The sequence below is a fragment of the Mixophyes fleayi genome, chromosome 1 (assembly GCF_038048845.1).
Source record: "Mixophyes fleayi isolate aMixFle1 chromosome 1, aMixFle1.hap1, whole genome shotgun sequence".
Taxonomy (NCBI): Eukaryota; Metazoa; Chordata; class Amphibia; order Anura; family Limnodynastidae; genus Mixophyes; species Mixophyes fleayi.
Window position 1 is genome coordinate 328,215,172 of NC_134402.1, and position 144,179 is coordinate 328,359,350.

The 144,179-nt window shown below is 40.4% G+C and overlaps 1 long non-coding RNA gene across 1 annotated transcript; it reads right to left on the minus strand.

The window, feature by feature from the left end:
* Positions 1-40,064: 40,064 nt before the first annotated feature.
* Positions 40,065-101,353, minus strand: LOC142108600 (uncharacterized). The gene is made up of 3 exons (XR_012680177.1): positions 101,263-101,353; positions 41,443-41,550; positions 40,065-41,141 (listed from the first exon to the last, which is right to left on the minus strand). It is a non-coding gene; the product is annotated as an uncharacterized LOC142108600 (long non-coding RNA).
* Between the last annotated feature and the right edge of the window lie 42,826 nt (positions 101,354-144,179).

Genomic DNA, 144,179 nt, shown 5'->3' on the forward strand with positions numbered 1-144,179 from the left:
TGGTGTTCCTAGAGAGGGAAACATAAGTCTGGAATTCTATGATTTCTAATGCAGATAAAGATGATTAAATCTGATGACTTATTAGGAAATTAATACGTGATGGTATCATAGTAAATTCAGATACTATAACAAATGACAATGTATGAAATTCACGTTTAATAGAGACTGCTATCTAATCTCCCTGTCACAGGGAACTCTATAATAATCCATATTTTATAACTAGTTGCAACAATGTATCAATCAAAAGGGTTTCAATTCCCTTCATTACTTTGTAGTATGAATGCTATAAAGTTATAATACATAGACACTCATTACTTATACGTTAGGATTATCTGTAAATTGATACCAGAAATAAGGTTGACACATTCTCTCTACCACGTAACGAATTAAAACTATCATTATCATATTTGAATATTCTTTACACTCAGCAGGTTTTTAATTTTCAAGGTTAGCATTTTACTTTTCACTTAGCGCCAGAATATTTAACATTTCGCTTTCTTTTTTGACTAAAAGTGTTTTCATTAATTAACAATAAAGGTTTGCCTTTTAACCTTTGAGAAAATTAATAATATTAGAAATGCTACATAAAGTAACTGGTTGTAAGTGTACTACACTAAATAAACTCCGTTCTCTTTGAACATTTGGCCAGGTAAGATACTATTCGTTATACTGGGCCAGGAACAGCATAATCGATTCCTATGTATATTCGCATGGTGTAACCCTGATCTGACGGTCAATTTTGCTAACAGGTTGCCCAGGTGAACGCATAGCGGATGCTGGGGTATTGACTCTGGTTTACTGTGGGGGATTAAAGCTTGGCAACACCCTCATATTTATTGTATTTGTTATTCTTAATTGTTTAATGTTGTTTTACAGTTGTATAATCCCTTCTGTGATAAAGATGCCATATGTGTCTTCCCTCTCTTTTTGCCTGTGTGATCCAAAGAACCCTAAGATTATCTAGTGAGCCCAGGCTCCAACACCCTGGTATAATCACATATAGGAATACAGCTAGGCTGGACTTAAAGTATCCTCAGTGTGCTGGTGTACCATCGTTGGGGTTGCTATAGGCACTGCCTCAATTATTGCAATTGATAGTGGCTATTGGCTGTAGTTGTGTTTTTACCTGCTGTAATAAAGATACTGTTGTATCTTCCATCTATCCTTGCTTGTGTGATCCTAAAGAACCCTAAGGTGCCAGGCGTACCTAGTTAGCCCAAGATACGTCCAGGTCTGAATGAGCAGCAGAAGCATCTGCTTGACAACAGACACAGCACTCTGACACTTAGGTCCAACTTGTGAACTTGTGCATAAACCTTTTATTTTATATGTTGCAAACATAATTGCTATGCAGCATCATTTAAACTTTAATAACCTAGGTAATACAGCGGCAACAATTTCCCGACATGTGCACAAAAAGAAAAATGATCTTTGCAACAACACGCTCGGCAAATCCTAATCTATGGCCGATCAACTACGAAAGTCTCAATAAATATCTGTGAACTATTGGCAAACCTTTATTTACAAGCGGTTTGCTAGTTTGGGTGTTCATCATCATCATCATCATCATCATCACCATCCACTACTTATACCTGTCCTTTACGATCCACAAATAATAAAAACACTTTTTCAGTCTACAACTAAGTCCCAGTATAAATCTGTACATAATTGCTTGAACACGCTCTTATTGTACATTGCCTACATTAGAAGACCCTTTGCATCCTCCATCATGTCTCTTCAGGCGTAAGGAATTGTAACTGACAAAAATTTGTAGTTTGGAATAGCTGTAGTTGCATATGTTCACTTCCTGAACAAACACAGGGCAAACAACCGATACACTATACAACTGGGCGTATGTCTCCCTCTGAATCAAGTCATCTGTTCAGGCCACTGACAAGGAGGACAAACATCCACGCTTTATTGCCATATTGCTTTGGAACAGGACCAGTGCAGTATTTACCATGTTAGCGACACTTGCAAAGTGCAGCATTGTCCAGAGGGCATCAAACATATATTTTGTCTTGATTTCATTTATTTAAAAGTATTGGCTTATTTTACACAATAAATATAACGGAAGATATATATTGAATAAAGGGGCATGTAAATGTGGGTCTGAACAGCTTGCAGGAAACTATGGCATAGTACACAAAGGCTGGTAACTATATTAGGACAGGTAAAGCTAGTAAACAGATATGCAGGAAGCTAGCGTAATAAAATGTTATCAACACACACCCCTCAAAAGCTACCATTAAATAAATAAGCATCAATAACCAGAATGAAATCCCTACAACCTCTGTGTAAAGTTTCCAGGGCAAAATGAATCAAGCCACAGTTTTTGAGCTGGTTTTGAAACCTCTGCGCATCACTGGAAATTTTCACCCCCAATTTGCTGTAGTAGATGTAGTATCCAGTGGTTTGGGCGGACAGTTAATCAAATGCGGAAAAGGAACTGATTGGCTACCCATCTATTAAGTATGCAGGTTTATCTGACATTAACTCATTTGCAGCTAATTGCTCCTATGGAGCCATCTGTTTCATTTCAGTGCTTTTTATTTTTCCTGGTGGATTACATTGGATCAAGAAAAGAAAATTGTAGGTAAATGTATCTTAGACTACTTTACAGAAAACAGGGAAAAGTATTAAATATTAAAATAATAAATATAATTTTTTTCCTATATGTGACTATTTTTCCTTATGCATAACTAAAGGGTGGACTATTTCATTATTTATTTTTAAGGGAAACACTTTTTAGTTAATAATCACCATGGCACTCTTTAAACAGATAATAATCACGGGGGCACTATTAAATTAGCAATAACTGGGGCACAGCACATTATCAGATTACTATAGGGGCTCATTGTTTTAATTTCACTGGAACCCGCTGACATTGGGTTGGGCATCTCTAGGTGTGCAGCTAGAACATTTGTTTAAAACCACCCTAGAGTTCTGGGACTGATGCTAAGTAGCATGACCCATTAATGAATGGGATGAAGGTTTCTTTTGTAAAATTTATTGAATTTATTCTTATTTTAAATTTTCACTAGTGAGATGAATGAGATATGAAATCTCACAACCACCTTTTTTGCATTGAAAATAATTGTTGAATAATTGTGTGCATTCTGTTGCCAGTATCTTAATGGTGATGTTTTAAAAATAGATAAACCGTCAGGGGTTCACCTAGTGGGATCCAGGCTATGCCAGACTGGGCTGGTCACGCTATATTGGGCAGACCCCATGCTCAATTGCACTGGGCTTCACCTTAGCACCTCTTAGGCTAGGGCGGGGGTTCCCAAACTATGCGCTGCGGCTCCCTGGGGTGCCGCGACGCTAGCACAGGGGTGCCGCGATCGCCCTAGAAAAAAAACAAACAAAAAAAAACTTACCCATCATCCAGCGCCGGATCCTCCTCACTGACTGCCGGGTGTGACGTCATCATGTCCGGCAGCCTCAGTGAGGAGCAGCAGCAGAGAAGACGTCAGGGAAAAAGGTAAGTAAAGGAAGTGAAGGAGGGCACTGAGAGACACTGAAGGGGGACAGAGAGGCTGAGGGGGACAGAGAGACACTGAAGGGGGACACAGAGAGGCTGAAGGGGGACAGAGAGACACTGAAGGGGGACACAGAGAGGCTGAAGGGGGACAGAGAGAGGCTGAAGGGGACACAGAGAGGTTGAAGGGAGACACAGAGACGCTGAAGGGGGACACAGAGAGGCTGAAGTGGGACAGAGAGACACTGAAGGGGGACAGAGAGAGGCTGAAGGGGGACACAGAGAGGCTGAAGGGGGCAGAGAGACACTGAAGGGGGACACAGAGAGGCTGAAGGGGAACAGAGAGAGGCTGAAGGGGGACAGAGAGACGCTGAAGGGGGACACAGAGAGGTTGAAGGGAGACACAGAGACGCTGAAGGGGGACATAGAGAGGCTGAAGGGGACACAGAGAGGCTGAAGGGGACAGAGAGACACACTGAAGGGGGACACAGAGAGGGTGAAGGGGACAGAGAGACACTGAAGGGGGACACAGAGAGGCTGAAGGGGGACAGAGAGAGGCTGAAGGGGGATGGAGAGGCTGAGGGGGACAGAGAGACACTGAAGGGGGACAGAGAGATGCTGAAGAGGGACACAGAGAGGTTGAAGGGAGACACAGAGACGCTGAAGGGGGACACAGAGAGGCTGAAGGGGGACAGAGAGAGGCTGAAGGGGGACAGAGAGAGGCTGAAGGGGACACAGAGAGGCTGAAGGGGTCAGAGAGACACTGAAGGGGGACACAGAGAGGCTGAAGGGGGACAGAGAGACGCTGAAGGGGGACAGAGAGAGGCTGAAGGGGGACAGAGAGAGGCTGAAGGGGACAAAGAGAGGCTGAAGGGGACAGAGAGACACTGAAGGGGGACACAGAGAGGCTGAAGGGGGACACAGAGAGGCTGAAGGGGGACAGAGAGATGCTGAAGGGGGACAGAGAGAGGCTGAAGGGAGACAGAGAGAGGCTGAAGGGGGACAGAGAGACGCTGAAGGGGGACACAGAGAGGCTGAAGGGGACACAGAGAGTCTGAAGGGGACACAGAGAGGCTGAAGGGGACAGAGAGACACTGAAGGGGGACACAGAGAGACTGAAGTGGGACAGAGAGACGCTGAAGGGGGACACAGAGAGGCTGAAGGGGGACAGAGAGAGGCTGAAGGGGGACAGAGAGACACTGAAGGGGGACAGAGAGAGGCTGAAGGGGGACACAGAGAGGCTGAAGGGGGCAGAGAGACACTGAAGGGGGACACAGAGAGGCTGAAGGGGAACAGAGAGAGGCTGAAGGGGGACACGGAGAGGGTGAAGGGGACAGAGAGACACTGAAGGGGGACACAGAGAGGCTGAAGGGGGACAGAGAGACGCTGAAGGGGGACAGAGAGAGGCTGAAGGGGGACAGAGAGAGGCTGAAGGGGGACAGAGAGAGGCTGAAGGGGACAGAGAGACACTGAAGGGGGACACAGAGAGGCTGAAGGGGGACACAGAGAGGCTGAAGGGGGACAGAGAGATGCTGAAGGGGGACAGAGAGAGGCTGAAGGGAGACAGAGAGAGGCTGAAGGGGGACAGAGAGACGCTGAAGGGGGACACAGAGAGGCTGAAGGGGACACAGAGAGTCTGAAGGGGACACAGAGAGGCTGAAGGGGACAGAGAGACACTGAAGGGGGACACAGAGAGACTGAAGTGGGACAGAGAGACGCTGAAGGGGGACACAGAGAGGCTGAAGGGGGACAGAGAGAGGCTGAAGGGGGACAGAGAGACACTGAAGGGGGACACAGAGAGGCTGAAGGGGGACAGAGAGAGGCTGAAGGGGGACAGAGAGACACTGAAGGGGGACAGAGAGAGGCTGAAGGGGGACACAGAGAGGCTGAAGGGGGCAGAGAGACACTGAAGGGGGACACAGAGAGGCTGAAGGGGAACAGAGAGAGGCTGAAGGGGGACACGGAGAGGGTGAAGGGGACAGAGAGACACTGAAGGGGGACACAGAGAGGCTGAAGGGGGACAGAGAGACGCTGAAGGGGGACAGAGAGAGGCTGAAGTGGGACAGAGAGACACTGAAGGGGGACAGAGAGAGGCTGAAGGGGGACACAGAGAGGCTGAAGGGGGCAGAGAGACACTGAAGGGGGACACAGAGAGGCTGAAGGGGAACAGAGAGAGGCTGAAGGGGACAGAGAGAGACGCTGAAGGGGGACACAGAGAGGCTGAAGGGGACAGAGAGACACTGAAGGGGGACACCGAGAGGCTGAAGGGGACAGAGAGACACTGAAGGGGGACACACAGAGAGGCTGAAGGGGGCACAGAGCGACAGGCTGAAGGAGGGGGACTGAGAGACACGCTGAAGGAGGGGGGCAGAGAGACACGCTGAAGGAGGGGGACAGAGAGACACGCTGAAGGAGGGGGGCAGAGAGACACGCTGAAGGAGGGGGGCAGAGAGACACGCTGAAGGGGGGTCAGAGACACTGAAGAAGGGGGACACAGAGACACGCTGAAGGGGGGACAGAGACGTGCTGAATGGGGGGACAGAGAGAGACACTGAAGGAGGAGGGAAGAGAGAGACACTAAAGGAGGGGGATAGAGAGACACTGAAGGAGGAGGGCAGAGAGAGACACTGAAGGAGGGGACAGAGAGAGACGCTGAAGGAGGGGGACAGAGAGAGACACCGAAGGAGGGGGACAGAGAGGGATGCTAAAGGAGGGGGACAGAGAGACACTGAAGGAGGGGGACAGAGAGACACTGAAGGAGGAGGGCAGAGAGATGCTGAAGGAGGGGGACAGAGAGATGCTGAAGGAGGGGGACAGAGAGACGCTGAAGGAGGGGGACAGAGAGACACTGAAGGAGGGGGACAGAGAGACACTGAAGGAGAAGGGCAGAGAGAGACACTAAAGGAGGGGGATAGAGAGACACTGAAGGAGGGGGACAGAGAGAGATGCTGAAGAAGGGGGACAGAGAGAGATGCTGAAGGGGGGTCAGAGTGTGAGCTGATGAAGAGGGACACAGAGTGTCAGATGGCGAAGAGGGGGACACAGGGTGTAAGATGGCGAAGAGGGGGACACAGGGTGTGAGATGGTGAAGAGGGGGACACAGGGTGTGAGATGGCGAAGGGGATACAAAGTAATATGATAAAGGGGCACAATGTGACGGTGAAGGGGTCTAAATACATCTTACGTCATTTTGACCAAACTACTTAAAAAACGGGACTACCCGGTAACTATTTTTGCTTAGGGGTGCCTTGGAAAAATTATGGTGACCCTAAGGGTGCCTCGAGCTGAGAAAGTTTGGGAACCACTGGTCTAGGGTAATGGAATATCATATGTTTCTGGAATTACAAGATTGCCCATGGCTACCAGAGTATGCTGGAGCTTGTGGAACTACATGAGCTAGGTCATGCTGGAATAGGTAGTTATACAAACATACCTAATAATAAGTAAAAACACACATACACTATGGGTCTTATTCAAATAGGAATAATCTAAAAAAGAACACTGAACTTGAGCGTAGTTCTGACTGTATTCAAATCCAAGTGGATCACAAGATGCGTTTCGATTTGAATCTGGGTGTAAATACGCTCTGCTTAAATGGTATTTACCATATGTTAACAGACAGAATAGATTGCAGTATACGCACAAGCATACGTACAATATAAGGTCACATCAGAAGAATGAATACAAAATATGTGTGTTATAAAATAAATGAACAACTCTAAATTGTATAATCATCAATAAAAATATGGTTGGTTTAAAAAAAATATGTATTTTTATAATTTATTATATCTTTATTTAACATTAAACACATAAATCAAGTTGTTTTTATCATGTGTGCAAATGATATGGCTGAAACAAGCCTACTTAAGAAAAACCCAGCACTTGAATTGACCACATCTGATAGAATGATGAGGAAGTGTTCCTAGCAGAGCAACAATGCAAATTAACTTAAGTAGGCGAACAGCCAGAGTGGCTTTCCCACACTCCAGCCAATGAGACGCAAGCCACTTTGATAGGCTGTTTGCATACTGACCTCTTTTATTCATTTGTGTTGCAGCTCTACGAGGAGCAAATCCTTGTCATTCACGTTTTTTTTCTCCAATATGAACATCTTCAGTATTTGCTTTAAATAAACCAGTGCAACATTTAGTGTCTGTATATTTCTCTTTTATTCAAAGGTACATTTGTGAAACTACTCTCTGGTAGCCAAGGACATGCAGGCGTTTGTAGCGGTTAGGTCTAGGAGTGGTGGGAAGGATCGTTATTACCAGCATTCTAGCAGAAAGCACCTTCACATTTGAGTAGTTGTTTATTCAACAACTGTGCACAATCAAAGTAGTTGTAAGCAATTGCTGGTGGGCAATGTACTGCAATGTATTTATATTCTTGTATTTGCACTGGTACGAGGACAAATATTATTTTTTTAAATAACCAATACTTTTTGCAGTGCAGTTTTGAAAATAAAATGTGATTAATATAGAATATGTCACTTTTTGTGCACCAGTTTTTTTGTTTTTTTCACCAGTACAAGACACTATTCCAGAACCAATTATCCAGTAGTGGGGCATTAAAATGAAAAGAATAAGGTGAGTACAGTACTTCAAGGTATAACCAAAATAGGTCTAAAGAGTAAATACAATATACTATCCCTTTTAGTGTGGTCTAACCTTCCCTCCAGCTTTATTTAGTAATAAAATCATTATAGACAATCTAAATGGAATCTTCTTTTGTAATCCAATAGAGGGCTTATTTTTATGTAATCTATTTTGAAAAGTCTGTCTTATTATTGAATCCAATAAGCAGCTTGTTATTTGTCATCCCGATTATCTTCTCTTATTCATCATCCTCTCTCCCATGATTAAACACATTTATAATCATATTTGGGAAGGCAAGTGGTTGCATAGTGTTGTAAGTACTCATGTGTCCAATCAGGACTTTGTGATCTGTGGCTATTTATATCTGTCTTCCAAAGATATCTACATAATCACATATGAAAGTTGCTTTATGTTTTGGATTTATATCTGTGAGTGTTATAAGTGATGTCTTATAATTATTCTAACCTTACCACAATGCAATAAATTATCAGTCTTTGAAAGGGAATCAATCATTTTCTGATTATGTAATTGTTTTTTTTTCTAAACATTAAGGGCCTAATTCAGTCCCTTTGTGTCATCTCGTGTGAAATAGCTCTGCGCATGCTCAGGAACAGACTTTACGTCAATGAATGCAGATGTATGCAATTTATGTCTGAACACAAATGATACATTCTATTGCCTACTGCTTGAAGGGTGGAAGGGAAGAGGGGAGGGGAGGGGGTGGATCAACATAGGCAGTCCTCATCATCACCATCTATTTATATAGCGCTACTAATTCCACAGCGCTGTACAGAGAACTCATTCACATCATTCCCTGCCCCATTGGAGCTTACAATCTAAATTCCCTAACATACACACACACACACAGACACAGACAGGGAGAGAGAGAGAGGGACTAGGGTCAATTTGATAGCAGCCAATTAACCTACTAGTATGTTTTTGGAGTGTGGGAGGAAACCGGAGCACCCGGAGGAAACCCATGCAAACACGCAGAGAACATACAAACTCCACACAGATAAGGCCATGGTGATGTATAGTAATGACATGCCAACGCTGACTCAAGTTCTGGGTTTCTCTTCAATACGTGATTTATAGTCGTATCATTTGCACCAGCTTCAGGACAGGTGTAACTGCCAACTGATAGAGATGACTGTCATAGCATAGTCTTATTTATACTCTGTGGCGGTTACATTGTGCTTCATTTGCAAAATGCTCTTAATGAACACTTTGGTTTTGTTCTGTATTTTCGGTCCAGGGCACATCAAGGTGTATGCCTTTTGGTGTGTAATCAGGAAGAAAATCTGAAAAGGTTTTCTGTGCAAAAGTATAAATATCTCACTTCCAACCCTTTAATCAAATTAATATTTTCTCCTAAAATACAGTTCAATTTAACTCAACTGTTTTTTAATTAATTTAAAGATGACAGTGAGAGGACACTGGGGCTGATTTTAATACTTAATACTTTAATACTGTCACTTTTGTATTTGCAAAGCTTTTTATTACATTGCTCAGGGTAGTCCTAGAAATGCACTTTGCTGCCAAAGTGAAGCACGGAGGCCCTAAATTGGTCCTATAAAGAGTGTAGGATCAGGCCCAAAGTCTGCTAGCTCTGAAATGGTGACATATTCAAGTCCTTTGGCAAAGTTAAACAGCTTTGAGCCTCATCATCATCATCACCATTTATTTACCTCTCAGCACACCAAAATTCACCCTTAAAAAGCACATTGTCCACCATTTAATCTTATTTCAATAATCACGCTCTTTATAATGTAATCTCATCTTTGCACTGCTCCATACAACTGACTCATCTGTGAGTCTATTCTACACTTTGCAAGTAATGTTGTCACCCCCCCCTTCCCCCTCACCTTGGTCTGCAAACTTCTACACGTCCGCAAGTACCATCATCTTGCTCTATAAACCTATGCGCTTTGGTGAAAATTTTGAGCTCTTTTGCACAATTGATGTTGCATCAAAGCTGATTTTGCTCTGCACATCACAAATTTTGTGCTTCATAAATAACGGCCTTATTTAGTTCCCAACCTTGGTTCTGGGATAGGGCTAGACACAAAGCATAGAAAATAACCTCAAGCCCTATGTGGCAACTTTTTAGTAACCCCGCTTGGCTGCAGTTGCAGCCTTTAGGTGGTCCAACTTTGTCAAATACTGCGTGCACAGCCAAGAGCTGTGACCACGTGAACCAATAGGAAGTTATCGGTCTGTTCAGTAACTTTCCCCAGCTTATGATTCAGCACAAATGGGGCCGGAACCCTATCCACTCCAGTGTGATCACCAGTGGGAGGTCCAGGCCTGGGTATATCATAACCACCCTACTTCTTCTCAAAGCCTCTGGCTAGACACATAATACTTGAGGCAATTGATTTACTACTTTGTGTAGCAGTGAAACATAAGACACATTAATATTTTTTTAATTGGATTTAATTTTATTTTGCGATGTTTCAAAACATAAAATCACATATTTAGATGCAAGGTACAGATTCCTTTTTTATGCAAATTGCAGCCTTAACATGTTACTTTCTTTCCAAACTTGCATATTATTTTTCAGTTTTACCAACTGACACAATTGCAAAATTCTTGAAACAAAAGTTTATTGATATATTAAAGAGTTGTGGGGATACTTGAACCATAGCATGATGGTTTGGGATCATAAGAATGAGAACTTGTAGAGTACACTTGCTAAATTATTAAGCATCCCACTTTACCCACTTATTTGACTTGTGTCTGTTGAGTACATCCTCCTATAAGGTGTACTGGTATGCGGTCGAAGGCTAAACATTCATTTGGTCGACATTCAGAAACTCAACAACATCATGTTAACAATCCTAATGTCGACAATATTATTAGGCTAACAATTCAATAATTCAATAAATGGAGACAGTATTATTAGATCAACAATTCAAATGTAGACAGTATTATATGGTTAGGGTTATTGAGATTGGGTAATGGTTAGGGTTTGTGGGTTAGGGTTAGGGATATTATTGTTGACCTAATAATACTGTCTATACTTGAATTGTCGACTTATTATTGCTGTCTAATTGCGAATTGTCAACCTAAAAATGCTGTATATATTTGAATTGTCAACCTAATAATACTGTCTACATTCAAATTGTTGCCCTAACAATACTGTCTACATTTAAATTGATGACTTAACAATACTGTCGATGTTATTACTGTCGATTTCAAATGGCCATATAAATGTTGATCATGTAACTGTCGAACATATGTATTACATCCGTTGAACCTGGATAATGCTCTGTGCCATTTATTTGATATTTCAGCATTTGGTTATCTAAGTTTTTCACTCACCAGCCCTTACACCGTCTAAATTGATTTAAAATGCGGTCAGCAGCTAGAAGTAATCTCATGTCTACAGTGCATAACCTACTGTCCATGTTAGCCCTTTCCGTTCCTATGCCATGCTGATCAACCTTTGAGACTCTGTGTCCAGGCAATTTTTCTGCATCTAAATAGAGTACTATTATTCATAATGCATATTATCCACTAATATACAAAAATGTGGTAAACATGCTGAGCCTCTGGTGAATAGTTCCTGTTAACTGAACATAGTTTTTCCACATGTTCATGATTGTTGTTTCCAGGTACAACTAGGGGACTGATTCATTAAGGATATTAAATGAAGAGGTATCTTATTTCAGTCTCCTGGACAAAACCATGTTACAATGCAAGGGGTGCAAACTAGTTTTCTGTTCTGCACATAAGTTAAATACTGACTGTTTTTTCATGTAGTACACAAATATCAACTTCACATTTCAGTGTACAAATAAGCTATCAAGTATTTGTGTGCTACATGAAAAAACAGTCATTACCTCCTTTTTAGATTTCCAGCCACTACAACATCTATTGAAGACCATTTCAGCAACAGTGGAGACGAGCGTATCTAGATTCACAGCCATTTTCCCTTTTCTGCGTGACAAAAACGGTCTTGAAGTCAACAGCACCAGACACAGCGCTTGGAAGAAAAAAGCATTGCAAACCTAGGAGGTCTGTCGGCAGGACAGCACTCTCAGGGGTCTACTCTCCGAGGGGTAAAGGCATACTACAACATCGTAGAGGCTGGTAAGACCACCCCTTCTCCTCCCTTTACATATTACAATATTGGCCACTTTAAGGATGCAAGGATCAGCCACCATACTACTCATAAACAAACAGCAAGCTACTATCCTTTTAGGATCCTGAAAAAGAACTAATTGGTGCTGCTTTAAGGAGCATCTGCAACAGTATTATTACCTAAACCACCAGACCAGCTTTTACACAACATCAAACTGTATAACTCCGATCTTAGACTCTCTTTGAACTGTTAGTAACAGAACAGCATAATTAATACAAACTATTTGTTCTTTATGATATTACTATGTATTGCTTATATCATTTAACTGTTGTATTTGTGATCATTGAACAATCAAAATGCCTGCTTTTGCTTGTTGATACCATATGTATGCTATAATATATATATATATATATATTAATATATATATTATTCAGTTGTTCAACTGCACAGCACATTTGCATATCAGCACCCCAGTACGCTTAGATCTTTCTTGTTTTTTCTAAATCTGTTTTAATGAGGAAGGGATATCTTATACTAAGTCTGAGCCACACACAAAAACCCTCAAAAGGCAGTGCTAAGAGGCCTCTAGCTCTATTTCTAATATAGATTTTAAGCTTGAACAGAAAACAATTTATAGTTTATTTTTTTAAAAGATTTGCTTAAACTGCAAACTGAACTCAAACATCCAATTCCTAATTTCGGACACAAATCACTATTGTGCCACAAACAACTTTGAAGCCCTCAAACTGGCCCAATTTGAATGAATTTCATAGCCTAGTTCTAATTAGATACGGTTGGTCCATAACTAGAAGACATTCAAATCAAACAAAATAATGAAAAAAAAATTCTCTGCTGTAACTGTGCTCTAAATGGTTTTTGTGAGAATGGCTGCATATACTTCCATAACTGCATAACTACAGAAAATCATCTTGTATGATAATACAGCATGATCTTGTTTGATATAATCTCCCACCAGCAATTTAAAGCTGCTTAGGATCTTGCAAATTGCTGGATTTTAGATATTCTACATTTTTCTTCTTTCAGCAAATTCACACATTACACATTAATTTCCCCACTGCCAATGTCAGGCTCACTTTTCTATAGTTGCAGCCACTTCTTCATGTCCACTTATATGCAGAGAGATTACATTTTACGTTTTTACTTCTACTGTTAGTAGTGACTGTTTGACTAAATCTGTTAATAGTATTACCAACACCACTGTAAGCTCTTTTAGTATCTTTAGTGTATCCTGTCTAGCCCATGTCAGAGCTAGTTCTCTCCACAGGGCTTCAGATCTCTCCACAGGTATTTTATGATATTTAGATATAGACTCATTGCTGGCCAATTCAGAACAGTCCATGTATTATCTTGAACAATTCCTGAGTGATTTTAGTGTTTTTGGGGTCATTGTCCAGTCCTGCTGGAAGACCATGAACTTCAACGGAGACTCAGCTTTCTCACACAAGATTCAACATTGTGCTCCAAAATGACCTGGTAATCTCCAGATTTCATCACGCCATGCACACTGTGCCAAATGCAGCACAGCAACCACAAAACATCACTGAGTCGCCTCCATTGTTGACTGTAGGGAAGGTGCTCTCTTTGAAAGCTTTATTCTGCAAACATAGTGATGATTTGCTTTACCAAAAAGCTTGTATTTGGTCCCATCTTTCCACAGGACATTCTCCCAGAAGGAAATTGACTGACTCAGGTGCTTTTTCAGATTTTATTATGTCTCTCTCAGCAGTATATGACCCTCTTTCATTGAGTTGGAGATAGATGGTGCCAGTGTAAACTGTTATATCTTGTGTCAGCCTGACAGTTAATCGAGGTGCTTTCTCCAGCATTCGAACAATCCTGGGGTGAACTCTTCAATCTTGCGACCATGTCCAGGGAAGTTGGCAACAGTGCCATGGGCCTTACAGTCCCTGATAACATTACGCGCAGTGGAAAACGGGAACATCAATTTCTCTGGATATTTATTTGTGTGTGGAGAGAAAGTGTTTTCTAACTGAGTACAGTAAGGAAGTGCACATGTAATTACGATCAGATGCAAACTAGGAAACAAATGCATAAATGTCTGTCTAAGCCGTAACATTTGCAATAGTCAAGTGCAGGTTCAAATAGCGGATGATGATGGTCACCAGCAATTGCGAACTGCTTGTGATTTGCTGTATGCGATTAGGTGATGCTGATAGGTGCTTTCTTCTTTGAACATGCATATATTATGCTTTTGTGTGTGTGTTTAAGCACTTTTATTTTTGTTTTCATGTACGCAAGATGGGCAGTTGTTTCTCCTGTATAATAGAGGTCTTTGAAGCTTTATTGATGCCTAATAGCGAATAAGAAAGTAAATGGTTATAAACATGGACGTATGCCTGGAATAAATCAAGTGCAAATGCCACTGATGCAGACCTGCATATATCTTGCATTAGTTGCAGCTTTGCCCGCAATTGTGTCTCTCTTTTTTTTTAATGCAATGTGCACCTGCAATTTGGGCGCAATTGCAGCCAACTCTGCTACAGCCCTATATGTCTCTTACCTACAAAGCATCAGTCTAAGAGTTAACTGCTTTGCAGAGAGCTTGCTTTGTGAATTAGGTTACATAATTATTCGGATTTTAGATGTCAAACCTTCTGAAAATGAATTGCATTTTCATAGCAGCCAGAGCCTCTTTGCAAAGATAAGCACAAATATGATTTTATAAATATTCATTAATTGCATATTTGTGCGCTGTTGCTTTGGAAATATTCTGATTTAACAGTGTCCTTAGATATATGTGTGTTCTATTTTTTGTATGCAATGGTAAATATTGGTTCACTGCTATACTTGTTAAAGAAATCATGGGCAGCTACAGCATTGTGTATTATTTTTCACTTGCGCCAGTTATTGTAAACATTGTATTCACTGCAAGACCCCTTAGCAAATAGATAAGTACAAAGGTGCAAAGTGCAACATATTTGTAATTAAAAAAGAACAATTTTTAAAGGTCTTTGGCTCTATATGTCAAGTTTGATTTTGCCAGTGTTACTTTACATATTGATAGATTTGCATTCAACTTGGGTGTTAACCACTTGCCATTATCTAGCTGATTTGTTTTTGCATTTGCAAACTACTGTATCTTTTCCTACTGTCAAATTCTTAAATGCCAGATACTTAAAATGCCTTGGATGCTGTGACTGGACCACTGATAAATAACTTATGGTATAAATTTATTTAAAGGAAATAGCGCAGGGCGCTTGTGTATATAATTGCAAATGTACTTATATTTGATATTGTATTGCACTTTTTTAGTAGGAAATGTATTGGATAGGAAAGGGATTTGCTTTTGTTTGTAACCTTGCTAGAGGAAATGCATTCATGTCTGGGGTATTTGTTTGATTTCTAGTAAACATTTGTAAGTCTGTTGTATAGTCTAGAGCCGTGATGGCTAACCTATGACACGCGTGTCACTCGTGACACGCGGAGGCAGTTTGACTGACACGCCAGGCGATTCAGTCAAACTGCTTGATTTAAACATACCAAATATTTTTTTCTGTACAGCAGCCGCGGACGCTTCTTTGACAGCACCGCGGCTGCTGTACATCTCCCCGTCGGCGAAATGGAGCTGCTGCGCATGCGCGGTCGCAGCAGCTCCTCCCTTTCATATCTCCCGGCATCACTGGCTGGATTACCTGGAGCACAGTAGGACTTGCACTTATTTTACAATTCAATATTTGATATATTATCTTTAGATCCTGCCACAATCAATCTTCTGTAGTGTTTTTATTATTAGACAAAAGACTCCATTTCTGGTGAGCCTGCAGGGTATGCAGAGTTGTGTAATTATATATATTGTATTATAGGATTAAAAAAAGTAGAGGATTCCTCTACTTTTTTAATCCTATAATACAATATTTATATATAATCACACACACAGCTCTGCATACCCTGCAGGCTCACCAGAAATGGAGTCTTTTGTCTGATAATAAAAACACTACATAAGATTGATTGTGGCCAGTATCTGGTTTCACCCTGTAGCCCAGTGACAAATATATATATATATATATATATATATATATATATATATATATATATATATATATATATATATATATATATATGTGTATATAGTGTCATTGGGCTACAGGGTGAAACCAGATACTGGCCACAAGCAATCTTATGTAGTGTTTTATATTTATATTATTATTAAATTATATTTAAAAAAAAAATAAAAAAAAATATATATATATATATATATATATATATATATATATATATATATACACTCACATATACACACTTTTTTTTTTTTTTTAAATGACACGCGACCCGAGGAAGGCTACACTTTTTTCTGATTTTTGACACACCAAGCTGAAAAGGTTAGCCATCACTGGTCTAGAGGATGTCCTTATTAAGGCTAAATAAGTCTATTCAATGTGAGTGACCAACACTTGAACGCACAACAGGGATCCGTTACCTGAATGCAGGTCCTGTTAGACAGACAAGAGCTCTAAATAATGGAGACAGCAAATCTGAAGAAATCAGAGTGATGTGGAGGTTAAATTGTGCTAGATGCAAAACTAGATTACATCCTGAGATCTGATAGAAATCTGAGGAAATAAAGTTGATATGGAAGTTCAATTGTTAGATGCAAAATTAGATTATATCCTGAGATCTGAGGGAATATTCTAGAAGGGTTGGAGCCAGCTAGGTCCAAGGGGCTGGTTTACCCACTGGCAGGAGTTATGTCACTACTGTATAAAAGGTAAGCTGTTTGAGCATGTAATGTATCATTCTGATGTTCCATCTGACCTGACCACTCATACCTTTAATAAGTGGAACTGTCCTTGTCAGGACACCTGAGCAATAAACATCACTCTGCTTCAAAGACCTGCTTGACAACTTCTTCAATATGGCTGTAATCCTGTGACCTGCAGATTAGACCCTAAATCTAATCCGTTCTCCGGCAGTCTCTGAGGTTTGGACCCAAGCTTTTCCAGTACCACCGCTCTGCCTGCTACAGTTGCAGCTCTGGTGATAGGCCAGGGGGATCCATCCACAGCAACACGATCCATAGTCCGGAGTTACCAGCCCAAGTGTACCAGCACAGGAGTACATTAGCAGTGACAGTTACCCAGAAGGAATGTGGTTCTGAGCGCCATAAAGAAGCTCAGTGGTGGCAGCATTATAAGCCCCTCCTACTGCGGCAAGAGGGCACATTTGGGATATAATGTAAAAGAACGGTGGCAAAGTAAGTCCAGCTGGTTTCCAGCAACAACAGATAGGGTGGCATAGGTGGTCCATCCTGTCACAGATGCCACAACTAATTCACTAATTCTATAACTACCCAAAAAAGTAATTGTAAATGCCACACTAAAGAACGCTACTCATACTTGTCTAAACCCATTGTCCCTGCTATGCCTACCAGCTGTCCCAAAATGCTAAAAGGTTAAGCTCTTCCCCACCCCTTCATAGCTTTGATAACCATAAAATCCTTAGTTACATGTTCTAGTCCCTTCATTTTGCTAAAACATGATATCCCTGCTAATGCTCGATATAAGACAAAAGACAAAAGACATTGAACTTGCCAATTACCCCTCTTATCTTCTGCCTTCCTGTAGCCCTCCCAATTCTTATTTGCTGCCCTATGACTTTTCCAAATTGTTGGTGCCAGTGATCTCTCCATAAGTTCCTCTATTTCAGATTCCAGATTCATAATCTACTACACACGAAGAGCATTTGGTTCCTATGGGCTGTGCTTAGTTGTGGACAATCTAAAACCTCTCCACTCTGCCACTATTCTCTACACTCAGTACCTCTGCAGCTTTAAAACTTATATTGTGATACAAACATTTGGGAAACAGAAGCCTATTCAGCCTTATTGTTAGTGGTGAAGATACACATTGATTTTTACTCGCTTGACCCATCCATTAATTATAACACCAGAATATAATTTCATGATTTAACAAGCGTCCTCTCCATAACTCTATTGCCACCATAATAGGAAATAATTCTAATAGCAACAAAATCCTTAATTGACCCACTCTTGGGGCCAAGGGGCTGCACCCATCATTCTCCATCCAAATATGCCCCCACCCCATTAGAATGTGCTACATCTGTAAAACGCTGCAATTTTCGAATAGACACCAATGGTGCTATCCAAATGCTAATGCCACTGAAAAGGTCCAGGAATATCACACATATTTTTAGATCCTATTTTATTTCCCTCAACAATCCTATGAAATAATGCAGCTTTTTGACTCTGGCTGTATCCAGTTCTAATTTGCTACAAAAAATTCTTCCAATCTATACAACATGCAAAATTGAGAAATCCCAAAATTGATTGTAACTGCTAAAGTTTTACTTAAATGGCCCCAACATACATAATGAGTTGCTCTTTCAGGTTTATCACGTTATCATCTGGCAGCCTGCATGATTTGTCCAATATGTCTACTTATATGCAGAAATACAATATCCTTGTAGCTGGCCCTTCTGTCTTATCTTTGGTCATTGGCACTCAGAGAGTTTAAATAATACCTGTAATGAAAACAACAACTGCTAGAATTTCGCTGACCCTGCAGTGCTGCCCCAACCACCAAAAAATCATCCAAATAATGAGTTACAATCTGTACCTTATTCTATGATTCAGTGCAGAAATGCACTAAACCTCTCAAAGAAACTACAAAAAGTAACACATCTCATGGGCAAACACCTGTCAATGGTTAATACTACTACTACTACTACTACTACTAATACTACTACTAATACTACTACTACTACTACTACTACTACTACTACTACTACTAGCTTGAAATCCATGTACTGCAGGTAGAGCAGTAGGAGCCTGAATACTAATTCAAGATCTATTTCAATATTTCTAACTTTAACGCTTCTTGAAAAGCTTTGTACCTCTATCTTATTATTCATATTTTAGGAATTTGCTTGGGTGTTATTCCCAGGGGAGATAAAATGAATCCTTGGATATGGTGTTTTTTGAGTGGCTCGATCATGTACCTGTAATTTTCCTCCTTGTTCACTTATTCTCTCACTATCTTGGGAAACTCCCACACAGATCTTAACATCCAATGAGCTTCTCCTTTAACCTTACCCCCACATTCAACCTGAAAATCTCTTTAAATACCTGTGATTAAAAATTCTGCACCTTATCTTTTTCAACATCCCTTTTGATTCTTCCCTATTTAGCATTATCATCAACTTCTTACCTCCCCCCTATGCTCCACCTGCATGCTGCCCTCCACAGTGCATCCACAAGTACTTAATCCATGAATTTAACTTGTTGCATTGTATTGAAAGCAAAGCATATCCCTGTGCACTAGATCTCTCTGCTTCCAACTTTTCTTCTGCCTGATAACCTCATGTTCTTATAACCAACATTCTACTCTTCTCTAGTATTGGAGAAACTTATAATAGTTTTTGAATTCTTTATCACTACATTATTATTGTTTTTGGACTGTTATTGTAAGTGTTGCAAACATTTTGATGTAAACATTTGCTAATATTGAATACAGAAAGCAATTTATGTTCAGTTATATTTATCAGTGTGCACTTTCTTTGCATAGCCTTGATTTTACTAGTTAGTTTATTTAATTTGTAAAATATGTATTTTAATTATGCCTTAGAAACAGAATAATGTGTACTATATTTTTTAACTAGTTTCTATAATATAAATATTTATCTCTCTGCCTTTTTTATTTTGTAAAAATTTAGCTTTATGATTCTGCAGTTCATATCCAAATAACCAGAACTATGCCGATCCTGAGGCAGAGTAAGTACCTTACCTCAGCAGGGTACTTCAGAAAATTGCAAATATTGCTTTTATGGAGTACATCACTGCTTGTTACCTTGTTTCTGCAAGCGCTTTGTAGCAGTGCTTGGCATTACTAGAGAATGTCCAGGTGCTCAAGGCAGACACTATGGACATCAGTTACAAAGCAACAAATTGTGGCTATGCAGTACAAAATTAGCTTTGGACTTGCCACGTGACGACACACACAAGTTTATAGACAAAATGACAATGTTTGTAGGGGAGCAGCAGTTTGAACAAACTTGGAGGAGGAGCTGGAAGTAATGTTCTGAAGTACAGAAGCGATGCACCAATTCACCTTTTTTTTGCAGAGCAATGCAAAAAAAATAGATTTAATTTTGCACAGCAAGATTATTGTAATGAGATCAAGGATGAACATTATTAGGGACCAGCTCAGAGATGTAGCTGTTGCTCTTTGGGTCTCATGCTATACTTAAAATGGTACCAACTTTCCACCTCCGTATTGCACTAAACGTATTTCTAGCAATGTAATAAAAGATCAACACAAAATTGGCACATGTAGTAAACACAGCATCGATGTCTCCTCACTCTCAAGATTAATTTAAAGTTATCATTATTGAAATGGGTGTTACTAAAGTAGTAGGCGGCAGGATGTTTACAACTTTGTACCTTGGGCCATTTCAGAATGTTCTGCCTCTCCGCACACTTTTTTGCACTTCTAGTTTGCAGGGATGTCTGCCAAAAGCAGAGGGGAAGAATGCACTTGATGGGCCCGAGTCATTAAGAAATATAAATAAGTAGTAACTTTGCACCTGGGCAAATCCATGCTGCATCGGAGGGGGAGGTAAATTTAAAATGTGCGCACTATGCACCCTCGTGACTTGAAAGTGTTTACTGTATGAGGTTACACACGATTCCAGCACTCAATCTTCCTCCCACCTATCGCACAGGTTACAGATTTAGCAGAAACAATCCCGAACAGCACTCGCACAAGTACGACCACTTTGGTTTGCAACCACCTATTTAATATGGGCAATTTTACCCCAATATACTGTCTGACACTGGCTTACAATCAGCACTCCTTGTTACACACAGTTAGCAAGGCACACACCAGCAAACACATATGTATATGCAGGCACACACTCGGCTTGGTAAACAAATGTATTCACACCTCAGCAATGAAAGGTTTAGCATGGTCAAGCAATCTATCTCTTCTAGACAGGCAGTGAATTAATTCAGAGAAATAAAGACATCACTATTAAATTTTTAGATTTAATATACAAAAGGTACAATGCTTACAGGTTAATAAAAAAACAATTAATAACTAAGGGCCTGATTCATTAAGGATCTTAACTTGAGAAACTTCTTATTTCAGTCTCCTGGACAAAACCATGTTACAATGCAAGGGGTGCAAATTAGTATTCTGTTTGCACATAAGTTAAATACTGACTGTTTTTTCATGTAGCACACAAATACTTAATAGCTTATTTGTAAAACTGAATTTTAAAGTTGATATTTGTGTGCCACCGAATAAACACACAAAAGACCCTCTGACTTCACATTTTACACTTTAGTAGCTCAATTTATCAATGGATTAATTTGTTATACCATATTTACACTGCAGTTATGATTAGGCCTTATTTCCCCCAGTTATGTTCTAGGTGAATCCTTATTACTGTAATTTCTCTATGATCACTACAATATGTGTTGCTGTTAAGTTTGCATGATGTCCATGAGTGGCTTATGGTGGTATTGTGATCTTCTATTTTGGTGAGAACTCCAAGGATCCAAAGATTCAGAGCAGAAAAATGATCATTAAAATGATCTTTGACCCCTCACATAAGGAAGAGTATAGCTATCTGTTTCTACATTCAATCCTCCCCTTTTCCACTTAAATTCACCATTTCGACTATTTTGTGCGGCAATGATTATCTGCTTGGATCTGTGTCGTCTACAGCTAAAACACATTCACACAGACTCAATTTTGGGACACAATAGCAAAAGCACACATTTAGGATCAATATTGTCACAAGTGTATTCAACTAGAGTCATTGTACCTTTATGTTATCTATCTTCTTTCCCTTCATATCCATGTGTTACAAGTTTTGAAGTGGGTGGAAAAAGAACCACCTGTGTGCAATCAGATCATTATAATGTGCCCAGCAGAACATAGTATTTCAGGAGATCAGTATGCTGTGGGAATTTGTTTTAAGTGCTAATATTTCTTTATGAAAAGTCTACATTTGCTTTTTTTTTATTTTGTTTGCAAAGTGAAAGATGATTAAAGTATTTGGCTGTTATTGTGTATGCTATATTAATACCAATGTGTGCTAGATTGTGTAAGTGATGTAGAGGGCATCATTTTCGTTGCCGCCTCAGGCAGCAGAATAATTGGGCCCATCACTGTATGCAATGTAATGTTAATGGCAAATTCTACTTTGGTTTCTAAAGAGTCATTGATAGCTTATTGTTGAGGAGTATATATTTTTATTTGTATGCATAAAACATATAATTGCACTTGCCTGTTCTACAGATTTACTTGTTATTACATATACAGTAGTGCAAACTCAAAGTCATTTTGTAAGAACTAATGAGTGTAATTTATAAAAAGTGCACAACTTTTAACCTTCATTTGCCTTTACTTTTATGAACTTGGTATTAACATTTGACATCCACCAGGCAAAATGTATTTTTTAATGCCAAAATGTAGTATTCCTGAAACTATTTCCATTTTTCCTTCTACAGACATCTTGCCAAGGAGATGAACAGGCATAAAACAGGAAGTATCATCCAATGTCAAACAGTAGTTTGTGCTAATGGTTCTGGTTATTTACTGTATTATCTGCATCTTAGTAGTAAAATAGCTAATCATGCCAGATTGGACCCTAGGGAAATATCCATTTAATAAGATGTTTAGTGCCAGATTTTATATTGAGCTTATTAATGCCTGTGATCTCCAAAGTCATGTTGTTCAATCATATATAGTAATATAAATGCTAGTGCTAGTACTAATGTTTAGAATAATATATGTTATACTTTAAAACCACAGAACTGTTTTAAGCTAAGGTAATTAAACTGGCTGCCTGAAGTAAAATACTGTTTGGTGAATGGAATGAACTTTGTATGTTGCCAATTAAATTATCATTAGTGATCTGTGTTTTTTATGTTTCCTGACTTTAGTTTATTTAATTTGAATACAGACATGTCTATTGGGAGGTTAATGATTGGCAGTATTCCTTTTACCACCAGATTCTGTTTATGAGTCAATGACAAATAGAACTTCTAGTCTGCAGTGCTTCATGCGCATGTTAATTGGAGGTTATCTGATTTGAAAGTCACTTCTTTCTAATTGAGTTAGACATGGTAACATGATTACAATCATTTCTAACTTTTTTGCTATTTTCTATTTATGTTGGCAACAAAACAATAAGCTCGCTGCCGAGGTCTTATGCTCGACTCAGAACTATCCTTGGTACCCCACATACAGTCTGAATCCAAATCCTTTTGCATACATCTAAGAAACAGAATATGTACGTTTTCTCACACAATTTGCAGCTAAAACTTTAATTCTTGCACTCATAATCTTCCGCATTGTCTATTGCAAATCCCTCCATACTGGTTTTCTCTTAACCAGACTCCAACCACTAAAATCAATTTTGAATGGAGCATCTATACTAATTTTCCTTGTAAAATGTTTATCTACATACATCTCTTCAGTTTCTTCAGCTATTTCAAAATATCTCCCAACTAGACCCTCCGCTCTGCACAAGATCTGCGTCTTTTTTCAGGCTGCATCTACTTTATCCAATGCCCTCCCTTGCTCAACAAGACATTCCCCTAGCTCTATCTATCTATATATATCTATATCTATATATATCTATATATATATATCTATATATATATATATATATATATATCTATATATATATATATATATATATATATATATATATATATATATATATATATATGTGTGTGTGTATGTATATATATATATATATATATATATATATATATATATATATATTTATTTTGTTGCATGTTTGTATATTTTAAACTCATTTTTTCTCTTAAGAACTGTACAGCTGTATATGCTTATGAAAAGAGATTGTCTCCCATTCAAAATATGTTGGTATCTTCATCCAGCTGTACCTAATAACTCTTATTAATTGACTTGGAGTCTGGTACCAATTGCCTCTGTGACACATGCCTCTTTATCTTGTTGCTCATTATTTTTTATTAAGCTATGACCTTATGATCTCTTGCATATATGATATTCTTCTATGGGTCTACTGCCATTTACTGGCTAAAGTCGTAATTGTTTTGTCTTATTATTCATGATTCAGAAAAGAGGTGGAGCTATTGTGTTAAAAAGCAATCTCCTTGTCATCATGGGAATTCTCCATCATTAGTAGAATGTGTCTACAGTGGTAACTTATGTTCTCATAAGTCATGCCCTATGAGCTATAGTGGAGGGGCTTACCTCCCCTTCTTCCTGGTATTTCATTCTTTTCATGTGCATATGGTCTCCTCTACTATTCCTTTGAAGTGCATGCTGTCCTGCCTTTTTACCCTCTGTGCTTGTGTCCTGCTGTCATCTACCACTCTACTAGCTCTATGTCTTCTACCACTGCTTTCCTTTCAGGTTTTGAATTCTGGCTATTGTTCCTTCTATTATCTAAATTTCTCATTCTCATATTAGGGAATTAATGATGATGATCCCTTTGTCTCCTGTGCCTCCTGTCTTAAGGTGCTAACATCCTTTGGTCTATATCTACACCACAAGGTGTCTTAAGGTGCTAACCTCCTTTGGTCTACATCTACTTCAGGGGCGGGCTCAGTCTGACCGCTGTTTGGGCCGGCCGCCAAACCCCCCCCCCCCCTGTGGATGCAATATTACCTAAATATTACCGGCGATCGCATTACAAGACACGCAATGCGGCTGCGTCAGCGCACAGGCGGCCACATCACATGACACGAGATGCGGCCGTGCCATCAATGACGCGGCCGCATCGCAGGTCATGAGATGCGGCTGCCTGTGCGCCCCCCCGGGCTGAAATTTGCCAGCCCGCGCCTGATCTACGTTACAAGGAAGAGCACTATTTCGAACCGATTTTCCCTAAAATTGCACCTTGTCGGAATTTTAGGCTTCGTCATTTCTGCTTTCTGACCCGCACCTCATTTCACTCTCACAAACTCCGCCCACATTCATCTTATTCCTCTCACTATGCCTGTGATCTTCACTCTATTGACCTTGCTACTTTGGCTTGAACTTTGAACTATCCTTCTTTTTTTTCTCTTCTGAACCTATCAGACAGGTCAAAGCATCCAATGCTTTGCTTGAATTGAAATAACAGAAAATAAATATATTATGATATCAACCAGTGTATTTTTATTACCATGCACTGACTTTTACAGAGATTGTAAGATGACTGACAGGATAGAGTGAATGAGTGTTAGGATCCAGCATATCATTGTGATTTGCTGCTAGAAATATAAAAAAAGTGAATTACACTGACACAGACGTGTGAAAGCTGAATCAAGTAATTCACATTGAAGTGAATTCATACATCTCTCGACATTAAGGCTTTAATCAGGATGAAATGAATCAAAGTAAAAACTAGTAACCTGTTTGTGAATAGCATCCACCTTGCTTATGAAATAGTTAGCAAAGACTTATAGATGGCTTAAGTGAATAGAGGAGTTTGACTTTTTTGCTGTACCCTTCCCCAGCAACCTCTAAGATGAGAATAAAGGCATTGTTAATTAACTGTTTATTAATTAATAAGCATGAGCTTATTAGCAGTATCCACAGCACAAAGCATCTGCCTTCTACAGCTGCATTAATGCTCAAGCCATTGTCTTAGTGCTGGTCAAAGGGCTATCCAATTCATGGTTCACACAAGTAGTGCAGTGCTCTGTCTTGTGGTGCACTGTTAATTTAGGCAATGGCTGGTTGTAGGAATGGCAGACTTTGTTCATTCGACTGCTGTGAATAGGCTAAAGACATGGGAGAGAAACAAGGTCCTTAGAATGTCAAGAAACTTAATGAAGGCGAAGTGCATGTTGTTTGTGTTTGGATCCAGTTGTCCTGTGCATGTCCACAACTTAATAATGTCCTCCTGCCACATTGCTTTAGTATCATGATTGATTATGTTTACTAGTCATACATTCTTTTCAAAGATGGTTTGTTGATTGCCGTTTGAAGCAATTATCTCTAAATATTCATATTTTTATAAATATTTTTTTAAAGTAAAATTTAAAAGTATACTTCCCATTTTGTTCTATTTTGTAACAGGAAAAATAATTTCTTGGTATAAATAATTTGCTTGTTTGCAGTCCTGTTAATAAGCATGTTCATTTGTTTTTTAATGATTGTTATATATTAAATCATAAAACAAGGGTAAGGTAATTTGTAGTTATTTTAGAATCCCTAAAGGACTGTCAGAAATGTTGTAGGCAATAATCCGAAAGTCTTATGGTTTCTTTGAGCAGTTTTAGTATTCCAAGGCATATACAGCTTCCTGTAGACTAGAGGATTGACTGCAACCTACGGTTTCAATGCAAGCAGGAAAGCATTTAAGTTGCTGTTTAAAAATAAAAAAAAGTTCAACAGTTAAAAGTAACATTCTCAAGAGTGTATTTAAACTTTCAAGGGCATGTATGTAGTTCAGATTTTTTAGGTAATACCATGATTATTGGGAAAAGCCTTTTTTCTATGCATACCTATAAATTTATTGCAAAAATGGCACGAAATCAGCTCATAAGCTCTAATGACTTTCAGGTGACAAAAATAAAGTAAAATTTTAAACATCTTAAATTCTCTCATAGTAATGAATACGTTTACACTCTTAGTAAAGAAAGCAAAAAAGTTTTTGTATTGGATCATGATGTACGATACATTTGATGACTTTCAAGGTCCACTATACTTCCTCTCCTGATCACTAACTTCTTGCAGTAGCCTCTGTGTCAAGCTGCCTTTTGGCCATCTTCACCTGGATGACCCAATGCCACCCCAAACTATTCCTAATAGTTGAGTTTCCCTCCTCACATCAAGGCCCTCTCTCAGTCTTGTCATGTCTTCAAAAATCCACCCCTACATCACTGAGGTGGTAAATGAAACCCTGGTCTACTCGCTCATCATTTCCCGTCTTGACTATTGTACCCTTCTCCTCATTGGCCTTCCTTTCACTAGTCTCTTCCTCCTCCAGTCCATGACCACAGCGGCCAGACTTATGTTTCTCTCCCACTGCTCCTCAACTGCTGCATACCTATGCAAATCCCCCCACTGGCCTTCCATTGTCTTTCAAATCTAGTTCAAGCTCCTCACCCTCATTTAAGAAGAACTCCACAATGCCTCCCCTCCCTTCATCGCTAACTTTATCTCAAGATATACACCTGCTCGATCCATACGCTCTGCCTCCGACCTGTGCCCATGCATGCTTATTACCTCCTCTTACTTTAGGCACCATGACTTCTCCCAAGCTGCCCACCACCACTACCACTGGAATTCCCTACCTCTGCAAGACTATGCCCCCATCTTAAATTCTTCAAACTCTCCATCAACACCTACTTCTTCTTGCTTGCCTACCCTCTCCCCCTCATAGACCCCCACTTCGCCACTTACTCCCTCTCTTGCATGTCTGCCCTGTCTATTCTTTCTGTCTTCTTCCCTTCCCTTAGAATATCTATTTACTATGTTAGCTATGTGTATTGTTTTATATGGTTTACACCGGATCATGTGTTATTATTGTATTTAAGTATCATAACTTTATGTATTTGTTTTGCACTGCTGTAGCTGTGCCCTTGTTGTATGGAGCTGTGGACTATGAGGTACCTTATAAATATATGGTGATGATGACAGGATACCCTTACTTTTCAGGAGATGCGTGAAATATTGTTTTAACATGGACAGATTCGTTGTAAATATGGAAGCTGGTTGGAAAATCTGTTCTGCCTTTGATAGGATCAAAGAGTGTATGTTGTCATTGTCAGGTTTCACTGCACATGTCTCTCTTGTAATCTTCTTACTCTCCATAATCATCAAATAACCAAATTTATGACCAGACACATTCATGCCCAGATTGGTCAAAGATCTGGCCATTAAAAGGATTGAAATAACTGGGTCTGTATGTTTTTAATCAACATATCTTAGAGGTCATAATTCTTTTATTGTTGAACTTTCTAATCTATCCAGTCTTTAGGGAAACTGTGATATACTTATATACAAGGCTCGTTTTGTTGGCTGCTGTTTCTCTTTAAATTTAATTTCAGCATAAATTTTAGCTACTAGTGAAAATTGGAGCTCTAGGAAGAAGTCAACAGTTCACTGAGAGAATTCAATTAAACAGCTATTGAGATCCTTGTCTTTAAAAACAATAACAGAGATTGTTTGAGTTCCTGATGTGCTTGATAAAAAAAAGTCTATTGAAGAGCCACAGCTGCTGTGCAGCAGTGCTTTCAGTACATGTAAATAAAGGCAGTGTAAGACTGGATACACAATACAGCTTTTTCACCTGAATATCACACCAATCACACGATAAACGACTGTTAGGACCAATAACGCATTAGTGTGAATGCTGCCACAATCATCTTTTATCATTCCAAAGCATATTGTCTAGTTTGGTTTGATTTTATAAACTGACTAAACATCTCTATAAGTGATGGAATGCTGTTGTGCCAATTCTGAAGTGTGTATGCTCTCATGACCAGCAGTATAGGCAGATCTCCATAACGTTTACAGAGTCACGATCTTTTCAGTCGATGATCATGATAGATGAAGAGAACCGATTTGAAGGTAAATCTTGTAAAACGTATATATAGTGTGTAGACATGAATTTGCACACTGATCGGTACTTTCAGTCATTAGTAAAATCATTAACAATATTGCATTGGGAGAAATTTAAAAAAAGAGACTATGAGAGAACTATAGATAAAAAACGACCATGCTGTCACTCACCGGACCGTGAGTGCCTCTACGCTGGTGCATGGCTCCCTAGCCTTCCTGCCGGCACCTATCTTGAACCGCGGCCGTCCGCCATCCTGATGGACTGCGCATGCGCAGCACCCAAGAACTCTTGTGACTGTTGCTTTTAATCTAATTGGTTGATCAGGCAACTCTCCCTATTTAAGGCACCTGTGCTCATTACCTCATGCCTGATCTTGAGTCTCATTCCCTGTGAGTCTCTGAAGGTGTCTCCTGTGTTTTACTAGTGTCTTCAGTTTCCTGCTGATTCCTGTTCTACTCATCGCTGGTTTCCATACCCACTATTGTCTCCTGTGTACTACTAGTGTCTTCAGTTCCTGTGGATTCCCTGTGCTACTCATCGCTGGTTTCCACACCTGCTACAGTCTCCGGTTTCCTGCCTGTGTCCTCAGCTGGACTCTGATTACCGGATCTACTTACCTGTGGTTCCTACACTCGTCTCTGCCGTCCAGCGTCTCTGCAGTCCCTGCATCTCCCTGTGGACAGACTGTTCTACTGAATAGCGGTATGCCTATCTGTTATTGACTTTCTACGTTTGCTCTGCATATCCGCTAGGACAAGTTTCCACTCTCAGCAGCAGTATCCATACCCGCTATAGACTGTTATTGTTACGCTGCATACCTGTTTGGAATTAACCGTACTACTCAGTCGTTATATGCATAATTGTGATTGACTATCCTTTATTGGTCTGCATATCTGTGCTGAGCAAGTCTCTACCAAGCAGCGCCACACATACCGTTATAGACTTTGCTGGATACGCTGCATATCTATTGGGATCAAGTTCCTCTGTGCTCTCAGTGTCTGCATCTTATTATCCTTTGTATGCCTCCACTCATCGACACCTGTACACATCCTCATCTATTAAGCAGTGGTACAACTTGCTGTATGCAGACCACTGACTTCCCCGCTACCTACCTGCACCTGGACAAGTCTTCTCACCATAAGCAGTGGTACAACTTGCTGTACGCAGACCACTGACTTCCCCGCTACCTACCTGCACCTGGACAAGTCTTCTCACCATAAGCAGTGGTACAACTTGCTGTACGCAGACCACTGACTTCCCTGCTACCTCCCTGCATCTGCTCACGTCCATCCTGATCTCCGTGTTCATATCTGCCTTTCCACAATATCAGCTAGTCGCTGACTCTATGACCAAGATTGCTGCAAGTCACTGACTTTCCTATTCTTTATTGACATTCTCTCTCCATCTGCTGTGATATATGTTCCGCTAGTCACCCTGCTACCAGAGGACCGTTGTGTTAACTTCACCACTCTGGTAAACCCAGTCATCTGGTGTATTCCTGGGCAAGACTCCTAGTGCCCGTGACAGTAAGATCAGGCCATGACAGACCCAGGATCGGAACCAACAGCTAAAGAGATGCTGCAGTATCTGGTCACCGAATCGAACAACAAGATGTTCGCCAACAACAGTTGTTGCAATATTGTCAGGCTTTAGCCTCCCAAGGAACCCCTGTGCAAAATGTAGCAGCTACTGTTGATCCTCCAGTACCTCCATCTTCTTCCCTAGTGCCATCCCAGGTGTCCATCGCTTCCACGCTACACCTGCCTACTCCTTCTAAATATGATGGAGATCCCAAAACCTGTAGGGACTTTCTTAATCAATGCTCCGTTCATTTTGAACTTCAACCTCATAACTTCTCTACTCATCGTTCCAAAGTGGCCTACCTCATCTCTTTGTTTTCCGGACAGGCTCTCGCATTGGCCTCCCCTCTGTGGGAAAGAAATGACCCTTTATTGCAAGATAGTGCCATGTTTATTTCTACGTTTCGAAGTATTTTTGACGAACCTGGTCGTGTTATCTCTGCAGCTTCCAGTATCCTCCGACTACGCCAAGGATCTCGGACTGTAGCTCAGTATGTCATTCAATTTCGGATACTTGCCTCTGAACTTCAGTGGAACACTGAGGCACTGATCGCCGCCTTCTGGCAGGGGCTTTCCGATAAAATTAAAGACGCACTGACCTCTCAAGAGTTACCCTCCTCCTTGGATGATTTGATTTCCCTTTGCCATCGTGTAGACATGAGATTTCGTGAGAGAGATTCAGAGAGAATAACTTCCTGCAAAGCGCCTCTTCGCTCAGTATCTCAAGTTCGTCATTCTCCACCTCCAGTAGAACCTATGGAGGTAGGTCGCTCTAAATTAACATCAGAGGAGAGAGAACGAAGAGTGAAAAATAGACTCTGTATCTATTGCGCTGACTCTACTCACATGCTGAACTCATGTCCTAGGAAGTCGGGAAATGCCAGGCCCTAACCAGTTCTGGAGAGGTAAGGTTATGGTCTCTGGAGTCCTCTCCATGTTCTACTAATGTAAAACGAATGTGAAAGTTTGTGCTTTGATGTCACCGTTTTCTTTGCTACCAAATCCTTTGTCTCTCAAGCACTTATAGATTCTGGAGCTGCCGGAAATTTTATCTATAGTTCCCTAGTGAATCAATGGTCTCTACCAGTGATTTCCTTAAAGGTCCCCATTGCCGTTACTGCTATTGATGGATCACGTATAATAAATGGTCTCATTACTCAAAGTACGTCTCCACTGACTCTTTAAATTGGAGCCTTACACCAAGAAAAAATTTCTTTACTGATCCTTCCTGTTACTACCAGTCCCATTGTACTAGGCCTTCCATGGCTCCAACTTCATTCCCCTCAGATTGACTGGAACACTCCTCAAGTCACTTCCTGGGGTCCCTAATGTCGTCATCGTTGTCTCTCTCAAGTTGTTCCACTCTAAATACAGCAGTCTTCCATTTCACCGTGTCCACCGGGCCTCCCTCCACAGTATGCTTCCTTTGCGGATGTGTTCGATAAGGTTCAGTCAGAACGCCTTCCTCCTCATCGGGCATGGGATTGTCCGATTGACTTACAACCTGGCAAGAGTCCTCCTAGGGGCCGTGTGTATTCACTTTCATTACCTGAGACTCAAGCAACATCTGAGTATATTAAGGAGAACCTCCAGCGAGGATTTATTCGACCTTCTACCTCTCCCGCTGGAGCGGGGTTCTTTTTCATAAAGAAGAAAGATGGATCATTACGTCCCTGTATAGATTTTCGTGGACTCAATGCCATTACCATCAAAAATCGGTATCCTATTCCGTTAATTACCGAGCTTTTCAATCGCATTAAGGGAGCCGGATCTTTACCAAGTTGGATCTTCGAGGTGCCTATAATTTAATCCGGATCAAGTCCGGAGACGAATGGAAGACAGCTTTTAACACCAGGGATGGTCATTATGAATATCTTGTTATGCCCTTCGGGTTGTGTAACGCCCCCGCTGTCTTCCAGGGTTTTGTGAATGAGATCTTCCGGGACTTGCTGTATGTCTGTGTTGTCTATCTGGACGACATATTCATTTTTTCCCAGGATCTGCCCACTCATCATCAACATGTGGCAGAGGTCCTTTCCAGACTCCGAAGAAATTCTTTATTTTGCAAATTAGAGAAATGTTCATTCGAGTTATCCCAGATTCCATTCCTGAGATATATTGTGTCCGGAGTCGGTCTTAAGATGGATCCAGAAAAGGTGAACGCTGTATTACGTTGGCCCCAGCCAACTACTCTCCGAGCAATCCAACGTTTTTTAGGTTTTGCGAATTATTACAGACGCTTCATTCAAGGTTTTTCGTCCATTGCCTCTCCTATAGTGGCCCTTCTTCAAGCTTTCCAGTCTCTCAAAGAGTCCTTCTCTTCCGCTCCTGTTCTTCGACAGCCTGATGTAACGCTTCCCTTCTTCCTAGAGGTAGACGCCTCTAATGTTGGCTTAGGGGCCATATTATCCCAAAGATCGGAGCAACAAAAATTCCATCCTTGTGCCTTTTATTCCCGAGGTCTTCTACCCACGGAGAGGAATTATACCATCGGGGACAAGGAGTTGTTGGCCATAAAAGCAGCATTAGAGGAGTGGAGATATCTACTGGAGGGAGCTCGTCATCCTGTAACCATTTTTACGGATCACAAAAACCTGTCATATCTACAATCAGCTCAATGTTTGAATCCCCGTCAAGCAAGATGGTCTCTTTTCTTTTTTCCGTTTTGAACTTATTATAACCTTCAAACCGGCTTCCAAAAATAAAAAAGCAGACGCCCTGTCTCGGGCATTCGTGACGTCCTCAGACGTTGAAGATGGTCCTAACCACTCTATATTAGACCCCAAGTGTGTGTCTCTGGCCACTTCGTCCACCAAGGTGCTACCATTTGGGAGAACCCTCGTGCCTCCATCTCTTAGGAGGAAAATTTTGTCTTGGTTGCATTCTTCACGTTTTTCTGGACATTCGGGTGAACGCAAGACCTTAGAAATCCTTTCTCGAAGCTACTGGAGGCCCTCTATGAGGAAAGATGTCAAAGACTTTGTGTCCGCTTGTAAGCTGTGTTCCCAGTTTAAAACTCCCCGCAGAACCCCAGCGGGATTACTGCAACCACTACCCATTCCGTCCAAACCTTGGACCCATATTAGTATGGACTTTGTCACCGATCTTCCTCCAAGTAAAAAGTGTAATACCATCTGGGTAGTGGTGTATCGATTTTCGAAAATGGAACATTTCGTTCCTTTGACGGGTTTACCTTCTTCATCTACTCTGGCTGATCATTTCATCAAAGAGATTTTCCGAATTCATGGATGTCCTTCTGAGATTGTTTCGGATAGGGGAGTGCAATTAGTTTCCAGATTCTGGCGAGCCCTTTGTAAGACCTTGGGTATTCGATTATCACTCTCATCTTCCTACCATCCTCAATCAAACGGACAGACCGAGAGAGTCAATCAAGATCTTGAAACTTTCATTAGGATGTTCTCCTCAGCCAACCAAGACAACTGGGTAGATATACTGCCATGGGCTGAATTCGCCCATAACAACATGTATCACGAGTCATCTTCAAGAAGTCCATTCTTTGTGGTTTACGGTCACCATCCGTCTTTCCCAAAATTTCCTGCCCTCCCTCCCACCCAAGTTCCTGCTGTGGAGACTGTTTGTCAGACCTTCAAAGATATCTGATCTCAGGTCAAAACCTGTTTAAAGAAGACATCTGCCAGATACAAGTCCTTTGCGGATAAAAAGAGGTGGGCTATTCCACCACTTAAGATTGGAGATCGTGTATGGCTTTCTACCAAAAATATTCGCTTGAAGGTTCCATCTATGAAGTTCGCTCCTCATTTCATTGGTCCATATAGGATCACTCAAGTGATAAATCCAGTCTGCTTCAAACTTCTACTACCTAAGAACCTTCGTATCTCCAACGCCTTCCATGTGTCATTACTCAAGCCTTTTATCATCAACCGTTTCTCTGTTCCTCCTTCAGCACCTCGGCCATTTCAAGTTCATCAAGAGGAGGAGTTTGAGATCACTCATATATTAGATGCAAAAATTTCGCGAGGGGTTCTTCGTTCCCATGTACATTGGAAGGGCTTTGGTCCAGAGGAACGTTCGTGGATCCGGGCAGATGATCTCAACGCCTCAGCTCTTCTAAAAAAATTCTATTCCAAGAATCCGGGCAAACCCGGCTCCATGTGTTCTGTGCCCACCTTTAAAAGGGGGAGTACTGTCACTCACCGGACCATGAGTGCCTCTACGCTGGTGCGTGGCTCCCTAGCCTTCCTGCCGGCACCTATCTTGAACGACGGCCATCCGCCATCCTGATGGACTGCGCATGCGCAGCACCCAAGAACTCTTGTGACTGTTGCTTTTAATCTAATTGGTTGATCAGGCAACTCTCCCTATTTAAGGCACCTGTGCTCATTAACTCATTGCCTGATCTTGAGTCTCATTCCCTGTGAGTCTCTGAAGGTGTCTCCTGCGTTCTACTAGTGTCTTCAGTTTCCTGCTGATTCCTGTTCTACTCATCGCTGGTTTCCATACCCGCTATTGTCTGACACATGCTAACTAAGGCTAGGTAATAATAATAATTATAAAAATTGAACACAAAAATATCAATCAAGTTCAATCAATTACCCCAGTAGCCTATGTTCTGATTATCCACTCCCTATTCATTTGAAGGGGACACAATAAAGCTTAATTTCGTTAAACATGTAAAAGTCATAGAAATTACTATAGTAAAAGAGACAAACCTCTCAGGCTCTTCTGATGAACTGCTAATACCTTTTAGTCTTCCTGGGTGGCAAAATTACATGAGAGTGCTATGCCTGTTTCTGTTTTTTTATTCATGTTTTATACCAAGAAAATTATTTTGCATATTTTCAGTATGTCAGCATTTTTATTCCAGAAGAGTTGTGATTTTATTTTGCTATTTTAAACTACATTTAATAACATTCTGACTTTGTGTTCTTAAATAATTCACCTGTCAAATAGGTTTGGATTTTGCAATGCTACATTTATCCAGGGAATTGTTTGGCTTACAGAATCTATGATTAAAATAGGTTGTGATTGTTTGAAATAAGCCATGGAAAAAATGAAGATTTCCTAAGAGTGTCAACTCTTGAACTAAATGTTAGTGGTGGGCGACCTATTGGTTTAATAGTGAGTGTGGAATATAATTTTGGGCATACTTCCAAACTTTAATGTTGGGGAATCGGGACAAGGTACATGTGCTGCCCATTGCATTAAGTGGTGGCTGGTCACGTGTCATTGGGGCATGGCCATCCATCACGGGGCATAGCCAGCGCTTCCTGAATCTTTGGGTTGACACAAACCCACATCTTCTCTGCTAAAAATGCCCCTTCAGGAGCCCCAGACAGGTGTGCTCAGTTCGTTCAGTACAGCACTCTTTTAGGTGCCCCTGGCAGGTGCTCTCAGTAACCATTCACAGTAGCTCACTATGCAGTGAATGAGACATACCTCCCAACCTTCCAGCCCACTGGACAAAGCTGTCTCGAAAGGGATTGTGAGACACAACCTCAATTCAGGACTGTCATGCCTACATCAGGACAGTTTAGAGGTATGTTTTGGGGTATTTTAGTAATTTTTAGACAGACCAGATGATTTTGTTTTTATTAACCTTTTCACAGCCACATGGCACGTATGTCCATGTAGGTCATATTGAGCACACAGTGGTTAGCATTAGGGATGCTCAGGCTTGGTTTTCAAAAAACCGAGCCCCCCGAACATCCCAAATCCAGGTACTTTTCACTATAGCTCGTGGGTTTTGGACTCCATATGTACATCCCTCCACAGGACATCAGACGCCATTGCTCAGATAGAAATAGGAGGGGTATCAGCATTCTTGTCACTCTCCAGTCTAGCCTGTATTTGAGCTATATACAAACCTGTGAACTTAGTTATCCTAGATTATCAAGCAGTTGCTTAAAGCAATTCATTTTTTATCCAATGCTAACAACTGTTGTAGAACATTAATAATCTTATTGTAAATGGTTTTCAAAGCTGTGATACCACCTTCAATCAAAATATAAAGGATTATCTGTTTTTCCCTCAGATATTGTTGAAGTTTACACACAATTTTTTGTACTGACATTGGGCATGTTTATATTCAATTAACAGATCTACATTTGTCTTGCAAACAAACTGACTCTTTAACAGTTCTATAATGGATAAAACATCGCTAGGCTTCATAGCAAAATAGAGCCGATTGGGGAAGGAGGGAGGTGATTTCCTATTCTGAGCATGAGCAATCTGGCACATTGGGCAAGGGAAGGGGGTGGGGGTGGGTTCCTGTTCTGAGCATGAGCAGTCTGGCACATGTTTCATTCAGAAAAGACCCCTCCTTCACCTCTGCGGTCCATACCACCTGCAGGCCCCATTGTTACGCCCATGCAAACTGTATGTTGAATGCAAATGGCATAACTTTTTACATTTGTTTAAATTGATTCTCTTATTTCAAATCAAGCCCAATCATTCAATTCGTCCAAATCATCATCATCATCACCATTTATTTATATAGCGCCACTGATTCCGCGCGCAGAACTCATTCACATCAGTCCCTGCCCCATTGGAGCTTACAGTCTAAATTCTCTAACATACACACATAGACAGAGAGAGAGGGAGAGAGAGACTTGGGTCAATTTTGATAGCAGCCAATAACCTACTAGTATGTTTTTGGAGTGTGGGAGGAAACCGGAGGACCCGGAGGAAACCCACACAAACATGGGAATAACATACAAACTCCCCACAGATAAGGACATGGTCGGGAATTGAACTCATGACCCCAGCACTGTGAGGCAGAAGCGCTAATCACTTAGCCACTGTGCTGCCAAATGAAATAAATTACATTTATCTTCAAACATTTAGACCAGACCTGGCCAAACTGTGGCTTGATGCCTGCTACAAAGTAATTAATATACAATAAAAAGACATCAATATAACCCTGAAAGTTGAACTCTTATGCAAAGCCATTGTCAACCTGTAGTGTAGGCAGGGCCACATTAACCATAGGGATAACTGGGCTACAGCCCAGGGGCCTATGGCATCCAGGGGGCCCTTGAAAGTGCTCAGCAGCAGTATTGAGCAGTCAGGGGCGCCCCCGGCGCGATCAGTGCTGCTGAGCACTTTCACTGCGGTCCTTCCCCGGCGAGCTGTAGTCTCCTTACTGAGGAGATCTCGTGAGTCTCACTCTCACGAGATCTCCTCAGTAAAGAGCGTACAGTGCGCCGGAGAAGGAGGTAAGTGTCGGGGGAGGGGGGAGCTCGGATCACGGGAGGGGGAGGGGCCCTCACGGGGGAATGGAGGCCCCTTAGCCTCCATTCCCTTAATCCGGCACTGAGTGTAGGACACAGGATTATTCGTTAAGGATCTTTCTGTTATGTTTATTAGACTCTGATACCCCTCCTTTTAAACCTATTACACTACAGAAGGATACACACCACGGGTCACATAACTGGGTTGCAAAGTGAAAATCTGTGCAACTCATTTAGCACTGTTCTCTTCTGTTTGACTATACTTTTTTGGCCATGTTCCAATGGGAAAAACATGTGCCTTGATGGTTTGCTTACAAAGTTGTGTGAATCTGTCACACATTGTTGTCTAGCAATCCTTGGTGTGCAGATTTCAAAGGGAAAAAGGTCTGGTGAAAGCATCGACAACATGAGTATTATACCACCCATCAGTACATTAATTTACTACTAATCTGACCCTCATTCTGGTCTTAAATATCTTCTGACAGTAAGGGGACAGCAGGACTGGCTTTCCTTCAAATGTCAAACCAGCTCCTTGTAGCTTATACTATTAAATGCATTGGTATATGTGTGCTTTTCTGGAGGCTAGACACATCTAGTGTGCTTATATTCCACAAAGAATATTCCATGTGAAGTGGTGTTAAAATCAAGTCCTTTTCCACTGCGTAAAAGCTCTGAGACACACTCAAAATTGAAAACCCTCTACGGTCTTGTGCTATCTCCTCATTTTATTATCTTGAACACATAATGAAATATCAGTTCCAGGACTTAGACAAGCAGGCATATATAAGTGAAACTACATAATTATGTCTGAGGAATATCACAATTCACCCCAATTAACATCCAGAAGAAAAGGTGCTTCATATTGCTGGGTGAAAAGAAATCACTCTACAATTATTTAAAACTAGATGCAGGAGCAGCAACACAATGTCACAACTGTGAAACGCAGCCGTTGCAATATTTTTGGGGGGTTTGTAAATGATCCCGGCTGTTTTCAAAGCACATTGTCAAAAAACATTGTGCAGCACTCTGTGTCCCTGTGCGAAAACCATAAACACAATCATGTAAAAGACAGAAGGTGTATTACGAGCACCCGAAACCAGACACAAAAGAAAAGAGCTTATGCCTCAAATATTCAGAGAATGATTTGAGATGCTACAAGCTGAGCTGCTTAGTCTAAATTGTAACATTTGTGTTATGTATATATTAGATTGCTAAGAAAATGTTAAAAAGAAATATATGTTTGAGAGGAGTAGATGTTACATCTTATTACATTATTATTTTACCCTGCCCCAAGTGCTCGATTAAAATATGTACAGAAGACTCTTGTGATTTTGCAAGATTTGCAGCATGATACAACGAAATGGGAATACTTGGTAACTTAGTAGATGAAGGTAGCTGTCTCAAGGTCGTGAACAACAGTATGTCTTAGAAAATGCCTTTGCTCAATAAAAAAAACATAAGCCCCACATCAATCTTTTTTCTTTTTTTTTTTTTTAATCCAAACCCTGTTTTACCCCTCCCGGAATTCTCTGTAGTGTCTCTCACTGTTCATTTCTTAGGGATGGAAGCTACTCTCAAGTTCTTTTTCCTGCTCTCATTTCCTCACCTGCAGGCAGCGTAGGCGGCTGCTGATTTATTAATTCACTTTCAGTGAGGGGCAGGCACAGTTGAACAGCTCTACTGTGCATTAGATGAACAGCTAGTCACAGCTGAGCCAAATCTTATTATAACGTCTATATATATTATATAACTCAGATCTCAGAAAGCTTAGTCACTGTCTGCACAGGAAGTACATTCACATGCTTGTCCAAGCATACAGCTCTCCTTGTTCCTCTGTCACTCTCTTTGGGCTTTATTTACCAAATCCCATCATTAATATTACATTAAAATAAATAACATATAAATAAAGCAGCAAACTAAATAATACCTATTTATTATACAAAAGTGTTTTTTATTTTTATTTTGTATATTTTGTGGGATAGTTAGTTGTTTTCTCTTAGTAGTATATTAGAATAATGATCTTTTTGGTTTGTTAGTATTTCTAAGGAAATATTTTCTAAGAATGGAAAAGAAAATATTTATCTATTATTTAATCATACTATGTAGTACCTTACGGAATATATATATATATATATATATATATATATATATATATATATATATATATATATATATATATATAATCATATATGATCATTCACATGAGTCTGGAAAATTTCAAACAACTGGTGGGTTTGTAGAAACATATAACAAAATGTTATCATATCATAAGAATCATATGTGGGCACCAACAGTAGCAGATCTGGCCCAATCGATATATATTAATTGTGCATATAGTCAACTACTTATGCAGTTTATATGGACATCATTTGAATTGTACCAAATATTCAGAAGCAAAGCTACACTTTGTACCAGCTGCAGTGCTCCAAAAATACCAGCCTCCAGTGCCCAATACATATCAGCTTTCAGTCCCACTATTTGCCGATGACCACATTACTGTTTGTCATTGTGGAGTTGAATACAGATATATATACAATGCCAGCCATGCCACGGGTGATACAAAATATGTGTGTTCTACTCATTGTCTGAGTATGTTATAGGATTCTGTTGTGCGGTGTGGTTGCATAGGGTTGGGAACACTTAATGCCAAATTCTGCCAGAGGTCATACGATTGTGTGTTTTGTAAGGGGTCTCGAGAAGGAGATACCTGTGATAGTTGTTAAATAAAGGAAACAATTAGTCAATCGAATTGAAGAATAAACAGAGTTAAGGCACTGTCAGGATTCCAGGGTGTTAGGGCAGAAACTCACAGGCAAAGAAAAGGTGTGAATACAACTGTATGTTTATTACAGATAACTGCAAACAATATCCTATATATTAGAAGTTATATATGGTTGTGTTTTTTTACAACCATTGTTCACTAGTCTTTAGTCATAACTCAATAACTCCCCAGAGTTCTATAACCCCCCCTTCCCCCCACAAAAACAAGGGTTTTCTGCACCAGTCCAAGCTGTAGCTCCATTTCCTAGAACTTGCTGATCTCTATAAGTTGGTAAGGACCTGGATCCCAGTCTCCCCGCTCCAGATGGGCTCACCAGGTGAACAGATACACAAGCAACTCCTGATGGAGCGTAGATTCCTGGCAGTAAGATATAGCAGCAAAGATGGTCATCAGAAGCAAGAACTGGATCAAGAACCACATTGGAGCTGGTAAGGAGTAAGCTCAACAGAGACCATGAACACCCTGCAGTCTCTCCTGCTGGCCTTCACAGGTTATTCACACGTCTGCGATGCTGAGATGTGTTGATGGAATGGGGATGGGCAGGGACAAGTCCAGGGGAAAACAATAGTGGTCTAAACTGATTATTGAGCATCCTGATCCCAGTTGATGAACTTCCTCATTTTAACCCCTTACTAGCCTTTATGATGTTGAAGGAGTTGTAGGTGCTGCCTGTGTTTCTGATGAGAGGGGGATGGAGGCCAAGAAATAGATGTCACCATTTTGTAGTTTGATGTAATGAATGAGATGAATATTAGTAACCCACCTGGCGTAATAAGAAGAGGGTGACATTTCTGTCTTAATCCAAATGGTGTTTGCCAAAAGTCACACAGAGAATGGTAATAAAACTGGAATACAAAATAATACTTAAACAAACAGTCCATATCCACACACAATCCATTTAAATTGTTCAAAGTGACAGATGGGGTAGCTGGTGCTTATCAGACGCATCTTGTCACAAACACCATAAAATCTTAAAGGTTTGCACACATGCAAAAATCATACAGATAATTTCTTATGACTAAGAGATAACAGCTTAATTAATCATATACTTTGGAGAATTACAGATATAGATACTTATTTTAGTATAAGAAGTTAGTAGAAACAGTTGAGTTTTTTTCCATCAACCAAGGATGGTGACTGAATTACCTATTCTATATTGTTGTGCTATGCCTTGAAAAGAAAACAGCTTCATGAAAGATCTTATTCAAGATATAGTTACAGTTTCCAGCAAACCACGGCCTGATTGTTATTCGGCTGTGAAAGACAAACAAGCTGTTTAGTTAAACAAAATGAAAAAGGGGAAAGATTCATCTATGCATAAAATGATTTAGTAAAAAAGGCCCTTATAAAGTAAACATTTCAGCTGCATGGTAAAAAAAAATCCCTCATTTATAATTTAAATATTGCAAATCTGATTCCTAGTTTACAACATAATTTGCACATTAATTTACACCTTTTTCTTATGATGTAACATGTACAAACATGAATTTCAGAATAGTGTCACAGGTTGCGGCATAGTTAAAACAACAGCTAACAGTATATGGTCATGCATGACAATTATAGGGGTTTACATAATAAAAAAATATATTTTTAATAGCCATCATAATTAAATTAATATTTTAAAATTTATAATTTCACAATTAATATACAAAATTTACTCAAGTCACTACTGTGCAAGTTCTTGTGAGCTTTTGGCATCACCCAGACTCATTTTTACTGTAGTAAGATGGCCCTTGCATTATCATCTTTGTCTGCACTACCCAATGAGCCCTTAAATACACTTTTACACTGACTGATTATTAGACTTTTATTAGATATAGAATATTCTGCGCTTAAACCTAAATAATGAGGTGTTCTAATGAATAAGAGAAAGGATAATCTTTATCAGTAGACCGATAAAAACATAAAATATCAACATGAGCATGTACAAAAAACATTAATTGCAGTATGGCATATATCATAAATAGTAAACAATACCAATTGTCAAAAATCAACAACCGTGATCAATGGTGTGGTGCAGTAATGCACTATATACAGCATGGGATGGAATGATCCGATTGAGGGATCAACCAGACGGTAGTCCTAAGAGATAGATAAATGTCCATCGTGTATTTGGCTATATATCAAAAGATATTGAGGTGAGATACTTGCGCTTGGAGGCAGTCCCAGGTAGAATGGCTGTTCCGGGGAACGTCCAGTTCAAACAATATGCGATGATGATGGTAGTCCTGGCAGTTAATGGTAAAGGACCCGATGTATGAAGTCTGCAGAGTGGTGGTGATCTGTTTCACCAAGTGTTGCGGCGGCGTGCGTGCCACCTTGGAACGCACGCCTAACCGGATGTGCATAAACCGGAAGTAGCGGGTGATTTTACGACGCATTTTGTCACCAAGGTGACTTTCTCAAGGCAGTAAATTTAGTACGCTTTCCTCTCTACAATCTATTAGACTTTTATTACCTTTGCCCAAAGTTTGCCCTGTATTTAGACTGGCATACCAAATTGTAGCCCAAATTCTATTTATATTTGCACCACATAAAATGACTTGGACCAGTGTCTTATTTACTTGCCAATCAAGGAGTTTTTTGCAACTAGGTAAACCTGCTTGAAAATCTTGTAATAGAATATTGTGATACTATTAGCAAGTAAAAAATTAGGTGAGAGTTAGGTTTAAAAAAAATAATAAGATCCTTAAATGGGTTGTCCTATCAGGTTAGCCTCTACTCTCCAAGGCTTCAAGCGTGCCCTTAAGACTCATTTCTTAATTCAAGCCTATCAGCCTTCCTCCTAACTCCCTAACTCTCTTGTCTTGCCACTCTCCCAATTGATACCACCCTATTTGTGTCTTTACCTTTCCTTTAATATTTAAGCTCTCACAAGCATAGCCATCTTTCCTTGTGTTGTCCTTCTACTATTCCATAACCCTCTGTTCCTCTTTGACTGATCTGTAGATCAAGCCTACTTCACTCTGGTCATTACCATCACTCTCATTCATATTAAGTTCATTTTATCGCTTACTATAAACATTGTCCAATGCGATTATTGTGGTTCCAATGCACAAAGATATTTAACTGCATAATATAGCAGGATTTACAGCAAGCCATCATAACGCATAAATATATTACAATAAAGCAGGAAAGTATAAAATTTTAATTTTCGCTAGCGTTTCACCTGGGCCCAGGTCCATGTAATTTTGCAGTCAGGAATGTAGAAAGGGAATAGCCCAGGGAAACTTGCTTATATGCAGCTTCAGTTTACAAAAAACACTGATGATGTCACCATATATACTGATAACAGATATACAGAGAGGTCTTCATTGGCCCAGGGTTAATGATGTTCCAGTTGTCTGCTGGTCATAGGTCAGTTCTTTTGATCTTCAACAAAGGGTGGGGGGCAACTTTCCATAACTGTTGTCTACATGTCTTCCCGCCGAATAACCAGTTCAAACTGACCCACCAAACAAAGTACTTTTGAGTATTAATCTCATATTGTTCATAACTTTCGACCGCTAGATGCGATCACTACTCTGGCAACACCTGGTTAATGCTGGTGAAATAAGCTTTAAAATGAGACTAAGCTCTTCACCTTTTAGGGGATCTAAACCATTAATACCTTTACTATAGATTTATCCATGTATAAATAATCTCTAATACATTTTACTAATAAATACATGTGGATTGGAACCTTAATAAATGTATATTATTTACAAGTGAAGTGTGAATGTAAATGTGTGTGTTATTAATCTGTGCATTTGCGTCATAACACATGGCGTACTAATCGCAATCGCACAATAAAACAATATTAATTAATTTGGTTTACTTCATCGAATTATTTGACTTTCATACTCACTATCCCATAAATAATTTGATTTGCATTACCTTGTTATCTTTATATTATTTGTTTATTCAGTATATTGTGTCTTTGTATTTTGTTTTTCATGTATCATGTAAAGTGTTAAGGATCATTGCATTCTGTATATATTATGTATGGCACTGCAGAACTTTTGTGGCGCCTTATAAATAAAAGAGAATATTAATAATCTATGGCTAATTTATTCACCCACATGGAAGGCCAACTTAAATATTGTTCAGTGGGTGAGCCTTTTGAAATGATTACCAGTTAGCACATGTTTTCTGTCAGTTAATGACCACCAACGTGCTGATCAAGGAACACTAATTTTTAACAGGATCAGATAGCATTTTGAAAGTTCAGCACTATTTTTTTGGGAGTGACACAATGTTTTGGAAACAACCAAACAGACCGACAATATTAGCATGCATTTTGCTAGCTGTAGAGTACTACCCATGCTCCAGTTATACAAAGATTCAGTTATACAAAGAACCTGACCTTTGTTGCTAATCCTGACTCATTCCTGACTTGTTGTTCATGTGATCAGAGATTATTTTACTATAGTTGTAAATGTCGTAATCCCTATAACAGCGCTCATCCTACCTAAGGCAAACAAAAATAAATATAGATAAACAATCTCAAATATATCAATTTCAAAGTCTAATTTAGCAGCTCCTTCCTTCCTTCCAATGCTCCCCAACCCGCTGTAGGGAAACTCTAAAAGCAATAAAAGAAAAGGGCACTCATGGTGTAGTATTTAGAAAACCATCAATCAGAATTTAGAAGGAAAGCAGCGTACATTTTTTTAAAAGAAATATAGCTTATCTGTTTGTGATTTGATTGAAGCTAATCTTGCTTTAAAGAATCCAGACTAGTCACATGCAAAAACTCTTGTACTATAGATAAAAATACAGACTGAAAAAACGGCCAACCATTTGTGAAATCTTACAAACAAGGTTTATTTTAAATGTTGATTAAAAATCATCACTATAGGTAAAAAATGTCAAAGCTTATATGTGTATATGATGATTCCAACTTCATTGAGGAACAACTTAATGATCCACAAGTGTAGTACTATCCAATAATGTACAGACAGACAAAAATATTACAATAAAAACTGCGAGGCCCGTAACTTACGCGTTTCGTTTCTAGAATTTTGTCAGTTTTCTATAGTCTCTTAATTTATTATACTAAGTTTTTGTTGTAATATGTTTAGCTCTCTGTGCATTATGATTGATGGTTTTCTAACTACTACACCACCATGAGTGCCCTTTATTGTTTTTATTGCCATAGTTGTACATAGATTGTTTTAGATATAGTATAGATGTAAAAATAAACTGCATGTTTAATATAAGCAATTTCTCAGTTACTTCTAAGTTAGCCCTGCTTAAAAATGCGTTGTATAGTTATACCATTTGATATGGAGCATGGAAAATCCTTGCATTTCTGTTTGTGACTATAAAATGCTTTGGTTGTCCAAATATTCTGTTGCTAATTATTTTGTAATTGCACAGTATAATTCAGTCCTTTGTAATACAGCTGATGGAGACTTATGAATAAAATAAGTCTTTTGACAGCCCTGTTAATTTAGTGCCATTATAAAATTTTGCTCGAGCCAAGAATTTCAAAATGATATGCAATTAAGGTACGGTGGCTCAAAAATCCAGTACAGAAGTTATTCATTTAATAATACACTACACAATTTCTATCTATTCTAAATGATACCTTGCATTAAAAGCCCAGAAAATGTCCCAAAGTAAATAGAGATAACACTTTTACAGCCTAGGCAATCAGACACTGATTTTACTTGCAAACCTATCATCAGCTTCTCATAGTTGAAGACAGATTGCAAAGCAATAAATTATTATTTTTTTAAACAGAAAAGCTAAATAAAGTAGTGCTGGGAAGAGATTGCAGCAGCAAACTATGGTTCCCATATATATGTCCCAGTTAGAGACAATGTAGAACATGTCATTTCGCAGAGGTGGAAGTTTCATTGATACAGTCTTCGAGTTCAGATATTGCTATTATATACTGAAATTCGCATTCTGCACTATTTTGGTACATTTGCATTTTTGGAATTTATACTCTGTGAATAGAAGTTGGATGATAACGTTCATTTCAATCTGCTGTGTGGTTTGATTGAGGTAGTACTGGGAGAACTTAAGGCTAAATTACGCTGGCAAGAAAACAAAATTTTGTGGCCAAATATGGAATGAACAGTTTTGAAAATTTCTCTAAACTCTAGCCCCAGTGTGCTCCAGGCGCTCTCTGTTTTTAGGCAGTTCTCTTGAAATGTTTGGGTTTCCAAAAGGACCACATGAAGAAGATTAGTTTGGTTGTTTTATAAAAACTCCTTGATTAAAGAAGAGCTTCATGGAAGCTATTTTTTACTGAATGAAACCACCTACACCCAAACTACAGGTATACTCAGCATTAATGTTTGTTACTTGAGGTAAAAGAGATTTATTCCCCAAACTGAATTTCTTTAATTAATCTAATACATTTATCTGTATTTATTTTAACTTGCTGTAATTTCCTTTTGTTAACTTTTTTCCCTTTTGGCATTCTTTAGAGCTTGAGCATTTTTCTAGACAGCCCATTTACTAAAATGTGTGGGGCTTGAGTCATTAAGGAGTCTAAAAAAGGTGTAACTTTGCACCTGGGAAAAACCATGTTGCATTGGAGGGGGAGGTAAATTTAAAATGTGTGGACAGATTTATAGTTGGTGTAGGGCATGTCCTAGATTAACTTTAAATTTCAGTGTAAAAATAAAACTATCAAGTATTTGTATGCTAAATGAGAAAACAGCCTGTATTTAAGTTATGTGCAAAATAATAAACTAATTTGCACCCTTTGCATTGTCACATGGTTTGTCCCGGAGAACTATTTTTGCCTTACTTTTCTTAATGACTGCGGCCCGTGGAGTGTAGAGAAAAATGCTCCCCCTAGATGGCTGAAAACAACATTTAAAATATAAAATATCTTGTGTTCCAGAAAATCCTTCTCTTTTATACGTTTTACAAACCAGTGTTTAGCTAATGTTACCCCATGTCAATTCCCTGACATCTTAAATTAAGTATTTTAATTACATAATTGAAAGCAATTTTCTCAGTATAAGTACAGAAATTGGTGCAGAATGTTAGAATTATTCTACTTCACAGCAACAAATACATGATTCTAAAGCTGACATCTCGAATTAAAGAAGCAAGACCAAGTTCAGAGGTTGAGCAGCGAGAGTATGGCAAATTACAGAAAAATTACTAACTTATTATTTTAAGTAACCCAGTTTTGGTTAACAGAACGTTTGAAGTGCATATGTAAAATATAGATGAATTTAGGATGCAGGTTGATAAGTTTATGCTCTTAGGAAGCCTTAAATAGCCATGTGTCCACATCTTACACTGATGATATCTAATAACATAGGATGTAGCTCCGCATTTATGGCTGTATACATGTCAGAAAGCCAATGGTTTTGGAAACATGGATAGACAATGGGGGCAGGTAAGGAACAATTTCTGCTCATAATTCTTAGGGTAAAGTTTAACCCTTTCTTCTAGTTCTGTTAAATAATAGTGGTTGCAGTAAACTGACTATGATAATGTGCTCTGAAAGCTTTATTGGTATAATACCCTCTTGACTGAAGGTGTATGAGTGATGCCTCTGAGTGATGCATGAATGCCCCATCTCTGGGGCATGTTTAAGTGTAGTGAAAGGACCAAAATATTTAAATATCCATTCCAGTGCCTGGGATAAAACTCATTTGGAGAAGGATACCCTTCTCCAAGGTTCATAAAAGCTCATATCCATGATGCTTGTTACCATTCCCATTCAACTGTATCTAGGACAAAAAATGTAGATAGCAAGAGTTGACTGTTAATTACCAGACTGAGTTCCAAGAGAGAGGCTCCAAAAAACACAGAGGAGTAGGAGATACTAATGCAAGGTGAGTGAGAAATCAAGATGTGCAGTTAAGCCAGGTCCGGTCAACCTGACTTGTTGGGGATCAATTGTCAGGAGCATAGGTGTTAGCTATGAGAGTGCAAACAACAGAGTGGGTAAGTGACCCTGGTAGCGCAGAATTAGTAGAGCAAAAGATGCGGTTGCCGCCCCAATCATCAAGAATTTCAGTTATGCAGATTATGCGATTTTTATTGCAACAAAGAATTGTATTGGAGAGTACAAATGCAATAAAAGTGATTGTTTATTTCATCAGAGTAGCGTTCTGATGCCCATTAATTTGTAACCAGTAGATTTCACTAAAGTATATTTGTTTTTATTAAATCTACATCTGGAGGAGAGGGGACTGAACTAGACCTGGGTAACGAGTTCCAGAGTGTCCCCAGAAGAATCCTCCAAACTGGTATTTTTTTTACCTACTCAATGCTTACTGTCTCTTCTCTGCATCGCACAACACTTCAAATTACAAATCACATTGTTAATCTCTGGAAATCACAGTATAAATCACTTTTTCATCCCAACCATCATCGGGCTTATCAAGTTATAACACATTCACTTGTCTGAAAAGCGCACCGTCTTATAGCTGGCACCTTTTCTGGCATCATACTCTTTTCTTTTTTTGTTAATCTCTCTCTACTCTTCTATCTTGGTGTTAGAATATTCACTGATCAATAACTCTCTTTCTCAGCTCTCTGCTCTCTCAATCTGTCTACCTTGATGTAGCTCAAATATAAACTCTGCTCTCTTACCAAGCTCGGAGCGCATCTTACTTGTTTTACTCTCCAAACCAAACTCCTTAATCAACACTAGTGTGAAACTTGTGAACTCCCCCACACTGAGTGCCCCACACTCTTACACAACCCAAGGCTGTTACAATGAGCAATATTTTTAAAGATATTTTGCAAAGACAATACAATGGAAAAAGAAACTCACTTAACCTGGCACCATTTCACACATAAAGTACATTTACATCCAGACATGTCAGTTCGATAAGACAGAGTGTAAGTGCAACTATTGAAGTGATCACAACTTTCTTATCCAATACCTGCAGCTGATAATAGAAAGCATATCAAGGGAAACCAGATCTTTCCATATTTATCCAGACATACCTTGTTCAAATATGTCCTTTTATACAGGGGATAACAGAGAATTAATTAACTTTTTCCACCTCACTAGTGATGGTAAGACAGTTCGTGTTCATTTGCATTATATTAGTTTTCTATCATAAAATAACAATAATCTCAGGGCAGCACAGTGGCTCAGTGGTTAGCACTTCTGCCTCACAGCACTGGGGTCATGAGTTCAATTCCCGACCATGGCCTTATCTGTGTGGAGTTTGTATAGTCTCCCTGTGTTTGCGTGGGTTTCCTCCGGGTGCTCCGGTTTCCTCCCACACTCCAAAAACATACTAGTAGGCTAATTGTCTGCTATCAAAATTGACCCTAGTCGCTCTGTCTGTCTGTGTGTGTATGTTAGGGAATTTAGACTGTAAGCTCCAATGGGGCAGGGACTGATGTCAATGAGTTCTCTGTACAGCTCTGCGGAATCAGTGTCGCTATATAAATAAATGATGATGATGATGATGGATATTTCCTATGAGCCAGTTGCTCTACTATTTCCAAAAGAAACACTTTCGGTGAACAAAAATTAGGCAAACTAAAGGTTCTAGATAGAAATTCTGTAATCTAACCTTGTATGCATTACCATACAAAGTTTAAAAATGTGTCTTTTTGCTGTGAACATTTAAAGTATATGTCACTATGTAGCCTTCACATCTTATGTAGCCTACATCATGTACAGTATGTGTAGTAAACATATCTAGCTTGAATAGTGCTGTCTCTGAAGGATGTTACTGTATCTATGTCTGAGCTTATTGCTTTCTCCTACTCACTTGTCACGCGATGCGGCCGCGTCAGCGTACAGGCGGCCGCATCGCATGTCATGTGATGCGGCTGCCTGTGCACCCCCCCGGGATGCAATCTGCCAGCCCGCGCCTGGTAACAGCAGTGGGCAAAGTCAGATTTACGCTGTTCAAATCTGACCACTATACATTTTATGTAGGTTTTGTAAATAATTTATCACCCACAGATGACACTCTGGAAAATAAACTAGTTCACCAATTATGGGATTAAAACCACAAAGGATTGTAAAGTAATAAAACCAATGCACGTCTCAGAATCACCATGAATAGCCTAATGAAGCAAATCCCTATCTCAGCTGAAACCCCACTCTATACGTTAAGTTCACCATGTCCTTAGTCACAGGAGTTTCCATAAAAACAGCTGCATTACCTGGTTTTAGGCAAATTCACCAGAGAGCATAAAGTTGTAAAACCAAGAAGTACATTAAAAAGTTGGCAAAGCAACACACCTCCTCAGTAGCCTGGAATATACTTTTGTTTAACATGTTAGGTGGCGTGAAGCCCCACAAAAGAGATGACACACCAAACAATACATGCTTGGGGATATAACATGGGGAACTATGCAACACATAGTCATTTCTGAAAAACATCACTTTGAATATATTAGTGCTTCCTCTAAGGTTAAACAGAAACTCATATTTAAAACAGAAGAAGATGAAGGTAGGGCATCAATGCAAATTTGAAATATAAGGAACTTTCTCCAATTCACCTCAATACCAGAAAGCACAGCTTGGTATGAAGTCCATTTGGTCATTGCAAATAACAGATATGATTACTTTACTTAATCTGTTGGCTAAGATTTTTGCCAAAATTTTGACGTGAACGTTAATCAGTGATAGAGGTCTATAGGATCATCACACTCAAGGTCCACGTTATATGCAGAGCCGTAACTAGGGTGGTGCGGGCGGTGCCGTCGCCCAGGGCGCAAGCCCAAAGAGGGCGCAGCAGCCGCCCGCTACCTAGCTCTGTTGCCAGTGATAAGAACGGCAGACCTGGAGGAGAGTGCAGACACGACGCAGCGGTGCACGGCAGCGGAGCCTTTCATTCAAGATGTGCCTTTGACTTCCGCAGTGGAACGCATGTGCGTTCCACATACAGGAAGTTAGGTATTTGGAACGCAAATGCCGAACTTCCTGTCTGTGGAACGCACATGCGTTCCACTGCGGAAGTCAAAGGCACATCTTGAATGAAAGGCTCCGCTGCCGTGCACCGCTGCGTCGTGTCTGCACTCTCCTCCAGGTCTGCCGTTTGTCCCCTCCCATGTCTGCAGGTCCTCACATGTAGGAGTATTTACAGTGTGTGAATCCAGCTTCCCCGGTGTAAAAATGCCTTTCTCTACCACACACCAAGGGGAAGAGGTTTACCTGTACTCTGCTTTCAAAAAAGATTTAATGTGATGCTAATTATTCATGACAGAAGTAGACATAGTGTCTCTCTTGCTGTTGAACTGATTTGCAAATATAGAATAATAATACATGCTGGGATTTGTAGTTCCATAATAGCATGAGAGCCACAGTGGGCTGCCTCTGTTCTGCAGACTTGCCATTGTGTGTGATAACACCATTAAAATGTTCTTTAGCTACCATAGTACTTGGTTAATTATTAGCCTTAGTATTTAATATTTATTTCCATGTATAATGTTGTTGCAGTAAAATACTTTTCTTGGTGTTTAATTCCCATTGATTAGGTTTTCAAAATTACTTGAAGTGGTGACAATTTACATATAAATTCATAAGCTCTTATATACAAGACAATTTTGTAAATTTTTTTACACACACAATACCACTGCATAATACCTATCACTATATATTTTTAGCATGCTTTAAATAGTCATTAGGGCAGAGAACCGGTTGTTAATTTATTGGAATCCCACCACTGTGTATATATATACACAAATTCTTTCAGTAAAGTGCTGGACACACCCACATTAGGTTGGCCACACCCACTTGTCAAATGCCATTCCCACTTAGATGGGGGGCACCGGTGCCCTGTCTCGCCCAGGGCATCAAAATGTCTAGTTACGGCACTGGTTATATGTAACTAGTAATATAAGGACCTTCATATGTAACAGGTACAACTCTGTTGGAAATCTGTCAAGACCCAAGGACATATTTCTAGTGGCACTTGAAAAGTTATTGGTCACCTTCTGTAACGGCAAAAACTCTTTTAATAAATGCCTATACTATATACTGTATACTAAAAGAAGAAGAAACACTCTCTCCTAAGTACAAAGATAAAGCATCAACAAAATATTTTGCTGTGGTGTCATATTACTCCCTTATATAATCTGAAAAGCCCTCTTCCACCTCCTTAGGGGCTCAAAATATTTCATGACTGTGCAATCTGGGGGGAGTCCAACCATATAAGCTTCCAGGTCCCCAACCCCATGTCAGTAGCGGCAGAGATGCCTGTATTGAGATTGATTACCTCTGCTACATCGTTCAGGGCATCCCTGCATAGCAACACTATCTTAAAAAAAGACAGTTGGCATGAACCTTAGTGTGAGCTGTGAGTTCTACCCATTCCAAAAGGACCACGACAGCCTATATATATCTAGGTCCATAACAGAGCTATTACAATTCCCACTATCGTTGCTAATATTGACAAGCAATTCATCTAATAATGAAACTTTAAAAGGAGTTAGTGCTTATAGACCAGTAATGGCCAAGTTCAATTAGGACCGCACAGAGGAAGGAGTGTACAGAGGAGGTCATGCGATGTGGGAGTCGACTGCCCCCATTCTGTCTCATTCAGATGGCACATCACCTTCACAGGTGAAGGCCAGGTGTTGCCCACCACTGATATAGACTAACTATAAAGTAGCTATGACCATGCTGACCATATGTATATGCAATGACAATCACATAATGTGTCACGGCTCTCTGGTATATTCCACAATATTATTGCACAGAAACAGTGATGATAGTAAACTTAAATATTTATTGTAAGTACAGGCAGGGTTGGATCTCAGTGGCTGAAGGGCCAGGCAAGGCATGAAACAAAATGTCCAGGAATAATATTCAAAACAAAGTATTTTAAACTTGCCAGGTTCCAGAGATGCAGAGTGAGTCAGAGTTCAAAAGCCAGGTAAGCAGAAACAGCAAAATCCAGAGCTGCAACATAAACAGAGATCCAGAGCTGCAACACATACAATGATCCAGATCTGCAACACATACAATGAACCAGCAAGGAATGATTGCCACGGGTCAGTCTTTATAGTCTGTTGATCAGCATAACATTTAACAGCTGAGTGAGGACACACAATCCACATAGCGGCCACTAGTGGAGAAAACACAGAACTGCACCTGTAGGGACTTGGTGCAGAAAAGCATCAGGCCATAACATAATGGCAACCTAAGAACCTCCTGCAGAAGGGCAATATGTTTATAATACGGTTTTTACTGAACTCAAACAACAGAGATAATTTAACTTCAGCATTCAACCCCTTTGAATTCTGTAATGTTCATTTTGTCGCTACCAATAAACATTGCCCAATGCAATTATTATGGTTCTAACACACAAAGAGATTTAATAGCAAAATATAGCAGGATTTACCGCAAGCCATGATGATACATAAAAGGTATAACATAATACAGGAAAGTATAAACCGAATACATTAGGCAAGCCTGTCCTGGGCCCAGGTCCATATTCAGTCTTGTAGTCTGCAGTCAGGAAGATTTACAACTGGCCCAGGGACTTACTTATATGCAGTTCGAGTTAAGAAAAAAACAGTGATGGTGTCACGATATACACAAAGATAAACTAAAGTCTTTCTTCATTGGTCCAAGGGTCAGGTCAGTCCAGTCCAGTACAATGCAGATTATAGGTTAACTAAAAGGATTCCTCTGATAAAGTGGGGGCCAGCTAACTCCAACTGTTGAACACAAGTTGTGCCTGAGGGAACTGACCTAATCCAGTTTGAACCAACCTATAAAGAAAGTGCTTTTGAGTATTAATCTCATACCATTCATAACTTGCAACCGCAATATGCAATAATTTCCATTTTGACACTGGATTTCAGCTAGTAAAATATAGATTAATATGAGACCAAACTCCACACATTTCTGTGGACCTGAACCATAAATACCTGTAATGTAAATTTATCTTTGCATAAATAATCTTTAAGTTTTACTAATGAACTAATGTGAGTTGGAACTTTAATAAATGTGTACTATTTACAAGTGTAAGTGTAAATGTAAGTGTGTGTGTTATTAATCCATGCGATTGCGTCATTATATATGGTATACTAATTGCACGGTAAACCAATATTAATTCATTTAGCCGACAATTATACAATTATTTGACTTCCACAATTCCATTATAACATTTTAAACCAGTCCTGTAGATAGTTGCTAAAATGTGGTAATCAGGTTCAACCCCTTGGTCTGTAGTGCAAATGCAAAACATAAGGGCATAACACAATGTGTACATTCTAATTTGCTTAGAGCTGACAAAATCCACACACTCAACCACAGAAAAATAACACATTAATCCAAAACTCTTTTCCCACATTGCCCCCCTCCCCCCACCAAAGGATAAATTATACATCGGGGTCAATCCAATTCCTGCAACTGGTCCTCCTATACCACCATCAAACAACATAACTATGTTTTGCAGTGATCATCATTTTAGGAGTCTATCACATATACATATTTTATCAGTATTTATAGAGGTATCTGCATGCCAGTGACCCATACAGCTAAGACAGATGAGTCTACATTCATTTCACTCAAAGGGAAGAGGATTTTTCAGAAAATCTCCAGGTTCCATGGCCCCATTTATCCATCCAATCCTGAAATTTACAGAAATGAAAAATGAGCCCTATTGCCATCCACAACATGCAGCTTAGTAGGGTAAATCCTACTGTAAGCTCCTTATGCTAGTGCTTTACAGCAATAAAAATAGCCATTTGCTTTAGAATATTACTTGAGTAGGCTGCATATATAGAAAATTGATTGTTCTTATATTTGAGCTCACCAGCTTTCAGACAAAGAACAGTATCATTAGTTTCATAGTATCATAGATTTGAGCAGCAGGGTGTCAGTGGCCTAGAGAATATCTTGTGGGAAGGTTCAAGAACTAACAGAGGGAAACAGTGCTGTGCTACAAATCCAGGGGTTGCTGTCTAGATTTTCATATCCTTAGAGACATCAGCCTGACCCGTTTCATCCTGGAGATTCATTGTTGTTAAAGGTTTCCTTAATTAATTCATTGAACTTGGGTTATTTCAAACAGAAAGCCTGGAAGTCAGTGGAAGTTTGAAAGCTAAAAAGTATCTCAGAATTAAATGGCTGTGGCTGACGTCTCTGCATCATTGATACAACGGGAATTTTTGTATGTATAGTCCACCTTCGTTCTCTCAAGTGCCATTTTAGAAGAGACAGCGTGTAGGGAGAAGGTTAGCTGCGGTGCTCTGGCCATTAAATAGTGTTCAGGGTGAACCAGGGACATAGAGAGCAGTGGAACCCTGTCATATTGTAAAGCAGTTTTGTAGATAAATTGCTTTTAATTTCAATCTTAATATACTTTACACAGAATAGTGGCTACTGGTTGTTCTTAATGCATTGCACTGCAAATATCTAATAGTTTTAGACAGTATATTATACAGGCTGAGTTAGATAGAACACATTCTGAACTAATTGGCATTTTCTTTGAGAAAAACAGTGCTTTTGCTGTCAGATTATTAGCAGCAGAATCCAAAAAACGAACAGATTTCTTTCCTTTAAATTGAAAGTTTTTCTAGTGAAAGTAATTGTGTGTGGGGCAGTGATAAATGAAAGTGTTTTGAAAAAAACTGGGTGTTTGCATGTGAGATTCAGCAGCAGTTGCACACCCCAAAAAAAGGCTAAATATACTAATCTTTTCTATTTTTCCAGTACTTTTATATTTAGGAAGCGTTCTTCAGTAAAATCTACATTTAAAGAAAGCTATTTGTGAGGGTCTGCATGCAGCTGGACCCCAAAAAATGCACCCCTACTACAAAAAGTAGGCACACAATACATTGTGAGATTTCATCAGTTGCCAAGAGCATTGCTTGCTGTTGCTATATTAATAAATGAGGATACTGATAGATAAATGTGGCCTGCACCCCTACTACAAAAACTCAAAGATTAGGCACACAATAGATTGCCAGAGTATTCATCAGTTGCCAAGAGCATGGCTTTCATTACCTTGCTGCTATATAAATAAATGAGGATGCTGAGAGATTAATGTGGCCTGCACCACTACTACAAAAATTTGGCACACAATACATTGTCAGAGTATTCATCGCTTGTCAAGAGCATGGCTTTCTCTACTTTGCCTCTATATAAATAACTGAGGATTCTGAGAGATGCATGTGGTCTGCACCCATACTACAAAAATTCAAAGATTAGGCACACAATATGTTGCCTGAGTATTCATTGGTTGCCAAGAGCATGGCTTTTAATACCTTGTTTTACTTATATGCTTTGTGCCATAATGCTGCCCTTCTGAATCAAACCAGAGGGCTCGTATATATTTATGGGAGGGAGGAAGGAAAAATTATTCTCCCAGGGCAAACTTCGTCCAACCCTGGGGTAAAGGGGACTGCCCAAGACTTGCAGCGGAGGTGGCTCCCAAGACCCATGTATATAAATATGGAATGTATATAAATTATATTTACTGTATATGTTCTATTAATGGCATGTAAGAAATATGTAAAAGAGACAGTTCAGATAGGCCAATAGTCACCTTTCCCATACATGTAAGTATGTATAATACTTACATTGATGCAGGTTTGGTTGCCCAAAACATGTCTTGACAATACAATTGAAAGTCCACATACTAAGAAATTAATAGGACAGATTTAGTACCTGGTAAAGAATAAATGTATAGATGGAGATATGATGGATGATGATTTATGTTATGTGATGGAGTTAGATAACCATAAAGTATAGTTAATTATTTTCAGAATTGAATTGGAGAAAGCAAAGGGACCAGTGGCAGATTTTATTAAGACAAAAGTGGACAACTACGGACAGTGGCATTAGTAGATGATGAGAGGGCGCAATGTTAAATGGTGCAAGTAAAGATGGCATTGCCCTTGGAGTGAGGTACATCTGTGCCGTAATGCTGCCCTTCTGAATCAAACCAGGGGACTTATAAACAGTTATGTGGGAGGAAGGGCAGTAAAATCATTGCCCTGGGGGAAGCTTCGTCCAACTCCGGGGTAAAGGGGATTGCACAAGGCTTGCAGCAGAAGTGGTCCCGAAGAAGGGGTGTACTCACTCTGACGCCAGGGCAACTGGGATGTCTCACACTGTTGTTGCATCCCGGCTGGTAACATTCAGCCAGGGCACGCGGCTATAATTAATTTATTGCTGCCTCTTCAGTGGACGTGATCTTGGCCCCAATTCTCCAAATCTCTGTGCTACTGATTCCTGCTCAGAAGCTTTTACTACATTGAGTTAAGTTCTGGGGGAATCCGAGTACCTAAGAGTGCATCCAACTCTACTGGAAAGGCAGCTGCTATTTATTATTATTATTAATATTATCAGAGATGTGTAAGGCGCCAAAGTGCTCCACAGTGCTGTACAGTAGGAAAACCGTATATACATAAAACAGGGACATACAAGGTAGACAAAATAAATGCAGACATGAAAACAAAGGGTATGAAGGACCCTGCTCATTAGAGTGCTTACATTCTAAATGGAGGAGAGCACAGCTGAAACAAAAGGAGCTAGACTGGCTTAGAGTGGAGATTGGGATAGTTGTGAGGGTGCATTAGTATGAATAGTGTTATCGAGGATAAGGTCACCTCTAAACAAGAGATGGGTTTTCAAAGAGCTTCTAAAGATTTGAAGCTTGTGGGAAAGTCTGATTGAGCGTGGTAGGGAATTACATAAGTGGGGAACAACACGGGAGAAATCTTGTAGACGGGAGTAAGAGGTAGTTATCAGAGACGAGAAAAGACGAAGGTCAGAGGTAGGTCTAAGAGGGTGGGATGGAGAGTATTTTGATATGAGGTTTGAGATGTATGCAGGGTTAGTGTTGTTGAGGGCTTTGTAGGTAAAGGTGAGTAATTTGAATTTGATTCTGGAGGACACGTGAAAACGTACCCACCCAGTGTGACATCAAAGCAGTGGGTTTGGGAGACTGAGAAAATTGTGGTGTTATTGACAGTGAGGGAGATTTGTGGGCAGGTGGTGACTCTGGCAGGAGAAGGGAAGGGCTGGCAAATTTTAGCCCGGGGGGCAAGACTCGATTCAGTAACCTATTAGGAACATTTTAAAGGAAGAAGAAATGCAGGTGGCCCAGTGACCCAGTCCAAAGAAGCCCACTATAGGATCGGCCTGGGGGGAAGGTGCCTCCCCTGCTGCAGGAGGTAAGATAATAAGCTCTTACATGTTAAGCTTTAGGTAGCGTTGGGACATCCATGTGGAGATAGCAGAAAGACAGTTTGTTACATGAGATAGTACAGAAGGAGAAAGGTCAGGGGGAGAGATATAGATTTGGGTGTCATCAGTGTAGAGGTGGTATTGGAGCCAAATGAGCAAAAAGAACAGAGCCTTGTGGGACCCCAACAGATAGTGGGAGTGGAAGAGAGGATATGCCAGAGGTAGAAACACTAAAGGAGCAATTCGATAGGTAGTAAGTGAACCAGAAAAGAACTGTGTCATGAAGGCCAATGGAGTGAAGGGTGTGTAGGAGAAGAGGGTGCTCAACAGTATCAAAAGCAACAGAGAGGTCCAAGAGAATCAGTATGGTGAAATTACCCTTTCTCAGATTTTGCAGAAAGTAAATTATTGGTCACTTTTGTGAGAGCAGTTTCAGTGGAATGTTGGAGGTGGAAGCCTGATTGCAGAGATTCGAGAATGGAATGAGAGGAGAGAAAGTAAGACAGGGGTTTGTACACTAATCGCTCAAGTAGCTGGAGGCAAAGGGGGCGGTAGTTGGAGAGAGAGGCTGGATTGAGATTTGGTTTCTTTAGAATAGGTGAGATCAATGAAGTTGGGAGGGAGCAATGAAGTTGGGAGGGAATAGGGTCAAGTGGACAGGTTGTAGGTTGAGATGATAAAATGATTGCAGAAACTTAGAGTTACTGGAGAGAATGAATGAAGGGTGGAATAGGGAGTATAGGTAAAGGTGGGTAGAGTGAATGGACTGAGTGGAATTTGACATGAGGAAATATCTTGTCGAATGGTGTAAATTTTGTCTTTGAAATAGTTGGCAAAATCATGGGCAGTAAGGGAGGAAGGAGGAGGTACAGGTGGGCAGAGAAGTGAGTTGAAGGTGGCAAAGAGGCAACATGAGTTAGAAGATTGGGTGGATAGTAGATATTTGTTTGGCAATTGAAAGGGCAGAGCTTGATGATGAGATGAAAGGATGAATTTATAGTCGAGGAAATTGGGATAGAAACAAGATTTTCTCCACTGTGCTCTCCAGTGCAGGAGCACTTTTGCAAGTAGCAGGTCTGTTTGTTGTGCCATGGTTGGGGTTTGGATCATCGGAGACTATATGTAGTAGCCGGCACTGCATTATCTAGTGCTGAAGTAAGTGTGTTGTTATGGAAAGAGGCAGCCTGATTAGGACAGGACAATGCAGTCATTGGAGAAAATAGTTGTTTTAGTGAAAATGAGAACTGGATTGGGTTAAGAGTACTTAGGTTTTGTTGTGTACATGTGTATTTGGGTGCAGGGGGAAAGACATGAGGTAAGGTGAGGCTGAAGGAATGGAGGTTATGGTTGGAAAGTGGGAAGGCAAAATTGGAGAAACTAGAGATGGAGCAGTAGCGGGTGAAGTCAAGGTCAAGGGAGCGCCCATCATAGTGGGTGGGAAATGAGGTCCATTGGGAGAGACCAAAGCAGGAAGTAGTGAAAGACGTTTAGTGGCAGAAGAGAAAGTGGGATTATTAATGCAAATGTTGAAATCACATAGTATAAGTGTAGGCAGGTCAAAGAATAGGAAATAATTGAGCCAGGCCTCAACGTTGTCAAGGAATTGGGAAACTGGACCTGGGTGTCAATAAATGACAGCAACACGAAGGTGGAGAGGATAATACAGACGGATAGTTTGGTCTTCAAACGAAGAGAATGAGAGGGAGGGTTGAGACGGTATGACTTGGAAGGTGCAGCTTGGAGATAGTAAAATGCCTACTCCACCACCTTGTCTGTTTCTGGGACTGGGAGTATGGCTGAGGGAGAGTCCACCATAGGAGAGAGCTGCAGGGGAAGTAGTGTCAGATGAGGTGAGCCAAGTTTTCTGTAATTGCCAGGACGTTGAGGGATTTAGAAATGAATAGATCATGGATGGATGTAAGTTTGTTACAAACAGATGTGGTGTTCCATAGGAGAAGGAAAGAGAGGGTAGTGGAAATATGTGGATTAGATTGGTGGGATTGGACGTATGGGATAGATGGAAAGGTTTGGGGTAGAACGAGGAGCGTAAGCAGATAATGGGGATTGTACGGGGCCCAGAGTTAGGCGAGATATCACCAGCAGCCATGAGAAGGAGCAGGGTGAGAAAGAGGATATGCGAGGAGGATTTGTGGGTGTGAGGTTTATTTCTGTTTATGTAGGCTGGTGAGTGCGGTACAGGAGACAAAACAGTTCATGTATACAGACTAGCTTAGAGGGAAGCAGTGAAGGGGAAATCATAATGGGGAGGGAGAAATAAAATGATGGAGAAAGAAGAGTAGTTTGGAGAGAAGTATGGTGACAGTAAATAGGAGAGACTGTAAATTGAATAGGTGCATTATGGAGAATGTGAATGAATGTGTATTAGCTAGGGTAGGTAATGAGACAGTAAAAAGGAACAATTGATCCAAATTGTGTGGAGCAATGGAAGGGGTGAAGGACAATTCCAGTCGATGTGCAAGTCAGCAGTTAGCGGACAATAGGTATTTAGCCGTGGAGGTGATATATTGTTTCACATTGGAAATCATATTACACCTACCAATGCGGGATTAAACAGTGTGGAAGAACAGAGCAATTTTTTTGAGGAGATGAGAAGCCGTTTGACACCAGGAATCTTGTAAGTGTGTTTCTTTAGGGGCTGATCGCAAAGGAACTTTTAGAACTTGGAGATCTAGATACATTATATGCACTTACGGGACATCTAGGATGTTTGGTTGAATTATTCTATTTTATTATTGAAATGTGAAGAAAAGATCTCTCCTGAGTTCATTAGCAAGATGTGTATATAAACTAATGCATTCTATATATGTGTGTCAGGAATAGAGATGGCGGGTCCGGTTCCCCGAGAACCGAACCCACCCGAACTTTGCCTATACGAGTACCGAGCTGAGTAGCTCGGTACTCTCCCGCCCACTCCGAATCCAAATCTAGGCCGAATGTCATCGTGACGTCGTCGGATCTCGGGGCTTGGTTCTCGCGATACTTCAACATTATAAATACACGCCTCCACAGCAATCCATTTGACAGAGGGAGAGAGCAGGGTGTAGTCACAGGCTGATTAGAGCAGGGACAGAGAATCCAATATTCTTCTTGCAATTGCTCTAACAAAAATCGCTAGAGAAGAAAAGAGGATAGAGGTTTATTATTTTTTTTAATTTTTTTTTATATTTCTTTATTGAAGAATGTCAAACATGTACACATCAGTAAATAAATTAGAACAAAGATATGTTTATACTTAATAATCATGAACCATGACATATAGTATGAGGAAAGTCGTCATCTGTGAGTTACTGAAGTGAACTATAAATATGATATCACACATATATTTGGCACTCCCCAGTGCTTCTGGGGTGTCCCCCATAATTGTGCATAAATATTTCTGGCTGTCAAAAAGTCATATCTGTCAGCAGTATCTACCAACTAATTTTTAGCACTCCTCAGTGCTTTTGGGGTGTCCTCCCTAATTGTGCATAAATATTTCTGGCTGTCAAAAGTCATATCTGTAAGCAGTATTTACTAACTAATTTTTAGCACTCCTCAGTGCTTTTGGGGTGTCCCCCATAATTGTGCATAAATATTTCTGGCTGTCAAAAGTCATATCTGTCAGCAGTATTTACTAACTAATTTTTAGCACTCCTCAGTGCTTTTGGGGTGTCCCCCATAATTGTGCATACATATTTCTGGCTGTCAAAAGTCATATCTGTCAGCAGGATCTACCAACTAATTTTTAGCACTCCTCAGTGTTTTTGGGGTGCCTCCCATAATTGTGCATAAATATTTCTGGCTGTCAAAAGTCATATCTGTCAGCAGTATCTACCAACTAATTTTTAGCACTCCCCGGTGCTTTTGGGGTGTCCTCCCTAATTGTGCATAAATATTTCTGGCTGTCAAAAGTCATATCTGTCAGCAGTATCTACCAACTAATTTTTAGCACTACAAGTGCTTTGCGCTCAGAATGGATTCAAAGCAGTCCACATATGATCAGAATGAGCAACCAGGTTCTGTCACCAGTCCTGATGTTAGTGTTCCCAGTACGTCATCTGGCCAAGGCGATGTCAAACAACAGAGTGTTTCCAAATCAGTGCAAAAAACAAAAACAAAAAAAAATGTACTGTATTGAAGCGAAAAAGAAGTGTTACTGGGCAAAAGTTAAGTGCCGATAAATTTTTTTTTGCAAACATGCCAATTTTACCCACGCAGTGGCAAAGAGATAATGAGGCCTTCACCTTTGGCTATTAGTGGCAGATCCCAAAAAGTTACCCAGCCTACAATTGGTGCACAACTACTGTTACGTGTCAAAGCCGAGCTGCAAGATAACAGTAAGGCATTAGAGGAGAATGTTTGCTCTGATTCACAAATGACAACAATCCCTGTGGAGAGTCCATCCAACAGTGGGATGTCTAATCGTGAGCATTCTGCTGATGTGTGCCTTAATAGCCCGAGTGTAGCCGGTGATACCAAAATTGAGGATGCCACTTTGGAATTAGAAGAGGATGAGGGGGAGATTTGTGTAGGCGACGAGGGCGCTAATGAGGATGTTGATGAGGATGAGGTTGTTTGTGTAAGTCCTGCACCAGTGGCAGCAGTTCTGGCACGTGACAAGAAAAAGGCCATTGTCATGCCTGGGCATAAAACAAAAAAATCCATTTCTTATGTGTGGAATTATTTCTACCCAAATCCAGACAACAATTGTATAGCCATTTGTAGTGTATGTCAAGCCACAGTTAGTCGAGGGAGGGACCTTAACCATCTTGGAACCTCGTCTATGTTACGCCATTTAACGAGAGTTCATGGCAAAGTGTTGGGAAAAGCTGAAAGTTCTTCCCAAAAAAATACAATCACTCCATCATCAGCTAAGACCCTCCGCTCACCGACATCCCAACGGCTACAAAATACACCCACCACACCATCCTCATCAATATCCTCAGTAGCGCTCGGAGTTAGCCCGGCATCCCACTTAAGGCTGGATGACTCCTGCACTATTATTGATTCCTCTGAAGAAAGCGTTAGTCCCACTGCTGCTGCTGTTGCTGCTGCTGGGGGTGAATCGTCAGCCCAGAGGCAGGTCAAGAAAATGAGCAGTCCTACATTTCAGCAATTAACTGTGAAACAATCATTTGCGAGGGGAAGCAAATATGACAGCAGTCTTCCAGTCGCCAAGTGAATCACAGACGCCATGGCTGCAATGTTAGTGTTAGATCTGCGTCCAATCTCCACAATAAACACAGCTGGTTTTTCACAGTTAATTGAGGTTTTGTGTCCGCATTACAGAATTCCATCGCGACACCATTTCTCCGGTAAAGCAATTCTACAACTATACCAAAAAGTGTGTAAAAATGTAGCGATTGCGCTGAAAAATGCCATTCTGCCCACTGTCCACTTAACCACAGATATGTGGACAAGTGTAAGTGGCCAAAACAAAGACTATATGACTGTGACAGCCCACTAGGTTGGTCATTCACCTTCACCAGCAGGAACAGCAGCAGCATGTACACCACTATGTAACATTTGTCACAGGCAGGCCACTCTTTGTATCACTGGCTTCACTAACAGGCATACGGCTGACAATTTGTTACGCAAACTGAGAGATGTGATTGATGCATGGCTTATGCCACTTGGACTCTCCCCAGGGTATGTCATTTCTAATAACGCCAACAATATAGTGCGAGCATTACAGCTGGGTGATTTCCAACATATTCCCTGTTTTGCTCACACCATCAACTTGGTGGTGCAGAGCTTCCTACGAAATAACCTTGAGGTGCAGGAGATGCTTTCGGTGGCCCGTAAAATTTCAGGCCATTTCAGGCATTCAGCCACAGCATGTAGGAGATTACAGCAGCTCCAAGAGCAGTTTAACTTGCCCTACCACCAACTTAAGCAAGAGGTGGTAACTAGGTGGAATTCCACCCTGTACATGCTTCAGAGGATGGAGGAACAGAGCAAAGCCATCCAAGCATATTGCACAAGCCATGACATTGGGAAAGGAGGGGGGATGTATTTCACTCTTGCACAGTGGGGAATCCTTTCAGTCCTGTGCAAGGTGCTGAAACCATTTGAAGTTGTGACGTGTGAGGTGAGTGCAGACTCTGCTAGTTTGAGCCAAGTCATTCCTTTAATTAGACTATTGGAAAAGCAGCTTGAGAAAATGAAGGAGGAGCTGAAAGCAAGCAATTCAGCAAAGTATGTTGGCTTTGTCGATCAAGTACTTAATTCGCTTCACAATGATCCTCAAGTTATTAAGATCTTGAACTCGGATCAGTACGTTTTGGCCACTGTGCTTGATCCAAGGTTTAAAACCTACATTGAGTCTTTACTTGTAAATGAGCGAGATGTGAACTTTTGAAAGGAGCTATTGCTCAGCAAGTTGGCCGCTGAACTGGGCCTCAGCTTGACAACGTGTCCTCCTTCACTTTCTCAAGCTGCTGCTGCTCGTAAAAAATTAAATTTCCCAAAAAGAAGCAGTAAAGACGCAGGGGGCAGACCAGAACAATTTAATATCTGGGCTGGTTTGAAGGATTTTTCAAACAAATGTGTCACTTTGCCCATAACTCCATCCAATACGAGTATAAAAATGCAAAGGATGGTGGAGGATTACTTTCAAGAGGTAGTTGATATGGAAATGTCAGACAGTCCCTTTCCTTACTGGGAAGAAAAGCAGGCCATTTGGAAACCCATGTACAAACTTGCTTTGCAATACCTAAGCTGCCCACCCTCCAGTGTGTACTCTTAACGAGTGTTCAGCACAGCAGGGAACTTAGTCAGTGATCGCCGTAGAAGGTTACTTCCCAAAAATGTGGAGAAAATGATGTTTATAAAAATGAACTACATCTTCCACGAGGAAGGCCTTCACCATCAAAGACATCCAAGCACTGACTGTTCTCTAATGGCGGATTCAAGCGGCGATGAATTGATAGTTTGTGATGATGACGTACACACTGATGAGGGTGAGGATGAAGCTGAAGATGATGACGATAACATCTTTTTAAAACTTTCTATCTAAGTGTAGGGTGCAATCTGCCCCCAAAGAGGAAAGGGACTTGTGGCATTTCCATATCACGTACCGTCTTGAAAAGCTGCTGTTTGGGCAATTTATCCTTAAGGGTAGGGTGTCATAGACAGAGTGACCCCAAACTGCCTTTGTCAATTTCTCTTAATATTGTACAGTCTATAATATTTTTGGAATTTTATACAAGTGGAGGGGGCCTAGAGAGACAGAAACCAAACTGGCTTTCTCCATGTCAATTAATATTGTACAGTCTATAACGGCTGAATTTTTTGGTATTTTATACAAGTGGAGGGGAGCTAGAGAGACAGAAACCAAACTGGCTTTCTCCATGTCAATTAATATTGTACAGTCTATAACGGCTGAATTTTTTGGTATTTTATACAAGTGGAGGGGGGGCCTAGAGAGACAGAAACCAAACTGGCTTTCTCCATGTCAATTAATATTGTACAGTCTATAACGGCTGAATTTTTTTGTATTTTATACAAGTGGAGGGGAGCCTAGAGAGACAGAAACCAACCTGGCTTTCTCCATTTAAATTAATATTGTACAGTCTATAACGGCTGAATTTTTTTGTATTTTCGACAAGTGGAGGGGGGCCTATAGAGACAGAAACCAAACTGGCTTTCTCCATGTCAATTAATATTGTACAGTCTATAACGGCTGAATTTTTTGTTTTTTTAAACAAGTGGAGGGGGGCCTATAGAGACAGAAAGCAACCTGCCTTTTTCCATTTCTTTACATATTTAACTATAAGTGTAGGGTGTAATATACATCCAAAGACGATGGCTGCATTGCCAATATGCATAGATGGAGAGGAAGACTATCTGTTTTGTGTGTAGAATAAATGAAGGCCTACCAACGAAGAATTAAACTGTTTTTTGGATGATTTATTACCTCTACAATTAGATTACTTATCTCTAAAACAGTTGGAGCACTAAATTGGGTTATTTTAGGCCCAAAAACATTGATTTTCCAACAAAATAGCAAAACAAAACCAAAACCAAAACACGCAATGGCGGTTTTGCAAAACCAAAACCAAAACACGGGGGTCAGTGACCATCTCTAGTCAGGAGACAGTGAACTTACAGGGTTTGGTTGAGAAAATATTCTTCCTATTGAATTGTGCCCACTTTGATTGATTCATGTGGGGTCATTAGTAGGCGGTGGTATTGTACTGATAAGTGTGTTTAGGGCTTGATTAAAGGTTCTGGCCACCCTAGGCTAATACTGCTACAGCGCCCCCCCTCCGAGTATATAGGTGTCACGGGCACTAGGAGTCTTTACCCAGGGATCACCAGGTGGTAAGCTTACCAGAGCAATGTAGATGGTAATAGTGTACTCTGGTAGCAGGGTGATCACGGAACAGGCAATAGTAGATGATGATGAACACAGGCGAGTTGCCAGCTGGAGGCTGTAGTGAACGGAGGCAGCGGATAGGAATCAGCTCACAGTCACGATGATGAACACAGGCGAGTTGCAAGCTGGAGACTGCAGTGCATGGAGGCAGCGGCTAGGAATCAGCTCACAGACTTGATGATGAACAGGTGAGTGGATAAGGAGAGAAGGCTGTAGTGCACGGAGGCAGCGGATAGGAATCAGCAAACAGTCACTATGGAATATAATAGCGTTGAAGTGGTATAGGAGACTGTAGTGCACGGAGGCAGCGGATAGGAATCAGCAAACAGTCACTATGGAATATAATAGCGTTGAAGTGGTATAGGAGACTGTAGTGCACGGAGGCAGCGGATAGGAATTAGCAAACAGTCACAATGGAATATAATAGCGTTGAAGTGGTATAGAAGACTGTAGTGCACGGAGGCAGCGGATAGGAATCAGCTCACAGTCACGATGATACAGTTGATGGTAGAAGTGGTATGGGAACCACAGCAGTAGAAGTGGTTTGGAAACCACAGAGGTAGAAGTGGTTTGGAAACCACAGGAATCAGCAGCGCTGAATACACGAGGAAACACAGGAACACCTTCAGAGGCTCATGGGGAATGAGACTCCAAGATCAGGCAACGTGGTGTTGACCACAGGTGCTTAATATAGGGAGTGTTGCCTGATCTGCCAATTGAGTTAAAGGGACATACACTGAATATATAGGAAAGGGCTGCGCATGCGCAGACCCTCAGGATGGAGGACGACCACGGTTCCTAAATGTCCGGGAAGAGGCACTCACGGTCCGGTGAGTGACAGTACCCCCCCTTTTAAAGGTGGGCACAGAACGCCTGGAACCGGGCTTGTCCGGATTTTTGGAATAAAACTTCTTCAAAAGGGCAGGAGCATTAAGATCTTCAGCTTTGATCCAAGAGCGCTCCTCAGGACCAAAGCCCTTCCAATGAACGAGGAAACGGAGTACTCCTCGCGAAATTTTTGCGTCTAGTACCTCAGTAATTTCAAAATCCTCCTCCTGATGAACTTGAACTGGCTGCGGAGCTGAGGGAGGTTTTGAAAAACGGTTGATAATAAGAGGCTTGAGTAAGGACACATGGAAGGCATTAGAAATCCGAAGATTCTTAGGAAGAAGAAGTTTCACACATACTGGATTGATTACTTGAATAATCCTATATGGACCAATAAAACGAGGGGCGAATTTCATAGATGGGACCTTCAAACGAATGTTTTTAGTAGATAACCAGACACGATCTCCAATTTTTAGTGGTGGAATAGCCCGCCTCTTTTTATCTGCAAACGACTTATATTTGTTAGATGTCTTCTTTAAACAGGTTTTGACCTGAGACCAGATATTTTTGAAGGTCTGACAAACAGTCACCACAGTAGGAACTTGGGTGGGAGGGAGGGCAGGAAATTCCGGAAAAGACGGATGGTGACCGTGAACCACCAGCACTTGACTTTTTGAAGATGACTCCTGAGATCCATCTTCAACGTCCGATGACGTCACGAACGCCCGATGAGGAGGAAGGCGTTCAGACTGAACCTTATCACACAGATCCGTAGATGAAGGATCCTGTGGAGGAGGACCTGGTGGAATAGACGAATGCTGTCTTTTGAATGAAACCATTTGAGAGAGACAACGATGATGACATTCAGCTCCCCAAGATGTAACTTGAGAAGTGCGCCAGTCAATCTGGGGAGAATGACATTGAAGCCATGAAAGGCCTAAGACAATCGGACTTGTCGTAACAGGAAGAATTAAAAACGAAATCTCTTCATGGTGTAGCCCACCAATCTGAAGCGTTACTGGAGACGTACTCTGGGTGATGAGACCATTGATGAGACGTGATCCATCCATAGCAGTCACAGTAATCGGTGTTTTCAAAGTAATCACTGGTAGGGACCATTGATTCACTAGGGATTTAGAAATGAAATTTCCTGCTGCTCCAGAATCAATCAATGCCTGTGACTCAAAGGATTTGGTAGCAAAGGAAATCGTAACATCAAAAGCGCAGGCTTTTAATTTCGTAGAAGATGGAGAGGACTCCAGGAACCCTAACCTCATCTCCCCAGTATTGGTTAGAGCCCGGCATTTCCTGGGACAAGAATTGAGCATATGCGTAGAATCGGCACAATAGATACAAAGTCTATTCTTTATTCTTCGGTCCCTCTCCTCTAAAGTTAATTTGGAGCGACCTATCTCCATGGGTATCACCGGAGATGAAGCTGGGTGAAATTGAGGATTTGAGAGAAGAGGTGTTTTAACCGAAGTTGTTTTCTCAGGTTCTCTTTCACGAAACCTCAGGTCTACACGATGGCAAAGAGAGATCAAATCTTCTAAAGAGGAGGGTAGTTCTTGTGAAGTCAGTGCGTTTTTAATTTTATCGGAAAGCCCCTGCCAGAAGGCGGCAATTAATGCTTCAGTATTCCATTGAAGTTCAGAGGCTAAGATCCTAAATTGAATGACGTACTGAGCCACAGTGCGAGATCCTTGGCGAAGACGGAGAATGCTGGATGCAGCGGAAATAACACGACCTGGTTCATCGAATACACTTCGGAACGTGGAAATAAATTCGGCACTATCCTGTAACAATGGATCGTTTCTTTCCCACAGAGGGGAAGCCCATGCGAGAGCTTGTCCAGAAAACAATGAAATAAGATAGGCCACTCTGGAACGATGGGTAGAAAAATTTTGAGGCTGGAGCTCAAAATGAACTGAGCATTGAGTAAGAAAACCCCTACAAGTTTTGGGGTCTCCATCGTATTTTGACGGAGTAGGCAGGTGAAGCGTGGAAGCCGTAAACACCTGGGATGGCACTGGGGAAACGGAGGAAAGCACAGGAGCATCAACAGTAGTTGTGGCATCTTGCACGGACGTTCTTTGGGAAGCTAACGCCTGGTAACACCGCAGTAAATGCCGTTGGCGAACTTCCTGTTGCTCAATACGGGTAACCAGATGCCGCAGCATCTCTTTGGCTGTAGGTTCCGTATCTGGGTCTGTCATGGCCTGATCTTACTGTCACGGGCACTAGGAGTCTTTACCCAGGGATCACCAGGTGGTAAGCTTACCAGAGCAATGTAGATGGTAATAGTGTACTCTGGTAGCAGGGTGATCACGGAACAGGCAATAGTAGATGATGATGAACACAGGCGAGTTGCCAGCTGGAGGCTGTAGTGAACGGAGGCAGCGGATAGGAATCAGCTCACAGTCACGATGATGAACACAGGCGAGTTGCAAGCTGGAGACTGCAGTGCACGGAGGCAGCGGCTAGGAATCAGCTCACAGACTTGATGATGAACAGGTGAGTGGATAAGGAGAGAAGGCTATAGTGCACGGAGGCAGCGGATAGGAATCAGCAAACAGTCACTATGGAATATAATAGCGTTGAAGTGGTATAGGAGACTGTAGTGCACGGAGGCAGCGGATAGGAATCAGCAAACAGTCACAATGGAATATAATAGCGTTGAAGTGGTATAGAAGACTGTAGTGCACGGAGGCAGCGGATAGGAATCAGCTCACAGTCACGATGATACAGTTGATGGTAGAAGTGGTATGGGAACCACAGCAGTAGAAGTGGTTTGGAAACCACAGAGGTAGAAGTGGTTTGGAAACCACAGGAATCAGCAGCGCTGAATACACGAGGAAACACAGGAACACCTTCAGAGGCTCATGGGGAATGAGACTCCAAGATCAGGCAACGTGGTGTTGACCACAGGTGCTTAATATAGGGAGTGTTGCCTGATCTGCCAATTGAGTTAAAGGGACATACACTGAAGTATAGGAAAGGGCTGCGCATGCGCAGACCCTCAGGATGGAGGACGACCACGGTTCCTAAATGTCCGGGAAGAGGCACTCACGGTCCGGTGAGTGACAGTACCCCCCCTTTTAAAGGTGGGCACAGAACGCCTGGAACCGGGCTTGTCCGGATTTTTGGAATAAAACTTCTTCAAAAGGGCAGGAGCATTAAGATCTTCAGCTTTGATCCAAGAGCGCTCCTCAGGACCAAAGCCCTTCCAATGAACGAGGAAACGGAGTACTCCTCGCGAAATTTTTGCGTCTAGTACCTCAGTAATTTCAAAATCCTCCTCCTGATGAACTTGAACTGGCTGCGGAGCTGAGGGAGGTTTTGAAAAACGGTTGATAATAAGAGGCTTGAGTAAGGACACATGGAAGGCATTAGAAATCCGAAGATTCTTAGGAAGAAGAAGTTTCACACATACTGGATTGATTACTTGAATAATCCTATATGGACCAATAAAACGAGGGGCGAATTTCATAGATGGGACCTTCAAACGAATGTTTTTAGTAGATAACCAGACACGATCTCCAATTTTTAGTGGTGGAATAGCCCGCCTCTTTTTATCTGCAAACGACTTATATTTGTTAGATGTCTTCTTTAAACAGGTTTTGACCTGAGACCAGATATTTTTGAAGGTCTGACAAACAGTCACCACAGTAGGAACTTGGGTGGGAGGGAGGGCAGGAAATTCCGGAAAAGACGGATGGTGACCGTGAACCACCAGCACTTGACTTTTTGAAGATGACTCCTGAGATCCATCTTCAACGTCCGATGACGTCACGAACGCCCGATGAGGAGGAAGGCGTTCAGACTGAACCTTATCACACAGATCCGTAGATGAAGGATCCTGTGGAGGAGGACCTGGTGGAATAGACGAATGCTGTCTTTTGAATGAAACCATTTGAGAGAGACAACGATGATGACATTCAGCTCCCCAAGATGTAACTTGAGAAGTGCGCCAGTCAATCTGGGGAGAATGACATTGAAGCCATGAAAGGCCTAAGACAATCGGACTTGTCGTAACAGGAAGAATTAAAAACGAAATCTCTTCATGGTGTAGCCCACCAATCTGAAGCGTTACTGGAGACGTACTCTGGGTGATGAGACCATTGATGAGACGTGATCCATCCATAGCAGTCACAGTAATCGGTGTTTTCAAAGTAATCACTGGTAGGGACCATTGATTCACTAGGGATTTAGAAATGAAATTTCCTGCTGCTCCAGAATCAATCAATGCCTGTGACTCAAAGGATTTGGTAGCAAAGGAAATCGTAACATCAAAAGCGCAGGCTTTTAATTTCGTAGAAGATGGAGAGGACTCCAGGAACCCTAACCTCATCTCCCCAGTATTGGTTAGAGCCCGGCATTTCCTGGGACAAGAATTGAGCATATGCGTAGAATCGGCACAATAGATACAAAGTCTATTCTTTATTCTTCGGTCCCTCTCCTCTAAAGTTAATTTGGAGCGACCTATCTCCATGGGTATCACCGGAGATGAAGCTGGGTGAAATTGAGGATTTGAGAGAAGAGGTGTTTTAACCGAAGTTGTTTTCTCAGGTTCTCTTTCACGAAACCTCAGGTCTACACGATGGCAAAGAGAGATCAAATCTTCTAAAGAGGAGGGTAGTTCTTGTGAAGTCAGTGCGTTTTTAATTTTATCGGAAAGCCCCTGCCAGAAGGCGGCAATTAATGCTTCAGTATTCCATTGAAGTTCAGAGGCTAAGATCCTAAATTGAATGACGTACTGAGCCACAGTGCGAGATCCTTGGCGAAGACGGAGAATGCTGGATGCAGCGGAAATAACACGACCTGGTTCATCGAATACACTTCGGAACGTGGAAATAAATTCGGCACTATCCTGTAACAATGGATCGTTTCTTTCCCACAGAGGGGAAGCCCATGCGAGAGCTTGTCCAGAAAACAATGAAATAAGATAGGCCACTCTGGAACGATGGGTAGAAAAATTTTGAGGCTGGAGCTCAAAATGAACTGAGCATTGAGTAAGAAAACCCCTACAAGTTTTGGGGTCTCCATCGTATTTTGACGGAGTAGGCAGGTGAAGCGTGGAAGCCGTAAACACCTGGGATGGCACTGGGGAAACGGAGGAAAGCACAGGAGCATCAACAGTAGTTGTGGCATCTTGCACGGACGTTCTTTGGGAAGCTAACGCCTGGTAACACCGCAGTAAATGCCGTTGGCGAACTTCCTGTTGCTCAATACGGGTAACCAGATGCCGCAGCATCTCTTTGGCTGTAGGTTCCGTATCTGGGTCTGTCATGGCCTGATCTTACTGTCACGGGCACTAGGAGTCTTTACCCAGGGATCACCAGGTGGTAAGCTTACCAGAGCAATGTAGATGGTAATAGTGTACTCTGGTAGCAGGGTGATCACGGAACAGGCAATAGTAGATGATGATGAACACAGGCGAGTTGCCAGCTGGAGGCTGTAGTGAACGGAGGCAGCGGATAGGAATCAGCTCACAGTCACGATGATGAACACAGGCGAGTTGCAAGCTGGAGACTGCAGTGCACGGAGGCAGCGGCTAGGAATCAGCTCACAGACTTGATGATGAACAGGTGAGTGGATAAGGAGAGAAGGCTATAGTGCACGGAGGCAGCGGATAGGAATCAGCAAACAGTCACTATGGAATATAATAGCGTTGAAGTGGTATAGGAGACTGTAGTGCACGGAGGCAGCGGATAGGAATCAGCAAACAGTCACTATGGAATATAATAGCGTTGAAGTGGTATAGGAGACTGTAGTGCACGGAGGCAGCGGATAGGAATCAGCAAACAGTCACAATGGAATATAATAGCGTTGAAGTGGTATAGAAGACTGTAGTGCACGGAGGCAGCGGATAGGAATCAGCTCACAGTCACGATGATACAGTTGATGGTAGAAGTGGTATGGGAACCACAGCAGTAGAAGTGGTTTGGAAACCACAGAGGTAGAAGTGGTTTGGAAACCACAGGAATCAGCAGCGCTGAATACACGAGGAAACACAGGAACACCTTCAGAGGCTCATGGGGAATGAGACTCCAAGATCAGGCAACGTGGTGTTGACCACAGGTGCTTAATATAGGGAGTGTTGCCTGATCTGCCAATTGAGTTAAAGGGACATACACTGAAGTATAGGAAAGGGCTGCGCATGCGCAGACCCTCAGGATGGAGGACGACCACGGTTCCTAAATGTCCGGGAAGAGGCACTCACGGTCCGGTGAGTCACAATAGGTGTTTAGGAATACTCCAGAATATGAATGTGCAGGAGTATTCTCCAGCAAATTTAGACAGATTGTGCCATTGTCTCTTACCTGTTATTGCTCTTCTCTCTTGCAGCTTTGTTATCCTCTCGCTGGCTTCTGGAAAGTTAGGGTCCTCTTTTGAAAATTCAAAAATTTATTATGATGCAAAATGTTAACAAACCCTGAATGATTAGGCCCTTTAGTTAAAACAAAACACTACATTATGGCCAGCTAAAAGTACTCGATTGTACAGGCATATATAAGCAATATCTGAACATTTGTGGGCAATCAAATACAAACCTCTACCAGCCCTATCTCACTAATAGTTAGTATTCTAGTGATTGCTGGGAGAGCATCCATGTAACCGTCACACAATCATGAGATTATGCCCCCCAAAGCTGCTCTATTTTTTTAAAATAACCCCTGCAGTCATTTTCACTACCCTTCCTACAGCAATTACCTCCTGCAGCCATTGTCATTACCTCCCACACTGCACCCATTCCCCTCGTAGCCATTTTCCTTATCCTCCCTGCAGCAATTTTCCTTTCCTCCCAACCTGCATCCTTTCCCCCCTCCTTGCAGCCATTTTATTTAACCCCCTGCAGCCATTTTCCTTAACCCCCCTGCAGCCATTTTCCTTAACCCCCCTGCAGCCATTTTCCTTAATCCCCCCTGCAGCCATATTCCTTAACCCCCCTGCAGCCATTTTCCTTAACCCCCCTGCAGCCATTTTCCTTAATCCCCCCTGCAGCCATTTTCCTGAACCCCCCTGCAGCCATTTTCCTTAACCCCCGCCTGCAGCCATTTTCCTTAACTCCCACTCTGCATCCATCCCCCCACAGCCATTTTCCTTACCTCCCCATTGCAGCTATTTTCCTCACCTCCCATCTCTGCAGCCATTTTCCTTACCTCCAGCCTGCATCTATTCCCCCCTCAGTCACATCAAACCCCCCTAGCCACATATATCAGCCCCCCTCCTCTGCCCTCCCTCACACATATCAACCTCTCTCCCTCCCTAAAGATTTGTATTACTGCCCCCCCTCTCCCTCCCTATAGATTTGTATGGCAGCACCCCCCCCTCTCCCACCCTATAGATTTGCATGGCAGATTCCCCCTCCCTCTCCCTCCCTATAGATTTGTAAGGCAGATCCCCCCCTCTCCCTCCCTATAGATTTGTAAGGCAGATCCCCCCACTCCCTCCCTATAGATTTGTATGGCATAAGATTAGGCCATTCTCCCGCACCCTGCGAAGCGGGCAGTATGTGGGCCTCCATGATGCAATCATTTTACACACCCCCGCCCCACGCAAAGCAAAATGTCCTGATTGCATCATTGCGTCACTGTGAGCATGGCCAACATAATGCAATTCGTGGTGGCTGAAAAATAATGTCGGCAAATATGGCTAATAATATTCCCACCAGACTAGTGGAGCAATGAAACAGTGTTTCTCATTAAAGTAATAAAATATTTACACCATAACAAAAACAGGTAACACAAGATGCTGATCAGACATTCCTTGTTAAGGTGATAAACTTAACAGCTCCATTCTGCACACGATCTGCGTCTCTTGTCCACACTCATTACCTGCACCCATTCCGGGTTATAGGAATTTTTTCAAGCTGCACCCACTTTGTGAAATGCCCTCTCTTGCACAACAAGTCTTTCCTCTAGTCTCCAAACCTTTAAGCATTCTCTGAAAATCCACCTCTTCAGGCAAGCTTATTAAATTCCCAACCACCCTCTTAACTACTCTAGGCTACCCTATTGACACCTCTCACAAGACTTACATATGTTCTTTCTATACCAAACAATCCTCTGACACCCTGCCAACATTGCTGTGTGTCTGGGTCATATATCCCACTAAACACTTTTACCTTTACATTCTAGTGGACCAATATACAATATGTAGCACTTAACCTCATGTATCAAACTCCTATTGTCCTTTAAATTGTAAACTTGCAAGTAGGGCTCTCTTACCGCTCTGTCTATCTGTATTGCCTGTATTATCTGTAAAGTACAGTGAAATTTACTGGCACTATATAAATAAGTGTTAATAATAATAATAATAATAATAATAATAATAACAATGACAATAATACAGTTTGTGCCTAGCAGTGACAGGTGTTGTAGCAAATATGGGACTTCCCACAACATGACTTTTGCCTACTGCGTATTAGACTGGTGTGGAAGGCGAGGGGGCATAGGAACATATTAGCCTAGGGAAGCCTGAACCCTTAATCAGGCCCTGGCTGGTCACAAAATTATTTTAAAGGGGAGATGGCCCATTTTTTATGGTGTTTGTTACCACATACAGTATGTACAAATGTTCTGGAGTTTACATCCCACCCCTCACATTATAGGCAGGGGCTGAATTAATTCTATTGTGCAAAATCCTCTACACCTGCCACTTGAATGATTAGATTGAATCTCAAGTGACTACATGGAGACGGATGTGTAAATTTGAAATATCAACAAGCAATCTACAAAACTTCATGTGACAAATTACAGACAAACCTTACTACTGTACCAGGTCTTTTAAACGTTCAAGCTAAAGGCACATTGGCACATTAGAGCCAGATATCAGACATCAACTTTTCTGGTAACTTTTAAATCCCCTTTAGGAACCTTGTTAATGGCCAACTGTAGGGAAATCTGTCTTTATAAATTTACTTGTCCCTATAACTAAACCTAATTCAGCTAATTGGCCACTCACACAACACGCTACAGCTGCTTTCTGTATAATCTGCTCTGTAGATGTAGCTCTTAAATACAATTATAAAGCAGCCACCGGCAATCTAGTATCAGTACTCAGTGCAGTTCAGTCCATTTGGCAGCTGTTTAAAAAAAGACCACAATACATATATATAGCAATGTAATTCATGAATTAATATTTTATATTGACAAATGGACCTTATGGAAGTAGTTTAAATGACTATTTTTGCATGGAACGTTCATTTAATTAATTTCACATTTTAAATTTGAAATCATTGTCTTTGAACATATGAATGTAAATTTTGATGACTATATTTCTGATATACTTTTTATAAAAAGGTTTTAACTGCTTTAGAAAATGGCAAAAATAATGTAGTAAAAATTAGCCACATTTTCACAGCAGACCACTGTACAGGTAGCTTTTTAATTATAAAGTGTTGCTGCTTTTGAGACATCTGCCCAAGGCATAGTTTCTCTGTGTAAATTAAATGTCAGTCTTTATCTAGCTTCAAACATAAAACTAACTAAAATTATCCTTTTTCTAATAAACACGTTGAACAAATATGTGTTCCAACTGAAGACTACTTCTAGTAATGGAGGTTTTGGCTCATATATAAAAGTGTTTGAATACCCCTTCTTATACTATGTGACCAAGGAGCTCTTGCAAGATTAGATAAGTATATGTTTTACAGGTCTATTAGAACAGCAAATATTGAGTGTTGCATTATATAGCTGTGCATGTGACAACACAATCTTCCCATATTATTTTGAACTTCACTCATCTGTATTGTTCTACATTATAAACAAGTAAAAACTATATAGGTACAACAAAATGTATGAAAAGTACAGTAAACATGCCACAGATGCACTGCTGTAGTAAGAACAAAGCTCTTCGGCTTCTTATTTTAGAACAAGTGAGAGAAGGGGGTTGGTGTAGAGGACAGGGATGTGTTGGGGGTGTCAGAGATATCTCCTGCATTAGGCAAAGTACTGTACAATCCAGCAGTCCCCATAGTACTCAATGGGGAACTCAGTGTGGAAAATTTTATCAAGCTCCGAACATGGCGTTAGCCATTAAATCCTATGGGGAGAGTATTTCCAGAGAGGGTTCTTTGTATGCTTCTCTGGCAGCCTTGTTGCTCTCCCCAGAACTGTTTAATGCAAATGGCAGCTGTGCATGTGAGACCCTAGATCAGGGGTCGGCAACCCCCGGGGGTGGCACGCAGCCCCCTGAATCTTGGCACGCCGTCCGTTCTCAATGACAGCCGGAGAAGAGCTGAACTGCTGCACAAGTGCAGCAGTTCAGCTCTTCTCCGGCTGTCATTCCTTCCCCGACACTGAACTGCTGCGCAAGCGCACCAGTTCAGCTCTTCTCCGGCTGTCATTTATTAAAAATGACAGCCGGAGAAGTGCTGAACTGCTGCACTTGCGCAGCAGTTCAGTGTCGGCTGCGCAGTTCCTCCCAAGCACCTTTGCGGACCGCTTTACGCCTGGAAGAGGTAAGTATAAACTTATATATTTTTTTATTCATTTATTTGTGTCCTAAAAATGTATTTCATGCAATTCTGAGGCCATAAGAGTCATTGGGGTCATTTTTTCTCTGTCTACAAAATTTTTTGGAGGCACTTTGAAGTGTGAAGAGAAGGGGGCATTACTGTGACATAAAAGGTATTGGGGCAACTGTGGCACACTATGTGTTTCTGGGGCAACTGTGGCATACTATGTGTTTCTGGGGCAACTGTGGCATACTATGTGTTTCTGGGGGCAACTGTGGCATATTATGTGTTTCTGGGGGCAACTGTGACATACTATGTATTTATGGGGGCAACTGTGGCATACTATGAATTTCTGGGGGCAACTGTGACATATTATGTATCTCTGGGGGCAACTGTGGCATACTATGTATTTCTGGGGGCAACTGTGGCATACTATGTATTTATGGGGACAACTGTGGCATACTATGTGTTTCTGGGGCAACTGTGGCATACTATGTGGTTCTGGGGCAACTGTGGCATACTATGAATTTCTGGGGGCAACTGTGACATATTATGTATTTCTGGGGGCAACTGTGACATACTATGTATTTATGGGGGCAACTGTGGCATACTATGTATTTATGGGGGCAACTGTGGCATACTATGGGGGTATTCAATTGTCCGCGGGATCGAGCGCGAAAAAACTAATACCGTTAATATGGTAATATTTCGCTGAGCTGTGAGCTGAAATCCAGCGAGTAAATTACCATATTAACGGTTTTTCCGCGCAGGATTACCGTAATAACGGTAATCCTGCGCGGACCGCAGGATTTTCGGCAATCCCACGGACAATTGAATATGCCCCTATGTGTTTCTGCGGGCAATTGTGGCAAAGTATGAATTGGGGGCACAACTATGTGGCATAAGATGAATTGGGGGCACAATTATGAGGTATGATGTGAACTGGGGCACTACTGTGCGGCATAACATTTTTTTTTTTGCTGGTCCCTTACTGTTAATATGATATTAGCCTCATAAAATGAGAAATAATGATATATTATATATATATATATATATATATATATATATATATATATATAGCCGCCAAGAGGGGAGGGGGCGGCTACAAATTGCCTGGGCCTGCATGGGCCTGCATGGTGGCCCGAGTCCCCTCTGGAGACCTAATTTTGAAAAAAAAAATATATATTTTAAAAGTTTTTTTTTATTGAGTGCAGGGGGATCGGTAGTGGCTAAATCCCCTTCAGCTCTCGTACCTTCAGATGCCAGGTCATGTGACTGCAGTGATCACATGGTACTCAGTGGGCTGCTGGATATCTTCCCATGCTGTGCAGTGGAGAATAAGGTAAGAAGAAGGTGTGCTGGAGAGGGGGCATTTGTGACAAAAGGTGATGGAGAGGGGCATGTGTCACTAAAGGTGCTGGGCAGAGGGGGGGCAAGTGTGATTAAAGCATGTGGGCAGAGGGGACATATGTGAGCAAAGCTGCTGAGCAAGGGGGCATGTGTGAGTAATGCATTTTTCTGTAAGAGGGTGGCCTGGTGCTTTTCACCTGCTAGACATGCCCCCAATGATATACTGCCACACCCCCAATTGTATGACCACTTGCATGGTAAAAAAAATGTTGTGCCGCCGCAAAGTCCAGTCCAATAGAAAAAGGTTGCCAACCCCTGCCCTAGATTGTTCATGTGCAGTAAAGACTCTGAGTCAGAACCCAGTGTCTTCATTAAAAGAGTCATAGCCAAGACAGCCTCCTTTTGGATGCACTGTCCTGACATGATTTTTATAGTAAATTCCCCTGAAAAGTCATATGTCAATGAAATTTTTGCGATGACAGAAGATACTTAACTTAATACTAAACTTCTTAAATAAGCCCCTAGGTCTAGTTTAAATGTTGAAAATTTAAAAGAAAGCCTCAGGTCATAAAGGGTTTCACAGGGTTCCCACATTTTGGAGAATTACATTGCCAAGTTTTTCAGGATGCATTTAATCAATTCCATTAAGTGTATGTGTCAATGCCTTCTTACAACTGCTCAAAAGGAGGAAGGCACAGGGTGGTCCCAGTCAGCCGCTTACTTGCAAATGGTGGTGAGGCAGTGGGTCTTAATAATTTATTTTGATGAGATGAGGCCAACGGCAATGTTAATGATCGGAGAAAATGTCAGGGTGATACAGGGTGATAGAGGATTATCTGTCTGCAAGATCATATGGTTAAAATCCATCACCTTTAAGCAGTAAGCTTGTAGTTATATGCAAGAAGGAGCCAGACATCATACAACCTCTCCAACATTGATCTGTAGTATTCAGATAAAACTTATGTAGCCTGTTAGAAACATATTACCATCTGTAGTGGACTTTTTATGAGTTCTCTTTTATTTTGATGCATATTGAGCTACTGGCTGTATTTCCCGTAATCTCAGTCCAAACAGTGCATCCAGCATTTCCACCAAATTGGCATCCCACCTCAGTTTGTGGGGGTTTGGTTGCCGTGCTTAGCACCATTAGTTATAGATATACAATTGAAATAAGACTTTTTGAGGAACCCTGACAGTGGCAGTATGGAATATTATGTGCTGGTTAGAGTGGACTGAGATGTCTGATGAAAGTGTCTAATCAGCAGATTTTGATTAGAGTTTCTGGGGGCTATTGAATTATTTCTGCAGCTCAAAATGTGAGGGAAAAGTTTGAAATAGGCCTTAATCGTTAAGAAATGTAATACCACTTTTACATGCAGGGCAGAAGCACTTCATGTCCTGACCCAAATGAGAAACTGGATTCTTTCAGAGTGGGACTTATGGAAAGCATTCTGAAGTTAATGTGTACTAATTTCATGCATAGTCCCAGATTGCTAGTGATAATGAGTGATAATGGGATGACATTTTGGACATATGGAACTGTGATGAAACAAGTTTGATAACACCTTAATCAGCCTGCCCCTCATTTCTCACAATATGTGGATTATAACATGTACTTTTTATAGCCCTGGTTTTGTTCCCCAGCTCAACAGAGTACAACTGCATTGTCTAATTACATGTGGATGAGGAGACATTGTAGCTCATAGTAAATCTGTATATTGTTTATTGTATGTTATTGATGTAGCAGTGAGGTTGTTATTCATTGTGTCATTCATCAGGTTCCAGGATACAGGTGAGGGAGCTTTAGCTACATTCATTCTCCCCCCTCCTTTCTCTACAGGAAGCATGGAACAGCTGGGGACCCTGTGACATCACAAAGTAGTGTAAGGGGTTAATTTAAGAAGGGGTTAAATGTTATCTGATATTTGGAGGTGGGGAAGGCCAATTAGTGCCCATTGTCCGCCACAGGACTGCCTGAGACATTCTGTCTCGGAAACAGTAGGGGAGCCACTGTGGAATAACAGCTCATCTCCACTCCCCTTCCAACGACCTAGTCCAGCACTCAAAAATATTTAATAAGGAGAGACCTAGGGGTTTGCCCTGGGAGGGGAAAACAATGGAAATTTGACCCTAGATATAAGGAGTCACTCCAGGGGAGGAGGTGGTATTCATTCTGGGAATTGATGGCTGGCAGCTGCAGGGTGGTTGGTTTTAAAGTTGCCGTTCTCTACCAGTGGAATTGTTAGGCACCATCCCTTTTCTCCTTTGGGACGGCCGCCTATCACTGCCAGCACTGAGTCTGATTGCCAGTAGAGATGCTCACTGACCCCCGTGAACTGGTTTTGGTTTTGGATCTGAATTAGCTTAGTGTTTTGGTTTTGGCAAAACCACCCTCGTGTGTTTTGGTTTTGGTTTTGGATCTGTATTTTTTTAGAAAAATTGCTAAAATGTGCTAAAATCACATAATTTTGCTGTTTTTTGATCCTACATTATTATTAACCTCAATAACACTAATTTCAAGTCATTTGCAGTCCACCTCACAGGTCACAATATTATTTTCATACACTTTCAAACAAAGACTGCAGCAGTTCTTGCCAGTGATAAGAGGAAGGCCATTGTCATGCCTGGGCATAAGACCAAAAAATCAATCTCTTATGTGTGGAATTATTTTTACCAAAATCCTGAAAACAGCTGTCTAGCCAATTGTAGCGTTTGTAAAACCACAGTCAGTAGAGGTAGGGACCTTAACCATCTAGGATCCTCATCCATGTTATGCCATTTGAAGCGAGTTTATGGAAAGCTCTTGGTAAAATCAGAAACTTATGTTAAAAAAAAGCAACAAGCATTCTAGCATCAGCTACCTCCCTTCTCTCATCTCGATCCCAGCACCTGCAATCTACACCCACAACACCTTCATCATCAATATCATCACAAATGATCAGAGCTAGTCCTGCATCCAAGTTGCTAATGCGAGATGACTCCTCCCCTATCCAGGACTCCTCAGAAGAATCCTTGTGCGTTAGGCCCATTGCTGCTGCTCCTGCTGCTGGGGGTGGATCTTCAACCCAGAAGCAGACCAAGAAGAAGACAACTAGTAGTTTACAACATTGACTGTTAAACAATCTTTAGCAAGATTGAAAGCTGTCACCCAGTCGCAAAGCGAATCCCAGACGCCATGGCGACTATGCTAGTATTAGATCTGCATCCAATATCCACTATTAATGCAGCTGGTGTTAGACAATTGCTTGAGGTCTTATGTCCCCGTTACCAAATTCCATCACAACACCATTTTTTTTTTTATAACTCAAATTTTTATTCAAACAAACTGGGTGACAGCCAGCATACAAATAGATAACAGAGACATAATACAAGAAAAAAACTAAATAGAAAAAAAAGGCAATCACTGTCACAGTACATATTAGTAATTGCTGTTCCTAGCAACATGTGGCACGAAAACTGAAAACCGTAATGACACAGACAATATCCTTATTATTATAAAGGGAAGTGGGTGGGCGGGATGGAGGGAGGGGGGTCATCTGTGCTGGTAAGATAAAACAGGACGGTGTCTCAGACCTCAGGAGAAGTAGCTTTATCAAAGGGATTATCATAAAAAGAAGTATCTGATACGAACGAGTCAACCTAACGCCATTTTAATAGAAAAGCTATTCCTCACCTCTACCAGAAGCTTCGTAAAAATGTAATTATTAGGCTACAAAATGCCATTCTACCACTGTACACTTAACCACAGATATGTGGACAAGCGGAACTGGGCAAACTAAAGATTATATGACTGTGACAGTCCACTGGGTTGGTGATTCGCCTTCACCAGCAAGAACAGGAGCAGCATGTACCCAAGTATGTCACATCAGCGTCGGATTGGCCCACCGGGATATCGGAAAAATCACTGGTAGGCCCCGCTGCCCTACGGCCACACCCCCTTCTAGAAGTGGGTGGAGCCCATTAAGCTCACCTGGGGGTCGGGGTCCTCCTCATTGTCCCCGCTGCCCTCCCCGGTGTCCCTGCTGCTGCAGATGACTGGCTGTCAGTGACAGCCAGTCATCTTTCACATGTGATCACAGCTGCGATCATGTGACCTGCCCCCTCCTCCTGTCAGCTGACTGTCTGATGATCCCTCCGCCGCTGAATGACTAAGGAGCAGAGAAACTGCAGCAATGAAAATATGGGTAAGTAGATTTTTTTATTTGATTTAATATTATTGGTTATATCTTTTAATCTCCACCAACTCCACCAAATACAGAATTATCTTATATACATCTGTGCTCTAGCTACTGAGAGAGCAGAGGCTGACTGCAGAGAATATATATAAATATATATATATATATGTTACTATTTCTAGAAAAAAAATACTATTTTTACTTTCATTTAGTGAATATGAAAGTCAAAGACTGGGCATTCAGTTCCACCAGCTAGCCGTGACACACATGCACATGTCCACCAAAACTGGCTGGCGAAATGGTGAGTAAAGTCTAACCACTATTTATGCAATAAGCGGCGGTAGAAGAACAGCCTTATTACCGCAGATTAATCAATAGGACTGTTAATCATTTATCTAATGCAACATTATTCATACCCCCTACATATGAAACAGGGACAGAATAAGCATCTCCACCAATCTGATAAAAATACCTATTTTGGGATGAAACATCGTCCATTTTTGTGTGCAAAATCTGCCTCTTTTGGGTCTGCGATGTGGGATTGTCCCGCTGAAATCGGAACAGTAGGAGGTATGCATTATTTACTCAGGGCACCATTTCACATACTGTATACAATACTGCCTACTGCCCTGGTTTGCTTTAGACCAATTAGATGGTTGGATCGTGGAGAAAGCAGCATATTCTTATAAAGGGGTCATACTTTGAAAGAGAAAATTCCTTTATTTGTGGTTTTATATTTGTGCTGAGCTGATATTATTGATGAAATTGACAGGTGATATTTTAATAAAACAATTTGCCTTTAATTTTCGTTGTCCTTTAGCATTGTGTATGTCCATGCTGTAGGTTTACAGTGATACACATTTGACACATTATAATGACATACAGATATTTTGATTATACAAAGATTGGGTCAGCACAACATTTTAATATTTGGTCTGGTCTAAAAGAATTGCCCAAAAATCGTGGCAGCTCTGCCATAGCATGAACTACAAATTCCATGAGGATGGCCATTATCGGCAATTACATCAAAGTACACAGACTTCTGTGATGGTGGATTCCAGCTGGGATGAATTAGTATTGTTTGAGGAAGATGTACACAATGATGTGGCTGAATATGATGACAGTGTAGATTGCAGGTGCTGAAATCTAGCTAAGAGAAGGGAGCTACCTGATGCTGGTATACTTGGTAATATTTTGGGTAGAATGGCATCTTGGCAATTTTATGTTTTTCTACAGTAAACTTTCACCTTTTTTAGAGATGTTTTTTTTTTCTTTAAAAAGGTGTAAGCTTTTTATTTACATTTTTGTTTCCCTGACTTAAAACCACTATGCACTTGAACAAAGGCTTTAGTACATGAGGTACAAGGATTAGTAGTATCATGACTGAGACTGGAGAGTGACAACAACAATGTCACCCCTCCTGTTTCTGTATGAACTATGGCACAGTAGAATGTCTGGAGACTTTTAAGAACACTGACAGCCCTATTATTACAATTTCTGTTTCAGCACTGAACCCTACCACACCTACTGTTTTTGAGTGAGCTATGGTACAGTAAAATGTAACTGCAAGTTTAGACCAAGCCAGCCAGGCCCCTAATTTGTATTTCAGCAATGACAATTATTAATTTTGCAATGGAGCTCTCTTCTTTGTGTGTAACCTATATAACACCGTACAGTTTGACTGAAAATTCTGAAGAAAAGCCTGCCAGCCCTAGTATTTGTATTTCAGCAATGGCATTTAGCAATGGAGCACTCTTCTTTGTGTGCAACCTTTATAACACTGTACAATTTTACTGCAAATTCAGAAGAAAAGCCTGCCAGACTTGGAATTTGTATTTCAGCAATGACAATTAGCAATGGAACTCTCCTCTTTGTGTGTTACCTATATAAAATAGAAGAATGTGATTGCAGAATTACACCAAGCCTGCCAGCCCTATTATTTGTATTTCAGTAATGACAATTAGCAATGGAGCAATGGAGCTCTCCTGAATGTCACTATAGACTTTGTTGAACACTGCTACCCCCTCCTCTTTCTATTATATCTATTTTGCTGCCCAACTTCTCTACAGACTGTGCTACCCCTTCTGTGTCCCTCTGTGAAATGGCGCTAGATCACCGTGGAGGGCGGTACTTATAGATTTCAAAACTTGCGATATGTAAGATCCGATGACCATGCTGGTGCCAGAGTATTAGGTCAATCTTGCTCCAGTATCCTTGTTGTTTCTTGGCTGGTCTGACTACTCTTGCTCTCCTGTATTCCCTGCTGACCCGGCTTGTCTGACCTCTCTATTGGATTCTCCCTGTGCATTGGTTACCTTTGGAAGTTACCGACCCGGCTTGTTTGACTACTCTCCTGGATTCCTCCCTGTGTACCTCCAAAGCTAGCACGTTACCGAACCGGTTCATCTGACCACTCTTGTACCTCGCTATATGGCTCAGTAAAGGACAACGACCTGCGCGTCTCCTCCCGCAAAAAACCTACCTCCTTGCGGGGTTTCCTGGAGAAGACCTGGGGGCACGTTACACTCCGCACCTTCTACTGGAGCTGTGTCAACATTAGCAGGTACCCCTTGCGTATATTGTGACAGGAATACATTGGCAGATCCATGGGTCATCAATTCAGGACAGCCAGGTGACTGTAACTCCTCAAGCTAGTGGGGTAAGAGACAGATGATATGATGAACCTGCCTGGTATTTATTTATTGTTTGTATATCATTTTCTAGTGTTGTTTTTATTACAATAAATAAATACACTGTTGTACTTTTCGAACTGCATTTGTCTGAGTGACTATACAAACCCTAGAAGTTACTGGGTAGGCTTCCCTGGCATAGTAAGGCACCCCTGGGTGGCCAGCCAGTGTGACATGGGTAGAATTGGGCCAGTAAACCCAGTATCTTCACAGAAACGTACAAGATTGTGCTGACAGATAATATTTCCTTAAATATAGGACTCATGGGTCAGCACCCGAGAAAGCCACAAGAAGGTAAAATTGGCTTATAGGTTGGTTTTAACTGATGCCAGTGAAATTTACAATTTCCATTTTGTCTGTGTTACTTTCGCACTCTCTGTCCATATTTTGAGGACATCCTAATGATAGGGAGATTGGAGCACATTGTTTGACTCAGGACGGCTCAGGTACTGTGATTCTTGCAGGAATATGGTAGCATCATGAACATGAGTCATCTTGTACCCTCTCTGCAAATTAAATTCCTTGGTATTCAGATAGAGAGGACAATGATGTCTTTAGTGGAAGAGAGATTTATCAAAATCCAGTGTCTAGTATGTTGGCTATAGCCTCAAAAATAGATTCTGATATGGACTGGCCTTTGTCTTCTGGGGATGTTTACCTCCACCATAGGTGTTCTCCCTTGGGTGAGGTGGCATGTGCAAAGCCTTCAGTTAGGTTTACTCAGTGGAATCGTAAGCAACGCTCTCTAGATCAAGTAATCTGAATCCCAATAGCTAACAAGGAGTCCTTCAATGGGTGGCCAGATCCGAAAATGTAAAGAGAACAGAGTGTCTTTTTTACAATCAGAATGGACAGGATTTTTACGACGCCTGTGGTCCTACTCCATCATATTGTCATTAATCATTAACAGCGTGAGAAAGTTCTTGGAAGTCAAGCGGTAAACTATTGTTTATTGGGACCTGTTAGTCTGATTTATATTTTTATGTTTTATCCTTGCACTGATTTAGAGAACATGTATTAGACAACTCTCTAATAAAGATATTGCTGTATCTTTCCCTGCCTCCTGTCTGCGTGACTTGGCCTAGAAGTCCTAGGGTATCCCTTGTGAGTTTAGGCTCTAATACCCCAGGTCTTCACAGCTTGGATGGAGAATATAGCCGTATGTCAAGAGAATCCAAAGTATTCTGAGACAGACCCAGAGTCCCTCAGGACAGCCGGCCTCAATAGCACTTGAACCAGTACAAAAGTCAATGTGATTTCTTACCACTCCAATTAGATTGAGTGGAGCTACACAACTGATCAGAATATGGGCCAGAATGGATGTGGAGAAGCTGAATGCTAGAGAGATGTACAAAAAGACGTCAAAAAACAGAACGTGTTATATAAATACCACTGTCGCAATTTCCTCAGGACACCACCCCCTCACCCAGGAATGGTGAGCTGAGTATTTGGCAGCCAGGCAGGTAAGAGGAGTGCAAACAGTCAGACAGAGCCAGGAATCAAAATCATAGTCAAACCTAGCCAGGGATCAGGATCAGAATCAGAATCATAGTCAGATGTCACCATGGATTAGAACCAGAAAGCAGACAGGATAATACTGCACAGTAGCCAGGATGCTACTGCTAGAAGCAAAACGGAATCACTGGCAAATAATTGCAGGTAATCAATCAGGATAATGCAGGAAACACACCTGCAATGCAGCTCAACCTAACTGAAAGCAGAGTGCTCTCATACAGATGGAAATACATCAGAACCTGATATCTAGCAACAAAATCCCAACACATGCAGGTACACACACTTGCGCTGCAGGTCAAACTAATTGAAAGCAAACAGCTCTCACACACAGGGAAACAGAAACAGATACGAGAAGCAGAAAACTTTGGCAGCATGTATCTAGTGAATATGATGCCTAATGGGTAAAGAGCCAGTGAGTGAACCCCATTATCATCATCATCCCTTATGAATTACTTTCCTCCCCTCATTTACCTTGCTGTCTGCCACTCCTCTGTGTGCTTTTGTGTAATTCCTGCTCAGAGAGGAAGGTAACATCAGAATTCCTTTCCTGACAGTGGTCACAAAGCAGGGAGCTAATTAAGCTCTCTGTTGACATTGGACATCATGTTATTCGCCTCTGCGTGCCACAGGTGCAAAGGAAATGGCATAGGGGAGCAGGGCCCAGAGCAGCATTGGTGGCATCTACGTGGAACCTGCACCAGAGGTAGCTATGATGGGCCTCCTCAGCTATTGGGCCTGATAGCTGCTGCTACCCCTACTGCCGCATTAGTTATGCCTATGTCAAATAGAGGTCACTCAATGCATTTCATGTGTATAGAATGCTTTCAATTTAACATTTAATGGTTAGATTTAGCATATATATATATATATATATATATATATATATATATATATATGTATATGTAAGCTTAGGTAGGTTGTCTAATCGTATAAGTAGTATACATTGAACATCAAGTCACAGATATACCGCAGGTATAATTCAGATAATTCAGCTACGGCACAAGGGACCTGAATATTAAAGGGAAAGCCAGGGCTTTTCTCATATATATATAATCTACTTATAAACTAGATCTTGCATAGCATTACAAAGAGACTACAGAGATGTTGCTTACAATTACATGCCCTCACATCTTACAACACAGTGCATCCCAAATTATTTTCTGTCATCAAGAAGGAGATATATAGCTTATACTATTAAAGAATGCTTTCTTGTTTTACAATTAAGCACAAATATAGGCTGTCTGTGAAACAGATCAGAATTAGAACTCTGAATGCTTCCTGCTGTTTAATTGATTCTTTTTTATATAATTTTACGCTGACACAGAATTAGAAACAGTGTGATTTCTTAATTAAAGCCTCACTTTATTGCAAATACTGTGATTTAAATGCTGTACACACCATAAGAGACATCTTAGAACATCCTAAATTATCAGTGAGCCATTTCATGCTTTTCTGAAAAACAAATTAGAGAAATGCTTTTATGACATTTTATGTTGAAACCATTCTTAACACTTTGTCTATATTGAGATGTGCATTCGCCAGATGTCCCTCTTTCACAGCAGTCTGGGAACCTTGCGGTAGAAAAGATATTTACTTGTTTAATAATCTTCTCTTTGCTTTCTTCTTGACTACATGTTAACACTACAAGAGCATTTTCAACACAGCTCATTAACTTGGGCAGGACAATCATTTTAAAAAAAACTTGTCCTATTATATCAACAAGCCTAGCATTGATTTCAATTGTTGGATTGCTACAGTTCCTTTCAAAAGGTAAAGCGATCTTCATTGAAATACATTTGAAACCAATAAATAACATTCAGGGAATAAGTACAAAGCCACAGCTCAGTAATGACTTGGATCAAATAGTTTTCACATCTTCACATAAGCAAATTATTGCACAACCAATATTGTTGTCATATGTCTTATAGAGTGCAATTGTCTATGAGGATGGGCATTCAATATTTAATAGCTGTGCACTTTGTTTAGCTATAAAAATAACATTATATAATTTTCTGACTGAACACACACACATGCAAACAGTAATAAACTATATACTTGAGATTTAATTAAACAATGTTTCAATCCAATAATCCATAGGCAAAAGTATGTATTTACAATGCGCCTGTAAACAAAATCTTCTCTGCTCTTCCTTCTAGCCTTCTCCCACTGGAATATTTTGTTTTGGAGGATCTTACAGTCATGCGGAGCTGGATTGATACTCACATTTGTGATATATTTCCGTTCTCAGGCTCCCTAAGCCTGGTCTTTGCTTATGGACTGTTTTGGATAGAGATGCTTGGGCTTGGTTTTCTGAAACTTAGGGGATCCGAGTAGGCTTGTGAGCCGGCTTGGTACTTTCGCGCGTCCTCGGATCTGAATCGAGGCATAACGTCATCCCTGCATTGTCGGATCTCGCGGGTTTTGGATTCCATAAGTACCTCCCTCCCCAGGAGATCCAGCACCATTGCTCACACAGAAACAGAGGTAGCAGTGTTCTTGTCACTCTCCAGTCTCCAGTGCCATTGCTCATACAGAAACAGGAGGGGTAGCAGTGTTCTTGTCACTTGACAAAATTTTACTGGAAATGACTGGAAATTACTGTTATTGAGGTTAATAATAATGTAGGAACAAAGAAGAGGCAAATTATATGATTTTATAAAAAATAAATAAATTGGGATTTTAGAAATAAAATAGGGATCCAAAACCAAAACCAAAACACACGAGGGCCGTTTTGCCAAAGCCAAAACACGAAGTTAATCCAGATCCAAAACCAAAACACGTGGGTCAGTGAACATCTCTAGTTTTGGATGATCCAGTAAACAGCACTTGAGATGTTTTGCGTATAACAGTAATTTTCTAAATTGCTTTTTTTGGAACAGTGTTTTTCGTGTGCACATGTCTCTTCTGTATATTTTTGCGGCATGGTGGTTAGCATTGCTGCCTTACACTGCTGATGTCATGTATTTGATCCCAGCCAGAGCCTTATCTTTTGTTTGTGTGGGTTTCCTCCCATATTCCAATGAGGTACATGTGGAGCATGGACTGATGTGAATGGCATAGGTATATTATTTGCAATACACTGTGTAATATGTAGGAGTTATATAAATACATTTTAATAATAAATAAATAACAAATATCTGTAGAAAATAAGCTATTGCTTCCCTGGTGAATGAGGCTTTCAACTAAATACCTTATTTAACAAATTTCATAGGCTGTAGATTTTTTTCATAAAAGAATTCCTCTTTATCAGTATACATTCCATTTAAGATAAGGGATTTAAACAAAGAAATCTGAAAAAGAACAAAAAGGGATCGAAATACAGAACTAAAGAAGGGAACTAAAGAGAGAACAAGTCTTGTGATTTATAAATCTTTTAGTGGAACTATACCTGACTAGAATTATAAATTCTTTATTTGCTCATTATTCTCAGATTCGCAATGCACATTTTTCCTCTACAATCACCAGGGGCCTAATTTAATCCTAAGTGAAATATTGCCATCAAAGTTTAATGAAATCTCATGCATATTTCACCTAGAATTTCACTTTATAAATTAACACAATTAAGAAGCTGGACAGTTCCTAGGGGCTCTATCTTTTCTGTTCCCCTAGCAAATGCAGTATTTGGCTATTCTACATTACCTATGATAAATAGCAATAATTAACAATCAGTGTTACCAGAAAGGTTTTCTTTACCTTTCCCAGTTTTACAGAACTAGTGCTGGAAACACCTGTAGAGATTAGTATTAGACCTTTATACTTTGTGCCAGAAATGAGAAATGTCTGATATGTTGCTGAGCTACATCTTCTGACTTGTTGAGGATCAAGGAGATTTAGCTAAATGACAGCTGCACTGATGAAGGTTGTGTATTCCACCTATGATTTCTCAGACTAATTGGTGTAAGGGATATATTGTGAATTTTCAGAAAACTGTAGGTGTGATGAAAATAAAGGATGGTATCTGAATTAAAGGTAGGTAATGAAAACTGGTGAATGCTGGATTAAGTAGTGACCAATATATTTGAGCTAGCTGAGATGATAGACAAGCTTGTGATGCTGAAGGTGGTAGCGTTATACTAATGTTGGTCAGTGCTTACACATTCATTGATCCAACTGTTTTCTATTAATTTGCTATAAAATTTTAACACATATTATACAATACTTGCCTACTTTGAGTAGGCGACGGCAGGGAGAGGGGCATGGCTAATGGGCAGGAGGGGGCGGGGTGCCTCGAACCGCATCAAATTACGGTTTTCGTGGGGGGCGGGGCCAAAATGATGCGATTCTCTGTGAATCGCGTCATTTTCACCAGGGAATTCACGGATGAGGGAGAAATGCCAGCTCTCGCGGGAGCCCAGGAGACTGACCCGAATTTCGGGAGAGGGAGAGTTGGCAAGTATGTGTTATATGTGATCATACAAACAATCTAGTCCAATTCAATGTGAATGACAAAGTCAACTATTACATTGAGATTTAAAAAGTCTTTATGTACATTTTCATTCACAAGTAATTATATTGAATCTTATTAAAATGTGTGAATTGTTACTGTGCAATTAAAGTCCAACGATCATATATAGAAAGGTAATTTACAAACTGAAAAAGTGCAAGCACAGCACTTTTACTCTCTTTTGTGACATCATAGGCCTACTTTGTGCAAGTGTCCCTGGGTTTACTGGGAGGTGAATGGATTTGTGGATCATGAAAGTGAGGAGGGTAGATCAGGAGATCTTTTTGCTCGGTGCAGATTAGGCAAACATGTGCCATCTGAAGATACGTCTCTGGCAGACATGCAGAAGGGAAAACTACTGCGGCAGTTCTACCGGCTATTTTAACTGATGGATGGAGTAGCGCTGGGATGGCAGTTGCTGCTCCAAGCATTGTTGACACAGCAATTCTCACACAGTAGTTAGTAGGTGTGTTGGCTTCTGCCAGTCACTGGGCAAAAAAATTAAACAAATAACAACAGTAATAAAAATTGTGAAACAATGAAGCAAGATCAAAATGTATCAATTTCATGTAGAAGGAAGATCTTCTACAGATGTTCCACCAGTCATTTTAACTGGTGGATAGAGCACCACTGTAGCCTCTGGGAAGGCAGTTGCTGCTCCAAGTGTTTTTGAGTTGGATTAGAATGTCTGTCAGATTTGGGAATAACGAATGGGGAAAAAGTTGCAAACTAACCGATTCATCTTCATCATCACCACCCCCACAGACCACAAGCACCCATTTATAAGTTTGTAAGACAATTACTAAATGCAACAGGACAGATCTATTCTCACACAGTGATAAATAGTGTGTTAGCCACTAGCCAGTGTGAAAAAAAAAGGATAACCAGCGCTAGTAATGTTAATTCTGGTATGCCAAATCAAGATGAATTGTATGTGTTACAGCTGCTGTATGTATTACTCTTGTAATGCTTTGCTGTGCTAGTCCTCTTCCTACTCCTACCTCAAGCATGCTACAGAGCAAAATCAATTGACCATTGTCATCCCCACTCTATTTATAGACTATAAATTCAGCTGAATGTGAATTTACAAAAATAGCGTAGAATGGCAAAGCAATAGTGTAAGTGAAAGATTGTATCCTGCGCCACTGTGAAACAGCCTGACATTCAATTCACACAAAATTTGCGGCCAGCTCCGGGATGCAAGTAACGGGGGAGAGCTTCCCAGGAATACACCCCTCCATTAGCTATACATATTTTAAATGCTTACACTTGCATGAACAGATGTCATATATTTATAACCTTATAAAAAGAGCATTGAGGGTTCTGTTACTGAGGGTGAAAATATCTGATTTGTGTTTGTTGAGGTTCAGTTCGCAATTTTTGAATTCAGCCTACTTCTGTTTCCTCCTCATACATCTTCTGATGTTCTTTTTGGTTTTTATATTGGTGTGAGAATGAGGTGTAGTTGTCCTCCCCTGTTTGTTTGTGGTATGTAAAAAAATTGTTGTATTTTGACATGGTGACTTTAGATGGTTTGTTATGCTGTTTATCTGTGGGATGGGATCGGTTTGGTTGGTGCTTTTGGTCTTTTTATGTGTTGTTGTTTGTTGTCTTGGAGGTGCATGTTATGTGTTTGGTTTGCTGGCTGTGTGGTCTTAAATGGTGTGCAGTTGTGTATGTGTTTCAGTTGGTAATGTTAAGCTGTAGTGGTGTGTTTTTTTTTTTATGGTTGTATGGGTAGTTGTTGTGCTTGAGGAGGGGGGGGGCAGGGTTGTGTATGTTGTGCTTGTCTATGAAGGGGTTTATGGTTAGGATGTCTATGTCTGTGTAAATGGGATTGCCTTTGTTGGTAAGTCATATTTGTGATTTGTGGTTATGGGAATCCTTGTTTGGTTGGATATTTCTTGAACTCATATTCTATGTTTTGATTCATCTGTGTATCTTACTAGTTTTCTGTTTTGTTTATTTTTTTTAATAAACTTTTGTATTGGTTTTAGTCAAGGTACAAAAATGAGAACCAACAGTAAATCCACAGGAGTTGTGGTACAGTAGTTATTAACAAGACAATATCAATGTACAAAAAATAGTGCTTAACTAGATGTGAGAGACCTAGTTATACTATGGGGCAAGTTTATATGAAGGTTTTTTAGAGGGAAGATGAACAATGGAGGGGTATAAGAAAGGGGTGGTTATTAGGCTAGTTTTCTCTTTTTAGTTTCTGGGGCAGGCTCGGACTGGCCTGCAGGGCAGCAGGACTATCCACCGGTAGGCCACGCCACATTATAGCCACGCCCCCTCCATTGTTAGGGAGGAGCTAAGAAAACAGCTGACTCCCGACTTGCATACAATTCATCTTTTGGACATACGCGAGAACAGGAAGGGACAGATGCGTTCCACAGTGGAACGCAGGCACCTTCCTCTCCAACAGTAACAAGCACGGACCACGAGAAACATCCTCTGATTTCAGCACACTGGGTACCCGACCACCATCTCTATATACATCGAAACTGCAAGTAAACAAAGTTAAATTTGAAAGCATCGCAGCAATAACCATGTGATATATGTGGACAGTGATCTGAATATTTATATTGCACTAGCAGAGACTTAAAGAAATACCCATTCCCATCTACTGGACTTGTATGCTATGAACATTATTTTATTGAGATATCAGTGAATGTGTTATTTCTGGATCAATGCAGCATTTATACCCACTGCCATTTGCCTCCCAGTAGCTAGACTAGTCCAGGTCTATATACCTAGGTTTGTCTGATTTTTTATGTATGTTCAATTGATGCCATACCATATGTATGTATATAGAAATCAATGCCTCATAATATAAATACTGTGGTTTAATTGGAGTATTTTATTTGTCTATATTAATGTATTTTTAGGTATTTTAACCAGGATTCAATAAATTGTGATAAAACTAACATTAAATGTTATCCCACTAATTGAACCGAGCCTCTTGCTCACAGTCTAATACAAGATTTAGAAAAATACGAATTGTATTCAAGATAAAAGAATACAAATTTTATTATTAGCATTACACTTGGAATAATACATAAGTCAATGAGCGCTTAACTTTCAGTATATTATTAGTTCGTAGAGAGGGATAACCTGTGTTAATGCTGCACTTGCAACAGTAGGGGTAGAGCGCAACTCCACCCACCCGTTTTTGCCAAACACTCCCGTTAAACACACTACCACACAGGTGCAGAGAGTCGCGTCTGGGCTCTCTGAACCTGCGCTGTAGTGTGTTTCTCACTTTGAGCAGGGCAGATGAGAGTAGGAGTTCCGGATATCCAACCGCCCAGAGGAGCATGAGCAGGTTAGTAACTAAGTGCGCAGTCAGCCTGTCATTTTAAAAGAGAAGGATGAGCACACTACATTCTTTATATACTACACTATGGTGCTAGCTGTCCTTCGTGGGCTGACCACTCTCCCTTTAGTGTCTGGTCTCGCCTCTATGATGGCTGGCCACACCCCCTCTGGTGGGCCCCTAGCATTGCAGTCCCCCGGTGGGCCCTTCATGCCCCAGTCCGACGCTGTTCTGGGGTATTCTTATTAAGTGTATTTGGGCTATGTTGTCTATCACATTGTTACAGTGGTCTACTGATTCAAAAGTGATTCATAGCTTACAGTTAATGAAGTGTAATTTTGTGTACATCAACAAGAAGTTTCATCAGCTTTAAGGAGCAATTCTCTAGTTCATTGAACCAGGCCTCCAAGAATGTTTCCTTGCCTGTGTAGCATCTCAGGAGTTTCTGGATGCGTAGGCCTCTAGCTTTCAATGGTTCTTTTGAGTTTGTTTGTCCCAGCATTTTTATTTTCTTTTGTGAGAAGTTTCTCTAAGTGTCTGTATAGATTGTTATATTGTTATATTATATAAGTGATATTGGACGCAAAGGATCCATTGGAGTTAGATGAAATTCCAGATGTCTGAGTTAAAGCCATTTGAGTTGAGTGTTTTAAAGGTCATATAAATATTTAGGGCCTGATTCATTAAGGAACGCAAAGTGAATGCAATTTGCGTTTTTTTAATTGGACGAAAACTGCACACACATATGCACGCCTGTGTTCAAGAGCAAGCGGATCTGAAGAAAGGCTTTCAGTTGAACATGGATATAAGTACGGTCTGTCTATACAACACTTGCCATATACAGACACAACACACTGCAGGATATATACAATGCATTTATGCAATATAAAGTTCCATCAGGACGCACAGAAAACAAAAAAATATTAAATACATTAACACCTGTTAATAATATAATCATTAATAAAAATAAATTGAAAAAAAAAGTTTCTTGTTTTCATTTGTTTTCTTTTTTACATTAAAAACATTTATCAGGATATTATTAATGCCTATTGTGATACATCTGAACATCACATACCCGAGAGATGCCCTGGGCTTTAATCGGACGAATGTGAGTGCGCTCAACCTTGGCACACCCTTACTTACATTGCTTATGTGCATATGGTGCTTCCCTCCCCCATTCCGCCCTTTAAATCCTACGATCTATTAAGTCTCATTTGTGTTCTAAAATTAATTGCATGCACTTGCGTTTACTGGCATATAGTCCATTTCTGAGTATGCACAGAGCAACTTTACACAAAATATGGCACGTAATGAGACTTACGTTTCTTATTGAATCAGGCCCTTTCTAGTCATGAGAGTGTTTTTTAAATGGTGCCTTTGCGTTTGGGGATGGTGGGTCTGTTTATTCCTACAAAGTTTGAGTGTCTATTTTGCTGTTGTGTGTGGTTTTAAAGTATTCAGCCAGGTTTTGTGTTCATTTTTTTTGTTTTATATATGTTTCAGCATTCTTGTATTTAGTGCTCAGCTTGTATGGTCTATGTATTGAAGGTTGTATGGAAAGTTTATTAGGTATATTACATTAGTGAATTTACATGTAATGTTTTTATTGATTTCTATTAATTATTCTGTTGTTGTAGATCTAAAATTATTGCATTTTAATGATTTCCTTTTGTACAGGCTTTGCATATTATGCAGCTGGTGTGGTCTTTGGGTTTATCTATTTTAACTGTGTGTTTGAAGTTCAGTATCTTGAGAGGTAGTTAAGTACTAGTATTCCTTATTTGTCTGCTTTCCTGTGTGTAATTTCTGGTCTGTCAATCAATAGGGGGTATTTTTTTTACGTATTATGATGTTCCAGTCATTTTCTAGTATTTTCTATCATTTAAAGCTGTATTTTTTGTATTGTGTGATAAAGTGTCTTCATATGTGGGTGGTTTGGATTTGTCATTTACTACTTTGTTCATGGTGTCTTACAGTGCTGTATGCTATTTCTTTGAATTTATTTGTTATGTGTTGGACTTGGTTAAGGTATGTAGTTTTGTTTATGCAGTTCCTTTTGTTTTGTTTATATTGTTTAAAATGTATACAGTTTATCCAAGGGTTTTTGTATTGGCGTAATGTGCAGTCGTAGAATTGTAACTAAAAACCGCAGTCAGCTATGCCCCAAAATGCTAAATGCTGACATTTATAAAAACCAACACCATATAAGCTATAAAATCACCAGCCCTCCCAGGCAAGATTCACAAGAATATTAATTCAGACTTGGACGTAAGTCTGCTTAAAAATTTGGATGTCCGTACTCTCATGTATACCAAAATGCAGCCATATATAGTGTGTGTTTTAGACTTGCAGCTCCTTGCGCTTGGAGACGTGTCATAAGTGTTCGCATGTAAATTGATTACAATAAGGGCAGGGAGATTCTAGCTAACCATATCGCTCAGAGATGCGCCTGATTATTAAAATTAAAGGCGTGTAGTACGCACATTGTTAGGGGTGCCCCTTGCTTTGTGGGAGTGTGCACAACCATTTTCACTACAGAAAAATGTAACTTTGAAAAATGGGCAAAGCAAATTGCGACTCACAGGTAAAAAACAAAAGTGACTTGAAAATGTTAATGCAATGCATAAGGAAAGATCTGTGTGTTCTGGAATATCCTGAGCTTGTTATTGGAATTCTGTCTCCTACTAGCTGCAATGTGTGTTTGGAACTTAACTCTGTGCCTTCACTGAACATCCTGCAACCGTGAAACTCTGTTCCAATGAAAGCTGCTTGTGAGTGTACCCAGCAAGTTACAAAGAGCGCATCTACAACTTGGTTGGGAGTTGCCATTCACGTCTATCATCATCATCATCAACATTTATTTATATAGCGCCAGCAAATGCAGTAGCGCTTTACAATTGGGAACAAACATTAATAAGACAATATTGGGTAATACACACAGACAGAGAGGTAAGAGAACCCTGCTCGCAAGCTTACAATCTATAGGACAATGGGAGTTTGAAACACAAGGGCATGTGCTACATCATATTGCACAATGATTACAATGACTTACAATTACTTACAGCTTGGCTGGGAGTTTTTAATAAGTGTCTATGGGGTTTACAGCTTGGAGCTGCAACCACAGCTTGGTCGGGAGACAGACTTTGGAGAGATCCAGCAGAACTGAGTGATTCGTTACCAAGGAAAAGCATCAGGATCACTGACTTCGACTGCAGCTTGGCAACAGCTCCTCACCACTACAGAATAGGAACTTACAGCTTAAATTGAGAGAAACTACAACTTGTTCCATTACAAGTATGGGAACTACAACTTGGCTGGACTTAAGGTATCCTCCACTGATGTACCAAAATTGGGGTTGCTATAGAAACTTGGCCCGGAGTTCTAAATTACAGCTTGGCCGGAGGCAGTTCCCCATAGACTTATAAAGTGACGTAAGTATAGTTAATAGAAATGGTCTATTGAATTGATTTTTACAGTTTGGCCAGGGCAGTGCCACACTTCTAGCGTACTGCTGTACCGTACTTGTGGTTTGCCCAGTGATTGCATCAGGACCACTTTCAAATCTACAACTTGGCCAGAGAACTGCTACAGCTTGCTCTGGCTAAGATATTATCTTTGATCTCTATAGCGCTTAAGTAATTATTGACTCTAGGTGCTGTGGGGGTTCTTTTGAAGCCTTGGTAGTTGTTTTAACTGTTTATTGTTATTGTTTGCTATTCTTTACAGTTGTGTTTTACCTTCTGTAATAAAGAAGCTCTTGTATCTTCTTTCTATCTTTGCCTTAGGGTGCCAGGGTTTCTTAGTGAGCTCCAGCATCCTAGTATCCTCAGAGAGCCCCTTGCGATTGGAGAAGTGTCATGGGTGTTCCCTTGTACAGTAAGGGCAGGGAGATACAAGTTAACCATGCCTTTCAGAGATACGCCCAATTATTAATATGCAATAAATTGATAGAGAATGCACATTGTTAGGGGTTTTCTTTGTTTTCCGGAAGGGTGTACAGCAATTTCTAATATATTTTTTTCTTTATTTTTTTTAAATGGGTTAGTTAAAAACTCAGTATACAGTGCAAGTAACTTCATTCAAAATACCTAACCTAGTCCAAATTAGAACATAAGTGATATTAATATTGGATTCTGGGAGTAGTTTAATTTTAAAAAAACAAACATAAAAAACAACCAAAACCATATTTTACGAAACTGTCAAATGCTGCCTTTAGAATTCAGTACAAAAAAATTTGCTTATCATAAATGCTTAATAAAAGTTTTAAATTGGGCTGAAACTACTTCTTTTATTATGATACTTCAAACGCTGAGTATCACAGTATAAAATTAACAGCCCCGAGCAGCTTATTTTCTCACATTTCCACAATTTATGTCTAACAGTTTTTCCCTTTTTTCATCCATGTTATATTTTATACAGTCTTCAGCTTACTTTCTTTTATAGGTTTAATTCAAAATAAAGAGCATCCAGAAGGCCAGAATATTAAATAACGAACAGTCTGTCTCTTGGTGTCAAGGCTTTTCAAACCAGTTAAATGGAACATTTATTTAATGTGTGCAAACAGGGAAGCTATGATTCTAAACGGCAACCACTGAAAAGGGAGCATTCTGATTGCCTATTTACATGTAAACACACAGTTCTGATTTGATTTTTTTTAAAACATAGAAATATGGAAACTGACAGCAAAAAAGAGACTCTTTGCTTAACTTTTATACTCTATTTTTCCCTCTAAGGTTTAATGAACCAGTAAATCCAAATTCAATTAAGTTTATTTAAATGTCAACGTCCTAAATGTTTACCTGTCACCTTTCACTCACAGCCATCCCCATATGTAGCTGATCCATTGTGCAAACTTGCATAACTAACACTGTCTTCCACTCGCCAATATTTTAGTATGTAGCCCTGCAGGGTAATGGGACTAAGACCTTGGTGCTGCAGAAATCTTTTCATGGAGCCCTGAAAAGCTATGCATTAAGTATGGGTATTTGTGAATCATTTATTTTTGCATCAGCTTATTTCAGCTATCTATGATGAACATTTTGTTTCTTTGTTTCTTTATTCTTCCCATGTCATGTATTGTTTTGCCCATTTTCCATATATATATATATATATATATATATATATATAGTCATGACTAAATGAATCATCTATTACTTTACTTGTTTGGCATTCCTTAACAGATGATAGTTAAATAGTTGCATAGCTACACTTCCATTGTTTCCCCTAGCTTAATTGCTCTATGCTAAATATATATATTCGCCCAGGAAAGATATATTTTAAGGGTATAATATGTTGATTGAAGTTCTACTCCCCACTCTCCTGGAATGCCCGGGAGACTCCCACATTTTGGGGAGTCCTCTTAGACACCCTGCAGTGTAGGCCACCCTCCCAGATCCTGTTTCACTTTCTTTCAAAGTGGATAGGGCCTTGATGACAATTTGATGCAAATCACGTGATCATGGTCCTGCCCTGCTACACAAAAATGTGAATAGCATCATTGCGCAGTGGGAGTGGGGCTGTAATGATGCAAATCACATCATCATGCCCCCCCCACACTTGTCCTTTGGACCTCCACTCCGGGTTCTCCCAGAAGGGAGGTGTAATAAGTAGACAAGCATGATTCAGTAGTGCAGTTGGTTGTGCTGGTGTAGGAGTTGGTGTCACTGTCTAGTGATATCTGTGTCAAGAGAGAAATAGAGTACTATAATATATACTTACCTATGATAGTTGTTAATCCTGTTGAGTGGCAATAGTTTTTGGTGCTTCTTTTTTTCTGTGGTGATTTCCTTTGTCTTTGTAAGAGGTCAGGGACTCTGTGGAGAGAAAAATAAAAACAAACACAGTGTGGACGTGAAAAAGTGTATCAATTATCATTGTAGTTCTCAGGAGATTATATCTGTTATCCTTGTAGGTTGTCTTTCTTTACCACTTGATGTGCTACGATATTTGCCATGTTTTGTAGTTTAAGCTCTTATGTGGTGATTCATAGCTCTTTTGTGGTTTTGTTTATAGATCTTTTTGTCCAAATTGGATATGTTTATGGCTCTGTGGTATTTATAGTTCTTTGTATGTGGCTGTGGGAGGCTATATCTCCTGTAATGTTTCTAGCTCTGGGTGTTTATAGCATGGTACGGTTCTTGTGTTTGGGGATCTGTGGATATTTATAGCTGCTCAATCAATTTATAGCTCTTTTAGTTTATAGCTTAGTTTGAGAGATGTAAATCATTTGCTGCATGTTTTCAGGGGGCTCAGAGCATGGGATTGCAGGTCTGAGCTTTTTAGGTGTATTAGTTCTAGATATGCTGCTGTGTATCCTAGAATTCATCATCTATTTATTTATATAGCGTGGCGCTATATAATTCATAATTATAATTATAATTCCGCAGCGCTATACAGAGAACTCATTCACATCAGTCCCTGCCCCATTAGAGCTTACAATCTAAATCCCCTAACATACACAGACGCACAGACCGAGAGAGACTAAGGGCAATTTAATAGCAGCCAATTAACGTATCAGTATGTTTTTTGTAGTATGGCAGGAAACCGAAGCACCCGGAGGAAACCCACGCAAACACAGGGAGAACATACATACTCCACACAGATAATGCCATCGTCGGGAATCGAACTCATGACCCTAGTGCTGTGAGTCAGAAGTCCTAACCATTAAGCCACCATGAATATAATATTCTTGCCTCACTTCATGGAAGGAAGGGTCTTGCCTCAACAGCTTGTCAATATTATCAATACAGGAAACTATGTTCTTGAAACATGGCATATGTTTTGTTTTTTTGTCAACAATAATTTTTATTAAAGATTTTCAGTTATGGGAGAACAGAAAGCACAAAAGGGAAAACGGAGGGAAAAAAAAACAAGGAACGAGGACACATTGTCGGGAATAAACACAATAAAACACACAATACAAAATAAACAGTAACATCAATAGAATGGAAAACATGGAATGGTTAATAACCACACTTTAACTGAGAAAATGTAATCAGGTATGAAGTATGCAGAATGAATTGAAGGAACCTAGGGCATGGAAGACCCTGGGGATGATTGATTAGTGGGAAATCTCTCTTTGTCAGTAACAATCTCGTGCCAGCTAAACCACTTCATCAGAGGAGAGGACAGAACAGTTGATTGAGGTATACTTATAGTTTCCATCTCAAACTTGAACTGAACCATAGAGATAATTTTGTGTAGGCATGGGAGTGTGGAAACCTTCCATGACTGGGTATGGAGGCACGGGTATCAATAAAGATATGACCAATCAAGTACCTGTCACAAGAGAAAGGGAAGCAATGAACGAGTGCCAATTCAGGGGATGAGGGTGGCGCATGGTGTGTAACATCTCTAATGAAAGTAAAAGTGGCAGTCCAAAGAGACTAAACCATTGGGCAACTCTAGAAGATATAGAAAATGTCCTCAATCTCACCACAATTAAACCAGCAATATTTGGAGTGCAAGGACCACATTTATGAGGGAACGCTCTTAACTAGTCTACTGAAATTGCAGAATGATTTACCATTACTGACTCAGCAAAAATTTTGTTTCCTTCACAAGCTAATCTTTGAACATGAACCAGAGCTATACGAAAGATCTAATAGTTCCTGATATAGTTATTTGTACGAGTCAGCTTTCTTCAACAAAAACTAGAGGACCTACAACCTATAAATTATACATTTCAAATGAATACCAAGCAAAAATTGCAAATGAAATTCCATATCAAATATAACTGCACACAAGCTTTAATAAAAAATTATATTTCTATAAAAGCACATTATACATTATAAATAAAATGACATTTCACTGTCAGAATGAACTTTAACATATTGCACTGCAATGTATCCAGATCTGCCCTGCAGCTGAAGGCTTAATAAAGTCTCATAGGAAATCATACAAAGTAAAACTTGGCATATTCCTTTTAATAACTACATTAAACATGAAAAACTCAGCTGTGGCTATAGTGATTTACAGCACACCTTTAAGCCATATTTAATATTGAAATGGAAACGTATCACAACAAAGAGGTACACTAAGTATAGTAAGGTAAATATGCACAATAGCAAAATAAGCACCCAGCAGATTGCAGACGCAATCTGCCCCTTTCTATATGCAAGCATGACAGATTTTTAAGTAATACACATGGGTGTTATTCAATTAGTAGCAGAGTGCCTCCGTAACACTCACGAAGGCACTCCATTACGATGTAACACCGCTGATTTTTATGGGGTGCGAGAAGACATCCGCAATGTTAAGGTACCGTACTACCTGAAAATGTGCACAGCCGTGATATTCAGTGGAAATATAGAACAACTGGTGTTCATCAAAATTAACTATAAATTGTATAAGGAATACCGTTGTTTCTATCAACTACAAACACAATGCTGCATTCCAGTGGAGATGAACTAATGTTGCATGATAATGATATTGACATCAGTGATGAGGATGATAATGAGAGTGATGAAATTGTCAACATTTTGGAAAAGGATCACTGTTAGCCCAAAGTCCATTTATTCTACAGTTCAACAAACAACAACTAGAATGTTTTCTTTAGTAGACGTCCAAACAAATGAAGCAGTTTAGTCACAAATGTGGCATTGCTTATCGCTGAAGTGATTGTATGTTAAACTACAGTCATGGCCAAAAGTTTTGTGAATGACACATGTATTGTTTTCACAAAGTTTGCTGCTTCAGTTTTTTTAGACCTTTTTGTCAGATGTTGCTATGGTATACTGAAGTAAAATTACAAGCATTTCATAAGTGTCAAAGTCTTTTAATGGCAATTATATTAAGTTTATGCAAAGAGTAAATATTTGCAGTTTTGACACTTCTATTTGCAACTCGCCCTGGCATGCTGTCAATAAACTTCATGTTTCCTTGCAGATAACCAAGGTTAACAGAGGAAGAACAATGATTTTAAGCACCACCCTCTTTTTAAAGCTTCCAGTCTGTTATGCTAACTCAATCAGCATGACAGAGTGATCTCCAGCCTCGTCCTCTTCAATACTTTCACCTGTGTTAACGAGAGAATCACTGATGTTAGCTGGTCCTTTTGTGGCATGGCAGAAATGAAGTGGAAATTATATTTTTGCCATAAAGTTTATTGTCATGGAAAAGAGGGAGTTTGAAATTAATTGCAATTCATCTGACCGCACTTCCTGATATTTTGTGAAAAATAATATTTGTGTCATTCCATCGTGTACATCATCCTGCGATGACGTGCTAAACACTTATTCAGAGCATACCCTGGAGGGTGGGCAGCTTAAGTACACCATAGCAAGTTTGTACAAGGAGCTTCAAGTTGTATTTTTTTTCGTCCCAGAAATCAAAGGGGCTGTCTGATATGCTAATATGTAGATTATCATTAAAGTAATCCTCCATTATTCTATAAATACAAGGTGTATCAGACTAAGATGTGGTAGAGGTGTCAATATGTTAGAGCAATTCTTTTAATCCTCACCAGATATCATAATAATCGTCTTTCACTGTGTTGACTCATCATCAGTGTCGCTCTTTCAAAAGGAAAGCTTTTTTATGGCACTTTCAATTTTAGGAGAATCTGAAGCACAGGACATGTCATGTGCAACTTGAGCCGATAGCTTTCTCACAAGGAGCTATTTGCATCTGTGAAGATTTGTGTCAGTTGGAAAGAAAGACATTGCATGTGACTTAAACCTAGAATCAAATATTGTTGTCAAAATTTAGTGATCCAATTTCAAGATGCTTCAGACCTTTGGGTCCCACCAAAGCAAGAAAAGACTTGATGTACAAGGCCGCCATACAGAATCGCATACTTTCATCTCCTCTTGCAGCTACTCCAGCTGCTTTTCCAGGAGTTTGAATTGGGGCATGACTTGACTCAGGCTGGTAAAAGTCTGAGCTCACTTCATTTGTTACAATTTCAAACGGTTTGAGTTGCTTTGCATGGCACCAAAAGGATTCTACAATGTGTTGGAGTAACGTAACAGCCAACCCTCCCTATCTCATTTCTTGATGGCTTGTTGCTGGCCACTTACTAGTACGGATGTCAGTGTTACTGCCCCTCACATAAGTGCCTTCTCAGTCAAACACTTGGATTTTAAATTCAAGAAAAAAATGTATTTTAGGGGTGTGCTGCTCACAGTCAATGAACCCCCTGCTTTTTGTACACTCACTAGTATAGATGTCAGTGATATACATAATTGCCTTCAGATTGAAACACTTGGATTTTAATAACAAGAAATATATATTTTTAAGGGAATGTGCAGCTCAGATTCAAAGAGCACCCTTTTTTCTGGTTACTTACAACTACAGATGTCAGTGATATTTCAGAGTAAATGGCAAAATTTACTAAAGACAAAACCTACTGGGTTTTGTCTTTGATAAAATTGGCATTTGAAAAAAAATAACTTCAAAGCGGCATAGTAAATATACCCCTGGAATTTAAAAGCAAGAAATATATGTATGGGGGTGTGCTGCTCAGAGTACCCTGTCTTTTGACCACTTACTAGTAGAGATGTCAATGATACTGCCCCATCTCACTATAGCATTCACAATGAAACACTTTTTAAAAGCAAGAAAGAATTTACTTTTCACCTCATTTTCAGATCCAAATTTGGTTCAATAAACCAGAGTCATGACCGTGTATCCCCAAAACCCAATGCCCTCATCTCTGGTAATAATAGTACTCAATTTTATTTACTTGATGCTGCTATACCTTTAACTAATGTCTTGTTTTCTCAAGTTCTGTAATCATCAATAGTTAATACAGTTTCAACATTTTATTGTTTATGCTGCAACAGAAAATAAATTTAAGGTACAATAAATGTGCATTGTATTATAGTACATAAGGGAGTCATCTCACATCTAGATGCTGTATAAGGGCAATGCATTTGAATAAATTGATTCTCATGGCAGAGCCTGTTACACTGTCATACCAAAATTTAGAAAGCTGATGAATGTTTTTATCTTGTCTTATCCTCAGAGAAGGACTGCAAAATTGCATTTCAGTCATCAATCATAACAGATTTGTTATTTGTTTAGGATATATGTTTAAGCCACCTGTTGATACTTTTTCTGCTGTATAAATAGCAAATTTTCAGTTACAACAGATCTTACTCCTACACATGGCTGCATTGTTTTTAGCTTTAAAGCGCAACAAAGATTCACTTAGCTTCCATACAGTCAGGTGTTGGGAAGACATTGAAAATTTAAAACAGGAATTATCAAGCATTGATTTGCATGAATTTCTTGAGGGTGTGGCTTAGACCTTTAAATAAAGACTTCACTGGGGAGCACATACTTTTGCTAAATATAGTCAATTATTTTGCAATATGACAAATCAGGATGCATGACGATTGTTAATGATATATTTAGTCAATGCTCACTGTTTCCTATACATTGTTGGATTTATTTTCTAAGAAATGGTCATTAATCCCCTTAACTTTCCTGGAAGTTTAGGAATATGCTGCTAGATTGTCAGACACTGTGATGTCTGACACACTCTCACTGCCCCCAGCTCTACTTCTGTACAGACCCACTCTGTACAACATGGGGCATGTGGTCCTTAAAGAATTCTGAACTTGTGGTCATGTGACTCCTGAATAGAGGCCTGCCCTGCTTCTGATTGCAAACATGTTATAAGATGCATATACAGCCATCATCACTAGTAATCGGCACTTACATCAGACCTGCAGCTGGTGCAAGTGATACAACAGAAAAACACGCACCTTTGAGACACCCAAAGCTTGAGTCGGATGCTGCTGCATGCGCTCGAGCTTGGCACAACCTCACTGCACATTGACTAAATGCATACGCCCAGTCTTTGCATTGTTCCGCCCCTGAATCGTAGGTTGTAGTAGGGGTCCTTTGCACTCAAAGATGAATTGTTGCTGTGTTCTATGGTATATGGATTGTTTCAGAGCGATTTTACACAAAATAAGGCATGTATCCACATTTACGTGACTTAATAAATCAGTGGTTAACCAGTGGAAGCCAGTGGCCTTGAATTTCAGTTTGTCCTTAGATATTATGAAAACTCTTAGAAGGCCATTGACTTTCAATGGCAAGACATAAAACTGCAGAAGACTCATGCAAGACTAAGTGTCCTAAATTCTATATATCCTTGTAACTCATCTTCAATCCTGCAGACTAGGGAAAGATGAATCACGTTGCTTATTTATATAAAATGCTTCTACTGCTAAAATTAAATAATATTTTCTATGTCCTTTTGGACACACCTGCTCTTCCACGCCCAACCAAAGTAGAGATACATTTAAATAAGTATAGTAGTTGAAAAAATATTAAATAGAACAATGGACTTAAAAAAACATAAATTAATTCAAAATAGGTAAAATATAGTAAGATGGTGCAACAAGGGATTACCTGTCATTCCTGCATTACTGTCACTCTAGATCCAGCAAAGATGATGGCATCTTGAGTTGTCCAATTGAGAATCTATATCATTTACAGTTACTTTATTATCTTGACATAGGGCTGTAGTTGATTTAAATGAAATGTAACTGTAAATTTAAAGATTCATTTTATTAAATAATATTCACAAATCAGTCACCTGAATCCCTTTTGGAATGTAAAGACTCCATAATAAGAGTTTATTTTAGTATAATTTGCCTTTAATGATGGTAGGGAGTTTAGTTTCTCTACAATATATTAACATGTAAAATATACTACTTCACTGACACTCATACCACTGCTTTAATTGCAGAGTCTACAATCACAAACCTAATATACAAGTGCATCTCCAAACTCATGTGCAGTAGGTGTTCTTGACTTAATATTAATAATACTTCTGCTGCTATACTAATAATAAAATACTAATTCATGACAGCAGTAAAGATATCGCAGTACTAATAATAAAATGGAACACTCCAGACTTAAGACCTGTTAACCTGATATTATAAGAGATTATTCCAAAATGAATGCTCTATGTACAACCTATGATTTATGAAGATAAGCTTTAATTTGTAATCAGGAGGTTCTCAAATCCCTTGGTCTAGGATTGAAGGCACTTTATTACATGCCTACTGACCTCATAGGTATTGTACACTTGATTCATTCATCCATCTTAAATGAAACACATTTAGTAATAGACATTAGTAGCATTCTATGGGGGGAAATCAATTAGTAATGAAGTCCCATCGGTGAGGCACCTGAAACAAACATAAGCAATGGGCTAGATTTACTAAACTGCGGGTTTGAAAAAGTGGGGATGTTGCCAATAGCAACCAATCAGATTCTAGCTTTCATTTATTTAGTATCTTCTACAAAATGACAGCTAGAATCTGATTGGTTGCTATAGGCAACATCCCCTCTTTTTCAAACCCGCAGCTTAGTAAATCTAGCCCAATGTCTACATTCACATCACACCAGACTACAACAAGACCTCACATTGAATTGAGTCCATCCCTATGTTAAAGACTATATAAAATTACTGTTTAAAATATGATCCATTTGACCAGTACAATGAGAACATTGCTTTGGGTCATCTACTGCAGAGACATGAAGGATCATCTGCTAATTGTACTAGTTGGTATGTCTATTAAAATTCTGTGTGTGACAAAAAGCATCCTTGACTTTATTAAAAGCTTTGTCGATCAACTTTTTTTTTTCACATTACATAGCACAAAATTGTGTTAAATGATAAGGTTCATGCTGAAAATGTTAGGTAATAATAATAAGAAGAAGAATTAGTTCATTCCAAAGCTGTATAGAAATGAAAATATAAAATGACTGACAAGAGTCTGTGAAATTCATACAAACATTTTCATGCCAGTATACAATTAAACATTCTGGTCCATGCCTTCAAAGCTACCCATGCTATTCATTCTGTGAAAGGCTTACATCTTTTATCATTCTTTAATACCACCATTCCCATCTTGAAGAAGTTAAGATTTATCCCGTATTGCACCTATTCCCTGCAAATGGCATTTTGTGTGGAGGGACTTCTCTGCTTATCTCTACTATTGTCGTCACATACCAGGGGAGAAGAAGTGAGGACAGAGTTGTTAGTCTTTTGGGGAAATAAAATCTCTAAAGAAATTGAAATGAGCAACACATTGAATGCACAGAGGGTTGGGTAGAAAAAATATAAAATAGCAAAAATAAATCTAATACTTTTATATAAAGCTTTTAAAATATTCAAACACTTTACAAAAAAAACGATGAAGCAGAAGATAAATAAAAGGTAACCTTTAACAACATGGTTACATCAATACTGTACACATTATTAGAGTGCATAGTTAAATTATATATGATGTATGATATGTTAATGTGAAAAACAAACCACGACAGACTGGCAAGAAAAGCAGAAGTAAATCGATAGCAGGCATAGGGGCTAAGGAGCTATGATGCTACGGATCCAGGAGGTAATTGGACAAGAAATTTGGTCATATTGCCTGAGTGAAGGGATACCACATGCTGAGGGGCATAGGAAGGAAAAATTCTATGGGGCGGGGCAAAAGGCCAAGGACTATTATAGGGCTTGGAGCCCATTTTGTCATGTTGGGAATCTTGTTTTATGACGGTTATAACAATGACTGTAGACATCACAATCCTATCTTAATTTTTGTCAGTGTTTCCGGTGTTGGTCAACCCCAGTTTCATTGTTTATTTTACTATAAAAATGTATTTATACATTATTAAATAATTATTATTAATATTAACTACCAATTAGTACAATAGCTGTGGGAAAAGATAGATAAATTCAATAGCTATATCTCATGTTTGTTACTGGATGCACCAGACGAAATGCAGGGTAAACGCAAAAAAGTCAATAGTTTTCATCATCAATACAGGTTATTTGTTAAATGTTTACGAATGGAACACTTAGAGGTTTTTTTAAATAAACAAATCAATCAATCTGTATTAAATCTATACTAAGACAATCAATAATTTAAAAATGTTTCACAAGTTTAGAACAGATACCAAGGGCTAGATTTACTATCAGGCGTGTTTGTAAACCCGCCGACTTTTGGTGGGTTTGGCGGCTGTTTAGCCATCGCCGGATTTACTAAGGCTAAACCCGCCGTCCAAACGGCCAAAAATGATGTTTCCAAACCCGCCTCTGTATAAAGCGCCATAACGGTTTCAACAATGTTCTACATACAAAAAGCCGGATTTACTATTAGGGGGTTTATAAAGCCGCCGGAAAACCGCCATTCAATAGACCAAAATGAAAGCGCTGCTTGTGAGCAGGGAGATTGTTCAAACAGTGTGCTGTTTGAACTATTTAGCCATTTCTAACATAAGAGAAAGAGCCATTTTGTGCAAAGTTTCCTCCTTTAGGATTGTATATGGGAAATGGGCAAACTGGCATGTAATTTGAGGTTTTTTGTTTTTTTTTCCCATCCTGTATTATTGAATCCTATTTACTGATGTAAAGGTTTACCGGCCACTCCACATGCATTTAAAGTGCGTATGAATCTGGAATCTTTGCCTGATGTGGACGTAGTACCAATGTTTGTACTCATGTAAACCAGGTTCCTAGATATATTTGGTGGGGTGCTTATGTATGCACCTGTTAAGGTGTCTGATATTATCCTGGCTTGCTGTCTGATACATAATCTAGCTTTACATCAACTTACCCCACCGATTATTGCAGTACACAGTGAACAAGTAGGGGCCCGTGTCCCATTTGGTGATGTGCAGAGCACACAGGGGGAGGCAGATTTGAGACCGTCTCATTACAAACTACTTTAAATGTAAGTGCATACAATAAAAAACATATATTGTTTTTTGATTTTATGTCAGTGCAATGGTTTTATTAATGGAATATTTTAATAAAATTGGACCCTTTAAACAGAGGATAGTGTGTACTGTGAATGTTGTAATTGTTAAAATCCCTGTAAAGTGACAGTTAGAGGTCAATGTGTACGTGAAATTAGTGCATCGTTTTAAAGAAAACAGTATACTCTTGTTTAATGGGAAGAAAAGAAAGAATGATATGAATGAAATATAACTGCATTTATTGCATTACAACATAATAAAAGAAAAAGTATAACGCTTACACAACACATTCCCCAAGAATAAATTTTTTGCCCTAGCGCCGTCTTTTCGCTGGCATATCACTGTGCTTAGCCCCACTCTCTACCCTCCCTCGCCCACCCCTGGTGCGAGCACCTCTCCTTGGAGGAGTGCTATGTGTGGATCTGCTCGGCGTACTAGCAGTACTGGTGGAGGCCGATGAAAAAGGGGCCGGCAAGCGGGCAATCAGTTCCTGCTGGAGTTGGCCTGCCAGCCGGATAACATTGGCATTCCCCTCACGAACGGAGGAATGCATGGCGTCCACAGACCCAGACATTTGGGCCAGCTGCACATTCGTCTGCTCCAAAGCGCTTGCCAGCCGGTTTATTGCAGCAGGGATTTGGCTAGTGGAGCGGCGTATTCGCCTCAACTGGGCCGCAATTTGTGACATGTGGCCAGTTTGCCTGTCCATGAACAATGTCTGTTGCTGCTGGAATGCGCCAATAGACAGCGCCATTTCTCTGGCTGGGTCCATAGTTTCAGGTGCAGGTTGGTGGTGTGATGGTTCAGCAGGGCCAGGTGAAACTTCCTGGAGGCCAGACACAGGGGCATCCACTGTTACCAGGTAGATGGTCGTTAGATCCTCTGGCTCAGAGGACATTTCCAGGGACTCCGCCTGAGGTGGCTGGTATGAAGAGGGCCCTGTGTATGAAAAATGACGGTAAGTATATAGTATATAATATGTTTGTATATTGCATTCTGAACACTGGATAGGAAAGAATATTCTTTAGCAACTACAGATTCTTTCACAATGTTTGCATTCCTGATTTCTAGTCCTATGCTACCTGCTTACGGATGCACTTATTATCCTTTTAATACCCATTATCATTTGGACTGTGTAGTACATGCTGGGTTATTTTGACTAAACTGCATGCTATAAAAAGTGGAGATGTTGCCTATAGCAACCAATCAGATTTTAGCTGTCATTTTGTTGAATGCAATAAATAAAGTAAAGGTATATTCTGATGGGTTTCTATAGGCAACATATCAGTTTAGTAAAATGTAGCCCTAACTTCTCATTGCAAACAATAAAAAGGAAAAAAAAACAACATTGACAGCAACTTTTGCACAGAAAATCAAGTAACTCCATTATTTCTCTCCTAAACAGAAATCACGCACCTGCTTGCTCGTCTGTGCCCGAATCTCTCGCTGAAGGTGGAGGTGTAGGTCTGGCACTGGGACTGAACTGCGGTCCTGGCGATTCTGGATGTATTAGAAAAAGCATACAATGTATTTCCAGAAAAAAACAATTTCCAAATATACTGTTTATTGCACAAATGTGTTTGCAATTTTTGTTTTTTTTTTCTATGAGAAAAAATAACCTTTACAAACTATTAGAGGTAAAAATACACTTTGAAAAACAAAAAAAAAAAAAAAAAATTTAAGAAAAAACGTTTGCAAAGAGAAAAGCAGTTTTAAAAAGAGAAAAGCAGTTTTAAAAAGAGAAAAAAAATATAAATACTGTTAGAGTAAAATATGCAAATAACTCACCAACTACTTGTCCAAAAGAGGGCGAATCCGTGTCTTGGACGTTTATCCCCTCGACAATCTCTGCCGGCATTATCTGTAGCAGCTCCTCCTCGTACGTTGTGTACTCAATACGAAGAGGGGGGCCACCACCCGTGCGCCTGGTTGCCCTCTTTTCCTGGGCCATCTTCTTTTTCAGCCTCCTTTTTATATCCGAAAACCGCTTGCGGCAGTGCGCCACTGTCCTCTTTAGTGGGCCCACTGCGTTCACGGCATCACAGACACGCCCCCACAATTGGTGACGCCGCCTTAGAGGAGTCCGGGCTGCCAGGTTGCCTAGTATGACCTCATAACAGGGATTGATATTGTGCACCAACACACAATTCTCATCATGTGAGAAGCGCACATTCCTCCCTGTCTTGGTCTTCCTGCCCTGACCTGTCTCCTCAACCTCTCCCTCCTCTGACCCCTCAACCTCCATCTCCCTCTCCTCAGCCTGTTCTCCCCTCCTATCTCTGGACATAATGACAAATAAATGTCAAACACACAAAACACAGAAAGACTTACAAACACAAAAGACAAACTACACTAAGTACAGACACACTCTCAACACAGTCACACACAAGTAACACAGACAAAGGACAAGTCAAATACCAAAAAAAAATACAGAAAATAAAAGAGAAAATAAATGTACAAAACAGAAAAATACCACAGGACTACTCACACTTCAATCAGATATCGCTCCACCAATCCACCAAACTCCAACTCTCACCAACTCACAGCAAACCACTATCCTCCAAACTCCTCTCACAAAACTCCTCAAACCCCTATCAAAGAAAAAGTGTCAGGCCAGTGGTTTATATAGGGCTTGTGATGTCAAATCTCCTGACTTTGAAAATAGCCAATAGTAACAGGCCAGGAGACAGGTGTAATTTTAAAAAAAACCGCCTTTACACAAAAGCGCCGTCATTTAAAGCAAAAGCGCCATGTTCTATTCAAAGCCGCCGGCGGCTTTGAGCATTACATCCCGCCGTGACATCGCCGGCGGCTTCAAATTGAAGCTGATATGCGCCCATTAGTAAATCCGGCTGTTTGCAATGCAAACCCACCGGAAAACCGCCGCGATGCATGGCGGCTTCAAGCCGCCATGCATCACGCCTGTTAGTAAATCTAGCCCCATGACTTCAGAAAGTGACATGAAGGCTTTTGTGTAGAAGTTCATGGGGGGGGGGGGGGCAAAACACAGTCTTTGCCCACCCAACAGAAATCATGGGGGGGCAACTGCCCTTTCTGCTGCCCCTCACCCTTCCCTGTTCCTACAACCATGCACATACACCATAATGCATATCTGGTTAATACATCTCAGGGTATTAGGGCAGGGTAGATAGATCATGAGATCTCCACCTGGCAGCAAAGTGAAGTCTTGCACCAGCTGCAATAGACGACTAGATGACTACCACTTGCAGATAGCTCTGGGATTTTAATTAATAAGAGAGCCCAGTTTGAACCCTCCCAAGTTATCCTATGTCCATCAGTCAGGTGCCAGAATGGTAGCCCATATTAAAGATATAATCTATACAATTGCAAAGTCAATTAGTATTTCAAAGTCATTTTCCATCTCTGTTTTCCCCAGCTATGTTACATGTAATGCTTAGCATAGTAATTAAAGTGACCTAGATGGATAACCCTACATTTATCAGCATTAAACTACAACTGTCATTTCAATGGCCAATATACCATTTTGTTTAAATCTTTCTTTATTAAGTTACTATCCTGCTTAGTTTTACTTCCCCTACATAGATTAGTGTCACCAGCAAATAGACACCTTATTTTCTAGGCCATCCACAAAGTCATCAACAGAAGCTGCACTATTGTAAATTTTCCCCCAGGTTCATTCTTTATAGCACATTTCAACAGTGAAATTAGACATGGCCAACTAAGAATAGATGTATCCAGATCTGCCATGTCCATCAACTTCAGCAGTCTCAGGCTTTTAGCTAACACTTTTCTGCAGCACACAGCTACCCTGCATTGTACAGGAAGAAATCTACAAAATGCAATTGTAATATGCTCAGGTAGCAGGTTTACCATCACTTGGGAGTAGGTGGGGCACACAGCCAGCAGGTTGGGTACAAATGACACAGCTTTAATTTCAAATCCAATATCACAAAAATAATTACAACACCTTGCAAAAAATATTCAGACTTTTAACTATTCTTCCAATTGTATTGAATAACAATCCTATACAGAAATGTTGTACTCTGTGCTATTTTAATTTAAAACACTGAAACTCACAATTATATTATTTTAATGTGACATTATTTTATGTTACAAAAACTGTCTTAAGAAAAAAAACATGAAATATTCCCTTTGCATAAGTATTGAATTCCTGTGTTGTGGAAGCTCTGAGTTTACACTGCTGAAAAACAATTGATAAATGAGGACGTTATTGGCTTACAGTTGTCTTGCAAAAGGAAATGTGGCATTGGAGGTAAATTAATACAATGCATAATTTTGGAAAAGGGTATAAAACAAGAACCAAGTGTTTGGATGTCCCAGTGGCCACTGTAAATTCAAATATTAGGGAGTGGAAGCTACATCAAAGCACTCAGACTCAAAAAACTCTCTGCACAAGCAAAAAGAAGAATTGTGAGAGAAGCCACTGAGAAGCCCATAATCGCTTTGAAGGAGCTACAGTGTTCCGTAGCTGAGATTGGAGTAAAGGTCCACCAGTAAACCTTATTAAGAACACTGGTCTGTATGGGAGGGTTGCACAAAAGAAGTCATTATTCATTGAACCATGTAAAAGTGATCAGCTGTATACTGATGCTATATAAATAAATGTTAATTATAATGTAAAAGCGCAATCGGAGTTTGCCTCAAAGCATGAGTAAAACCCAAATACACTGTGGAAAAGAGTTTTGTGTTCATATGAGACCAATACAGAGCTTAATAGGCCAAAGTTCAGAGCTAGGTTTTGGTGTGTGACCAAAACCTAACATGGCCCACATCTCAAGCAGGGCCAGATTTACCGCTAGGCAACCTAGGCACCTGTCTAGGGCCTAGCGGCTCCCGGGGGCCCAGCTGGGGGGGACGAGAGCAAATAAAAAAAAAATACTAAAAAAAAAAAATCGGCCCCTCCCCCTCCCGCGACTCGTGGGGGGGTACGGGTGCCGCGAGTCGGGGGAGGGGCCACACGGGGCTAGTGTGGTGGCTGGTCTTCTGCTCTGTGTCACATGGGACGTGCACCACATGACAGGTGCCTTCCCATGTGTGAAGGAGATGAAGACTCCAGTCCACAGCTCCTAGATGGAAAAAGGTAAGTTGGGGGAGGGAAAGGGTAGTATATTAATAGTGTGTGTATTATGTGTGTGTGAGGGGCCACTGTCTGTATGTATTATGTGTGAGGGGCCACTGTCTGTATGTATTGTGTGCATGAGGGGCCACTGTCTGTGTGTATTGTGTGTGTGAGGGGCCACTGTCTGTGTGTATTGTGTGTGTGTGTGAGGGGCCACTGTCTGTGTGTATTATATGTGTGTGAGGGGCCACTGTCTGTGTGTATTATGTGTGTGAGGGGCCACTGTCTGTGTGTATTATGTGTGTGAGGGGCCACTGTCTGTGTGTATTATGTGTGTGTGAGGGGCCACTATGTGTGTGAGGGGCCACTGCGTGCATGTATTATGTGTGTGTGTGTGTGTGAGGGGCCACTGCATGTGTGTATTATGTGTGTGTGAGGGGCCACTGTGTGTGTGTATTATGTGTGTGTGTGAGGGGGCCACTGTCTGTATGTATTATGTGTGTGAGGAGCCACTGTCTGTATGGATTATGTGTGTGTGAGGGGCCACTGTCTGTATGTATTATGTGTGTGAGGGGCCACTGTCTGTGTGTATTGTGTGTGTGAGGGGCCACTGTCTGTGTGTATTGTGTCTGTGTGAGGGGCCACTGTCTGTGTGTATTGTGTATGTGAGGGGCCATTGCCTGTGTGTATTATGTGTGTGTGAGGGGCCATTGTCTGTGTGTATTATGTGTGTGTGTGTGTGTGTGTGTGTGTGAGGGGCCACTGCGTGCTTGTATTATGTGTGTGTGAAGGGCCACTGTGTGTGTATTATGTGTGTGTGAGGGGCCACTGTGTGTGTGAGGGGCCACTGTGTGTGTCAGGGGCCACTGTGTGTGTGAAGGGGGGGGCCCAAACCGATATCTTGCCTAGGGCCCCATGAGGTGTAAATCCGGTTCTGATTTCAAGAAATACAATACCTACTGGTGGAAGCATTATACTGTGTGGCTTCTTTTCATCTTTGAATTGCAGTCATGTTCTAACTTCATCAATTTGCATTTTTCGATAAATAAAGGTTCAAACAAAAGTACATAACCAAGGTGAATATAAAATAAATAGCTAAAGGTTGTTCTGCTTTTGCATTGCTTTAATAGTTATTGAGGTAAATTTATGATACCTATAAAGGAGCAGAGCTAGATTAAGGCTTTGGGGAGTACGGGGCTCTTAGGACAAGAGGGTTCCTATTGTATAAAATGAAGGGCATAGTGTCATCACTCACAAGAGTGAAAAATTATGGTATTGTTACCCTCATATATCTCTCATTACAGCCCCCTCTGTGATGCTCTCATTGCAGCCCACTCTATACCACTCTCTTTGCACCTCCCTCTGTGTTGCTCTCATTACAGCGCACTCCATTCTGCTCTCAATGCTGCCCCATCCCTATAGCTGGTGCAAATTCTCACCCTTGCAGCCCCTTCCTCCCCCATAGTTCTAAATTGCAGTCTGCCTCCACCCCTATAGGTCTCATTGCGAACAATCTCATCCCCATAGGTCTCATTGCAGCCCCCCTCAACCCCCATAGGTCTCATTGCAGCCATCCTCCACACCATAGGTCTCATTGCAGACCATCTCCTCCCTCATAGGTCTCTTTGCTCCCCCCTCCTTCCCCATAGCTTTCATTGCAGCCCTCTCTTCTGCATATGCTTCAGTGTAGCCCCCTTCCTCCGCCATAGGTTTCATTGTAGCCCCCTCTTCCCCATATGTCTCATTGCAGTCCTCCTCCTCCCCCATAGGTTTCATTGCCACCCCCTCCTCCTTCATAGGTTTCATTGTAGCCCCCCTCCTCCACCATAGATTTTATTGTAGTCCCCCTCCTCCACGATAGGTCTACAAGTGACAGCATGCCCTGGCACCCAGGGCCCACTGGAACCTGTAGTGCACAGAGGAAAAATTTAAATAGCACTGCTACATGACAAAAGACTAGATTCTTAAAACTCCAAAGCAAACACTAATGACAGCCCAGACATGCTGGTACCTGTAGTGTGCCATGTACAAAGTGCTTTTTTACTATCAAATCATTATTATTACCCTACACCCACCACACAGGGCTGTGGGAAGAGCCCTAGTGCTATCAGCACAGGCCTGAGTAAACCTAAGGGGTTGTCCATATTTTTTTGTGGACCAGATCTCCATAAGGTATCCAGCCCCGAGCTGAGCAGACTCGGGCGGCTTTGTCGTTATGGCAGGTGTACCCCCGCGGCTGGATTCTCTGATTCAGTGCCCCCAGCCCAGGCTGGCAAAGCCTAGTGCTGGCAGCACAAGGGTTGAGTTAGCTGTTTGTAGGGAGCAGGCAGTTTTTAATTTTTAACATGTCTTGCCATTTTTTATTCATGCATTGCCCTTTAAAATATAGTGATTTATGTCAACCTTTTTATTGTCGACTTTACAATCCTGTCCACATTTTACATGTCAACATTTTAACTGTGTCGACCTTCTGAACATTATGAGTGTCGACCTTATAACTGTTTCGACCTTATGGCTGTAGACATTTTGTTGTAGGCATTTTGACTGTAAACATTTTCATTGTAAACATTTTCACTGTTGACTTTTCATACCCAACCCGTTAAAATAGTAGTAGAATGGATGGTGCAAAATATAGGGAAAAATTGGAAGCCAACCCATTTCAGTCTGCAAAAGAAAAACCTGAAGTTTGCGTGAAAGTTTATCTTTCAGCAGGACAATGATCCCAAACACAAGGGACCTGATTCATTAACGATCTTAACTTGAGAAACTTCTTATTTCAGTCTCCTGGACAAAACCTATCAACAATACTGACTGTTTTTTCATGTAGCACACAAATATCAACTTTAAATTTCAGTGTACAAATAAGCTATCAAGTATTTGTGTGCTACATGAAAAAACAGTCAGTATTTACCTTATGTGCAAAACAGAATACTAATTTGCACCCCTTGCATTGTAACATGGTTTTGTCCAGGAGACCGAAATAAGAAGTTTCTCAAGTTAAGATCCTTAATGAATCAGACCCAAGGTCAACAGTGGCTCAAGGAGGCAAATGTCCTACAATGACCCAGTCAAAACCCTGCTCTTAGTCCAATTGAAGATCTATGGCACTATTTAAAAATATCGAGGGCATCCAACAAACCTGAGCAAAACAGTGTGCAAATCTGGTACATTAGTTACCCACAAAATATTTAAATTATTACTGCAAAAGGTGTGGGGATCTAATACATATGAAAACAGCACTTTTCAGCTTTTTTTCTTAGGAAGATGTTTTTATAACATATCCCATTAGGAAAATGAATTTTTTGTGATTTGAAATAAAAATAGGCTAGAGAACAAAATTTAATTGTAGAATTTGTTATCTAGTAAAATAAGAGAATTATCCTAAAGCCTGAATATTTTTGCAAGACATTGTGAATAAATATGAAACAACAATATTGCCTTCTCTAACTAAACACAATATAAATGCCTTCTTTAACATGATGATGGATTATAATTCTGCACCCCATAAAACAAATCGCTACAAATCGCGAGAGATAACAGGCGATTTGAAGTGCAAAATCACCATATGTATCAACCAGCCATTTTGACTTTCCAAAATCCAATCTCTGGCAATTTGTGTCGATTTTAAACATCTGTCTCTCCCATGTTATAGTCAAACTCGCCAAAGATTAAACACAAACTTGCACGAGTTTGAATTTAAGATCACCAGATACAACACGCTGCTTTCTATAGGCTACATAGGCAACAAACACATCACTGTAACACTGCAGGGCGATGTTAATATAATAGGAGGCACAATAGAAGTTTCAATAAACAATCTTTTTTGTTGTAGAGGGGCAAAAATTAATAGAAATTTTCTTACGGGGAACAATTTATTTTAAGAATAAATTAGTGACCCAAATAAAATTATAGATTAATTTTTTTTTTTTTTCTTTATTACAGTGGTTATTTCATCACCAGTAGGGCAATATTTATATTTCTATGATATGGCAACACTTTAAATTTGCTGAAATGCAGAAAAATTATAAGGATGCATTTTATTATGTATGAATAAACCTATGTTACAAAGACGCTTGAGTAAATCCATGCAGACAACGTATATGATCTGAGCAATTGGACAATAAAATAAGATGTCACTGAGTCAGTTTCACAACAAGATATAGGTAGTTAAAAGCTGTGGACAATATGATTGAGATAGGGAGACTTGCAATTGCAATCCACAAGGACATATTAAGTAGTTTATAAAAGCATGTATGTAGTATGGTCATGCCCTTGGAAAGCCAATTGCATTTTAGTGTTCCGTCAATTCAGTCCAGAGGGAGAATAGTGCCTTTTATTGGTGTAAATGGAGACGGCTAAAATGCTTTTCTCCAGCCTCTCTTGTCTCTTGCGACCTCCACCAAAGCTTTTTTTTTTCGAAATCCTTAAATTTAGCAACACTCACAGAATACCGCACTCTGCTTGGTGTACATTAAACTAGCTTTATCATTCTGTTGCAGAAACAAAAAGTACAGTTCTCAAGTAACCTTATGAAACCTTCAACTGCTAAAATGCTTATATTTTACAAGCACTGTTATAAAATCTGCACAAACTGGGAACAGTTTTCACAAAACTCTATTTCCATAGCAAATCAATAAATATGATGCAATTACTTATAGGAGGTCGTTTCATGTAAAAAAAAAAGTACCTGGTGATTGTAGTGGTATGTGTTGGTGTGTAGCAACATGGGGGCTGCACCACTGCTTACAAAAGAGGATTGAAAGGAAGGGAAATAATGTTGTATGGTTAGCAAAACATTTACCTTTTACTCTTGTGTGCCTCTTACAAATAAGAGAAATTGAAATAGGGCATAGGAGGATGTGAAACAGGTTTAGAATGGCCCGAGGGTTTCCCCTGCTAGATCTGTGTAGGTTGGACATACCTGTGATTGTAAATACTACCTAAACATTTTACATAAAATGGTGCACATGCTAAGGAAACAATGTCACTTTCAGGACAGCCAATGCTACACATCTGATATTCTGTAAGAATATAGTAAATAGTAAATAATCTGATATCAGTCTATAGACAACACATAGGTTGGCTTCTTTGATTTGCTAAAGAGGAGTTGCTGAGACATGAACCTGTGAGGTTAGACAGACCTTTGTGCCGCACCGTTTGCAGAGAGGCAAAAAATAAATGTGACGAAAGCAAATCTCTGTCAGTGTGGTTTGTCTGATTTGTGCATGGTCTTACCAAGCCAATGGAATATATGGAAAATATTATTTTAAACAGCTAAAAATTGATTTGTACTTAATATGGAGTATATTCTGTTTAATATATTTGGATTACAGAAATGTAATAAACATTATTCAAAACAGTCAATTGTAAAGTGGGTTTGATATATAATAATAAACACATAGTTAAACAAAATCTTTACAGTCCTGCTTTTCTTTACTATAAAACAACAAGAGGTATAGTACAAGGGGAGGGCAAGGAAGAAAAACTCAAAACGAGGGTTAAGATAATGTTCAAGATAATGGTTTTCAGGTTAGCAGTGCTGCTTGTGTGTGTGGTAAAGTTGAATGAGAAATGCGTTGTGTGAACACATGATTACACCTGGGGGATTTATAGGGGAACTTAACAGGCCGGATTCACCAAGGTACGCATACTGCTGGGCTCACTCACAAATTCAATATAAATGTTTTTAGCAGTGGTGTATGACTTAGAAAAAAAATAAGGTAGGATAAGTAATTTTCAATATATAAAATCTCAGAAATGTTTATCTAAAGTGTATTCCAAGTAGATGGAAATCAAGTGTGTAATTGAGAAACAGTGTGGGAAGGGATATATTTAATGCTTCTGACTTTCCATAATTCATTTAAAAATTGACAGGTGTGTAAATTACTCAAAGATTTCCATTAAGGAGGGACGACCGGCTTTTGGATTAGTAATTATTACCGTAAGGATGCCATCAACCTCTGATATATTGTATTCCAGTCCATCTTGGTACAAGCCCTTAACCAGCTCTGTCTGGCTAATCTTTTGAATAAAGGTTCCATGACTAGAACACAAATCTGTGGGATGAAATGACATTCTATTGTACTGTTGTTGTTGTTGTTATTATTATTATTATTATTATTTTTATTATTATTATTAGTAGTAGTAGTAGTAGTAATTGAGGGGGATAGGGGTTAGATTATGATTATTATTATTATTAATTTTTATTTATAGGGCGCCACAAAGTATCCGTAGCGCCGTACAAGGACAAACAATGGCACAGTACAAGGTGAAACAGCACAGTACAAGTAACAGTAAGCACTATAACTCTGGGGGCTCAGGCACAGCATGAAAGAGAGGGAGGGAGGGGAAAAGTGAGTATAGGCAGGTAACTATGGCCCAAGAGGGTGGGCACAATGACAGGTTGAGAGTCACTGAGGGGAGCGGAGAGAAGCGAGAGGAGACAGAGGGCAGAGGGACTGAGAGGAGGTGAGCTGAGTAGCTGGAGAGCGCAGTTAAAAGTGATGGAAACAGAAGGTAGGAGAGCCCTGCTCAAAGGAGCGTACAATCTAAAAGGAGGGGAAGACAGACAGGCACATGGATGAGACGGAGACGGAGTCGAGGAAGGGGGAGAAGGGAAGAAGGGATGAGAAAGAGAGGTAGCCGACCGGTGGGAGTTTAGGCATGAGACTGGAAGGCTTTAAGGAAAAACGTCACCAAACAAACGCGAATTAAGCGCGTTTGCGAATCTTACGCTAAATACAAGCAGTTGCATATAGTTTTTTACTTTTAGTAAATGCTATTTACATTGATTCTTGCTGTGAGTACATCATTTTGTGTATGAATGAGAGAGGAAAGCGAAACATAAAAATAGTAAGCTTGATAAATCCCCGTCAAATCTTACTAAAACCTTTTTTTCAGAGCTTATTCAAATGACCAATGAACAATGGAGAAAGCATTATAGTTATCAAACAAAAACAGTCTTAATTTTGGCAAATAATATATAAACCAATTTGATAATGTCTATACAATGCAGACCTCAATCTGCTGTATTATGCAATGCATACCTCAGATGTTATTCAGTACAGATCCCAATCTTTGATGATTGTACAATAGAGACCACAATCTGGTAGTCGCTAAGCAACACAAAACTAAATCTAGTGGCTGCTAAGCTACAGACACCTGATTTTCTGTTAACTACTAGGCAATATAGACTCCAATCTGGTACCTACGGGGCAATATTATACAAAGTAGACCCCCATCCATTGTGGATATTGCAGACCTGACACTCCCACATTTGAGTACTATTGTTACTAAAAGGAAGTCCTAGGGTCAGTGCCAGGGGCAGTCATAACAATCAGTGTGCAGAATATGAAGCACAACAAAATCATTGCCAAAAAAAAGAATGCCAGTGATAGGGTGGGGAGAGGAAAGGTTAAAAACAGAAAAACAAAACAACAACAACAACAACAACAATGGGAAATATTGACATATGTGATTTTTTTAAAAAGAATTAATTTGAGAATCGTCGGGCAAATACATGTCAAAATATTTAAATTGTTAAAACCTATTAACGAGAAAAAAATCCTGTTAAGTCATTATCACACAACAAGTTTGGCAAACATTTGTCAGGTGTTAATTTATGGCTCCAAAGCTTTAGAGATATTACCCTGTAAAGAAATGCACATTGCACATACACCTACTGTTGGAGGAGTGCAGCAAATGATATGCTTCTTAATTAGTAGCCATTTGCTAAAGTCACTTTAATATCTCACTTATAAAGCAAGTCCAACTAGAAAATTGTCAGATATGTAATTTTTTCAGAGAGACATGAATGACATGTTGATAATCAAGGGCATGGTGGAGGTCATGAAGAGTCAGACATAGATCCGACTGCTAAGCTCAGAGAGCGCTTTTTACAAAATTTATGTCTTATTCTGCTTTCAGGCTTTAAGATTGCATCCAACTCAAGTTAAGTCAAGGTAGCCTGGGAGCAAAACTCGAAATATCAACCCTAATCCACCATATGGAAGGAATTATAGGTTTTTTTGGGAGAAACATGCAAGACAAAAAAGATGGCACTTCCAAAATTACAAATGAACATGTTAATTGTACATCTATAGTTACTGATGGTGGTGAGGGTTATGATGATACACATGTGGAAGGTTATGGGACTGAAGATGTACCTGATGACAATTGTGAAGTGCAATCTTTCAAAGTTCCCAGTTATTTTTTTGGCTTTATGTTAATTTCAAACCGGTTATAACTAATGCTACAAACCATCACTGAAATTAGACAGAAGAAAAATATACATCCTTGAGCATTCTCTGTAAGGTCGTACTTAGAAATTATGTCTTTCAAATTTGTTTGACCTGTGTCATTTCCTGGCTTGTACAGAACTGAGTTGACAAGTCCTTGGCTGCTATACTTTTTCAAACACAGCCAGCCGCTTCATAAGCCAACGTGGAAAAAAAGCATTTTAACTTTTAAGCACCTTCTTTAGCTTTCACTTGATATGTGGTGCTGCCAGCTGCTTCCACAACAAATGTGGTTGCCATTGGAAAATTTTCGAGCTGAAATTCATCTGAATTGCAGCTAACAGAATTTCTGGATTTTCGCACAGCTAGAGTTGAGCAAAGTTGCGATGCAATTTCAGATGCATCGAGTTTTGCAGTGGAACATGTAATTTCATAGAGGTGTGACGATCAGGGGATACGATCTTTGAGTTGTGTCTTTGCTTCACCCATCCGCAGAATATCAATTGTAAGACTGCATTTCTCTGAATTTATAGTCTATGGATAGAGCTTGAAGGACAACAGTAAATATTTTATGGAACACTTTTGAAAATATTGCTTATCTGTGTATACAACCATACTGAGCACTTAAAAAAAATCACTACCACTAGGTACCTGTATAGCATTTGTCAGCTATCAGAACATTTACTTGAATGTACTAAATTAAATAATAAAATATGTATTATGCCAATGATTTTGAGATAGTGTAGAGATACAAACCTCCAACTTGTACTCCTCCTTTTGCCTTTAGATGCTGCTATAATATATATTTTTTCCTTTTTTTTCACTTTATTTTTCCATTTTTTTGCTTCTTGAATTCATTTTTTCCCCTAGTAATATTGAGACATTTTTATTTTAGCATAGCCTTAAATGTCAGTGACTAAAGATTTGTTTTCTTGAATCTGTGTCCAGTGCAGAAGGATTCATGAAACCTTCTGTATCAACGTATGTTTTCAAAAACCCGAGCAGCCTAACAGCAAGACGTTATTAGGATGGCAGGAATGAAACAAGCCTGGTTGTATCTCTAGACTGTAAATTGAATTCTACTGCATTCTCAAGAGAGTTTCTTTTTTCATTCTTCCCGGCATCAACTAAGCCTTCTGAACTGCACAGCTGTTTTGAGAAAAAACTGGCAGAAGAGAGTTATACAAGTGTGTTCTGCAGTTGATTGAATGATGTATCAAAGGTGTATTGCTTTATAGTCATAGGGTGCACTTTATTACTCATTCATACATATGGATTTGAAATAGAGCTAATGCTGTAAGGTATTTACTACAGTAATGTTTTATATGCATATCACATATACATATGGTTGGGTTAATTTAGTCTTTGTTATATACTCTTTGCTATTACTCTCATAGACCAAGACTCTAAGGGTAATGATTACGAAAACTTATGAATGCTCAGAGTGAATGCTGTTTTCTTCATTTTGAGTCACCCACATATGTGTGTGTGATTGTGCTTGTTTCCGTAGGTAATCACATAGTTTGATGTCTCAAGAGAGTGTTTACTGCAGGGGAGCAAGATTTTGTTCCTTCTGAGGGTATGAGATGGGTAGATTAGGATTTTCCTTGTTGTGACAGTGATGTTTATCTGAATGCAGTCCAAGCACAATACTGCTCCTAAATGCAAAAACAAGATTGTGCTGCAGTACAAGGCATTCAAATGACTTTCACAGGGGTAGAGGTTGTGCACTTAGAGGGCATTCCTAGTCGAGTATGTGGCCAAAGAGTATTTTTACCCTCCACCAAACATCTTTTGATGTTTTCACGTCTCTGAAAAGGTGGCAGACATCAGGTGTCGGACTATTTTTTTTCAATATTGACAACATTTTAGGAGAAAAATGGAAATATTGTCATTAATTAATGAACTGGTCCAAAACGCGGTGGAAGGCAAGATTTTTACAGTAAGTGATTTTTTCACTTTTACCATCTTATGTAATCTTATTACGGACCACAATCCTGTAAATGTTTGTACAAAGCTTCTGCATAACATGTCCACTCTCCTGTCTATGTTAACACAACTGCTTTATTTGCAGTTTGTAAACTACCCTATTTTCATACCTAATGTATTCTTTGCTTTCAGATTATATCATTTAAAGTGCTGTATTTAAACCTTGCTGCTTTCATCCTCCATTAGCTGCTGTGTTATGCAAGCTTTATAGACAATATCAATATATAGAAAGTTGGCCATACTGCTGTGTATCATTGCACCATTCTTCACCTGCATTATAGATAGTGATGTTTTCCGTTAGTAACATCTTCTGCTGTATTCACAACTCCAGGCATTGTGAAATGACACTGGTAGCAACCTTTTTCATGTGCTAATAAGGTGTACTACAAAAGGGGGGATAGAGTAACGATAAGAACATCTGAAACAGAGGTGATATTTGCAACAGGATGATTGATCATTGACATAAAGCTGATGGGTCTAGGAGCATGATGATAATTTATGAGATCACAGTTGAGGGTAAATATAAATTACAGGGAAAGAACCTACATGCATTGGCATATGTCAAGATAGATACAGGACTGAAAGAAGCACAATTTGCCCATTGAAATGGTCATATATATGCGAGTAATGTGCAGCCGTTCTGAAGGTTAAAGTGCCGTGCATGTGGAGTTTGAAGTGCATCAGGTTGCCCATCACTGATCTACAGAAATATAATGTAAAACTAGCATATTCATTCCCTGTACTAGGCACAGCAGAGCAAATATATTTTTTAGACCTTTAAGAACAGTGAAAAGCCCCAATCACCGGCAAAGGTTCCATTTTTTGTTATTTAAGAAAGGGTTAACACCGGAGAAATCAGAGATTTCTTCGGCCTTAACCACATTATGGGAGCTTGCCGTGGTCCCCACAGACCTCTATAGGGACGGAAGCACCAATTAATTTATTAAGCTGCTTAAAAGCTTTACTTTTTGCAGCAAAGTAACGCCACCTTAGGATCATGGCCTTTTTCTATGGGCCTTTGCTGCTTTGCTGCTTCCCTCAGCAGGAAAGCGCTATGCGCATAACAATTTCTTCATTCGCCAGCAGCATTAGGTTGCTGGTGAAGAGGGAAAACACTTTATTGAGGAGGGGTTCAACACCGGGGCCCCAAGAGGAGTCCTGGCATATTAAGTTGCAGCGGTGCTTCTATATGTACTGCTGCTATTTGCGTCATTAATAGACCCCTTAGATACACTGCTGGAGAAAAGGCATGACACCTCTGCTTAATATAACACAGATTTCTTTTACTGGAAAGATATTCCCTCGCCTGTGAATCGATGTATACTGTGAAATTAGATACAGATGAGGTGTGGATAACTCACATGTCTTATGCTGTTATCTGGTGCCTACAGTGAACCTTGGCATTTTAGTCATAGCCTCTGACATTTACCAAACATCTGAGGATAGTATTAAGACAACATTCTGTGCTGGTCTTTAACATAAAACTGCATCAAATAAGAGCTGTGTATGTTGATCCACAGCATCATATTAGTTAAGGGGAAATTAATCTGGGATGCAAAAATTGTAAGTATAATAAGAATAAAGATGTCAACAAAGCCAGGAAGTTTATCTCATTTTTGCTTCTGTCCCTGATCGTTCATTTCTGACAACTATTCCCTATCTTTCAGAATTAATTTTATACCTGGGGTCACACTATCACACTATCAAGTCCTTGGGTAATCTTGTGATTCAAAATACATATAGTTTAGTGAACCACAAGCATGATATGCTGTCCCACACCTGTGTAACAGCATAAAAAAGAAATTTTTCACTATTAGCTATGATATATATTATAATTACATTCCACAAAGGATTTCATCTATCCATAAATAAATAATAACCACAGAATAGCAAAGCATGACGATGTACAGGTATTCCAACATATGATGCTTAAAATACTTGTGCCACTGAAGGAAAGTATATGGAAGTAACAATTTAGTCCTTATCAGAGTTGGTGTTTCTTTCTTGTCACTCAAAAAGAGAAAATGCAACAAAAAAGATAATATGGTGTAGTGTTTTTAGTCTCGCATTTAATCCATCACCCCACCATGATACACTCATGCAAGCGTGAACCGTTTTAACACACCATCAATCTTGCATCTACTTATATTATATTTGAGTACAGCAGCATTTGGTCACACTTGGTGAAGTCACAGATATTTTTTCAAGTTAAGAATCTGAGAGATGTTAAAACTGCATTACCACATAGGAAAGTATTTTTCAAGGCAGTTGATCCATTTCTTTCAGAGCAGAGGCCGAAAGCCAGCGGTTGCGAGTGGGAGTTTTAAATAGACAGGTAGTAAAATACCAATATGAAGGTATTGACATGTGGCAAATAAAGATATGTAATTTTGCCTTGTATACAGAAGGACATATTTGCTTTAGATAAATTGAGCAATTTAACATGGATCATTGATTGTGCCACCATCGAAATAAAATAAAGGGGGCAGAGTTATTGTGTTCCTAATCAGAAATCCCATTGCCATTCAGTATAAACCATTGAGGATTATTTTAATAAATGCAAAAAGCCCTATTGCCAGTGACAAATGGGGTTTTTGCTGGAGACCAGCTTTTGCCCTATACATCACAGGGTCACTGCTGTTGATTTAACAAGGTTCACGATAGTACAAGTACTGCCAAAATCTAAATCTGAACTTCCAGCTCCACTGCGCATGCCCAAAACTGACTAATAGCCCTGAGACTGGCACAGTGAAATTTTAAGTTAACCCTTCCTGGCCAGTATCGTCAAGGTAGCTCACTATCACTCAGCTGCCCTGCTAATATTTTATTGACAGATAAGTGAAAATCAGCACTGTCACCGAATTTTTTTAAGTCTGTAAGAAATGTACTCTATCTGTATGTTAAAGTAAATCAGAGTCTCTAATTCGTAGCTGCCAATGACACCTGCAAGTTTGTTTTCTGGCCAGGAATATTGCTGTTAGATTCCTGGCCCTATTTACTGATGTGAACACTCTATGCTTAATGTACTTGGCGCATCCACACTGTTGTAGTCAATGATATTACCATGGCAACCCTGTGAGAGAATATGAATTTAAAGGAAGCAGGTATTACTAATAGACAGTAGTTAAAATGCATGTACTAGCTTCCCTATTAGTCCTAACACTGTCTGGAGCTCTGCCCTGTGAGGGGTGGTGGAGTATTCATTCCAGGGGGATTTCCAGGGAGAGAAAGTCTATATTATTTCTATTGCCTCATGAACAAAGTCTGCTCTGATACTGATGCTAGGACATACAGTATTAGAAAGAGTTTAAGCTCAGTAATCAAGTAACTGTTTAATTTTTCAAAAGTAGCTTGCACCCTTTTACGCTTCACATAACACCTTTATGCTAGAAACTGCTGAACGGCATTGTGAGATCTGAAGTGCTAATGCCCTGCTAAAACACACTGTAGTGTGTGATGCCATTTCCAAGTTGGTTAGGAGAGCTCTATACACAGATTTTATGCTCCGGTCTGGGGTAACTTCTTAAGATTGTATTAACTGTATACATTCAGCTTTGATAAAGTGTATTTTATTGCTATTTCTGTACTTCAAACAAAAATATATTTATAGTATAAGTAACAGCATGATCTGCCAAAACAAAACCCACACTCTAAAATTCACTACAACACATAATCATAACACAAGCTATGGTTTTGTCATTCAGGAGCAAAACAAACATTTGATGGTAAAATAAATTTAATATTTATAATACTAAATACTACTGCAATACTTACCATAATATAAAAATATTTGATAGCCATTTACTATATAGGGGTCTATTTATTATATCTGGCAATGGGGTTGATTTGCTATCACTGACAACCTCGGTAATAGAAAATCACCTGTCACCATAATTTATAATTAAAATCTCTATCCCAGAGTGATGAGTTCACTTACCTACTTATGAGTGACATGTTTTTATTTTCCCGAAGGTGCCCACATACTTAGAGCCGGCCACTGAGCAATAGTCAACAGCTTCTTATCTGTGTAGCTGCTGGCTGTTGCTTTTACATATCAGTGAAAAGCTGGGAGCATGGAGCTGGGCGGGTGATGTCACAGTTATGATGTCCTAGCACAGCACTACACTCCCAGATTAACAGAGAAGTGGGCTGCAGGGCAGCATCCGCAGTGATGGGATCATCCGAGGAGGTGGGGCACCTTAAGGTGCACTGGTCGGCCCTGTCTAGAAGCCATATACCTGGAGACAATACAAGGATGTACAGTGGCGAGCATTACCACGCATGGTTGTGGCATAGCAACGATGGCCTCACCACAATGGCTTTATTATGTTTCCTCTCCTGTATACCTGTGCTGCTGATAGTTTGTTCTGACCAAGTGTCCTAAACCTGTGCTTAGTGTGTGCCTCTGTGAATGGGCCCTTGCTTTTCTCCACTGCCCTTGACCTCGTATTGTTTACTGCACTCTGCTTCTGTGCGCTGCCTGCCCCTGGCTCCAAAGTATTGGACTTTGCTCTTGCGTTTAAAAGATATAATTCCATCAAGTATCTGCTCTATTTTTTCAATTGCCTCCAACCATGTAATTTCCATTTTCAACCCTGCAATACAAAGAGATAATAGGCCTCTACAACTACCAGTCATGTCCTGGGGGCAACTGAGCAATCACAAGCTAATCACACTCAACAAAAAAGGGGCTGCTATAGGTAAAGACCTTGTGAAGCGGTTCTAGTGGTTTCATCATCTCAACTGGTATTGACCTAACAACTACTATGTGTAAAACTAGAGATAAAATAAACATTCAGCTGTTTTTTCAGATCCCTTCCTTCTCTGGTGATCAGAGAATATTATGGAGGTTTACCTTGTGAGTACCAAGATTCGGGGGTCATTAAACTATATATTTAAACATCTTCAGCTTCCACAATAAATTAACCTGGATTTGTCATTTTGGTTCAGGTCACAACTCTAAACTGGGATCTATTTTCTTTTAAATCCAGGTTATTAATTGCAGGGTAATTTTTGAAGGCAACCTTTCTACACCCTATTCATATTGTTATATGCACCTTCTGTATGGAGGTCAAAATTAAATAGACCTATGCCAATTTTCATGGTCATAACATGCATTTTTATAGTTAAAATGAACCTCATCTTATTTTTTTTCTTAAGTTTAGAATTTTTAGTAGAAATGTAGCTTTAGAGAATGATATTATACTGCAGCACTTCTGCCATTGTGCATTACCCATCCCATGCTATCCTACACTGGTTATTTCAGCACAGCATCAGATCCTATTTTGTACAAGGTGACATTATGTATTCTGTTATAATTATTATAATCTATCCCTCTAATTAAGGTTTCTTTCCAAGCCACATGACTTGCTTTGTTGTGAATCTCGAGAGATAATGTTTCATTTCTGCAATTTATACAGAATCGGTATATATTTCCCCAGTAGGTGATGTGACCCGTGGCACAATCCTTTATCCATTGTTCATCCTTTGCCTTTTTTAGTTGCTGGACTCCTGCTGCGGTTTGCTGAACAGAAAACAGTGAGATGTTGGGAGCAGGTGCAGCAAGGAGACCTCTGATTTCAGCTATATAATTAAACTCACTGCCAGGTCTATAGAAATCAACAAACCTTTATTCACTCTCATGCCGGCAAGTGAAATGGCCTGCTATTGTCTATATCTACCTAGAGTATCACATTCCAGCTATCCTATCAACATAGCAATATAATTCAAAGGTGTGATATTGTATTCCATGCTGTTAAAATTCTTGTATTTATATTGCGTCTTTTACTCCTGTTTAATCCCAGTTTACGTTTATTCCGTATGACCTTATTGCCCATACTGACATTCACAAGTAATTGAATAATAGCAGAAATTAGGTAGCCATCATCAAGGTGGACAGATTTACTCTTTAATGCCCTTTTCTGAAATATGATCACTCCAAGGCAATATGTATTTTTAATAAGATCATCTTGATAAAGGAGAGAACATTGTGAATTATTTCAGTGGTGTGCTGAAATCTTCTCTATGAAAACATATAAAACATAAAAAATCCTGAAGCTGTTGAATCTATTACCTGTAATCAAAACTGCTCTGCAGTCCAACTGCCCGAGGGGACCTACAGTAGGTCATCTACATTGTGAATGCGCTGCTAAAAATTGCTTTCAGATACCGTAGGGCTTGTTCAGGCGATGGATTCGGCATTGGTGAGTCAAAATTTGATCACACAGTGTTCCAAATGGAATGCAGAGTGAGGTGCTCTAAATATCGCAAAGGCATCATGATAAGTAAAACAAGGTTTGAATCTGCAGGTCAGCCCCAAAAACCGAAATATTGAACACTGCATGAGCAAACGCTGACTCCCCACGGGAGAATGAGCGCTTACAGGAAAGGGGAAAGATTTACATGAGCTTCTGCCTATAGAGAACATTCATCATTGCAAAACATTGTTGCCTGTGTAATAATAATTATTATCAATGTCATTTTCAAATTTCTAGCACCATAATATACTGTGATGAAGTACAACATAGTGTATTGTGTTGTACTTTATAATATCATTTAGGAATCGAGGCGTACTTTGTTACTGTCTGCAATAAGTTGGCCATATGGTTGACAAATACTCCCTACACCATTCCAGCAGTCACAGAGTAGACATTTCCCTAAGGTTCAAGGAAGTAAACATCTACCTGGTTTCGATTTTCTCAATTATTTTATAACTACAATAGTCTGAGCCAAATGATTTAAATGGTATAAATCAAATATCGAAAAAGAAAAAGGCCCAGTATCATGATCCATGTTTACACAGAATTTAGCTGGTGTCTCCCTCAGGACCTTACCTACTGCCACATAATTTCTATGAGCCTCCTATGTTGTCCGGTATGCATGTCTAGGCTGGATCCTCAGTTTGCCATTTTTCAAGATGGAGTGTTTGTTATTGTACAATTGATGTCTGATATAGTGAATAAAGCTATTTCATGTGATTTTTCCACATATACGTCAAACTTGTGACCAGCACTCTCTATAAGCGATGGTGACTAACTACCAGTAAGTTGCCAGCTTATTGAACTTTTTTCCGTATACTGTTATTTACAATTCTTCTATTGATTATTCATGTATTGCCTTGGCTTCTTTTGACTTCCATCCCACCTCTTACCCCCTTACACCATCTGACTACTTGTAAATGTATGACCTGCCAGAGCCTGCAGGATGTGAGGTCATGGGCTGTGCATGCTGGGAAGTTCATGTTCTCTGTTCTGCATTCTAGTATCATATGTTATGCTGACTAAACATGTTATGTTTTACTTCAGTCTTTCTACACCCACATGTACATCGTGACAGAAGTTAGCAGACATGGCTCAAGGTCTCTGCTGCATTATTCCTCTCATATTTGATGAAAACATTGAAAAATCATGACAACTGGCTCCAGTTCAGGAAAGAATGGAAAGCATGCTGTGTCGCTGGGCTCTGTGCAGGGGAGGGCTGGCAAATTTCAGCCCGGGGGGGCAAGATTCGACTCAGCAGCCTATATTAATGGAAAAAATTGCTGGTGGCCCTGTGACCCAGCCCATTATGGGACCGGCCCAGGGGGCAGGTGCCCCCCTGCCCCCCAGTCCAGCCTGCCCCATGCTCTATGAGAAGTCAAAAAAAGATACAAGCAAATACTTTACTAAATCTAACTGGTGCAGAAGCAGTAGATGAAGCAGAGACATTTGTCTATCAGGAAGGGAAGGATAATGAGGACCCCAACATATTTTTAATATCACAAACCAAAAGCGTGATGAAAATGTGCGTCAACATTAATGCTACTAGCAAAAAAAATTGTGATTTTGACGTCATCACCAACAAAAATATTAGAGACAGTTTGTGTGTGGTATTCATAATTATATTGTATGCATACAGTTGTTAAGAGAAAAGAATTTGACTTTAGAAACTGTCATTCACATCTGCATGCTTAATGAACAGTCTGAGAGGAGTATAAGGGAATTAAGGAAGAAGGCAGAATTCTGTAGTATACAGAGCAATAACGCCCGACCTTTAATAAAGGCTGTAACTCCTGTAATAAATGGAACCACTTCGCAAACTGCTGCAGATCCAAATACACACTAGCGACTAGCACGCCACGTGAAACACTAAGGGAAAGACAGTTACATAGATTCAATAACCAGGAGACCGAGTCTGTATCAGAAGCTGCCAATGTAATATATTGTGAGAGTGTCGATCTGGTCACTAAAAAGTGAGAAATCTTTACAGGCCTCTGGGTCAAACATAACGGAAACAAACTAAATTAAAAATTGACACTGGTGCCAAGTGCAAAGTCATGTCCAACCCTCTCTTGTACAGAACAAATGCACATGCACTGATTGATTAGACAGATTCAAAAACATTGTGGCCATATGGAGGTTAAATCATTAAAATTATGGGCATGGCCACACTAGACTTCACATGTTTGCCATTACAGTTTCACATTGTTGATTGTGATGTTAAACCACTACTAGAACTGCCTGATAGCACTAAACTAGGCTTGATACACCTGGGAGTCGAAGTCCATATGGTACAGCCAGAAACTCCAGAATGCAAGGAATTCAAAGATCTGTTCGACTGTGATACCATTAGTAATCTCCCTTTCGTTTGCCACATGCGACTTTATGAGTCACTTGTCCCCATAGTCTGTGCACCCCGACGCATCCCTGTTGCCATGTTGGACGCAGTTATTTCTGAACTAGACCGCACAAAAATGCTTGGTATAATTACCCCAATAGAGGAAGCAACACAGTGAATCTCAGCCATGGTAGCTGCAGTGAAAAAATATGGGTTAGTCAGAATATACACAGACCCTGTGCACCTAAATAAAGCACTGCTGAGGCCTCAACACCCATTGAGAACAGTCGAACAAGTTATGGCTAACATGCCCGAGGCAAAAATCTTTAGCACCCTGGATGCTAAATGTGGATTTTGGCAGATACCTCTGGACAAAGAGTCGTCCAGGCTCACCGTGTTATCGACACCCATGGGACAATATGCTCTTTTGCGTATGCCTTATGGCCTGAGGCACCAAGCCACCAAGTGCAGGGCCAGAGAGTCCCAATATTGGTCCACCTTGTTCAGTGCCTTTGAAAGAGAAATGTCCATATGTGGCCCCTGCAATGTTCTCAAACCAAAGGGATCTCTGCAGCTACACAAGATTCCTGACTTGCCCTAGTCTGTCACTGCTGCAGATGTCTTTGAATGGAGAAGAAAGGAACATCTAGTTTTGATGCACACTTATTCAGGGTGGATTGAAATTGACTTCTTACCCAATCTTACCAACGCTACTGTTATTGCCAAACTCAAGAGACACTTTGTTTGGCATCGCACGAGAACTCATCACTGACAATGCATTGGAATTTATGAGTATAGAGTTCAAAGAGTTGTGTCTCCCCCTCCCTTACCCCCTCTAACCTATTTCTCCATCACTGTTTGAAATTTTCTTGAACGTCTTGCTTTAATCTATGCACCATTTCCTATCAGGGCCGGATTTACCGCTAGGCAACCTAGGCACCTGCCTAGGGCCTAGCGGTTCTTGGGGGGGCCAGCTGGGGGGGGGGGCAAGAGACTGGGGAGTGGCTACTGTGTAGGCTGGTCTCCACCCTCCCTCCTCTGTGCGGCCTGATGTGTGTCACATGGGACGTCCCATGTGTGAAGGGGATGCACAGAAGATTGCACAGCTCCTAGATGTAAAAAGGTAAGTTGGGGAAGGGGTAGGGTAGTATATTAATAGTGTGTGTGTATTATGTGTGTTTGAGGGGCCATTGTCTGTGTGTATTATGTGTGTGTGAGGGGCCATTGTCTGTATGTATTATGTGTGTGTGAGGGGCCATTGTCTGTTTGTATTATGTGTGTGTGAGGGGCCATTGTCTGTTTGTATTATGTGTGTGTGAGGGGCCATTGTCTGTTTGTATTATGTGTGTGTGTGTGTGAGGGGCCATTGTCTGTTTGTATTATGTGTCTGTGAGGGACCATTGTCTGTTTGTATTATGTGTCTGTGAGGGGCCATTGTCTGTTTGTATTATGTGTGTGTGAGGGGCCATTGTCTGTATGTATTATGTGTGTGTGAGGGGCCATTGTCTGAATGTATTTGTCAGGCCATAGGCCGTTTGAGGAATGTGACAGAGCAAAACACTAACCGGTATTAGCACTACTGAACTAGTTGGTGAGGAGTCTAACGTACCCCTGGTGTTCGCCAGGGACCCCCGCAAGGAGGTTTGGACTTCGCTGCACAGGGTACGCAGGTCGCGGTATTAGCCAGTTGCCGGTGTAGTGTAGAAGGGTCAGACGGTCCGGGTCACACCAATCGGGAATATGCGGTACCAAGGGAAATCCAAAGGAGTAGTCGCCAAGCCGGGGTCGAAGTACAATGTGGGTCACTCAGATAGTGGGATAGTCGCCAAGCCGGGGTCACAACAGGAAAGCAGGAACAGTAGAACTCACAGGAAACCAGGAGCAAAGGAACCAGTAACACAGGCTAGTAGACCTGTTACTCTGGCACCCTAATGCCAGAGTCAGGTTTAAATAATGGGCAGGAGGACCTGATTGGTCGCCACAGGAAGCGACAATTGGCGGAGGCAGCGGCGTCCCATTGCCTAGCAACGGGACAGAGGAAAGGGCGCATGCGCCCGACAGGATAGAGAAACCTGGAAGGACTCCGGGGCAGCAAGCGGGAGGTCAGAAGTCCGTTCCCCGTCTGACAGGGGATCAGCGGGAACGGCGTCTGACAGTATTATGTATGTGTGAGGAGCCATTGTCTGTTTGTATTATGTGTGTGTGAGGGGCCATTGTCTGTATGTATTATGTGTGTGTGAGGGGCCATTGTCTGAATATATTATGTGTGTGTGAGGGGCCATTGTCTGTTTATAATATGTGTGTGTGAGGGCCATTGTCTGTTTGTATTATGTGTGTGTGAGGGGCCATTGTCTGTGTGTATTATGTGTGTGTGAGAGGCCATTGTCTCTTTGTATTATGTGTGTGTGTGAGGGGCCATTGTCTGTGTGTATTATGTGTGTGTGAGGGGCCATTGTCTGTATGTATTATGTGTGTGTGAGGGGCTATTGTCTTATGTGTATTATGTGTGTGTGAGGGGCCATTGTCTGTTTGTATTATGTGTGTGTGAGGGTTCATTGTCTGTTTGTATTATGTGTGTGTGAGGGGCCATTGTCTGTTTGTATTATGTGTGTGTGAGGGGCCATTGTCTGTTTGTATTATGTGTGTGTGTGTGAGGGGCCATTGTCTGTTTGTATTATGTGTCTGTGAGGGACCATTGTCTGTTTGTATTATGTGTGTGTGAGGGGCCATTGTCTGTTTGTATTATGTGTGTGTGAGGGGCCATTGTCTGTTTGTATTATGTGTGTGTGTGTGAGGGGCCATTGTCTGTTTGTATTATGTGTCTGTGAGGGGCCATTGTCTGTTTGTATTATGTGTGTGTGAGGGGCCATTGTCTGTATGTATTATGTGTGTGTGAGGGGCCATTGTCTGAATGTATTTGTCAGGCCATAGGCCGTTTGAGGAATGTGACAGAGCAAAACACTAACCGGTATTAGCACTACTGAACTAGTTGGTGCGGAGTCTAACGTACCCCTGGTGTTCGCCAGGGACCCCCGCAAGGAGGTTTGGACTTCGCTGCACAGGGTACGCAGGTCGCGGTATTAGCCAGTTGCCGGTGTAGTGTAGAAGGGTCAGACGGTCCGGGTCACACCAATCGGGAATATGCGGTACCAAGGGAAATCCAAAGGAGTAGTCGCCAAGCCGGGGTCGAAGTACAATGTGGGTCACTCAGATAGTGGGATAGTCGCCAAGCCGGGGTCACAACAGGAAAGCAGGAACAGTAGAACTCACAGGAAACCAGGAGCAAAGGAACCAGTAACACAGGCTAGTAGACCTGTTACTCTGGCACCCTAATGCCAGAGTCAGGTTTAAATAATGGCCAGGAAGACCTGATTGGTGGCCACAGGAAGCGACAATTGGCGGAGGCAGCGGCGTCCCATTGCCTAGCAACGGGACAGAGGAAAGGGCGCATGCGCCCGACAGGATAGAGAAACCTGGAAGGACTCTGGGGCAGCAAGCGGGAGGTCAGACGTCCGTTCCCCGTATGTATTATGTGTGTGTGAGGGGCCATTGTCTGTGTGTATTATGTGTGTGTGAGGGGCCATTGTCTGTATGTATTATGTGTGTGTGAGGGGCCATTGTCTGTGTGTATTATGTGTGTGTGAGGGGCCATTGTCTGTGTGTATTATGTGTGTGTGAGGGGCCATTGTCTGTGTGTATTATGTGTGTGTGAGGGGTCATTGTCTGTGTGTATTGGGAGGAAAATAGGTTTATTTTTTAAATGGTAACATTATTAATTTAATGTTCTGGTTGGAAGGAGGCCTACATATAAAATGTGGGTGCTATATTGATTTAACACTGGGGCTGGTTGGAGTTCACTAAAGTTCATGTACCCATTTTTTTTTCCAAATAGGGCCTCCAACATTCCAGGATCCAGACAAGCAGCAACTAATCTTAAGACACAGCAGCCACAAGTGATGAAAGTGAGAAGAACAGGTAGGAGAGAGCAGCACAGTCTGCCAACTATCCTGAATCTGGTGGGATTTATATTATGAGGAGGTCTGACTTGTTTAAATGTTGCACTATGGGATTCATGCAGAAGACTGACATATTAACATGATTATTACATTACAGCACTTTTTCATGTTTCTGTAGGTAGAGGGCTGCAGTCAGTAACTGTAGTAGCGGACGGTCTATGACGTGATAGTGATAGGAGACTACTGTTTTTTCATTACTGGGCTTACTAACCCTGAACTACAGTTTCTTGACATGTTAATTATCTTTAACTAAACTTTGGTGTTAATCATAAAGTACAATTTGTTTGAACTGAATGGTAAGCAGTGGTGGAAGTTGGGTGTATATGGTAGTATGCCATACCGCTACTTCTCATGCTGCCTTCATTGTAAAATAATAAAATTCCATCCACTTGTTTACATTCCCATTACATTTTTCATACCGCCACTTCTAAACTTCCACTTCGACCACTGAGCTTAATATTCATCGTATGGAGCATATGACCAGCATAATTCAAAATTCTGGTAGATCCTCTGAAAAAATATGGGGTCCATGGACATTTTTCTTTAACTGCTGGGACCACAGTGTGATGCAGTGTAATGATAAAGGAGAGCACAGTGTGATGAAAGGGACAATAATGAGGGGCCGCATGGTGATGCAGGAGGAGCAGCGTGATGTGCGGCGGCACATAGTTTACCCTTCTACTTAACTATAGGGGTATATGCTATGCTAAAAAAAATATAATGCTATGGATTGTTTCAGGGAGGCGGGGGGGCTTGGGGGAGTCGGGGGTGGGGTTGTGAGGTGGCTGGGGGGGGCATGGTGATGGGGCCCAGACCAATAACTTGCCTAGGGCACCATGAGGTCTAAATCCGGCTCTGTTTCCTATATTTGTGTCTGTCTCTCAATAAAGCTTCAGGCATGTGATCTTCTCCCCTATCCCTCTCACCTACCATCCTCTCACATACATTGCTTATTTGAATCTGTTATGTTGTTTAAGGTTTGCATGGTTAGTGCAGTACTTGATGTATTGTGTAGGATGTCATATCTTATACCTTATGTCTTGTATTGTACTAAAAGTATGAATGATTATGTTTTAACTGTGTACTGTGTACACTTGACTGTAATGTATCATATGTTTTTTGTACCTTTACACAAAATAAAGATTTTTCAATAAAAAAGTTCAAAGAGTTTGCAAATAGCTGGGACTTTCAACTCTCTACCAGCAGCTCCCACTATCCTTAATACAATGGGCTAGCGGAAAGAGCTGTACGTTTAGCGAAACACCAGCTGGAAAAATGCACATGTGATAACACTGAAATTTTTGGAGCGTTGCTTAACCTCAGAAACACACCGCAAGATGGTTTACCATCACCTGCAGGGGCAAACGCAGGATTCGATGAGGGGGGTTTCCACGCCACGATACCAGTGGGCGTGACCAGCATGTGTAGGGGCGTGGCTACAAACACACAGACATGTAAATTTCCCCATACACAGACAAGCACAGACTCACATATACACAAATACGTAGACATGTAAACTGCCACATACACAGTTAAGCACAGACACATGCATACACAAACACACAGACATGTAAACTGTCATATAAACAGATAATCACAGACACACACATACACAAACAAACACAGGATCGAACACACAGACATGTAAACTGCCATATACACAGATAAGCACAGATAAACACAGACAGGATCAAACACAGACATGTAAGCTGTCATATACACAGACAAACACAGACTGACACACATACACAAACACACACAGGATCAAGCACAGATATGTAAACTGCCATATACACAGATAAACACAGACTCACACAATCACAGATATGTAAACTGCCATATACACATACACACATTCTTACCTTCTTTTGCTGCCTCCTGCATTACACCATGCTGGCTGTGTGGGAGGAAGGGGTGGGGCCAAACTGCCGACAGAAAGCTGTGCTCACACAGCAGGGGACTGACTGGGAGACGATCCTCCCAAGCTACAAGCAGTAGTGTCATCCCAGATAGGACAGGGGTTTCTGGGGACTAGGAAACCCCCCCCTGGGTGCGCCCCTGACCTGCCCAGCGGTTATTGTCTCACCATACCAGGACTCTCATCCCTGTTACAAAGCAGCAACAAGTACAAACTTGAATACAAATGATGCTTACCTCAAAGCAGCTGTCCAACAAAAGAAGTTATGAATGAGCAGCACATCGTCTTCCACATCTTGTTCCAGGGCAAGCTGTTTGAATGCAAATTCCTTGTGGATATGATAGACCAGCCATCGTCCTTTGACATTCTGCTTGCCAAAACAGTAACGAGTTACAAGCTGAGGGTGCCACCTATGAGCGTAACCATCGCCACCTGCTGAGTGTGCCTGAGGAAGTTCCTCCATCAAACAATTCAACTATAGTTGACCCAGAATTCATTTACACTTCACAGGAGTCAAAAGCTGATGACTATACCTTCAGACTTTAGACTATCACTTCACATGCTTAAGTGCTCAGGTGGGCTTTTGGGAAATCATCAACCAGTGGTGCTTCCTTTCGTCACAAGGTCTGGTCAGGTGTCCAAGCCGAAGCCGAAAATCCAGGACTATGTAAATTAGTGGTAAGTCTTCAATTTCTTTTCTCCCATTCGTTTGCTACCACATCCTACTCCACTGCCACTTTAGCCCCAACCCACTATCTGTATCTTGAAGGGAAGGATGTAAATGTATGACCTGCCAGAGCCTGGCATGAAGTGAGGTTGTGGGCTGGGCATGCTGGGAAGTTCCTCTTCTCTGTTCTGCATTCTAGTATTGTATGTTATGCTGAGTAAACATGTTTGCCTGATTCATTAAGGAAAATAAAGCAAAACAATTGAGTAACTTTGAACCTTGGCAAAACCATGTTGTATTGGAGGGTGATGTAAATTTAATATGTGAGGACAGATTTATAATTGGGGTAAAGCATGTCCTAAATCAACTTTTAATGTCAGTATAAAAATAAAGCTATCAAGTATTTGTGTGCTACATGAAAAAACAGCCAGTATTTAATTTATGTGCAAAATACTAAACTAATTTGCACCCCTTGCATTGTAACATGATTTTGTCCAGGAGAAAACGTACTCATCTTTTTGCCTTACTTTCCTTAATGAATCAGGCCCGTTATGTTCCACTCCTGAGAGTTGTCACTCCAGTCTTTCTACACCCACATCTACACTACTCTTCCATCTCACAAATCTGAGATACTTTCCTGACAATTCTACTTTTGTTTCACTAACTACCTACAATTGGAATCTTCCTGTCTCCATATGTCCTTAATCTACAACCTCAGCTTGACTCAGGGCCATACAGGCTTCCTGCTTTGGTAATCCACCCTGCCTGTACAGCTGTTTACCCACAACTTCAATCTGACTCAGGGCCTTTCACCCAGGTTATTGCAATATAGGCATACTTGCCAACTCTCCCAGAATGTCCGAGAGATTTCCGGATTCCAGGTGGGTCTCCCGGACTCCCGGGAGAGTATGGCAGCCTCCCACATCTACCGACTTCCTAGTGAAGTGGGCAGCATTAAATCCAAAATGCCCCGATTCCCTGAGAATCGTGGTATTTGGCCCCGCCCCAGCTGTAAAATGATGCATTTGTGGCATTATATCACGGAGGCGGGGCCAAAATGATGCAATTTTCTGAACCCCGCCCACCTCCCCCGACAGCTCCTGGACACAGACTGCCATAAGTTGACAAGTATGAATAAAAGTAAAATAAGTGAGCAAACCAGAACCAGATTATGAGGTATGTAAGCAAAGTATGTAAACAAGGTAAATATAATTTCCACCTTATAATAAATTGCTCTGTTTCTCTGCTTTCTTTACTAAAGTATCAAGTTATTCTATATATGTAAGGGTCAGGTATATCTTACCAGTGTTTTCCACTTACAACACACAGTGCCTGCCCTTCCCTGGTGAGGAACTTTCATTCTTATTCCTAACTGCAAAATAAAAATACGCTTCTTGTGAAGAAAACATCAGTAAAATGCTTTTAAATGTTCATGCTTTCTGAACTTTGGATAAGTAGAAAACATTTCAGTGCCAGCTGCATGAATATGCCTGAAATAAAATTATAAATAATTTATGTAGTACAAGCAATAGCTCACTCAATAATATAATGCTTGCTTGAGAGGCTGCACACAATTTATAGTGTAGCTTTTTCCATGAGAGAGGTAGACACTCCCAGAGAACCCGTGTATATCAACCTTCAGGCAGTGCATTTAATGAGGAGTTTCAGCTCTCCTGAACAATCAATATCAAGATCCATCTGTGGTGTGAAATCATGATTGGGTTACAGCTATGTTAGCTAATTTTACTCCTTTTTACAATGCTGCTGTATTTTATCTAATGGAAGCATAACTAATATTGAAGTGTCACAAGATCTTATTTATTAACATGTAGCGTTAACAGAGATTTTCAATAGCGATAGAAAATAAGTTATCGCAGCAGTTTACATAGAAAATATCAGTGATCTTGGCTGGCAGCAGTAAGAGAAGTCTTGGTCCACTTGTTTGCGTGAATCCTGGCCCATGCACAGTGGAACTGGAACTAGGACATTTGGGCTTCCCGATATATATATATATATATATATATATATATATATACATCCAGTTATCTCCATCCTGAGATAGGAGGATTGAGGTGGTACTGCTGTGACCCTTGTTAAATACGCACCTCCATCATTTAAATAGGCTTCCTCATACTTTGCTAAACTCTTTGGGGAAGGTTAGATAAGGAGAAGCCCTGTTTGCAGATAAAACTATAAATTGACACAATAGTGAGGTCTGCTCACTGCTGCATTGCTGTGTCAATTCATCTCTATATATTTCAGGCAATTCGAGATTATGCAGTCTGTGCTGGATTTGACTAAGGTCCATAACTTTCATAAAGATTTTGATTGGAAAGTAAAGGGACTAAGCCATACCATTTCTCTTTCACTTAGGATTTCTTTAGTGAGAGCACCTCCACGCTCCCACTGTAGTAACATACATCAC